This window comes from Centropristis striata, chromosome 23 (genome assembly GCF_030273125.1).
Source record: "Centropristis striata isolate RG_2023a ecotype Rhode Island chromosome 23, C.striata_1.0, whole genome shotgun sequence".
NCBI classification, from domain to species: domain Eukaryota; kingdom Metazoa; phylum Chordata; class Actinopteri; order Perciformes; family Serranidae; genus Centropristis; species Centropristis striata.
This window is the reverse complement of record NC_081539.1, coordinates 9,959,709-10,071,351: the sequence shown is the minus strand read 5'-3', so window position 1 is coordinate 10,071,351 and position 111,643 is coordinate 9,959,709. Positions and strand designations below refer to the sequence as shown.

At 37.3% G+C, this 111,643-nt stretch overlaps 3 protein-coding genes across 3 annotated transcripts; 2 read left to right on the top strand and 1 right to left on the bottom strand.

The window, feature by feature from the left end:
- Positions 1-8,807: 8,807 nt before the first annotated feature.
- tfr1b (transferrin receptor 1b) lies at positions 8,808-28,364 on the bottom strand. Its single transcript, XM_059327221.1, has 19 exons — positions 28,289-28,364; positions 25,823-25,863; positions 24,338-24,539; positions 23,222-23,423; positions 21,940-22,077; positions 20,490-20,574; positions 20,296-20,418; positions 19,513-19,608; positions 18,385-18,524; positions 17,267-17,436; positions 17,052-17,171; positions 15,571-15,656; positions 15,430-15,493; positions 13,899-13,966; positions 13,750-13,814; positions 13,495-13,585; positions 11,791-12,018; positions 10,841-10,990; positions 8,808-9,498 (listed from the first exon to the last, which is right to left on the bottom strand). The coding sequence occupies exons 2-19, from the start codon at positions 25,853-25,855 to the stop codon at positions 9,286-9,288; spliced, it is 2,274 nt and encodes a 757-aa protein (XP_059183204.1). The 5' UTR covers positions 25,856-25,863; positions 28,289-28,364; the 3' UTR covers positions 8,808-9,285.
- A 7,315-nt stretch (positions 28,365-35,679) lies between these two features.
- On the top strand, positions 35,680-75,986 carry sh3kbp1 (SH3-domain kinase binding protein 1). Its single transcript, XM_059327052.1, has 19 exons — positions 35,680-35,849; positions 44,420-44,577; positions 53,733-53,847; positions 55,010-55,116; positions 55,629-55,767; positions 56,153-56,235; positions 57,588-57,677; positions 65,501-65,570; positions 66,527-66,621; positions 66,813-66,908; positions 67,016-67,067; positions 67,162-67,233; positions 69,716-69,851; positions 69,959-70,029; positions 70,178-70,284; positions 72,062-72,196; positions 72,906-73,117; positions 73,822-73,885; positions 74,833-75,986. Exons 1-19 carry the CDS (start codon positions 35,846-35,848, stop codon positions 74,869-74,871), a joined length of 1,845 nt encoding a protein of 614 aa, XP_059183035.1. The 5' UTR covers positions 35,680-35,845; the 3' UTR covers positions 74,872-75,986.
- Positions 75,987-79,071: 3,085 nt separating this feature from the next.
- On the top strand, positions 79,072-108,792 carry map3k15 (mitogen-activated protein kinase kinase kinase 15). Its single transcript, XM_059326984.1, has 29 exons — positions 79,072-79,487; positions 81,862-82,001; positions 82,340-82,363; positions 84,636-84,829; positions 86,134-86,302; positions 86,395-86,501; positions 87,513-87,683; positions 87,766-87,878; positions 89,004-89,163; positions 89,247-89,397; positions 89,520-89,627; positions 90,337-90,386; positions 90,713-90,808; positions 90,961-91,048; positions 91,695-91,828; positions 92,094-92,221; positions 92,500-92,630; positions 92,738-92,843; positions 94,277-94,434; positions 95,401-95,584; positions 95,983-96,160; positions 97,248-97,422; positions 98,945-99,130; positions 100,664-100,769; positions 101,551-101,791; positions 105,000-105,112; positions 105,190-105,296; positions 105,965-106,041; positions 107,265-108,792. Exons 1-29 carry the CDS (start codon positions 79,178-79,180, stop codon positions 107,356-107,358), a joined length of 3,999 nt encoding a protein of 1,332 aa, XP_059182967.1. The 5' UTR covers positions 79,072-79,177; the 3' UTR covers positions 107,359-108,792.
- The last annotated feature ends 2,851 nt before the right edge of the window (positions 108,793-111,643 follow it).

Genomic DNA, 111,643 nt, shown 5'->3' with positions numbered 1-111,643 from the left:
AAAAAAAAATGCATATCATGATATTGGCAACATTCCTACTTCTTGATGTAGTGGTTAAAGTTGTTTTAATCACAAAAAGCTACTTTCTCCCTGTCGCTAAACACATGCAGCTTTCAAAATAAGAGCACAGTGTGTTAACAGAATCCACCACAGAACTTACAAGAAGACTGTCAAAATAAGATGACTTAAATAAAACATAAAAGAACCTTTATTCTCCTGTACAAAATGTCATTAAAATATGCCCCCGAAACCCCTAAATGGTTATTTTTATTATTTTCTCATACTCTAGAGTCAAGAGTAAATTATTTTGTATTTGGCAACTGTTGAGGTTTGCACTTCACACTACATTTTAGATTTTTATTTATTTATACAGACTTAAAAAAAATCATATTTTCTATATATTTTTAAGTATTTGGTAATATCGTCAAGAATATCGTCATCGCAAAAATAGCCTGAAATATCGTGATATTCATTTAGGGCCATATCGCCCACCCCTAAAAGACGCATCTGTAAAACTGCCACAAAAGAAGCGTTTTGACTCCACTTATTTTTGATCCATGGAGGTTTTAGGTTTTAAAACTTCCCTTTGCCCTTTCACAGACAGATTACAACATAAATATAGTTCTTGTAAGGATGTTTGGTGAAAGCTTATCCACTGCTTGCACTGAGCTTTTGACATATGCACATGAAAATCCAATCTGACTGATCCTGTGAGCTTTTATCTCACTGTCTTACTGTAAGAACAAATATAAATGTGATTCTGGTGAAAATTCATGACGTGAGATATTCAATTGTAGCTTCTGCTGAGCATTTTAAAATAGATTAAATGTATCAAACACATTAACACACATTAAGTGTCTCGGAGTATGATTTGGAGTTTCTGGGTGATCCTTTTGCAGCTGTGCCTGGCTCTTTATACATAAAATAAATACTGTGGAGTTGAAATATTTGAAGCAGATGTTCACTGATAGTGGGCTAACAGACTTCAATAATAAAGTAATTTTGATTTGATTTTGATTTGATTGATTTTTTTCAATTCCCAATGGAGGACAAATGATGCCAAATTAAAAAAAAATTAAAAAAATAACTTGATGAATAGATTAAGAGAAAAAAGAAAAAAATACAGAATTAACAAAATTTGGGGAAATAATACAGAAAAAAAAACTTACTTTAATAAATACACAAAAAATTAATAAATACATTTTAAAAAATAAATAAATACATTTTAAAAAATAAATAAATACATAAACAAAGACTTTAATGTAGAGTATGGACGCTGCCAAAAAAAATAAAATAAAATAAGAGTAATAAGTAAGTAGTAAAAAGTTATAGAAAAAATAAAGAAAAATACATTAAAAAAAAGATTTGGGGAAATAAATAGGGGGAAATGCAAAGGAAAAAAAATAAATGTAAACATTTTAAATAAAGAAAAATATGTGCAAAAAAGTACATAAATAGATTTAAAAATAAATTAAAACTATTTAAATAGTTATGGTAAATAAGGTAAATAAATAAGCTAACTAAAACAGAAATATTATAAATCAAATTTTATTTATGGAGTCCTAAATTGACTTGTTTTTTATTTTGGCAGCTTCTGTCCACCATACACTGCTCTGTTTCTGTATCACCACTGGGTTTTCTGACACTCAGTCAGTTTAATCTGAGTATGTCACTTGAATGCCTTTTAGCTCTAAAATAAGGAAAGACTAGAAGGAGGTGGTTAACGAGGTTAGAACAAAAAAATAAGACGAAATAAGAAGGAAATAAACAATGGCGAGACCGAGATACTGAGCCTTCACCATCATGAACATCTGATGGCAGAGACAGTGTTAACTGGTGCGTGCAGTAAACGCCTGAACATTTCATATGCATGTTCATGTGTGTGTGCATCTGTGGCCTAAATGAGCACAAAATCAGAGGTTTCATCTCTCTGCCTGCACGAGTTTTTATCGAGGCCGACGCTCTATATATAGGAAAGCTAAATTTAGCTTCCATTCACAGGCGCGGGGAGTGGAGTGGTTCGAACAGAGCCGTTTTACTGTCATCGCTTTCATCTCAGCGTCTGATGATTTATTCTGCGTCTGCATTCTTGGTAACTCATTTAAGGAAACAGCAGTTTTTTTCAGAGCAGCTTTCCTGTAATTTGGTCCATTTACAGTCGAATGAGAGGATAAAAGCAGAGAATAACGTGGAGAGGGAACAGCAGTTTGGCAACTTTGTTATTGTGTTAAGTCAACATGATGCCTGGAAGTGGATAAGCATTAAAATGTCCTCTATAGGAATAAATGACTCTGTACCACTGTGCTAAAAATATTTATTTAAGTGCACTTGTTGTTAACAAAGCTAGAGAATCAATTTTATTTATTGTTTTAGTTGTGTGAAATTTATTTTTTCCCCTTTTTTTATTTTTTATATATTATATATTTTGAATTACATATCCTTTATTTACTTTATTTTCATATATATATTTAAATTATTATCTCTTTCATTTTTATGAGGTTTAATGTCTCAACATTCTTAATAAATAAAAGTTAATTGCTGTTTTAAAGTATATATGTGGATTATCATACTATTATAACTTTTCATTCACATAAAAAGGTCTTAAAATAACAATAATATACAAAATGTAGTTATTGTGACAGGCCTAGTGACGTTACTGTCAGATTAGTTGTTAACTGTCAATGGCAGTTCAAACCCAGCAGTTGTGGAACTATTTGTGTTGGTGCAGCCAAACAAATGTTTAAATAAACTAATAAATCATAATTTGTTGTATCTTATTATTATTAACTAATAAAGGCCGCTTATGTGCATGTCGCATAAAAGCAGTATCACAGCCTGTGTGTTTGCAATTTCATCCATTTTTAAATATTCTGTCAATATGGAGCACCAAATAACAGTGGGAAAGAGTGGAAGCTCTGTTTGTTTGCTGATTATGTTTGCTGTTTTTGATTTAGGAGCTCAGGTTAGATACTTGTCATTTCTTTAAATAGTGAACTTTTGTTTGCTGTTTTGGTCCTGGCTAATCTCTGGGTAGCATGCTTTTCTTGGGAATAGGAAGAGTGGGAGACACACCACATGTTATGTCTAGGTTCCTCTAGACCGGGAACATAACAAACAGCTGCCAACATGCTGATTAAATGGACAGCGGAGAGTTTAAACCTTGAAGTTATTCAATTTACAGTCGTGTATGTCATATTTAAGAAGCTGGAAGCAGATAAAGTTTGGCCTTCTTGCTTGAAAATGTACTGAAAAAACAAAAAAATTCTGTCAATTCACTAACTGATTTAATCAACCAATCAACATGACTTTAATATTCACCCAATATAAAAAATAGAATTAAATTACAATGTTCTCATGGAGAATATACAACAAGAAAATTAAGTTTTTCATTTTTTACAACATAATAAGTAATTTAATTAATTGATTCTTCTTTCAAAGAAAAGTTGCTGGGAAAAGAAAGAAACAGATTTTTGGTGTATACCTATGTGGCTGCTAAAATGTTTTTTTCTTGCAGCTGTTGGTGCAGACGAGGCCAGTAAAGGCAGCCAGTAATCTCATACAGTATGTGTGTTTAACTGGGCTCACCCTGCAGAAGTCTTCTTGGATCAGGAGTTTAAAGCTGCAGTCAGGAGTGACTGAGGTCACTGGAGGTCACCTGGAGGAGGCCATGGATGGAGAGACCCCACATCTACACACACACACACACACACACACACACACACACACAGAAAGAGACGGAGAGAGGATTTACTACTGAATTGAACTTAAAGACAGAATTTTTTTATTAATAAACCAAAAACAAACACTCAATGCAAACTTGAGTTCCAAGCTGTCAAGCCCAAGTCAACTCCCACTGTCCAACACAAGCTAAATCTGTGTTTTCATAACCAAATTGCAGGTCTGACTGCTGCCCATAAAGAATTTAAATAGGTCTTCTTTTGACCCGGGCTGAATCTAAATATAGGCTGAATATAGGCTGCATGGGCTCATTTTTGCAGAAACAATGGTTTGAGTATAAACAGCAAATAATACAGCTTTATGTCCTTTATCTAGTGCACATTTATTTCCTTTTTTTAATATGAATACTTGGTGACTATACACAGCCCTAGAAGTCCTGAAAGACATTTTTTAATCTCTTGCTCACAAGTTAAAATAAGGTATTTCAGATATTCATGTTGCAAAATAAAACTCAATGAGAGACAATCCATTTAGATAATAACAGCTATCTCAACAAATAAAATGTGACAAATTTAAGACTATTTGTGTGTATGCGGGTTAAAATATTCTGGGGTGGAGATGGGACTCTAAAATGTCTAAAATTCTGACTGTAGTCTGGTGTCAAATCATATTTTTTTCATTTTATTTGTATTATACGTATTCAATCTCAGTTAAAGTGAGTGCATCTTACCACAAGAGACACAAACGGCTACATAATTCTTGTTTTTTGTGTGTGTGTATTAAAAAAATAGTAAATATCAGTAGCAATAGTAGAGGGATGGAGGGAAGGAGATCAGTTTATCTCTAATAAACAGAGTGTCAAGGGCTTGAAACTAAATGTAATACTTCAAATCTCAGTGTTGTGAAATAAAACACAAATCATTAAACAGTTAACTAAATAAATACAATATTAAAATTTCAAAACAGACCTTATTTTTGTCTGGTTGTTAAAATCTTCTGGAGCGGAGCAATGACTCTAAAATCTCTAAAATTATGGCTGTAGTTTGGTGCAAATAAATATATTATGTAAGAAAAAGTATGTATCTGCTGGGATTTTATCATGTTAAAAGGAGATCTATTCAAGTCCACTGGATAGAGCAGAATAGATTTTAATTGATCAGTCTGTCCTGTCTGCGGTCCTCCAAAGCTGATTAGGGTCAGTCACGTTAAGAGTCCACCTGCCTGTCTGTCAGTAAACATCTCACCATGACAGCTTCACTCCTGCAACACTGCAACTTTATTTTCATCATTCATTTATTGCATTTTGTTTTGGTGCAACATGTCGCATCTTCCACACAGAGAGAGTAACAAGATTTCCAGAAAACAACAACATCGGCATACCGACCTGTGAAGACGGGCTCTGCGGGAGAGCAGACCCCCTCCTCCGGTCAGTGCTCGCTCCGTCCGCCGCTCTCAGCCGCTGCAGCCCGGCGGGGAGCCGCGCTGTGTGTCGGGGAATCAGTTAAATTCAGCGGATCCGTTATCGCTCTCTCCTCCGTTAATTCCGGGACGCTCCTCAACGCGCCTGTCGGGATTTATGAGCGTCACAGTGCGTAACATGAACGCACCGATAAGAGCGGCTGGCCCGGAATCACCAAAATAATTGCATTTCCTGTTTGGGGGTTTAGGCTTCAAAATAAAAGCGCAGGTTTAAAGCGCTCATAAGGTGTTATTTTAAAATTAAAATTTTTAAATTGTATTATTTGACATTTAAACTGCACTATTCATTTAATAAATAATTTCATTAAATAATTACTTTTATATGTATAAATTGAATTAAAAATTAAATGAATGATTATCTTGATTATTTTGTTAAAACAATACTGGATCATTTTATATTCATAGTGTTATCTTCGTTTGCTTGTCAAAAAAAAATTACATTTACATGCTAATGACAAGATCTAAAAATAATATATAAATATTTAATTAAATGTATGCATCAACTTTATAAGATAGATATTTCTGTTCCAGAATATAATGGGAAAAAAAAATAAAAAAAATCTTCTTAAAAGCTTTTTTTGTCCTCCAAATTAATGACTTAAATCTGAAAACTTCTCAGAATTCTATCAAACTAAATAAATAAATACACACTTTAATAATTAGTTTCAAGAATTATAAATGTGTATACATACAAGTATCCTGCATTTTTTCTATATTATATGGATTGATTGAATATATATATATATATATATATATATATATATATATATATTTTTATACATATATATAAATCATTTTAATTACAATTTCAATTCACACTACTAAAATACTGCACATTGGTAATAAGGAAGTTACAGGGTATTCTGTTGAAATCGTTTGGCGCAAACGGTGCTTTTAATCTGAAAAGCACAGCTCCGGAAGCACAATAAATATTTGGCTCAAAGCAAGAATGCCATTCTCATAAACTGACACTGTTGAAACATCTGCTTAAAGATCGTGGATGAATCATAACCTTCCCCATTTTCTGGACATTTTAAAAAGAGGAAGGATATAAATGCATGATTTTGCCGGTGAGATTTGCGGCAAGAAAAAATAAAAAAGAAAGAAAGCCTAGTTTCCTCTGCAGTGAATTTCTATTATTTACTAAAGTCAGAAACAACATCAGACAGATTTACTGGATGCTAAGCCAAAAGGTTTATTACTGTTGTTTTGTTGAATATGGAAATCACAGAAACATGATTTCAAGAACAGTTTTGAAACACTACAGTAGTTTTTTTTTTTTTTTTTTTTTAACATAACACAGTGAGCGGAAAGTCTGTTTCCCAACCACCCAACTTCCACCCTCAGGATTGAGTAACCTCATCGTTTCATTATTGTAACAGATGCAGGAAAAACAGGCTGTTGCAGTACAAAGTTTAACAGAAGTGAGACCAGAAAACAAAAATGTATTCAAACATGTAATAATCTGAATTATGAAACACTGACATTGATTTTAAGCGTATGTTTAAACAAAGAAAGTGGATTTTAATGTAGTTCTACTGGAGATCATAACATGGTTTAAATGTGGTTGACTGATAATGTTCTTTTAACATATTGTTTATTGACTAACAAATTTATTCAGTATGTTCAAGCTCCAGGTACAATTACAGCTTTTTCTCTTCTTCCTTTTTATATCCCTATTAATACATTTTGTACTCACAAAAAACAGAATATTGGTTGAAATCTAATTAATTACATTTACACCATAATTAGTTTGTAATAGTGTAAATCTGATGAGCCAGACGACATTAAAGCAATAAACTAACATGCAGTGAAGAGGAAATACAGCATTGAGTTACATGCAAAGAGAATAGTGGCTCATGGAGTGAATGTATATGCACTGAAGCATCTTCTGTTGTATTATTAAGGTCACCAACACAAAGAAACACAACAAAAGATTTGGAGCCCGACAGACCAGGTTTTGTTAATGAATATATGGTGCATTTCTATACTGTTCTGTGTGTTTGTGCACGGAGTTGCTCGATTGGATGTAAAACAAAACTGATATCAAACAAATGCTGCTTCAGGAAAGTTTTAGCATTCGAGCCCGACCAATTTATTCACAAACATATCAGTATCCATCAGTATCGGCAAATGTGTTTTTTTCCCCGATATGGGAACCTTCTTTTTTTCAGAATATATAATTAGAAAAAAATTACTTAGCCATTTGTTTCTCTTTTATTTGCTTTACTTATATGGTCAGCAACTGTTTGATGCTTAGCACACACTATTGTTAATTTAGCCCTTTATTTTATTTTAATACACTGATGTTCATTTATTTTATCAAATTGTCATTTAAATGGTCAGCAATTACTTGATATTGAGCATACACTGATGCTAATTTAGCTATAGTAATAATTTATTTTTTATTGAAATGGTCAACATTTGACTGGCACTGAACATAAATAAAATTGGCTATTACTACTATATTTTTTATTCTTTAAATTATATAAATTAAACATTAAATTTTGATGTACATTTAGTCATTTATTTATTTAAATGATCAACAATCGACTGATACTCAACATAAATTCAAATTAATACATGCCATTTTTTTTTTACTGAACAGTACCAGTACTAACGATTTTTTAGCCATTTATTATTATTATTATATTATTATTATTATTATTTATTAATTATTCATTGTCTGTGTTCATTTCTACGATTGGTTGACAATTTATGTAAAATATATAATGTTACATTTTCTTTAATAAAGCAATCTGTATAATATATACCAGTAGATATTCTTTAATAAAGTTATTTGTTTAATAGAAATTACTTCTGAGTCTCTTTGCATAGTCATATCAGTGCTAAATCGAGTTTTTTCCTTCCAAACTCATGCTCCAAGTAGCATGATGCACATATCAGAGCAAAAATGGGAATGACGGGAAAAAAAACACACACACACACGTAATCCGAAAATAAGGACAAAACAAATAAATACGTCAAGTATAAAACTCTGGGAAACACTGTCCCCGATAAGTTGTTCCACCCTTTAAGTGAAATATGAGAGACACTGCTCTCGATAAATACACATGTAAAACAATCACACACACACAAAATCACACACACTGGTAGGCAAAAACTACCATCACTGCTTGTCATTATGGAAGACACTGCTTCCGATAATGGGTTTTAATTATGGGAGACGCTGCTCCCGATAACTTTATCACGTTATAAACTGCTCCGAAGCAGACTGTGCAACATAAATGGCTTTCTTGCAAATTATGGAACCAATCAGCTCTGTTGCTGGGTTAAAAAAGGGGGTTTGGTAATGTTTTGGCTTTTTGTGCATTGTTAAATTTAGCTTTCATCCTTTCCACAAAGTGCAGAATAAATCCAGTTAATTTCTGGGCTTTTTGGTAATATAAATAAGAATTGTAATATCCAGAGAGTTCCAGTTGTCCCTTTGCTCCTGGGCTAGTTTTTGACATTTTTAATCTTAAATGACACATGTCAAGAAAAAAAATATATATTTTCTACCCTTCATTTCTTCCTTTGGATGTTTTTCAAATACCATTTTATGACTGAGTAAAGCCTCGTTAATGTAAGTCACTTTCAAGGAAGAAATGAAGGCCTTAAATATAAAATCTAACTTTTTCAGGGGCTCCATTTTGTCAGCAACAGTTGAGGAGTGGTTTCTGTAGCAGATGCTGCCGGACGATTCAACAGTATAACTGTCATAATTATGGAAGGCACTGCTTCCGATAACGTCGTATAAAAAGACAAACAATAACTTTTATAGTGGGCACTGCCACTGATAAAATAAACTGAAGTATAAATAAGGTTTCTCAGTGTTTTGATGGCGAGAGGTCACAGCAAAGGCTGAACTGGTTTAATGCCGAGGCAGGAGGAGAGAAGGCAGGTTTGTCAGTAGCATTAATATTTCTTCAAGTCTTTTTTTCATGTTGGTTCACAGTTAAAGATGCATTTTATACTTTTCTATCTCCTCTTGGATCTTTGCGGCCTGCTTTTAAAGGGTGGGGCTAAGACCTCGGATTGTGCTGATATATTGGAGCTTCTTTCTCTGCTCTACCTCAGATATCGTTTTCACCGACACACACACTCACAACTCCCCATCCTTCTTCTCTAGATTTCCTCATCGATGTCCCAGATGTTTCCCACCATGGCGTTGGCACATCCCTGCAGGGTCCAGGTGGTCAGGGCCAGCTCGGTGCGGAGACCCTTCATGTCGGTGGTCTCGACGAGGGAGGCCAAAGTGTGGGAACCCCGACCCAGCAGGAGGTGGCGGAAGGGAGTCTCAATGGGGGTCACGTACGGAGAGAGGAAACAGTGCTCGACCTGGAACAAGCAAGAAGATTTAAGATGTTTTAACTACTGTTCAAAAAGGTCTGGCTGTTAAAACATTAGTATCTTTTGGTATGAGCCACAATAGGCATGTTTCCACTGTACTTTTTGGAAAGCGGCTGAATGTTTTGGCTACGCCCACCTCGGCCTCTGTTCCCATACAGGTACTTTTGTAGTGGCTAACCAACCGAGTCCGAATGTGACATCAGACCGAATAGCAACTTTTTCGCTATATTTACGGACTATTCAGACCCCACTAGCGACTCTTTTTCAAAAAAGGAGACTAACAACAAATCTAGCGGCTTTTTCTGGTTTATTGGAGACTTTTGGAGACTCGTTCCTACTCTTCTTAACGAGTAGCAGGCGCCGTCCCAAAGCACTCACAATCGGCCCAGTCCGAGCAGGAGCTGTTAACCCCTCAGTGTCCAGTCTGCAAATTAATCACACATGCAAAGTCGCCACCTCAGCCGTATCCAATCAGCGTCGACTAGTTAGTAGCGTCTTAGAAAGTAGCTACCTGAGGCAGGTACTTTCTGAGCCGCTTACCGGTGAAGTTGGGCGGATCTTAAGCGGATCCTCTCTCCGAAGTCGCACCCATATAGGGAAAGCGAGGGAAAAGTACCTAATGGAAACATGCCTAATGTGTCCGTGAAACAGAAAAAAAACTGGTAGTATTTAAAGCCACTTGCTCAGATTCATACTTTTTGCTCATTCTTTGACCAGACTTCTGATTTATCTTGTTATATAATAATAAATCCAGTGCTGCCATCAACCCCTGCTTTTAAGAATTTAATTAACATTATAAATATGCATGTGTGCGAGTACGCGTCTCGCCCTCATGATCCTGTTGTTGACATGTTAAATAAACACCCACTACTCCATCAACCAACCTCCTTGCTCATATCTCGACAATATATGCACATTAATATAATATTATTGTGTTTCTAAAATGCCTATAAAACACTAGTAAATTTATTTTTATTTGTCTTGTGAGGGCTGTGGAGAAATCTAACAGAAACAAAAATCTGGTATCTGGTATAAAAAGTTATAATACCAAAAAAAGTAATGTAAGTTAAATAGAAATAAAAAAACAGAACAAAAAAACGGACTTCGCAGACTTTATGGTTTTAAGCGATGCATTTATGTGATTGCATCAGAGTGCAGTTCTTTTTTTAATCTGTCTCCAAATCAAATTATATCTGTATACAATCAGACCAGACTTCTGATTTATCTTGTTATATAATAATAATTCCATAGGGAAGTGCTGCCATCAACCCCTGCTTTTAAGAATTTAATTAACATTATAAATATGCATGTGTGCGAGTAAGCGTCTCACCCTCATGATCCTGTCGTTGAGGATCCGACAGGCCTCCTCGTCGTCCAAGTCAGTGCCCATGATGTCATTCTTCAGGCTGTTTGCAGCTCGTATGAAGGAGCCACGAGCACTGTTCAGCCAGTTGGGATTCACTTCCTTCAGCTGACCAGACTGCAGAACAAAGAGTAGAATAAAAATCTGCACTTATTCAAAAACAGACATATTCTGGTCTTTAGAGTTAGATCAGGGATTCCCAAAGTGTGGTGCGCGGACCCCTGGGGGTGCACGGGCTGAAAAATGTAATGGCGGTCTGATAATTACACAATAAAGACGTGTAAATAAACATTTCCTTTGTAAAATGTAAAATCAAAAACTGTAATATTAATTAATAAATAAATGCAGGCTATTCAAAATGCACTTCATCTTAAAATGAAGCGTATGAGAAGTTATCTTCTTCCACTTTTCCAACCTGTGTTATGATGACGGGTTGTTTAGCTCCACGCTCATTTAAACTTGCTGCAATTTTTGTTCAACGCGGCTCAAAATATTATAACATTTTCCCCAACTTATGTGCTTTCTGCCTCTGATCCTGAGCCTGTCATCATCCTCTTTGCTCTTAAAAGTGGAAGCTTGCGCATAACTTTGTTGCATTATATTGAAACTGTGTTACAGTGTTTCAGATGAATTAAAATGCGAGAGCACATTGTTGTGATCGTAATTATTTTATTATACGTGTGCTCTGGTCATTTGAGCATGATTAAACATGCCACTTTTAATATGGTTACAAAAAAGATTATTGCATTTTGTTTTTTTTTTGAAGGTGTGGGGGATTGGGGGTGCGTCAACCCAGTTGGGACATAGAAAGGGGGTGCGCGGCTAAAAAAGTTTGGGAACCGCTGAATTAAATAAAGTTAGATTAAAGAAGGAGGCCAAAAAGCATTAAAAAAGACGAGAGAGACAGAGAGGGAGACCTTTGAGAGCTCGTTGATGCGTTTGAAGACTTTGACTACAGCCATGGTGAGGAGGCCGCTGTATCGGCCCACGTCCAGGCTGAGCAGGTGGTCGTGAACCAGTCGCAGAGCCATCTGGCCGGCAAACTGCGCCGCAGCCACCGTCATCTCAGTGGTGTGATGGTTGGTTTGGTAGTCAAGGTGATCCATGTTGTCCAGGTTGGTGCCATAGTAGCTGTAGCCCTCAGTCTTTAAAACAAAATTTCAACATTTTTTGTTAAAGCACCAAGAATCCAAGATATAACAGCCAAAATCAAACTACATATAACAAATATATAACAAATACTACAAATAACAGATTTTATAATGTACACTGGCTGTTAAAATATGATTTCATTAACATGATCTGATGAAAAATCATTAAAGAAAGCTGCCAAAAAAAAATTATAAATAAATGAAAAAAATCTGTGGAATTAAACACTAAGGGAAAATCATTACTAAAAACACCATGCAGAAATGCAATCACATAAATTAAATAATTAAGTTAAAAGCAATGCATTTAAAATAAAGATGCAGAAAACAAATTAATTTAAAACAAAATTAAATTATTTAAAACAGAAAAATAAATGAGGAATGAGTACAAAGGTAAATAAATACATAAGAAAATAATAGAAAATGTGACTTATGTGATTTATGTCGCATTTTATCAACAATTATTGTCCACATTGATTAATTTGTATAATTTTTGGTACATTTAATGGCTGTAACAAGTCACTTTTTTAAAATCACCTTAAGACCTATCTTTTTAGACAGGCATTGGAATGACCACCATGCATTGTAAATATTATTTTATTACTTTTATTTTTTATGTTTCATTGTGTTTAAATTGTGTTTTAATTGTCTTATGTCCCTCTATCTTTCTTTTTATCTTCTGTAAAGCACATGGTGATTTTATCTGTGAAAAGTGCTATATAAATTAACTTTACTTACTTTTTAGAAGCTTTTGTCTACCACACATCTTTTTCTATTAGTCTTAAATTAATTTGTACAATAGAGACAGATGACCCAGAAGCAGCGAAACTATATTTGAAGATGAAAATTGAAAAAAATTGGCATTATGGGTATTTAAAAGTTATTTTACACCCGTCGTCTTTATCAGACTACGAACATGGGGTTTTGTATACCTTAAAATTCCCATTACTACTTGTTGCGAGTGAATGTTAAAATAAACAGAAGATCATCACCAAATATCTATAGTTTGATTTGCCTTAAGACCAAGGTTATTATAGTTAACGAAAAAACTAACGAAATCTAGGATTGAAAAAACATTTCCGTTAACTGAAATAAAAATAAAAACAAGTTTTAAAAAAAAAACGATAACTAACTGAAACTGTATTGTGAGGTTACAAAACTAACTACTTAATAAACTTATTGGGGCTGAGATGGATCAGACAAAGGATATAAAGGCAACATTTATTGTGACTTTTTTTTAAATCTGGCACCCAACAGATACCCCATTACAAAAAAAACGAAAACCAACACTAAAACTAATAAAAACTAAACTAAAACTAAGCATTTTCCAAAAAATAAAAACTAATTAAAACTAGCAAACTCACTCTAAAAACTAATTAAAATTAACTGAATTTGAAAACAAAAAATCACAACGAAATTAAAACTAAAACTAATGAAAAATCCCAAACTATTATAACCTTGCTTAACACTCACATCGGGTGAGATGAAGTGGAAAGAGACGGAGGGGATTCCAGAGAAGGCCAGGAAGGGATAGGCAGGGTCGTCCATTGACATTGGCTTCAGACTGCAAACATAAATAAAATATTATATATTACCAACAGTTTTTGTTGAGGTCTGATATCTCAAAGTGTTTGTGGTTCAGAGGGTTTTATTTGAAGACTTTAAAAACGGTCTTGACAAAATAGTTACTATAGAAAACCTGACTCTACATTCTGGATATTTACTTACATATTGGCCAGGTTTCTTTTTCCCTCCAGAGAGTACACAGTGTCAGAACCAAGAGGACTCTTCACCTGCACGGACGAGGCAAATTAAAGTTAATACAAACACTCCAGGTTTGTACTGAAGTGGATCAGCATAGAGTGAGCTGCTGTTACCTCTTTCATCGTGTTCTCCAGGAGGCGCTGGAGCAGAGGACTCGCTGAGGCCATAAAGCTTCCACGACCTTTAAAAGAGAGAAATCCAGTCAACTTCATTGAAAAATTTAAATATTTAAGTACAGATAGATATAAATTGCAGGTGTGTCCTGTAGATAAGAATTTGGTCGATCACGTGGAATTTTGAATTTCATCTCGAGTTGGGACATTGCTATGGCCATTTCCTATCATCAGGGCCGCAGTTACCAGCAAGGACACCAAGGTGATTTGGAGATTTGGGGGTTCTAGCAGTCTTGTGGGAATTTACATTGTACGGTTAAAAACTTTTTTTATGCCGACTACAAAAATAAATTTAAATATTTCTCCCCCTGAACTCTAATTTCTCAGTGTGAAGTAAAGTTAGGTTAGTTAGTTGGTTTGGTTCATAATAAGGATGGGAATAATTAATCGATTATCGATTAATGGTCGTTAAGAATTTGGTCGATCATGTGAAAAATTTTAATCAATCTGTGATTTTTTGGGGTTTTCATTCGATCTATGACTGTGTATCAGTCCTCACTGAACTGAAACACGCCGAGTGTTCAGTTCTGCGTTCGTACGTCAATAAACCGATGAGCTGAGAATTAAGTTGGATAAAGCTACAGTTTGTAAACTGAAAGTTGCATGAACAGTTATAAAACACACAAATACAAGAGTATTAACTTGAGCAAAACTAGCTTACTGTATCAAACCTTGCTAGGTTTAATTTGATCCAAAACTTATTTAAACACAAAACCCATTTAAAGATGCAAGATTACTGTGAAAACTAATCTCATGCCTCTTCAGGGGTTAAAACATAAAACATTGAACTCCTTGATGTTGTCTTTACAGTATCACCTCACTTGAGTTAGTTTTACGATTGACAGGAAGTCTCTTTTCGTCCTTTCAGTATAAAAGCGTCCGTTATCAAAGCAGGCTTTTGCATAGGACTGTACATATATCTTTTATTTTGCCCATGTTTGCATGTTTTTTAACCCATTTAAGCCGGGAAGGCATTCGGCATTTCTACCATTAAAACTGGGGGCGCTGTTGTGTTATTCTACCTTTAAAGGGAAAGCGGATACGTCGTTTTGTAGTATTTGTAGTTTTTTCCACCTATTTTTGGTCTCTTGGCCAATGAAATGCATCAGAATACATGTGGGAAATCATGGTGGAAGACGACTATAGCGGAGGGAGCTCAGATATAACAGGTATAAGCTCTCAAATACTTTTTGAATTTCATTTCTATCTGCTGCAGAGGCTGAATCGATTATTTAGTAGGTGTTGACACTTTTTTGAATTTCCAGAAAAACTTCAGGTTTTAGGGGGTTATTTTAAAATCGCCCATAGGTTTTCCAGGCATTTTTTCCAGGTGTTTTAGGCCTAAATGTTGACCATACTGGAGTACGTAAAAAAAAACATGGGGATTAATCGATGAATTGATTGTTAATGTTATAGATGCTCAAGTTGGCAGGTTTCTTCCAAACGCCCATCCCTAGTGTCCTGTACTCACCCATGACTGCTCCGTCCAGGCTTATGTAGGTGAAAGCACGTTTGTCAATAGAGGACATATAACCCTAAAAAACAAACACACATTGAAGAACATTTGTCATAGTTTAGGAGAGATTAAGTTTTTATTTAATTAAGTTCTTACCTCCAACCACTCGGTGGCGCCAACATTTCCGTACTCTCCGGCGCTCCAGCTTGCAAACATCAAACTCCTCCTGGGCTTGAACCCGTCTGGAACAAAGATAAAACACTGTGACATTGTGCAGGAGAAGACACTGCAACTCTGAGAGTGTAAAACTAAACTAGGATATTGAAACTTCATTTATATTTCTGTAGTAAGGGGAAAGAAGGAGTTACATATCGGACTACAGGGATACCTGGTAAGGTCTGAATTTGTCTTCAAGTTTCTGACTCTGCTGACGACATTGTATATAATGATCCTAAAGTTTTTTTATTTTGGTTTTAATTGTTAATCACTTTTATATTTCTACTTGTTTATATTGTGAATTGTTAATACTTTATTAGATTTTTTTTTACTTGTTTATTTGCCAATACCTTTCTTATATTTTTAGTTTATACTGCTGTTTACTATTTATTGTTTTTTTTGCTATCCACTTTGCTGCTGTAAATCCTGAAATGTCCCAGCTGTGGGATTAATAAAGGACATTTCAATCTTAATCTGGAAATCTGAGTGAATATTGCTTGCAGATGTTTTCACCCTTAACATTTACAGTTTCATTGGACAAGTCAGATAAAAAAAAAAAAAATTACACTGAAAGAGGTTTTGCTTGCTGTAATCGTTCTGTTAGATGTAATGAGACCAGTGAAATTCCACGGTTGAATCCCAATTTGATCGAATCGTGGTTATAAACAATAGATCCTGTTAAATCTCTCTGACTAAAATGGTGGCATGTCCCTGTTAATCACTACTCATCTGTTGTGCATTGTGTCAAGTAAAGGTGTGAATCCCCAGATGCCCCATGATACGATTTTACCCCGATACTTGAGTCACAATACGATATTGCGATTTTAAGCATTTTGCGACAGGGTGAGTATTGCGATACAATAAATTGCGATTTAACTGTTTAACTGCATTTTGTGACCACAAAATTAAATTTAATCAAGAACTGTTTTGTCAAATAAGAGAAAATTCTCAGTCTGTTCATCTCACTTCAGTCTTTTTATTTCTCCACAATGAGAGTCAAACCCACAGACTGACCAACAAAGTATTCAGTCAAACTGAACTGAACTGATATCAAACATGTATGGATGACAACAACCGCAGCATTTTATCAAACTTTCCTCAACTTTAAGCTTCACTGCTCTGAATTTTTTTGAACGAAACACAAAAAAGCCTAACTTTGCAGCGTTATTTTCACAAATTCCCGACACGATATTTGACACATGGGGCTTATAGATTCCTTAGATCTTCTAGTTTCATATGATGCCAGTATCTCCAGTATATGCAAAAACTTTGAAAATACTGACAGCCATCGGAACGCTAAATATCGATACTTGCCGGCCATGAATCGATAGAATATTGCCACGCAAAATATCACGACACAATGCTGTATCGAGTTTTTCCCCACCTCAAGTGTCAAGCATGCAAAGGATCACATTTGTTACCTTTCTCCACCATCTCCCGAACAGCCCGAGCCAGCTCGATCAGTATGGAGGTGCCGACAGTGGCTCTGGCGTAACCTTTTCCCCAGGCGTCCCTCTGAGCTCCAAGGACAACGAATCGATCTGCAGATTCACAAAACAGACATAAAAAATGATCTTAGATAATCTAAAGACAAAGGAACTCCGGTGTAGATGATAAGAGGAGAGAGAAACTATACCAGGATCAATGACTCCTTTGATGACTCCAAACACATTGTGGATCTCTTTGTTGACGAGCACGTTGTTCACCTCCACAGTGACGTTCCTGCTGCCGCCCAGTGAGTAAGACACGGACGATAAGCTGCCTTTAAAACCACTGCTTGCATCTGATTGAGGACCGCCGATGTTCCTAGAGAGGAAAGAAACAGTTAACTCAGTTTCTAGATTTATTCAGCCAATTTATATCTCACACAGTAAAACCTTTATAAAATAAATATGTTAAGATATATAAAGTATGACTCTACAGGTGGTAAAATAGGGGGAAAATACAAAAAAAAAAAAATATACAGTCTATACAGAACAACCAAGTTTAAATTCTACATTCTGCCTTGTAGAAGTTTGGTGGATAAAAAAAAAAATCTGGATAAATAAATACTCACAAAAATTGGCAAATTAAAACAAATATTTGTCATTTTCTAAATAAATTAATGCTAGTTTTTAAAATGGTATTTTTGGTACATTTATATTTTACCCTTCCATTAATTAATTACCTACTTAATTAATTAACTACTTACTTTCTAAATTAATTTTCCAATTTATTTATATATTTTATTATATATTTTTTGCATATATTTTATATATCTTTAAATTCACACATTTATTAATTTGCATTAATTTTGCATTTCCACATATTTATTTACCCACAATTATTTATTTTATGTATTTTATGTTATGTACTTTTCTTTCTGTTAATTTATTTATCCAGAAATTAATTAATGCATTATTTATTTCTTGTTTATTTTGGCAGCTTCTGTCTCCCAATGAAGTATTTATTTATATTCATACCATCAGATCAATAACAAAAACAAACAAAAAATGGTAGCTGGTAAAAAAGAGAATTAGAATTTAACTAAATAGGAATTAAAAAAACAAAACAAAGACTTTGCAGACTATACAGTTTTAAGCTTTGTGATTGCATGTGATTGTATCCATCTGTATACAATCAATATACCTTTCTCTTAGTAAGTTTTTGTGACTGAGTATCTCTTTATTTCCTGCTGTTATATATGTAATGTTTCATCAAAGTTAGAAACTATTTTGGTCTTTTTACTGTCATGGTGTGTATTTGTGTCCTTACTGTAGAAGAGTTGAAGCCATGTTGGCGGTGATAGTCTGGGCCGGGATTTTTGGGAGTCCGGATGACTGTGTTGGGGCAAACTGGGTGTGGTTGAAGGACGGGAATCCAGGGGTGTAGGGGTCGCCTGAACCCAGGTGAACCTGAATGGTGAAGCACACAAACGCAGTACTCAACCCCGAGCTGTACCAGGAGCTTTCAAACTACTGTTTAACAGCAGCACCACATAATACAGCACTGTTTGTTCCAGCAGGTCACTTTACTGGTTTATTTGCACAATCTCGGTTTACATCCGACCACATTAGGCCTATATTAGGCCTTCCCCTATTTTTTCCAATATTATATATGTCATATACCACTTATATTATACTGTTTATATCTCTGCATATATTTAGATATACAGTCATGGAAAAATTATTAGACCACCCTTGTTTTCTTCAATTTATTGTTCATTTTAATGCCTGGTACAACTAAAGGTACATTTGTTTGGACAAATATAATGATAACAAAAATAGCTCATAAGAGTTTAATTTAAGAGCATATATGTAGACATTTTCCATGGTTTTCTTGATAATAACCAAAATCATTATCAGGAAAACTATGGTACAATTTGTTTGGACAAATATAATGTTAACAACAAAAATGGCTCATAAGAGTTTAATTTTAGAGCTGATAGAGACATTTTCCAGGCATTAAAATGAACAATAAATTGAAGAAAACAACATTCTAATAATTTTTTTTCCATGACTGTATTTATTCATTTATGTTCATCCTACTACTACATGCAACAACTTATTTAACCTATTTAACATGCTAAAATATATTTTCTCTAATGTGCAATATCTGTAAAATGCAAAGTACTCTCAGGAAAACAAAGAAACACAAAAAATATATGTTAATAAATGCCAAATTGCAGAAATGTATGGTTATAATGTGTATAGAATATATGTATATGCCTTGTTTTTTTTATTTTTTTGTCTTCTATAACTATGTGTCTGTATCTTGAGCTGCTGTGACAACTACATTTCCCCACTGCAGGATAAATACAGTCATATCTTATCTTATATCGATTGGCTGCTTGATTCACTGGCTTTTAACAGCACGCTACAAAACTAGTGTATGCAAACTTACATGTCCGTAGAGCACCGTGTCCGCTAAATACTTGTAATCTTGAGGGTCGGGGTAGATTAGAACAGCAGAGGCTCCCTTCTTGGCAGCATTATCCACCTGAAAAACAACAACCATGAAGACAAGCTTTTAGTGAAGTTACTTAAAAAACCAGAACTCTGAGGTACACTACTGGTCAAAGGTTTTAGAACACAGAATTTTCCAGAATTTAATTGAAAATGATGCAGTTTAATGTCTCAGTGTACTCTGAAAGTAATGCACATTTGCAACATTTAAAATTCTTTATCGAGCATGATAGTGTTTTGAAAGTAAAAAAAAAAAGATTCAAAATCACATTTTATGTTGGACTAAAGGACTAAAAAAAAAGACACAAAATGACCAAAAAAAGACACAAAATGACAAAAAAGACACCTAAAGACACAAAATGACTAAAAAAAAGACACAAAATGACAAAAAAGACACAAAAAGACACAAAATGACTTACAAAAGACATGAAAAGAATTAAAAAATTGACAAAATAGCCCAAGACTCCATAGAGTTAAGTTGTTAACCCACTTCTTGTTCCCTGAAAAAAGGCCTACTAATTCTGAAATGTACGTTATTTTTCAGTTTTGGTTAAGCTTACCTTTTTTTATTTACCTCTGGCAGTTCACCACTTACCTTCGTACCCTTTCAAGCTGTTCATTTGACTTGAACTGCTTGAATTTCAATAAAAAACTGGAAAAATTGGGGTGTTCTAAAACTTTTGACCGGTAGTGTATATGAAGGTGTCAAATCAGGCGTCACCTGCTCTGCAAAGCTGATCTTTCCAGCTCGAAGCAGCAGCACGCTGCCTTCCAGTTCAATGTTCTTCTTCTGCAGAACATCCAGATCGCCCTGACGGCCGTAGTTGCCATACACCAGCTTTCCCTACGAGCACAAAGCACAAGTCAGACACAGCCGAGGGCTAAAAGCAACAACTCGACACTGTATCAACTCACCTCAGCTGTCGCAGGAGCACTGTAGGCCAGATACCCTGTCGGCTCGAAGACATCTGAACCAAAAGTGACGCGGTTTGGACGCTTGCTGCAGGTAAGAGGACCAAAGGTTGTTACGATATTTGTATAATTTGTTTTTATTTTGCTGGCAGATCTTTATTTTACAAGGCCCCATCTCCTGCTTATGACCAATCTTCAAAATCAAGAGTGATTCTGAGAGTTTCTAACAATGCTATTCAATTTCTACAAATCAGTACTTCAGAAACAGTGCAAGTGCATAAGATAAGTTTTACTTAGTCCCACAACGGGGAAATTTCCAGTATTACAGAAGCAAAGTGGATAGCAAGATAGGGAGGAGCTTCAAATAATAAATAGTAAACAAGCAGTATAAACTACAAATATAAGAAAAAAATTAACAACTAGACAAGTCGAAAATATAAAAAAAAATTATTAAATAATAAATCTAAAAAGGTAATCTATGCATTAAATTAAATTGATTTTTTAAAACAAATTGAAGCTGCTGCAAGCCGTGTTTTATATATACATAAAAAATACACATCGCAAAGCAAAAATATTATTTAGTATGGCTGAACATCCATTATCCTTAACTGCATATCGGAACTTGAGGGCTGCAAAATCTTTTTTTAATTTTTTTTTTAAATATGAGTTCTGTATGAAAATCAGTCTTCATGTGCAGCAAACAGTTTATTTTAGAATGTATGATCACCAACAACATACACACCCAAATAAAAATGGAGAAAAAATGGAATATGAAAATATAAAATCAGGAAAGTGGCATTTTTCTTCTTAACCTTCTCACATGCACCTATTTTGGGGGATTTTTTTTTTTGCCTATGTGCCATACCCAAATGGAAAATAACAAAAACAGGAAAAATAAGGTCAAAATGCATGTATGAGGCTTAATATTTAAAAAGGTAACATCTTCTAGTTTCTTCAAATGTGTCAGGAAACACCACCCATATAATACTTAAGAAGAATTTTACGATTATATTAACCTTACAATAATTTTGGGATTTTTTTTCAAATCATAATGTATTTATTTCCTAGTATGTTTCCTGCTAAGAATGATGTAATATGGTCAACTTAAACCCAAGTAAATATCTGCTGACTACGTAGAGAGTAATTATTCTGGTTCATTTATAAGTATTCTTGTAAGTAATACCAAATTGAACAGTTGTTTTATTGTAAATATCTGAGGAAAACTGAAAATTACAAGCCCATAAAATAAAGTTGAAATATGCAGAAAACCTCCTGTTGATTTTTAATTACAGCGCCCCCCACAGGCCATCTAAAGCTATTCATCCTTATACTTTAGACTGAGTTAAATCACCACGCTGACACCAAATTGTGACATTTTAAAGTATCCCTCAAATAAAATCCTTAGAATGAGTTTATTCATTAGGTACAAGAAAGAACATGTTTTTGTATCGACCTGTCTGGTGTCTGCAGCTGGACGTGGTGGATGTCAATCCACGGATCCATCTCCACTTTCTTGAATTCCTCAAAGACGCGGTTTGCCAGAGCCTTGTCTCCATCGCTTCCTGCTGAACGTCTGGGCAGATCAAAGTCCCTGCAAGGAGAAACAAAATCAACTTTGTCTCAGTTCAGCCTTCTGAAATGACCCTTTCATGCACAGTTCAAACACTTCTGAGGGGGAGAAAAAATCCCTGCAGTTGACTCATAACACAGACTGTAAGTCTTGTTTTGCATGTACATTACAGGAACAGTTGTAACATTTAACCACAATGACAAAGCTGAACTCATTTCAAGGAGACATTGTTGTTCTGCAGATCAGAGTTGAATAAAAACAGACAGCCTGCCTCACTTTGCAGACTGCTCAGTAACAAAGGATTCTCGCTAATCAGCCTAAGAGGAAATATACTATGACTTTTTCCTATCAAAATAACAACAGAATGTAATTTTCATTAGTGGTAAATAAACAGACACTAACATTTAAAACCACAAATATCAGGAGATAAATTAGTGTGCAAGATTCTCTACTGTCTGCTCAACTTCAGTAAATGACGACCGAATTTATGACTATTTTTGACCAGATTATCCAGCTCTACCTTGGAGTTTTGAGTGATTCGTGTAACCATGTTACTTTTAAACCTAAACTAAAAACCTTTCTTTTTTTAGGCTTTTATCTTAAGCATCTTATTATCACAACTTTATTGTTCATACTTGTTTTCTTTCAATTATAATAATTTATTTAATTTCTTTCAATTATAATGATTATGGCTTACATTTAAAGAAGACGACCTAAAATTCAGTGTCTCAAAAAAAATGTTATATTACAAAAGACTAATTTTAAAAAGTATGTTTAATATGGAAATGTTGGCCTCTGAAAAGTATGTCCATCTATATGACTCAATATTTGGTTGGGACTATTTGACTTGAACTACTGGAAATTGACTTTTCCATCATATTCTAATGTATTGAGATGCACCTGTATATATATATATTTATATTATATTTTATTTACTCATATTTTATTACTCAGCATGCATTAGTCTCCATGTCCTTTTATTAAATATTTTAAGTTATTTTCAATCCATACAGCACTTTGAATTACACTGGATTTATCATAAATGTTCTATGTAAATACAATTTGAGTGATTGATTTGTTTTTGACTAGATCAATAGTGGGTAAGTGAGAACCACGCTGGGCTTGGGAAGTAGAGTAGTTTTTACTGTGCACAATAAGAGTTTACCTCAGAGTTTTGTCAAATCCCTGGCTGGTGAGTTTCTGTGAGAGGAGTTGGGTGACTTCCTTCCAGTCCAGTTCAGCTGGAGGAGTAGCAGGAGCAACAGCTGGTGTTTCTTCCAGAGGAGTTTTTATGAACGGCGCCACAGTGCCACAGTTCACCTTGTCGGCCTGAGCTTCACTGCGGCTGAAGTAGCCAATCAAGTAGCCTGGAGGACAAAGAGAGATAGAAAACCTTTACGCTACATATACAATATGTAGAATTTACATCAATAGTTAGTCAATCTATTGGTAGGTGCAATATTTTAATATAATAATATTTTAAGTTTTAAGGGAATAATCCACTGGTGCCAATTTCTCAAATGTGAAAATTGGAAGTTTTTCTTTTTCTTCTATGATGATAAACAAATCTAAATGTTTTTGATTGATGGTTGGTTGGACAAAAAACATCTGAACAAAGCAACTATGTCTTTTTTTCACTACGTTCAGATGTTTTATAGGCTTTATTTATCTACAAAAGACAAATGAAATCCATCATTTGTTAAAGCCCCAACAAATAATGTTATATGTTGTATCACTCAACGAACCTGGTCTCACAGGAATCCGTGAAATAGTCACTAAATCACTCAAATTTCCGTCAAACTGACACGGATTTCGCTACAATGCAAGTTAATGACAGTCATATCCCGTGTCTATTCCATGGATATTTTTCCCTATTGGTTTGTTCCAAGTCAGGTGACTTTCAAGGTCCCAGCGGTCAGAACAAAAAACATGGCGGACAGTTCTCTCATTTTTAGTGAAAGAAAAATCAATATTTTGACTTAGTTTCTGCATAAAAATGGATTTTGATCACATTTCTAGCAAGAAATATATGTTTTATTTTCTAAATATTCACTCAGTGAATGTACATAATCACTTTGTATGTTGGAATAGCCACGGGATATGACTGTCATTAACTTGCATTGTAGCGAAATCCGTGTCAGTTTGACGGAAATTTGAGTGATTCCGTGGCTATTCCACGGATTTTGAGTTAAGCAAATCCGTGGCTATTTCACGGATTCCCGTGAGACCATGTTGCACTCAACAGATAAACAAAGAGTTGGTAATGATGGGAGTGGCTTACCAGTGACAAATATCAGCAGGGTCCCCAGGGCCAGGTAGCAAAGATTACGGTGGCTCTGGCGTAGAGGTGCTGGCCTGAAGCTCGGGGAGCCCCCTGCCTGCTCCTCGGTGTCTGTGGCGTCATCCGACAGTTTGACCTCAACGTGTCTTTCGCCGTCCTCGGCCGGCTGCAGGGTGAACCTGCTGTACCGCTCGCTTTTAAACTGGAGAGACGAAAGACATGTGAAGATAAGAGCGAAAACTATGACAGCAATGTGTTTATGAGCCCACAGCTGCATCAGAGAACAGTGGCTACAATACAACGGTCTAATCGTTACATCTGAGGGCTGGTTATGTTGTTGGTCAGCAGGGTTACAGAAAAACTATTGGCCCGATTTTATTTAAACTTGGTGGAAAGGTGTAGCATTGGCCAAGGAAGAACCTATTTAACTTTCAACATCATAAGGCAGAAACACAAATTCGTTTTCATTATCGTTTCATTGATTTAAACAAGTAATTGAAATACACAATAATCCCTCTCCCTCTTATTACTTATAACTAGGGTTGTAAAGGATTGGAAATTTTCCAGTAAATTTCTAGAAACTTTCATAAGGACATTAAGCTGGGGAATTTTGAAAATATTCAAAATCCAAAAAAACCTAACATTTCAACAGATTTTCACAGACAGAATTTTATCAAATTTTAATTATTTTATTGCACAATCAATTCTTTCATTGAACAACAAAAACATGAATGTTGAGTTAAATATTCATCCCCTCCGACCCCACCCATTCACAAATTAAATAAAATCCCCCAAAGGTCCCATTCAATACTTAAATATAGAATTAAACATGTGATGGAGGAATGCACAGTGCATGTAGGGGGCGTGGCCTCGATAGTGGGCGTGGCCTCAGTGGGGCACAGCCTCAGCAGCTCTGCAGTAAGCAGTGTGCTGTGTGCATGTGATTGACGAATAGCAGATATTCAAGTGTATTTGCATGAAATCTGGTTATTCTAGTCAAGAGGATGCTAAAGTATATTTTCACCAACTACATTTGGGTTTCCTCTTAAGGACCAACCTTTAATTTTGTAAATTCCCTGTTTATTACCATAAATTCCCATTAATTCCCATCCAAATTCCCAGAATTTTGCAACCCTGTCTATGGCCTGTCCTTATATGCAGGCACCCTGCCCTCTGGCTGTTTTGCTGTATTAAGGGTGTTTCTAGGCGAGCACAATGATACAAAAACATTGGACACAGTGCTGAAAAAATGCAAATACAGTAAGGCAAAACAGGAAGTGGACGGAGCTCTTTTTAAGAGGGAATCTGGGTTCTTTTTCTCCTTTCACTTCTGTTGTGGAGGCACCAGGTTTTAATGTTACGTAAAGTAAGCAACAATTCCTGTATAGTATGCCTTTGACCAGTTTGCTGTAGATACAAACATTAAAAAAAATTCAAGAAACAAAAGTGTATAACCCTGATTTAATGTTATTAAGAAACACTCACCATATTGTTCAAGACAGACCTCGCTCGATCCATTGTGGCTGCTGTTGAAGACAGAGAGTGGCAGATGAAGGAGTGATGTTGTGTGGTAATTTAGCAACATAAATACAAAGATGACAGGAAACAAGGAGGAGGAGGAAGGAAGAAAGGGGGAGAGGGGAGATGATGTAAGGTGAACCAGGGTCTTATCAGTTAACTATCCAGATGATCTGCAGGGAGGATGTTTTCTCTGTAAACAGGCCAACTGTTAAGTACTGAAACGTGCACTTGACCATGGCATCAATAACATTATTTTATCTACAGAATTAACTATGTTTCTTATTTCTTTCTTTCTTGGTCATATCATATTCATATCATTTTTTACTGCAGATCCATGGAATGCCATTCAAGTTGATCTTAAATAAAATATATATATATATATATATATATATATATATATATATATATATATATATATATATATATATATATACATATATATATATATATGCCTATAAATCAAATAATTATGGCCATAATACTTGAAAGAAATTAATCAGTAAAAATAATTATTTAAATAAATGTAAATTTGTCAAATAACTACTTTATTCATTTCAGGGGACTATGGTATTTTGGAAAAAAAAAAAAAAGTCCTATGAAATAAATTAAAGTAGTCATTTGACTAAAATATAATTAACTTTACATTTCTTGATACATTTATTGCCACATTTATTTATTTCAGGATTTATTTATTTATATTTATAATATTAAGTTAACTGGCATTTCATGCAGATCAACATCATTCTGTGCTTTGGTTAATTGTCTGGGACGCTGTTTTAGAGTAAATTGTTAGCTGGGGAAATATAAAGAAAGGTGAATGCTGTATTCATTGGATTTCCTGTCTCAATGCTAAATTTCAAGTGTCTCAAATGACACCCAAGAACTGGTTTGACCTTTACTTTAGACAAAACATGAGACAGATAATACCTTAAACGTAACCTTCAGGTATTGTTTCCACATCACAACAGCGATAGCTTTGTTTCATTTATAAACATGTCAGACCAGACTACAGTGAGATGTCTTCTTCCTTTAAAAGGAGGGGACTGTTGCAAAATGCATCAAGTTTACCAGTTAATCAAACCACTTCCTTATTACTGAGCTGAAGCAGGAAAGAGCAACCCAATTCATCAAAAGTGATACTGATATTCAGAGCTGATTTGTGCTTGATCATTTACGAATGAAGGAGACATTAAAATGGCAAAAGGTGCTTGTGTCCATATTGACTGTTTTACTCCTCCTATGTGCCATGTGGACACTAACAACATTGATGTCATTTAGATGCAGTATGGCCACAACATTCAGTTTTTATTTTTTTTGATTAGTCAATTCATCATTTGATATATAAAATGAAGTAGTGCATAAAGCATCACAATTTCAAAGACTCCAAAGTGACATATTTATACATCTTATTTTCGTCCTGTCACAGTTTTAACTTAAAAATTTCATTCATATATTTCAGAATTATATGTAAAAAAAAAAAAAAAAAAAACACAAAGCAGCAAATTCTCTAATTTCTAGAAGCACAAATATCCACATTCTAGTTATTAAGAATAAGTAGCAACAATTCAATTTACAGTCATAAAAGAAAAAGATAATCAGCAAACCCTCACTTTTTAGAGACTGAAATGATGCAGCAAATGTTTATTTTGCTTAAAATTTGACTTAAATGATAAATCGATAATAAAAATAGCTGCAAATTAATAACCATGTCAGCTCTGGATGCAACTATTTGATATGCATATTAGAGGAATCTTGAGTAAAATGTTTATGTTGCATGTTTTCAGAATGTTCCATCAGAATGTTCACTATTCCTGGGGATAACAGTATAAGTGCAAGCCTACTTAGTATTTTGCTTATGAGCATCAGCTGTTAGTTTTTTTAATTTACTTAAATAAACAATGTTGCAAACAGTTGTGACAGGTGTGTAAAGAAACCGTTGGGGTTGGGATGTTGTCACATACGGTTGCATCATGTCCGCATGTAGCCCTAAACTCTTCCTCTTAAAGAAAGGTTTTTCTACTGGAATATTTTGACAATTTTGCACGTCTCACCAGATACTAATTGTTATTTTTGATGTGTTTTTGGGCGTGCAAGAACACTTAGTCATCACACTTGCAAACCAGGAAACTATACAAAACAAGGCTTCCATATTACCTGACAATATCAGCAATATTTTGTCGATTAAAAATTGTACTAACAAAGTGAATTTACAAAGCAAACATTAAATCAAATTAATTTAATTAAATTAAAATATGTTGAGGGCAGAGGACAGGTGACATAAGCAGCGTAGCATCATTTGTTGTAAGCTCGTTCGCTGCACGTTTAATATATTTTTGGTTGAGAAGAAGACACGCATTTTGCCCAATTACTAGCTGACTTTATGGTAAATTAATGTATACATTAAGGCTCTGTCAATGTCAGCAATCTCACCTTATTTCCGCTCACCCCGCGTCTTCTCCTGAGCTCTCACAGCCGCGTCCTTATTTATTATAAGGGTACGTCACTTCCTCCTACGTCATAACGCTGTCACGCATATATACAGTCTGTGTCACGTACGGTCACGTACGCATTCTTAAAGATAACGCCTACCAGCATCCACTCGAGTACTGTACTTTTGTTGAGGTATTCTTATTTTCCTTTTATTTTATGATACTTAACACCTCTACTCAGCAAGATTCAGAATGAAATGTTGCACTATTTACTTCCCGACATTCACATGAGAACTGAACTTATTTTGCACAATAATATTTAACATTTAAAACGTCTATTCAGTTAATAGAAGATAATTAGATGTGTTGTTCAGTGCACAAATCTTATTTGTAAGCCCTTTTGCATCCCTAAAAACGAAAAAAAAACAAAAAAAACGCTCTGATATTCTTAATGGACAAAAATGTCTGTGTCAAGAAACTAATTTTGAAAAGACAATGTATTATTATTATTCTTTTATTTTATTTTATTATTATTATTATTATTAATATTATTATTATTATTATTATTAGTAGTAGTAGTAGTATTGTCAATTATAATATTAATAACAATGATGATAATACTAATCCATAATTGATATAGAATAATATATAATATAATGATATATCTATTAATATTATTCTCACTGAGTTACATTTTTTAGTCCTGATAATGACTACCAAATATTAACATTTTTGTTTACATTATGTCACAAAAAACTTAAAAACTTAATAAAAAAGAAAAAAATGCTCTGATATTCTTAATAGACAAAAATGTCTGTGTCAAGAAACTAATTTTGAAAAAGCAATGTATTATTATTAATATAATGATAATAATATTAATAACAATAATAATAATAATAATAATACAAACATACATACATACATTTTATATTTGATATATTAAAATTGTATTATTATTATTAGCATTATCAATAATAAAATTAATAATAATGATGATAATAACAATCCATCATTTATATAATAATAATAATAATAATAATAATACTAATATAATGACATATCTATTCATATTATTCTCACTGAGTTACATTTTTTTAAGTCCTGATAATAACTACCAAATATTTAAATTTTTGTTAAAAATGATGTCACAAAAAACTTAATTATAACTTAACTTAATCATTGTGTTTGCTAAACACAAGGGGACATTTTTTTCCACAGTCGTATTGCCTCCCTTAAAAAGAAGAAGAAGAAGAAGAAGAAGAAGAAAAAGAAAAAGAAGATTAATACCTAGGATTTTGAACTAAGATTAATAATTATTATAAATAATAATACATCAATTTTATATAATATAAAGATATATATTAACATTATTCTCACTGAGACTTTTTTTAAAGTCCCGATAGTAACTACCAAATATTTAAAGTTTTGTTTACATTATGTCACACAAAAAACAAAAAAAACTGAAATATTTTCTGTTTGCTAAACACGAGGAGAACATTTTTCCAGTCTGAAATATGTCAACGATTAGCAACAATATTGATTTTAATGCATTGCATTGCACTGCAGTGCTGCATATATAGCAGCAATGACACCAAGAAAATGGCTCAATCTGGTGGGGGAAAAAAACCCTAACATTTTGCATGGCTCCAACAAACCTTTTGACCTTGACATGGCTGACTGTGGTTTTTTAAGCTACTTTGCAGTTTGTTCAGTGAGTGGAGTTACAGACAACAATCACGCATGAGGTGTTAATGCCCATGACCTTTTTAATACTTCATGGTACACAGGTTGTAATCCGGTTTGACTGACTACACCACTAGCTCTTCCTCTTACATCTTTATGAGTATGATTATATGTAAAAGAGACAGCAACAGCACCACTATAATCTCCTCAGATGGGAAATGATAGCTGTAACTGCAGAGGAAGAGACTTACAGTAATATGATCTCACTTTGTACCGTCATCACAGATGGTCTACTGTACCAGTCATCTGTCGCTGCAGAGCGGGACTCCAATGTAACACTTTAAAATGTGGGAAATGTGGGCATTTGAGTCAGGAGCTGTGACTAAGGGACTGTAGGAAAATTATTAGAGTTTTATGTTTTTCTGTACTGAGGGAGAACAGGAAGGGGTCATAAATATATATTTAGTGTTTTTTCCTTTTTCAATCTAATCTGTAGGCTACCAAACACAGTCACTATTAGTTGACCTTTTTGCATCCCTTTAAAAAAATTATTTTGTTATCTTAGAGGAAAAAATGTTTGCATGCAAAATCTGCCATAAAATATATAATATATATTTAAAGTATAATATTTATTATTTCTATTAGGAGTTGAATCTTTTAACCAACTTCATTCCATCATAACTACCAAATATTCATTCATTCATTCTTCAGAATTTCAACCCTTTAAATGGCAGTTTGTTTACACAAAGCCACTGTTGTTATGAACAAATACCCACAAAAATGTCATTATTTTCTGTACACTAAATTCTAGGGGGAATTCTAATTTTTATTTTCCCACAGTCTGGGATACAGTATGTCAATGATTAGCAACAACATTCAATGTCATCCTTGTCCTTGGTTTAAAAAAGAAAAAAGTCTTAAAAAGTCCCAAATTCCATTTAGTGAAACCCTGATAAAACCATGTTTATTATGATTATCTCTCAAGATGCCGTTCAACAGTCAGCTTCACTTTATTCCTAACTTTAAGAGAACAAAAGTTAAAATTAAATGTTTCATACATTATGTAAAAATGATAGTTCCACTTGCATGCATAGCTTGAAATCAGGGTTCTATTAAGAACATATGGAAGCATTTTGCAGGGGGAAGGTCAAAACCGAATCTGCAACCACAAAGAGGATACCCAATCATTTTCATGCAGTCTCTAAAATGACTTGAATGCAACATTTCAGTAGTCATCAACAAATAGACCTGGAGGTGTGAGAAATAGTGTCAGCACTGCTGAGACTCCTCGCTGTGTGTGTGGTTGTGAGCTTTCACTTGTACAGTAGGTGGCAAAATTTAATTGGGGCTTCAGCACACCATGCAATAGCAGCACTGTCCCAGATGGTGTCACCTTAGTGCTTTGTGTTAAAATTACCTCTCATCTCTGGAGACATTAACCTCCATCTCTGGATGAGGAAACAATTAAGTCTCTCTCAAGGCAAGTTGCACATACAGGAGGACAGCTGGCATCTATGTGGGAGAATGTGTTACCCTAGATACCATAATACCACATATTTTACATTTCTGGTATATTTTTTCAAAGTTGGTTCTTGTGACTGGAGAGGTAATGCATTGCATTTCTCAGAATTTTGGCTGGTAAAATGTATGTACTTGCTGTTGTGGGATCAAACCTGTGACACTTTAGTGACAGGATGGCCTCTCAGCCTGACTGTAACTCACACTGGAGATAAACTGCAACAATACCCGAAACCTGAAAACAACAACAACAACAACAACACAATTTTGAGTGTCCTGATACAAAGAAAGGACTATGGGCCTTATGAGATTCATAGTATTAACTTATCAATACAATTATCTCTAATGCTAAAAGCTAAAACCTAAGGCAACAGAAGCACAAGTGGAGAAGAGTCACATCCGGTAAAATTTGCTATTATTAGCCACCACAAACTAGTCATACAAGAAGCATGGCCTACATTGAACTGAACAATAACACATTTTAGTTCAGCGCCACCCACTGGTAGCCAGAAAATGTTTTTTGTTTTTTTACAGGAACTGATATGATAATAAAATAAACATTCCTGGATATCTGTCGTCATTGAAGGTAACTGGTTGATAAAATAGTTTAATAATTGTGTTTTATTGTGTTTTCCTTAACAGACCATGGGCAACGTTAAGTGCCAAAGTGTAGGGTGAACAACAATACGCATGCGCATAGCTGATTGACCGTTGCCCCCCGCTGCAATCTCATTGGCTGTTTGTTGTGTTTACGTAATTTGTTCGTAGCTGTCAACTCGGCAGCTTTTTAATGAAAGTAGCCGCGGTTACAAAGAACGATGTGGATGTTTTACAACATTTGAAAGTTTGTCTTTTCAAGATAAGAGTGAGATTAAGTATCTCGGTACCCACACGCTGCGGGATATTTTATAAGCCAAACTCCTTGTAAAAATGACGAGAACGTGGAGTTGTTCTCCGGTAAATATGGGTAACCGCTAACGTTAAAAGCTAATGTTAGCTTGTCAGAGAAAATGTTTCGTGTGTTAGTAATCGGAGGAGACGGTACCTGGTCATGAAAAAGGCTCCCGTGTTCTCTGTCATCTTTCTGAGAGGTTTACCGGACAGGAAAATAGCAGGACAACGCGGTAAAAGCAGGCTAGCAGCTTTACCAAACTGACAGCACATAGAACCGGGATGGAGGAGGAACGCAGCAGCTAACGTTAGCTAGTGACGTAGTTACTTGAGAACAGGTATGTGTTCTGTCACCTGTGTTAAACTGTGGAATATGTGAAAAGGTGCATTATGTCACGTTTTGTGCATTTATGGGTTTGCATTTCGTCACACTGTTAAAATAATCGTCATTTTTGTCAAAAAATTTTTTTTTTTTGCCTAAATCATCTCCTCATGACGCCGACCACCCATGGTCAAATCGCCTACATCCTCAGTTGATCAGATCATGTGATTTTACCCTTTTAAGATCATCACTTCTTTAACAATTTGCCACATTCATAGGCATCAGATAAGAACCCAGCAAAGAAGAGCTGGAGGGAGATTGTTTAGTTATCAGTTTAGTTTATCAGTGTTTTATTGTTGACACTAATATTGGTACTCTAAGGTGTCTACATAAGAGTGACATGAGCGTGTCATAAACATGACATGGGATGTGTCATGAACATTGATGACACTTTGAAGTAACATTAATGCTCATGATACTTGTCATGTCATGTTTCTGATAGGCTTGTGTGACTCTTATGTAGACACCTTCAAAATATTATTTCTGAAAATGTAATGAATGCCCTTGTTTGAGACTATTGTAACCTCACTGTGAGTACACAGTGGCTTTAGTTCATGTTTGAAATGCTGTTACTATGACACTGAATATGGTGGGTAAATTGATGGCTTTTACACACTTTAACACCCACAGGAGAGCTGTTTTTTTCCTGACGTTATACAATGACTAATCTGGATAGTAGATACTGCAGATATTAACTTGCAGTACTGTCCACAAAATCAAGGTCACACTAGTATCTTCTGTCTTGCGTCATAGATACCTGAGATGCATTCACAAGACTGCCTTGTGAAGTATCTGCGGTTACTTATATGAATGCTATTTCTGAACTATGCGGTAGTTTATAAAATCAGATCTTCTTTGTTGTCTGTACATCAGCTTGTTCTGTCACTGTACTCCACCCAGATGACATCTGATTGTGAAAAATAATCTAAATTCCTCATCTCTTTCTCTCTCTCTTCTATCGCTGCATCATTTCATCGCCCTGATTCTGCTGCTGCCAGCACATTCATTCTCCCCCTGCATGTAGTTAGATCCAAAGGGGAGAACAACACTGGAGGGCTTAGTGTGGTGTGTGTGTGTGAGAGAGTGTGTATCTGTACTGCATGTTTGATAAGGTGTCTGTTAATTAGACATTTTAATTGGATCTTCCTAAACCAATCAGATTACACTGATTTCCCAGTAAAATGCCACTAATTCCATTTGAGTTCATCATATGAGCTAGAATCCCTTTTCAATGAAATGTTGGGGTATACAGAAGACTTGCATATCGCGAGATTTGGGCCACACAGGTGCGAGGCTTTGAGCTTCCAAGGATGCTACCTTCAATGGCTGTTGGAAATATTGGTATTTTTAATGAAACGTGCATAATCAACCCTGAAAGAAGTGATAGAAATTACTGATACTAAATGTTCTTGTTTATTTCAACTAACATTTGAAAGCAGGAGAAATTGTATCTTATATTATTTCCTTTTATAGCAAAGACCAATCTCTTAAAGATGCAATAATTTTCAAAAGTCTTAAGTAGAACTTCACACAACCTCTTATCAAGTTAAAAAGAAAATCATTACAGGCCGTTTAATGTTGAGTTTACTCTTAATCAGATGTTTAACTACTATTTTAAACATGTTATTATTCCTGACTAAGACAGCTGTTTATGACTTCTCTTGCATCCTGTATTTTGTGTCTTTGTTGTGTTTGTCTCAGTTATTGTCCAATATCATTATAATAATCAGATATATTACTTTTGATCTGCTGCTCTTCCTACTTTCCTGTACCTATAAACCTCTTTTATACATTTATATGAAGTACATGAGGGCGCCTGTGGCTCAGTTGGTATAGTTGTTGCCTACTGATCGTGAGATTGATGGTTTGATGTCGAAGTATCCTTGGGCAAGATACTGAACCCTGAATTGCTTCCGATGGTGCGTTCATCTATGTATGAATGAATTCCTGATGGTGGCAGATGGTGGCAATATGTATGGTAGCCTCGGCCACCAATATGAATGGGTGAATGAGTTTTGAGTGGTCGCAAACCTAGGACTAGGAAAGAGCTATATAAGTATATTTATGAGCAGTCCATTTACATGAGGAACATATCAGTAAAAAACATGGGTTTTTGTATGTTCGTCAGACAAAAACATGTTTCCAATATTTTCTGACATTTTATGTATAGTAAAAACAATTTATTGATTTATTTGGAAATAATCAACATAATAATCATTAGATGCAGCTCTATTCCAATTGCCCACCCGCCGTACTAATACAAAAGAGTAATACATCATTTGTCATAGCCCAGCCTGTGGAGCCAAGGCAAAAATTTAAAATGGACATGCAAATTATGTCAAATAATGTATTTATTATATTTATATATCATAAAAAAGCAGACTTTTACTTCTTTTAGTTAATTAAAAGGATGCCAGTACTATCACAAAATGTAGCCTAGTTGAAGCATCAGAAGTAAAAGTATTCATTCTGAAGAAAACAAAACAAAATTAGAGTTTTATTTTATGTTCTATTACGTTTTATTTTATGTAGACTTTCCCTGACCCCCCCAAAAGTGGCTTGACAGAATTTGCAAGCTAGTGTTTCTTTCAGGAAGAACATATTTGAAACTGCATATAAAAATCTTTGAAATAATTTTATTGACATAACATCTTGTAATACACGTCATTTAAGTGTAAAGATCTGCGAGTAATAGTGTCACCACCATCCGGTCTGAGTGTATCATGCCTGGTGCAATAAATTGCGTCACTTATCCGTTTGTGATGAAAATGCAAATTGCAAAGTCGGAATTTCCGCGGTGCACCTGAAGGCAACGAGAGAGAGAGCGAGGGAGAGAGAGATTTGTTCATCAGCGCTTTTCCGTTTTCTGTGTCCTCGCTCTGCCTCCTCTGCCGTGTCACCGGAGAGAAAAAAAAGAGGAAGGAATATGGTTTCATCTGACGCTCCTCCCGTTTCAGCGCTGCTGTAGCGGATCTATAGTACGAGCAGTGTGGCTGGGGCTCGGTCCGGCACAAACCTCACACAACCACCTTTCCCGTTACCATCCAGCCTGCAGGAGCACTACCAACACACCGGGACACATAAATGGGTGAGATGCAACGCCTTTTTTTTTGCTTCTAAATTAGAGAATGCCCAAAAATAGCCTCCAGCGCCTCTGCGCATCTGGATGGGCAGGAATAAACGCCCGGTCCAGATGCGCGCAGGGTTCAGACTCTCTCCTTCCTCCCCCTCTCCTCTCTTCTCTTCTCTTTTCTCCTCCCCACCTCACCTCCACTGACGTCGCTTCATACATAGCCGAGCTGTTTGTAAGTGACCGCACAGGTTTTTTTGGCGTTTCTCAGCGTTTCCGATTCTTTATTCATGATTAGAAAGCTGCGCGTGGGTGTGCAGCAGCGCGGCCGCGCGGGTGCGATTTCAGGAAAGCAGCAGCGGGTCACATTGATGAGTTGCAGATGTTGACACGTTTACATTCACTCTCTGTCTGTCTGCCCATTGTGTTGCACAGTGTTTGACTCTCTCCAGCTCCCTGTCTGTCTCTGTGGACGAAACAGGCCTGGCTGTCACATTCCTCTCATCATCGCCATCATTTCCCACAGCACTACGCTGTTCCACACAATGCACGAGAATTAATCTGTTGCAGATCTGGTGGGCGAGGACTAAATCAATTAAATGCTTCTACAAATTTCCTAATTATTTCATAGATGTCATGCAGGACTCGAGGTGGAACTTCCTTTTTCTTTTAATGCTTCTTTTTAAATCTGCATATCTATTACATTCCTTTGGATAGCATGCCACTTTGGAAAGTAAATTAATTTGTGATTGATAAAATGAATGTTCTTAATCTTAAGATTTTTTTATTCCCTTTGCATGCATACTTTCTATTGGACTTCTGTTTCCCTTGCATGTAAACAAACAATGCACAGCTAGCCCCAAGGGAAACACTCACAAGCACATAGCTATACACAACCGTCAAGGCTGGATGACCAAAAAGCGGGCAATTTCCCTATGGGCCTAGACCAGATTCACTTTGTGCTGTGGTAGTTTAATTAATTGCAAAATTGCCTGTAATATGCACCACTAATTACAGTATCAGTTGAAATGGAAATTACAAGGGCCTTTAAACAGGCCCCGCATTAGCTCAACCTTAAAAAAAAGCCTTGCATCTCAAAGTAGCTGTTATATCATCATATGTTACATTCACACACTGTTTATATTTAGAAGGATTGTGGTTATGGGGGTGTGATTGGGGGCCCCCAAGTGGGTTAATCTCTCCATGACATATGTTCATTCAAAGGTGGCTTTGTACTGCATTATTTTGAAAGGTGTTTCTATATTTCTGTTGTCCCGTTTGTCCAGTAAAACATTACAAAGATGACCTCAGTGTTGAAACCTATCATTGAATTCTATGAATATTAGAGGCGTCATAAAGGTAGACATTATGGCAGGAATGTTGAATTGGCTTTTGTAGGGGTGTAACTTCTGAAGTGATTGATGCTTTGCAAGACATCAAATACAGAACACCAAAACTGAAACTGTTTTTTTTTTTTTTGGTTGTTTTTTTTACATTAACATGACCTAAAAAGGAAGCTTATGGTAATGAATCTTACATTCTTGTTCCCATTTTTACTGTATTGGTTATGTCTGTGCTTGTTTCTATAGATAATGTGCATAATATAGACAAAACATCTAACTTAAAATGGATAGCTTTCTGTAAATCCGCTGTTGCTGCAGTATTCAAGGAGATAATATAAAAATGTCAGCTTTGTCTGAAACTATGACCTTCAGTCTTTCAGAATAAAAGTCAATGAAGAACAGTTAAGCAGGTAATTCGTTTTTTTACGAAAAGAAATACAATGTGATCAAAGATAAGTTTCATTTTCCCAGCTTGAACTGAATAACTGTCACTCCCTTTGCTTTTGCTGTGCAGTGCTGTCGCTCTCACTGTGTCTCTCTCCACCTACATTGACAGCACAAAGCTGAATGCACAAAGTTTTTATCCGGGGGTTGTCCAAAGGCATTCTGGGAAAATTGAGTTCTGGGAATTGGAAATATTCAGTGCAGGTTTAGGGAGTAAAGATACTTCCTGCGGCACAACAGAATGATGAGTTGAGCAGAGAATAGTTGGAATTTTCCTGTTAATGTGGGAGAATTTGCTGAAGTCTGTGATCTGATCCACAGTTGGAGTGGGTGGCTTTGACTCGCAGTGGGCTTCAGTCCAGCGTGAATGTTTTACAGACTGAAAACACGCAGCTGCTCTTGACATCATCAGCGACAGCACTGAAACATACCCACCGCTAAACACAGGTCTGCTGTAAACCAGGGAAATGTCAGCATGGCTTTGCAGAGTTCAGTGTGTTTGTATGTGCAGTTTCCTCTTATCTAAACTGACTGCAGCTGTTCAGAGGACGCTACAGCCCCATCTCAGTTCCTGTATGTGAGTGTGCTTCTTGACCACTTGAGTGGGAGTTTTGTTTTGTCTGCAGGCTTGGAGATATTCGCTCTCTTGTCCTTTCAAGGCCTACTGTACTGTCATTTTCAGCCTTTCAAACACAAGCATTGTATTGCCATTAATGTGTATGCAGGAATGGTTGAAACTTCTGATTCTTTTCTAGATCATTAGTCTTATTTTAGTCTACAAAACAGCATATATAGTAGAGAAAAAATGGCAACGACAACTTTCCAATGCTTAAAGTCATATCCTTAAAGGTGCAATGTGTAATTCCTGGTTACATGCTACAAAGACATAGGGGGCCTCATTTCATTGCGTAATAATTCTTGTAATGTCCTCAAAAATGTTTAACAGATCCTCCAATCTTGCCTCAACTCATAACCGTAATGCCAAGTGGTTACAACATGGTGAACTGGTCTCCCAGCACCATACAATCTAAATTTATAGTCATCGGTTGTATGAAATACTGCTGAAGAGAGACGGTCAAATTAACACTGCTATCTTCTTATCCTCTTCTCATGTGGTGTCAGCCTATAGTTTACATTCCAGCTTGCTCAGCACAGGTTAAACAGGACAACAGTAGCAAGAAAACAGTAAAATCAGAACCATATATCACCGCTATTTGGAATGTTTTTAGGTTTTAGGTACGTTTTGAGTATGACTATAACTATGATTAGTTGATTAGTTGCACAAAGATGAGTTTTGCTCATGTTAAATTCAGCTTACCACCTAAAAAAAAAAAAGATTGCAAGTTCAACCTTAAACTTAATCTGTGCCCTGGCCACAAGCTATTTCCAGTTGTACTACCTGGTACGTGATTGGTTGACTCTTCACCTCTTCATTAAGGTGCTGAAAATTGTTAAGGCTAGCCCAACTTTGACTTGTAGCCGTTTACACCCATCACACATCAGCATGTGTCGGGTGTCAGTTTGTAGCTTCACGTCACAGGCGTCTATTTAAAATTACTTGTCACTCGTGGTGTGAACACGACATGAAGTAAGTCCGATATTCACTGTCCCTTATCTCTGTTTCAAACCTCACTACAAAGAACTAGAAAGGGAAATGTTCTGTTTTTTTAGCTGCTAAATATTTAACTTTCTTCACCAGCTCAATTGTCATTTGGTGCTGCACTGTTAGTTAACAGTGAGTTTATCTGAGCTTCTTCATTGCCGAAAAGGCATACCTTGGGGGCTATTATGGCTAATGAGACTGAACCATACAGCTACGGTAAATGAGCAGACCACAAACTCACAACAGTGAGCTAAAAAAGGCTAATTAGCTTCTCAGAGCAGCAGGCTAGCATCCATTCTCTATTGGTTTCTGATTGTTACCCAATTTACACCATGCAGCTTCTGATCGTGGGCCTTTGCTGATATTTGATAAGCAGTCTTGTTATCTTGTTTCTGCATGTAATGTGACCAGATCTCTACATGCAATGTTGTGCTTGTGCATCCTAGATCAATCCATGCTGCTGTGTGGGCTCTACTTATGTATCCTTTGCTGAACAAGCATGTTTATTGGGTGTAAAAGGGGTCTATGTGTGACCCCTTTTTTGCACACGTTATACTCAAACAGTAAATAATGTATTTGTTCAGGGCCGGTTTCAGCTGCAGATTTGGTGCTCGAGTGTGTATTTAAAGCAGCAGGACAGTGCATATGGGATTGAGTCTAAATAAATTACAGTGTGTGTGTTCAAGATAATGAAGGAACATGTCACCCAGTGCAACAGTGTGGCTCACTAATGTGTTTGAAATAGTTAGTATCACCAGACTTAATGTAAAACTTATCAAAAATGAATTGCCTCTGCCAAAGAGGTCATGTTTTTGGATTTTGTTACATATTTCATAGCTCATTTGATCTGTTTCCTTTGCTCTTTGATGTCATGCAAATGCAGAAACAGCAACGTGTTGTTGAGCAATAAAGTGCTGTTAATATGTCTTCTTTATAGCATCCCTGTTGTTTCCACATTATAACTTAGAGCTCATGAACACACCAAAATCACAAAAACTATTCCCCCCACAAAATACACATTTATGTTTGAATATTATATGTGCTTTCTAAATGTACATTATGCTAATAAAAAAAAACTATTTCCAAAGGTACATGTGAATACACCATTGGCCTTGGCGGAGCTCTGTGTCCTCTGAGTGCCATTCTAGTTACCAATTAATTTATGCGCCTTTACTGGCTTTTTTTCCATTCCATTGCTTTAAAATGTTCTTGATGCTTTGAGGGTTTGTATCTTTCCCATCGTGCTGTGTTATACTTCACATAGACAAAAAATGAAAGCTGTTTGGTTTGTAAAATCGTCTCCAGTGCACAGTACATCTATTGAAAGGCTCTGTTTCCTCTCTTTCTGCATGGCTTCACAGCAGACTGAGCTCCTCTCTAGAGCTTATTTGGCGTTAACTTCGTGTCACTTTTAACTTGCACCCGTCTTTGCACTCAGCGATGTGCAGAGCCACAAGCTGTCTTCTTCTTCAGTAGTGTATGTGTTGCTGACTGACGTGGATGGGTGGGTGGACTGCACTGTGTTGTCCCGTCCTGCCACTCAGATGTACTGTAATGCGGCTTGCAAGACAACTGCCACAAGCTATCTATTCACTGTACGACTTCTCCTTACTGTGGAACGGTCAACTTCCACTCTCTTGGTATGTGCCACTTCCCCAGAAACACCAGAGCAAAAAAGGAAAACGGTATTTGTGCCACGTCGCTGTCTCATCTGCGGCTAATCTCTCTTAGTTATCTCAAGCCAGAGTCATATCCTCCCCATCTGAGCACCAGGCCGACGTCTTGGACTACAGTCGTCTGCTCAGCAGTGATGTCTTGTGGAAGTCCTCCTCCTTCACGTGATGTTAAGTGTCATCGACGCCCTGACCTTCCACTTTAACACAACCTCTTTCACAACAAGTGTGGTCTTGTGTCCTCAGTTTGCCCGGTGGTGTGTTGAAACATGTGGCTTTTTACATGTTATGCTATACATATGTGAGCGAGGGAAAGATGGTTTTGGGGAGGAAGCCACAGTGTCTGAGTCATAGCTACCCCTTTATACTGTTCCCATGGTTACCCCACCCCCCAAACTCCCTTGCCCCCCTGCCCACACAGTTTAGACAGGGATCAGGCCTCAGCAACCACTGTGTGTGTGTGTGTGTGTGTGTGTGTGTGTGTGTGTGTGTGTGTGTGTGTGTGTGTGTGTGTGTGTGTGTGTGTGTGTGTGTGTGTGTGTGTGTGTGTGTGTGTGTGTGTGTGTGTGTGTGTGTGTGTGTGTGTGTGTGTGTGTGTGTGTGTGTGTGTGTGTGTTAAGAAAGCTATATGTGATATGACATTCACTACATTTTTACAAGTATTAGCAGCTGTACAAGCAGTCACAAGGTGTCTTTGTGTGCGTGCGAATGTATGAGTTAGTGTGCAGGATGTTTAGAGACTTTTTCTACTAATATTCCGTTTTATTTAAAATTTTAGCAAGGCACATTCCTGCCTTCTGCTTATGTTCCTTATGTCTTTATACAAACCCGATTCCAAGAAAGTTGGAAGGCTGTGTGCTGTAAAACATAACTAGGAACAGCATGCAGTGTATAATAAATGTCTTTCATTTTGAACATTAAATAAACTGTAGTTTTCAGTTTACACTTTTCAGTTTAATCTATGTTAAAATGGATAAGCAAATGATCACATTCTGCTTTATTTATGTTTTAGACAACATCCTCACTTTTTCGGAATCCGGGTTCTCTATTGAGAATTCACCATTGGGATTTCTGCATTGGATTTTGGATCATGGCAGAAAATAAGCTCTGTTAGAAACACCTTTCTGATGCTGATACGTTTTATTCAGCAGGATAATCCTCAGACAGAAGTAAGAAGCTGTCGTTGCTAAAGCAAGCTATAATGAACTACACCACAGTTGCATGACTCGAACGTCACTACCGTTGTGCTTCAGACATACCCCGACAAGCTAACCAACAGTTTTGACAAGCTAGTGAAACCGTAGCCTAATAAATTGTTTATTCACCTAATCTACAATCTACAAGAGCACTGAAAAACACGACTAGAGGCTGTAAGGTGAACGAGAGTGTCCGGCGTGATGATGTTTAATGCCCCAGTAATGTACCATTGTAAGCAACTACCTTTTTAGGGATGTGTAAAAACTTCAAAATTCACAAGTGGGGGTATTTACTAACATATTTTATGTTCTACAACAAACCGCGAACATCTCTTAAGCTTGTGTTAACCACAGACCTTATTTCAATGTTGAGCTACTGTTAATAAAATCATGTTCTGTGTGCAACTGCGTTCAGAAGGGACATACATAAGTAGTTATTTTAAGCAAAACCCTGATCTCTTTTCCTAATTTTTACCAAGTAGTTCTGTTTCAAAACCTTAACCACATTTTGAAAACAGTGACAGTGACACCACATTAAGATGAGATTCAGGCCCCGTTTACTTGAGGACACTTGCGGGTAAAAACGACAAAATATTTTATCGGAAGTGCCTTTCGTTTAGACGGTGACAGAGCAAAACTCTGCTCGGATCTGCTCACGTCGTGTATGCGATTACGTCACATACATGTGCCAGTACAGGGAAATAGACAAACATGTTGGATTATTTCCATGCGTCGGACCTTCAAGCTGCTCTTATAAACTTACAGGAGTCTTTCCACGAAATGTACAGGATATGTACAGATAAAAATACTGAACAGAGAAGGACCTGTGATTACCTCTATCAAATTTTGGATGCACCAATTCGTGGGAGGCGAGCCAGACGGCTTTGGACGAGACCTGGGAGATCTAGTCGATGGTGGATAACTTTGTGGAAGGAGTAGCTGATGGAAATGCGTGGTGTGAAAACTTCCACATGCCCAAAGATGCTCTTATCGCTTTAAGTGATGCCGCCTGGCATGCATGCAATCGAATTCCACACACTTTTGCGTCACCGTATGCACTCAGATTTTTTCCCGAAAACGTTTGTCTTAACGCGGAATAAAAAGTGAAGACGCGACGCCACTTTTGCGTCTTCTGTTCAGACCGTCATCATGTAAACGTAGCCTAAGATTCAGTTTGCAAACACACAATGAAACAGTGAGCAGTGAATTTGTCCTTTGCATTAAACACACTCTTTGCACACCAGTGAACACACCATGCTTAGGAGCATTCAGGGCAGCACATTTCTGTACCGGGGGAGCAGTGGAGTGTTAGGTACCTTGCTCAAGGGCTCTTCTGTCCGTGACTTGTCAGGTTACAAGCCCAACTCTCTAACCTCAGTGCCACGGACTGCCACATGGAATGGTCATGTTTCATGGGATATACAAAATGTAAAATATATGAATTGTTCATGAGAATATGTCGCATCTTTTGTCTGCTCCTGCCAGATGCTTTGACATCATTGCTGAACTTAAGGTTAAGGTTTGATAAGGTTTAGGCACAAAACCGGCTTGGTTAGTGTTATGGAAATATTGTGGTTTGGGTTTAAATGACCACTTTGTTAAGGTCAGGGGAACTTTGTCATCATGGTTGCAACAGTAAGCTGGAAACGGGAAACGAACAGTGATCTCCCAGACATTGCAACTCTTTGACAATGTCACATGATTTTATTGATTGTTATTGTCATACGTAACTCTTATGTCCACTAGAATATAGAAGCAAGAAACACTGAATGTAAACATAACTTTCACTCCACAGGGAACCTTTTTAATTATTGCTTTGAAAATAGTTTTCCTGTTCGAAAGCGAAACTGTGAGCAGCAGTGTGTTAAGTCTAATATGACTGTATTGTTGCGTGGATGGAATAAGTGCAGTGGAAATATACAATGTACAATGCTGAATTTGCCATTCAAGTTATGACAGCACAGGTAATTCCAACTCCCCCTCAAGGATTTTTCTGGCCTTTATTTGTTTGTGTTGGCCATTTTTTTGAGGAAATAAAACATCACAATTAGGGCTGCAACAAAGAGGGATTATTGTAGTTTGCTTTATCTGTGCAGTGTTACAGGCCAGAGCAAATTGCATTTTAATGTAAATCCCATCACTTTTGCTGTTGTAGGATTTTGTGTGTTTAGCTGTGTGTGTTTATCCGTGTGTGTTTGTTTTTCACTTTCAGTTTTGAATCAATAAATAAAACCAGCAGAATCATCAACTTCAAAACCACTTTTCCAGAGAGTAAATAATGAACAATGTGACACACTCATCCCCTCTTTCTCCTTCTCCGTGTTCCCAGTGGAGGCCGTGGTGGAGTTCGACTATGAGGCTCAGCAGGACGATGAGTTGAGCCTGACGGTGGGCGACATCATCGTGAACATACGGCGGGACGATGGAGGATGGTGGGAGGGCGAGCTGGGCGGACGCAGGGGCCTGTTCCCGGATAACTTTGTCAGAGTGAGTAATCTCAAAATCACCCCCCACCTCATTTTCTTCCCTCATTCTGAGTCTCTTACACGCTCCATAAACCCACAAGAGGCCCTCCATAAATAGCGGCAGAGTAAACATGCAGTGTGTGACTGCAGTATGGTTTGTTTGGTGTGTGTTTTCAGATTCTCGCCTCATTCACAGGTGTAATTTGGACATCTTTTCACACTTTGCTTTGTAAGATGTGGGAGTTTCGGCTCGAATTTAGGAATATAATTGGATCAGACAGAGAGATAAAATTATGATAAGGTTCAGTTTGTGGTCAGAATTTGACGTTTTTAATAAGATATAGATTAAGTAACTTGGGCCAAACAGTTCCTCCATTTCTGATGCCAGAGCAGTCAGTGGGGAGGCGGCTTCAGAAGCTGTTTCACCATTCGACAAGCACATCTAATGAATCACACTTCAATAGATTCAGAGGTTCCACTGGTTGATAGTCTGCATAGCTATAAGTGTCCAGCAACACTGAAGCTATAAATGTGTGGTAGACTTGTTAATTCACCACATCTCATGACTTCCTCTCTGCTTCCTCACCAAATTTAGTTGTCAGTCTATCGTATACCTTACTAATTGTGTTTTATAAAACAGAGACTGCACCACCTTTATGCCTGGTCTACAATACAGTTTTTAAGTTTAACTGATTTAAAAATGTGCCCGACCACAGACATCACAACTAGCAGATGTATAGCTTAAAAACGCAAACACCAAATGATTCGGCCTAGAGGACCTGGCGATTCCAGGGACTTCAGATCTCACAGAGATTGTGTGATCAAACATGACTTCAGAGAAAACAAACTGTTGTCGTCAGCTGGTTGCACTTGTGTGGACAATGTTTTGCACCAAAAAAACAAAAAAAGAGAAAAGTATTTGGATGAAGTCATGACTGAGAAGACAGAAATAGCATGGCTTACACATTTTGCAGCACAAGCTGAACACAAAGTTTGGGTTTTGGTTTCAAACAGGGCTAGTGCAAACTATTGCTGGATTAAGCTGAGCCCAACATTCAGTGGCCAATGGAACACACTCATTCCTGGCAAAGGGAACGTTACAAATGATGACATGGCAACAAAATGCAACTAAATGGTCGCAGACTGGAGCCCTGCCGTTACAATTTGAGGGTGCAAAAAGCATGTAAACTTGGGGCAAAGATGGGTGTTTTTAATGAATCCCAAGGTTGCAGTGATGTAAATGTAAAATTCTTTGTTCATTTAGACATTTTATTCTCTATTCTCAGGAATAAAATGATTAGCAGCAATTTGGATAATCTATTAATAGGTAAAATGTACATGTCTAGTGGACAGGCTGCTCCACTGAAACAGTTGCTTGATGAGTGGAACCACTGAAAAAAGTATGCGATACATCTTATCATGGAATGAACCTTACTGGATACACACACTGCTGGGAACAAGCTAAGACAGTTTGCACCATTTTCTTACTTTTTATAGACTGAACAATTAGCTTATTCCTCGAGAAAACATCAGGCAGATTAAGAGGTATTTTAGTTGCAGATATGACTCATATATTCTTGGCTGAGAGATCAAGTATTTTTGAGAAAGTTTTAATTGCCCAATCAGGGTGAAATTTCAACTTTTTTTCCAGTCCGCTGGTGGCTCAGAGTAAATTAGGAATGTAGTTGTGAGAGTAAAGCTTCAGTTTCTGATGTGTGAAGTAAAACTGTAGTTGTGGTAATGAGAAGAGGGAAGTATCTTGTCCACTGTACCATGAGGGGAAGTATAAAAGTGGTACAAGCCAGGGGCAGGGAGTAGTGTTCACATTTTGACAGCGCTAAAGAAGTCAGCCTATTGTCAGGTGGTTCACCGTGAAGCCAGGCTTTATTTGTGCTGACTGAATGTCACAGCATTCATTCACTGTCAGGGAGCCGGACAATGGGCCTGTGAAGTCCCACTAACGGTGTTTGAGTGGATGTGTGTGTGTTTGTGTATGTGTGAGAGTGAGAGAGAGGCTGTGAGTAATGCAGTAATACCAGACTGGTCTGTCACAAGACTGCAGTTATGGGAATCAGTGACATTAAGCTTCGCAATGCTGATGAATGTGCATGTGTTTGCGTGTGAGTTTAGGAAATGGGGGATGTGGACAGACAGGTTGAAAAGGGGACAGGAAGTGATGGTATGCAAGCAACCCCCCCTCTGGTGCTGTCATGGCTGACAGCCCGGCACGACTGAGATTATTAAGGTGAAGGTCATTGAATTAAGTTTTTCAGGAGAAGACAGTTTGAAAGGTTTATATTTCAAAGCGCTCAGAGTTTTAATGTGAGGGTCAGCTCAGGTTAACAAACTGCTAATTTTGGACTGGAGGGTTGATATCGCAAAGCAACCAATGCTACAAATGTCACGAGACTGCAAGCTACTAATGCTAGCTCAGTGAAGATGCATTCGTCACTGTGCAAATACATGTAATTGTCAAAGCCTGGAGCTATTATTAGCTAACTGATTTTTATCTAAACAGTAATGGCTCACTGAGGAAATGCTCAGTTCTTTTTCAGAAACCACACAATCATTCACAGCATCTTCAAAAAAAAAACACAGTCGGATGTTATCAACTGCTGATCCTCCAAAACAAGTGCCTCATAAGACTTTCAACAACACAACTTTACTTTTTATTCACTTTTGAATACACCTCCTGAATGTTTCAATCTGTTTATGTACGGTAATGCCTGAAAGTAGCCCGGGGTACATGTTTATGGGAAGTGCTGCAATCATCTGACCTCTGTGGATTAGACAAGCAGGTGTTGCAAATCAGAATCACATGCTCTAATTTGACATAAATGCTTAACATTGTCCTTCATGGAGCAGAAGAGCAGCTGGATTTGCCTGGTAGTCACTTTCAAGAAGTGAGATCACTACGGGTGTCTGAAAAGTTGCAAACTTTAGCAAAAAACATGCGGAAGCTGACATTCAACTCTAAACTGTTTTTAAAAAAAATTGACCTTAACCATACATTTATTCTTCTTTTAAGTAACTGACACGTCGCTCTGTAAAATGTCAGAAAATGCAAAATAAGATATCTATACACTCCAAAGTTACATCTTGGGTCTCCAGGTTAAACCCAATGGCACAGAAATCACACATTAACTATTTAAATACAATTGAAATAAAACAGAGAATGGGTGGAACTAGGAAATGTTTGGCCTTTTTTGTTACAGATAATAATATGACAATTAATTACATGTCAAACTGCTTGCAGGTGAATTCTGTTTCTCATCTATAATTTGTTTCTGGTCTAATTTGAACCCGCTGTGCATGTTGACATATCTTTTATATTTTTAAAAAAGAAGAAAAAGTGTGCCTTATGATGATAAAAAAGGATCCTCTGAGTCATTATCTTGAGAAACTTTATCAAAAATAATAAATTAGTATCTCAAAATAATGACTAGCTTATCTAAAAAAATAACTAAGTATCACAAAAACACTTAAAAATTATGACTAAGCATCACAAGATAATGACATAATGTTTCAAAATAAAACTCTAAAAAATAATTGGAAGCTCACAAGATACTAATCCATAATTTCAAGAGAGTTTCTCATCATGACGACTTCAGGATTTTCCATCACTCAATTGACAAATGTGGGTTTCCTCTATATACCAGGCTGTGTTTAAGCTTTTTTTCATTGCCAGTATGACCAAGTAATAAACTTGCACAATAACGATGAGGTTTATGAAATGAAGGGGAAATAAAATTTTGCGTCATTGTTCCCCTGCATTTCACAATGTATTTTACAAGCAAAGCTCTCTCTGTTTCCCCATACTGTTTCTGAGTTACAGATTGTTATTTGCAGTGCTAACACAGTGGATTTTATATCTGCGACGCTGCATTGTTTTGCATTATCTGTAGCTGGGAGAGAAGGGTCAGAGGTCTGGCGAGAGGGGATGCACAAAGCGGTGTTTTGCATTAAAGCAGTGCAGTGTAAACTACATACTTGCTGTCAGGCTTTTACACATTTCACACACAAACACAACCAACACTGCAGTGTACATAATGCAGGTGTTTCCTGTTCAGATATGATGAATCACGTCGTCTTCCTCTCCTCTTTTCAGCTGGGTTTCCTTTAACTCTGGGTTACCTCCGTATCCCCACAGGAGGAATTGCAGTGGAGCATGAATGCAGTCCAAGTAGTAACAAAGGCCTCCAAGAACAGTACAGTTAGCTGAGTCCTTGATTTCTTTTTTAAAACCATGAAGTCATTAGTCTCAGCTTCCAAACTCAAACATAATGATTATGTAAAATAAACAGGTTTAATAGATAACAGATGGATTATAGAAATCGTGTTCCATTGCTTTTTCATGAAGCATAAAGCCGAGCAGCTAGTAAACACCGCCTTTCCTCCACCACTCATAAAACAAGGGAAGCCGTAGGCTAACAAATGGCCGATGTGGGTTTTTGCGTAGGTTGGCTTGTGTCTCCAAGATGAAAGCGTTTTTTTTTTTCCCCCTTCCAGTTGGTCTGTGGGTCTGTGTCTGTGAGTTTCTGAATGAATGTGTGTGTGTGTCTCTCTATGTCTGTTTTTGCTGTACATGAAGAAATGCAGAGTAAGAGCCAGCCCATCTGCACTCTAACTGCACAATCAATGTGTAGCTTTCCTGGTTCTGCATTAACACTGCATTAGCCTACTTAACAAATGCACCAAATGTCATGGAAAGATATCTGTGTGACTGGCCTGAACTCAGTGGACAGAAACAAGGAAACATTAACAGCTAACAAAAACAAGAAATCTGCCAATTTTCACCACCTCTCTCTTTTTTTTGTTCCGCTGTTTTGGTTCAGTCTCACACCTTTCAATGTTTCGGTGAAATCCTCCAATAAACCGACCACACACTAACTGTGCTTATTGTTTGTTGGCATTATAAAAGATTGATACATCTCTTATGTTTGTACACGAATTATGAAGCTAAAGCCAAGAGATGATTAACTTAGTTTCACCTAAACAGTGAAAGCGGGGGAAACAGTTAATCTGGCTTTGTCCATGAGCACCATCTATTTTTCTTTAAAGATACAATAACATAAGAAGGGATGCTTGATTATGGCAAAAATCATAATTCTGATTATTTTTGTCACTATTTTTTTCTCTTTTTAATTGTGGATTTTATTGAACTTGTAATATAATTCAACTGAAATAAATGTAAAAAATATATATAAAATCATATTGTAATGATATAACATTACATTAATCTAAAAAATAATAAATGCAAATAAATTATATGTATATATATATATAAGACAAGTTTGCTTGAACATAAATGCACCTCCATAACCTCCTGAAAAACTACAAAATTTAAGTTGGATAATAAGACTAAATATGTTGTAGTCCACATACTAAACTACTAAATTCATAATTCAATTTCATATAAATAAGATAAGAGGTGATAACGTGTGTTATAGAGGCTATTTTTCCCTGATATGAATACAGGTGTGCCTTGAGACTTGTGCTTTTGGGCACAAAAAGTTTGAAAAACACTGGTTTGAAGACAATTTCTATTGTTAACTTGTAATCCATCACTTCCTGTTGGAAGAGGAATGCATACACCACATGTCAGAATTTAATTGGCTCTCCACTGTGGAGAATGTGGATCTCTTCTCTGCTGAGTGCCAGATCAGTTTCCCTATTTACACAAAAATGGTTCTTTCTTCAGCGTCGTGTCCAATCTCCAACCCTTTGCAGCTTCCAAAATGGCTCTCAGCTTAATATGAGCTTTGGCTGTTGTCGAGGAACCTTCTTCTCTTGTTGATATTTTTGGATCTCAGAGGCTCATTAAGGCTTTCACGCCACACCAGGCCATACACATCCAGAGTGTGTGCGAGGGGTTAGATTCTGTGAGTCAGTATAGCAGTATGCTTCACTGAGCTGCGTTCGCCAAAGGGCCGGAGCTTATGAAACAGTGTCATGATGAATGTGGTGGGGAGATGTGAACCGTCATGTCTCGTTCTTCTGGATCTCTGTGTGTGAATGTTTCCCTGTTTGTTGTCTCCCCATCTGCTCGCTTGTTGACTCTTCTGTCACTCGCCGTGTTTGTCTACCCGTCCCTCTCTCCGGTTCTCTTGATCAGTTTCCCATGCTGTCTTGTGATTCTTTTATTTTTGTATTTTTTTTATGCAAGTGAAAGTCATGTGGGTAGAGAGGGAAAGGTTGCAGCAGTGAAGGAGAGGGTGGCACTCTCACTGTTTGTGTGTTTGTGTTTGTCCAAGCTTTACGAGCTCTGGCTGGTCGTCTGCAGGTAAACAGTGAGGCCACCTGGGTTACTGACATCTAATCCTGCAGCACAGTGCAGAGCTGCTGTGTGCCTCATGCACAGAGATCCAGTCTGACAAACCTTATTTGCATGTATTGAATGCATAAGCAGGTTTATTGCATAACGGATAACCTTCAGATTTCAATGCAGCAGTGCTCATTTACAGACGCATATAGAGAAATGATTCACAATACAAACGTTTTAGTCATGATAAAGAAGTCGTTTTTAAGTGTTTTTTGTCAAAAGTATAATATGTAACTTGCCTGCTTCAAAATGTCTAAAAATGAATAGACCTTTTATAATATTTTGTTCAGTTGTGCACTTCCTTTTTTCAAACCCAAAGAAGTCTGAAATTTTAGGTGACAAACCGTTTCATTTAGTCGCCTCAATGGTGTCATCCTCTTTGTACATTGCATCAGCACTGTAGTTGTCTCTTGTCTTGAAGTTGTCGTATATGGATTCTTTTATCCAGTTTTAAGCCATGTTTATACTTACAATGCAGGATTTTTCAAAAGATGTATACACTAAGGGGGCTTTCACACGCTTGAAATGAAACTCTGAAACTCTGGTGTGTTTTGTCGGATAGTCTGTTTAGTTTTTGCTGGTGTGAAAGCTCAAATAACTCTGGTGGGGACCAAAGAACAGAACTCTGGACACTAAAAAACGGGGGTCTCTGTTACGCTTCAAAGTGCACAAGAGTTCAGTTCGCTGCAGGTGAGAACTCAAATCATCTTTTTTTTTTGTTTACAAACTAAATAAATAATAAATGATAGCTTTTTTTAAAAAGTTTTTTTAACAGTGACATTTCTGCAAATTGAAATATTATTCCCTGAAAACAATGAAAAAAGAAATATATTTACATATATATATATTTACACACACACACACACACACACACACACACACATATATATATATATATATATATATATATACACACACACACACACACTAAAATAATATTTAAAAAAATAGTTTAAAAAAAAAATCAATTGGATCAAAATAAATATATGTATGTATATATGCATATATGCTGTTCTGCAGGCACTTCCATAACTTATTGAAATACTTCCTCCACTGCTGCATAAGCTGAACATGCATATACCCTTACATTTACCATGAGGAGGAGTGACAGTTCGCTGCAGGTGAGAACTCAGTCCAAACCAAAGGAAGGAAGCTCGAAATATGGTCAAACGATCACAGAACACAGTTGCTTGTGGCTACACACAAATACAACAAAGTCTTCAAATGATTTAGTGTCTGAACGGTGGCTAATGGATTCAAGTGCACAGCAGATCAATGCCACATAAAAGTGAAAAAACTCCACCAACAATACACTAAAGTTAGTCCGAAAAAGTGGCTGATCTTTGCCTCACATCCGTCTAATAGATGAAGGACAGCGTCAACAGTGTGACATTTGTTTACAGTGCTTGGTGCGCTTGATTAAGCACAGTGTGAAAAAAGCCAAACCAAAGTGAACTTCACCACTGAATCGCACCAAGTCGACCAGAATTTATGTGTGAAAGCCACCTAATACAAAAATTAGCCCTTTTAATCATCACTTATCTTCCACTCCAAGTGTGTGGCAGTGTCTGTATCAGCCTCTATAACTGGGTCCATTAGTTTTTGAGAGGAAGAGACCTCTTTTATATATAAATTGGCTCCCATTGAGGTGTAGTGACAGCAGTGGTGGTGAAGTCAACAACTCCACGCTACTTCACCGCTCCACCAAACTCTTCTGTCTTTTGTTGTTGTTTTGATTGAGACACTGCCAGCAGCATAGAATGTAAAATTCTGCTTCTAAACGTCAGCAGACAGGCATTTCCCCTCCACTCTGGCAATAACAGGTGCAGCCATGATACTTGCTCAGTTACAAAATTCAACGTGTCCATTAAAACCTCTGAAGTCCAGGAGATTTTGGTTCGACTTCCTATGCATTCATTTCAGTCTCTGTTTAGCGTCTTTCAGTCTGTCCTTATACATCACATGCATCGCTTCTTTTTCTCGACACAAACTTGGCTATCACCCAGATTTTTCATTTTATTTTAAATCACAAAATATAAAGCTGCCAGGAACCGAAAATACAAACAAAAAACACAGGTGTCTATGGAAATGTACCTTTTTTTATTTTTATTTTTTTTTACCATTTATACACATAAGAACAGCAGAAAAATAATAAATAATAAAGCTACTGCACAGTCTGTTTGCAATTAAATTAAGAGTAGTAATAGTTTTCATTGTAGAAAGAAAATTCTCATTCTAAAAATGGTCTAGAAACATAAATGGCACACTGTTAAAGCTCCTATGATGGCACTTTCAACTGGCTTTCTCAGCTTGTCTACATATCATATATAAATAAAGTTATTACTGTAAATAAAAGATCTGTATTTTCAATAAATAAATGGACTCCAGAGGGTTAATCAAAATTATATTTTTTTCTTATCCTTTATTCTTATTTTAGTTGTTTATTGTTCCACAGTGGGTTTTTGTTTCATAATGTTGTCAGATTTGTACAAAAAAATCTGTAGAATTTGCCATATTCTTTAAAGTTTCTATGTTAATTACATACAGTTTTCAGGGTCGTATTTGTGATCCATGTTAATCTTAGAATAAGTTGTAAGTTTTGTGCCTTTTAACATTATTTTAGGGTCAAGTTCACCTCTTATAATATTCTTGCCTTTAAGAAAAAACAGCTTCTTTTTTTATGTCTGCAGGTTAAAAGCTTTCTTTCCCCTCTTACTTTCTCTGTCCTGTCTTGTCTCATTCTTGCCTTGTTTCAGTTTCTGTCTTACATTTTCTCCCCTGAACCTACATTTGTTCCATTCACAGCCCCTCTTCCTCCTCCATTAATCATCTCCTGTTCCTCTCTCTGTCTGTAGGAGATAAAGAAAGAGGCAAAGAGGGATGGAGGGCAAGTGAGCATGATCAGATCGGACCTTTCTAATGGGAGGGCCAGCCCCGTGTCCGACCCTGGTGTTCGACCGGGCAGGAAAGGTATTCTGACACACGCACACACACTGTCACACACATTCATACATGCTAGTCATTAGCCAGGTTTAAGTCTTCAGTCTAAAACATAGATCCTATTAGTGTGAGGAAGGATTTGGGTCAAGCATTCTTCATACACACACACTCAAGTATAATGAGTGTGTGTACTCTTATGCAGAGTGGTGGAATGTAACTTCAAGTACACTAACTGAGTGAATACACTCAAATTTGAAGTACTTCTACTAATTGTCATGCAACTTTCTACTTCTGCTCCACTTCAGAGGGAATTATTTATTTATTTCATTACAGTTATTCATTCACAAAATACATGAATTGAGAAAAAAAAAAAAAATTTATATATATATATATATATATATATATATACATATGTGTGTGTGTATGTATATATATTGCTAACTTTTTTGATTATTTTAATTTGTCCTGGTTTTCCTGGTTCCAGCTGCTCAAATGTGAGGATGTACTGCTTTTTCTTTTACATTTTTTTTATTATGTGTAACTGTATATCTTAGACTTTTAGTCTGACAAAGATTTTATGTTGGAATCTGGGCAACTACAAAATCATCATTTTTTTGTTGTTGTATTTTCTGTATTTCTGAATGTTTACAAACTAAATAAATAATCAATGATAACTTTTTTATTATAATATAAATATTATTATTATTAATAATAAAATATTATTCTACTGAAAACAATAAAAAAATCGAATCGATATATTTACATACATATACATACCTACATACATACATACATACATATAACATACATACATACATATATGCTGTTCAGCATACACCCTTACATTTACCATGAGGAGGAGTGCCACCTTGTGGACAAAAGAGGAATCACATGGCTACATCTTCATGCCCCAGCTGGTGTGGAATGAGTCAAGACTAATGAGAGGGCTAATGAGTGTAAGACAAACAACTGCAAGGCCAGTGGGAGCTGGTGAATAAGACTGTCCACTTATTGAAAGGTCAAAGGTCAGCGTGTCAGTCTTCAGCCATGAGGGCTTTTAATAAGTCAGTCACCACCTGCTCGCTCACTGTAAGTCATGGATTATGGATAAGTGCGGGAGCCAATTATGTCACATGAAAGCCTAAATATGTTTGTATGTGCTGTGTGTGTTTGTGTGTGTGTGTGTTTGCAGTAGAGCAAATCCGTAAGCGGAGGTGTAAAGCGGCGTTCAGCTATGTGCCTCAGCATGAAGACGAGCTGGAGTTGAAAATAGGAGACATCATTGAGATCATAGCAGAGGTAAGACTGGTAACATTTTACTGGACTTATAACAAGCCATCATCACCAATAATCATTTATTAAGAATGCCAGCTGGCAAAAGAGCTGCTCGATTATGGTGAAAATCATAGTCATAATCATTGTGCACATGATTAGATATTTATATTACAATTATTTAACCCAATTACTTGTTGACTTTGGAAACATCTAGGTTTATTGAACTTAAAAAAAACCCAACTTGAGTTGTGAAATTTTTTTTCTTGAACTGTAAATATTCGACTGAAAAACAAAATAAAAAAATAAATATCAACAATATTCTAATGTTTTAAATAAATATTAATGTTTTAAATAGATGAATGAATGAATGAATGAGCGTTCCACAACCTACTAAAAACAAGTAAAAGTATTTATTCAAAATATAAAACTAATTAAAATAAATACATTTGACTAAAATAAACGCGATCAAATATGTTGTAGTGTACTGACATTATCTACTGGAAACCCGTAATCGTTTATATATGTTTGTTGTGCAGGTAGAGGAAGGCTGGTGGGAGGGATTTCTAAATGGGAAGACCGGAATGTTTCCCTCCAATTTCACCAAAGTGATCCTGGCGGAGTCGGAGACGCCCTCCTTAGACACCTCGCAGGAGGAGCTGCGAAGTACCCGCACCAGTGAGTCTCAGCCAATCAGATGGCGGGAAGGCACCCACATATATATATATATATATATATATATATATATATATATATATATATATATATATATATATATATATATATATATATATATATATATATATATATATATATATATATATATATATATATATATATATATATATATATATATATATATATATATATACATATATATATATATATATATATATATATATATAAATAAAAAAAAGCAGCTGGCTCTAGTTGAAATATAAATCACTTTTGAATTTTCTTGACATTTTCAGATAAATAATGAAAATGATTCTACTACATCTACCTTGGGGGTAATGCTGCAACAAACACATATATACGTACTGTGTATTCTGTGTATGCTTAGGTAAAGACAGCCCAGGCAGTGAGAGTGATGGAGGTGACAGTCGGTCAGAAACGGGGTCAGCAGGAGAAATCCAGCCCAAGAAGGTAATCAATGATGGACTGATGATGTGTAAACACTGTCTAATCCTGAGACATGTGACTTTTCTCCTCTACATCCCTGTGCATTAGTCACTCTAAAGGCCAATTCTTTACATTGTTGCAGGGCCGCTCTCTCGCCCTGGGTTCAACCATACCGCACAGTCCATATTTACGCCCCTGACTGTGAGCCTCACACAAAACAGGAAGATGGCGCTGTTTCTTCAGTACAAAACTGAAAAACCAAACCACCTCCTGGGCTTGGGATAGGCTACCAGTCATTTTCACCAAAGTCATTATGTGCCGAAATCTATAATTTGCGACTTTCACAATTGTTTTTAATTCTGTAAGCACATTTAGTACTAGATGATTTTGTTATGAAAGAATAATATTAAGTCTATGTTTAGAACAGTGCAGAACATCACATATAAGCGGCAAATTGCGGCCATTACGGGAGAATACACAACTACAGCCAGTCAGTGAACAGAATCCTGTGGGTCCTAGAAGTCTCGAAACTCAGGAACCTGGAGGGATAGCTCAGGGCCTGTGCCCTTTTCTATCCATGTGTTTGGACTCGTAGTGGAGGGAAAAGTAGGGCTGTAGAGGTAGTAGGGTGCATGTTGGCCAAGGCTAAAAAAGAACCCCAACTGTGATCTTGTGACAGGTTGACCTATGTTACAAAGCGTTTCTTCTCATTTGAAACACATGAACGTGCCTCCCAGCCCCCTGGGTGGGCCCTTCCCTACTTCCTACCCACCTACGTCCAGCGGCCTTGCTCGAACCACACCCATCTTCGAACTCAGCCTTCATTTTGATCTTGACTACACTCTTGTAAAGTTTCGTTATTGTATCTTACATGATTGTAGCGCGTTGCTAAAATCTGTCTACATGCAGACAGTCATATCAACACCTGGCAAAAGTACTGAAAACCACGTCTGTGCTTGTTTCTGCTACAGAACATGTCTCCAAATCCACATTTTGCCACAATGACACACACACAGACTCACAAGGTCGAGGCGAATAAACACAGCTTGTGTTGGTCGACAGTGAGCAAACCGCTAACAGCGATAGGAACAAATGGAAGCTGTGTATTCAGCCCTATTTTGGGAACAATATGAGCATGCAGATAGTGGAGAAGTGGATTATGCTGCAGTAGCGGTGACTAAAAAATCTACTGAAACTTGGAAATTCGAGCTGACTACAGCTGCTGCCACCCACGGAGCACATTGCAAACTCTCACCACCAGGGTTCAGTGTGTGAAAGTCCAACCACAATTTATTTTTGCGACATGTTCCTTTAAATATTGTGGTAAATGTCAGTGTTTCACTGTGTGTCCTCTCACCTGTTTTCACTTCTCGTAGGTCAGAGGTTTTGGCTTTGGTGACATCTTCAAAGACCAGCCCATCAAGCTCCGACCACGCTCTATGGAAGTGGATCCAGAGGGGGACAAGGTGAGTAACACATACACACACACACACACACACACACACACACACAAACACACACACAAACACAAACACTTACTTCATACATTTTTTGATACTGTGATCATTGTATTGTAAGAAGTGAAGGAAGGAAGTCCCAGCCTTGGCTCCTCCTCTTCCTCTGTCTCAGTTTTACAGCACAGGAAGTGGTTTTATGTTGACACACACACAGCGACACACACACAGACACACACATCCTGCAGGGATTTGACAAGCAAAGCAGAAGTGAGAGCTCCACAGGGCATAGAGAGAGAGGGAGAGAGGAGGGGAGGTAATACAGTTTTTCACTGACGTTTACATATTCACACACACTGTCTCCTGCTGCTGCTGCTGCTGCTGCCGGCGCTGATGTAGCAAAGCTCCGTCTGTCTGTCTGTGTGTGTGTTTAACTGGAACCAGAGGAGAGGACGGTAGGGTCAAGTTTTCTTTATTTCTGGTCCTCTCTTTTCACTCTCTTTTTATTTAGGCTTTTGTTTTCTTCACCCATTTCATTTGTCTTATTTTCATCCTTTATTTCTCATGTTCTGCTTGTAATGTCTTAGCCTATTGGTCTCCTTGATGTGCTCTGGTGCACGTGACATTCAGCAGGTTTTCAAGTATTGTGGTTTAGCCTCAGTGCTGTTTAGTCACTGAGAAGGCTTGATGTTGTTGGTGGAGTTTAACCTACAAAAGCAGATTTTGGAAAGGATGCAGCATCTGTTTCTATAAAATGTTGTGTGTCTGTTGATGGTCAAAGTACCATTTCAAAGGCTGTTTCATCCTGCTTCAAATTTTTTTTTTAGGGGTAACATTACTTTTGATCTTCTCTGTCATTAAAAAATAGTCACGTTTATGAATATAGACTTAAAGGGACAGCTCACCAAAGCTCCAAAGACAAAAAAAATGTCTTTCTAGTGGTTTCTGATCATTTAAATACGTTGTTTTTCAGACCTTTTAAAATTTCTGCCATTAAACTGTAAGTTAATAGTTTTAAGAAATTTTAAATTCAGATGAAAGCTCTGCAAATGAAACCAAAAGTAGCTGTCTGGCAAGTGAACACCAGGAGGAAGAAACTAAAGGTTTCAAGTTTATTGATTGTGGTGAACTGACCCTTTAATGCCACATAAACTTAACTGAACATAAATGAAAGAGTTCAGGTTTTCTCCAATATTAACGCACCATCAAGAGTCATAAAGACCCAGATTTACTTCTCCTTTCTTGTAACCAAAAAAAGAAACCTGTACCCAAACCCGCTCTCAGTATGAGGCATCAGGAAACCGAAATGTCACCAGCTTTACTAAATTTGAAACTCTTGGAACTCTTCTTCTTAGTAACCAAACCACATTGAGTTTCATAGATGAAGACAGCGAGAGACACAGGATACAAACAAATTAAATTCAAGGGTAAAGGAAACAAAAACCTGTACGTGAAAGGCTTTAAAAACTTCACATCGGTCACCTTGTAGCTCCTGCAGACATATAAGAGTGAGTGTGTTTGTTCTGAAGGATGTTTGTCAGCCTGTCCTGCTGAGCGGGAGGCTGTTATGTTGCTTTATGGTGAGACGAGTCTCTCCGCGCTCTAATGAGGCTCTGGAGGAGGTGACAGCAGAGAGTCTCCATCCGGGACGGGGGGATGCTGAGTCATGCGAAGCCACGTCAACCTTGTAATTGAACTAGAAGGTCAGCTGCTTGTGTATTGGGTGCTACAGCTACAGTAGTGTTGCACATAGTGACTAGAATAGTCTAAGTGTATTTTACGGTCTGATGATGATTTGGATTATTTCTGTGCCAGTTTTAAACATCTTTCAGCTCTTATTCTGGCAAAAGGGGAAGTTTTGCATTTTCCACCAGATGTTTTTTTTTTCCCAGTGAGTCAAAGTCACTCAGCCTTGTGATCAGCTGAGTCTTCAATCTCTAACAAAACTCTACAGTGTTAAATTTAGGAGGGGCAATAGATCCCTGAGGCAGGGTCATACCAGGCTTATTCAACGGTAGGACAAAATGAAGAATATCTGTAAAGACATACCAAAAAACTGAATAAAATGATTACAAATGTATGTTTTAGTAAATGTTCTGCTCGTATTTGAAGTGACAGTAAACAAGGAATAACTTGGCTTGGAACAGTTGACTAATTTTCAATAATATTGGCTAATTTCCATTCGAGTTATAAGCCTCTTTAACAGTGTCCGCCCATAAAGTTCTGATTCTCTGATGTACCAATATAATCAAATACAACCCCCATTCTGAAATAACTGGGATTCCGTATAAAACACAAAGAAAAACAGTTCAGAACGAGTTTATATTTACTAAAAGCAAAAGTTTGCAGTTTGAGCATTAGATATCTTGTCCTTGTACTGTATTCAATTGAATGTGATTCTGTTTTTATTATGTTTTTCACAGCGTTCTAACTCTTTTGGAATCAGGGTCGTGTATACGATTTTTAGTCTTTACAGTAGAATGTTTAATCTCTTTTGCTCAGTTCTTCAGGAGTGATATCAGCACTTTCCTCATCAAGTCACCCTCTGGTTCGAGTTATTGGGCGATTCAAAATATTTATCTGCAAGGGACAAAGAAATCTGTTATGGATTTATTTACTTTGGCCCAAAAAACGATTATTTCCTCAAAGTCAGCAGAACAATAGAGGCCTGCGCCGAATTAACTGTCAGTTAGTCAGAAGAAAACACTAGTTCACAGCTTGAGTGCAGGACTTATAAATTTAAATGAAGGTACGTTACAGTCAAACCCTGGCCACACACGTTCACACAGTGCTGATTGAGCCAAAGAATCATCACCCCGCTCTTCAGCTCCATAGAGTATTTGGGTGTCTTTTAGCATGTTGTTTTGCTTTCGATGCATTCAACTTTTCTCTTCACCGATCTTATCAACATTGTTTCATGGATGCAGGCTGTTGTACGCTATTTCACATATACTTTAATGTTGTGTTTACAGATTGTTTTGTTGTCCCCATGTGAGCAAACATTTTTTAATTTGGTTGTAAAACCTCCATAGGCATTAAAAGCATTGTCTTAGGTCAAAAACTTTCACTTCCAAACTTATTAATGCTACAGTCGTTCCAATGGACTCACTTGAACGCACCAGTGAAGCACACTACTTCATTTAGGGTTGATTAATTTTGACTCCTTCAGAAACTTTCAGAGTGACTGTAGAAAAGGAACGTGCAGGCTTTATACTCTTGTTTGAATTTCCTGCTCTGGTCACACTTTGATTCACAATGACGCAGATGTAAAACAACCAGATGTTCAGTACAGTGAATGCAGCTGTGGGGTTGACCACGAGGTTCCCTTTTCTTTATGAAACTAAAAGTGGTCAAATGTAAAAATGTCTGTCTGACGCCTGCTGCACTCTAGACGACTTTCAAATCCTAGCTGATTCTAATAATGTGGGTGACTGACCACAAACATAATGACAGATTTAACTTTTTTTTAAATATTTAATCATAACACACACATTAGCTGATTCAGTCAAAACACAGGACCACACGCATGGTGGGTTGTAATCGACAAAAGTCTTAAATATAGTTGTTTTTAAATATGTGTACACATGACATCAGCCTTGCGTATCGTGTGGTGGTTTAGAGCATTGGTTGTTCATGTCTTTTTTTCTACGCACTTGTGAGATGCGCTATGCTATGTCTTGGTACAGCCGTGCATGGTGAAAAATGATGCAAAAATGGAGTGGGGATGGTGCCGATGGTGTGTTTTGTCCACCAGTCATCAGACGCCTGAGCTGGCATAAGATCAAGCCCCTCAAGTGTCGTCATGTTTGTTTACATTACAACCATTAAATTGACGTAGTGACGGTGACGTCACCCATTGGTTTGTGGACTGCCTGTTTGAGGCATCGAGTTCAGCTTTACACTCGTTGCCATCTTGTGTCGCCATCTTGTTTTCGGAAACGGGGAGCAGACCATGACTGTGGAGAAGCGAGAGGGATCTGACGACACTGACTACACGCCTCTCTACACCAGCAACCTGACTGAGAGAAGCCGCTGCTAATTCATGTTAGCATTAACTGAGATGTTCATTTTTGCTAGCAAAAAAACAAAACAAAATGTTTTTTACTTACCGAAGAAAAATGAACAGCGACTCCTTGGAGTGTCTGTTAGTCCAACCCAATGCTGAACAAGACATTTTTAATGAACAAAACGTTCAAATAAACTGTCATAAAGTGAAAATACAATGTGGGTCAAAGTTATGAGACCTAACTGGTAAAAGTTATTTTTTTATTAGTATACAACTTGAACTTTATTAACACAGTGCCGTGGATACGCATTGTTCTGCTTCTCTTCTGATGACGGCTCGCCTTGTTAGTGACCTGTCAATCAAAGGTAGCCACGCACCAAATCATATGATTCTTTATCTTTATCTATTTTCTTCTAAATGGGGCCATTATTTACACTATTAACATCAAATTGTCTTGAGGAAGATTTTTTACTAGTGATTGAGACCATAGTGTTGTCCTAAATAAAATCGATCCGAGGTAGTAAATCAAGTGAGACGTTTTCTCATTTCGTATTGAAATGAATGGACCGAAATGCTTTTGCATCTGCTGTCAGCACCCCCTGTTGAAATTTTGTGGTAGAATGCAGCTTAAGGCACTTCCTGGTTTGCCTCACTGTTCAGAACCGAGGTTGCCTGATTCCAACATGCACATTCGGAAGCTCTACTTCTGTGTTTTATTTGAGCCCTTACACGGTCTTATTCATGTAGTGCTCCCTCTAGAGGAATCCTCCAGTAACGCACATTGTACATAGGCAATTATGTGAAAATTTACGTTCACTATTCAGCCGGTTGTTTATGCGTGTGCATGATTCAAAAGCAAGTTTATTTGAGCCTTAAGAGGGGTCGTCCCTACATGTTTGATATTTTCAATTTGAAAATCCAGTCGGTATCATGAAGATAATGTCCCCTCGGACTAAAGGATCATTAGAGTAGATAATCTATTCAGATCAGCCTCGATTGTCGGGAGGAGCGAATCTGACCTAAAATCTTCCCGTCCCCTAGAAAAGGGCTGGCATTAACTGTCTGAGTCCTTCCAAAAATAGTCATGTCCCTTTGGGCATCAAGAAACTCTTATTGGTCAGTTCCTGTTGCCTATAAGAGGCCCAGAAACATGTGATACTCGGACATGGAAGCTCTGTGATGTTGTAACGATGTCTCAATGCTTGTGGCACCACATGGGTCTCATTAGAGAGGGATGGGGGGGTAGAAAGGGAAGGGTGCAGAGAGAGAGGAGAGAAGCTGGCGGGGGAGGTGGTGCGGGGGTTTTTTTTAAGGTTTTTTTCTCTCGGGCCGAACAGAACAGAGCAGTGTGTGTGTTCGGGACAGAGCGGGTCTTGTGAATGCTTGTGTGTTTTCCTGTGGAAGAGCCACCCTGGTTCCACAAACACTGTCGAGGGATCCACTCCAGCCGGACAACAACGGCTCCTTTAACAACCTACGCCACACACACACACATTCATACAACACACTCGTACACACTGCATGAAGTCAGCTTTGTGGTTTTTGTGCTAAATGGGATCTGATCCTCTCTAATTAGCTGGTTAGATCGGAGCTGTGGGATAGTGCTGTTCACTGGAGAAAACGGATTATTTCCAGTGTGATTGTTGTTTATTTTTGTCTCTGTGTATGATTTTTATTTTCTAATCCTTCCTTTGTGAATGGTGCTCATTTTTACATGATTATGTTTTGCTAGTTGTTGTTTTTAAAATATTTAGTTGTATTAAGTCATGCTGGCAGCATTACTGTAGGGATGGCACTGTTGGGTCGATTTGTTAGTTGTTATTGAAACACATAACAACTATTGGATGGATTGCCATTAGGGATGGGAATAATTAATCGATGATCGATTTTCAGTCCTCACTGAACTGAAACACACCGATCGTTCAGTTCTGCGGCCGTACGTCAATAAGCCAATGAGCTGAGAATTGAGTTGGATAAAGCTACAGTTTGCAAACTAAAAGTTGCAATAACAATTATAAAACACACAGAAATACAAAAATATCAATTTGGGTAAAACTAGCTTACTGTTTTAAACCTTGCTAGCATGAATTACTAGGTCTACTTTGATCCAAAACTTATTTAAACCCAAAACACACTTAAATGTACAAGATTACTGTGAAAACTAACCTCATGCCTCTTTGGGGGCTAAAACATAAAACATTGAACCCCTTGACGTTATCTTTACAGTTTAATCTCAGTTGAGTTAGTTTTACGATTGACAGGATCAAGTTTTTTTTCGTCCTTTCAAAATAAAAGCATCCATTATCAAAACAGGCTTTTGCATACCACTGTATATACACACATATATATACTTGCGATTAATCGATTAATTTATCGTTCTACGTGAAAGATAATCGAGTTGGCAGGTTTCTTCCAAATGCCCATCCCTAATATACATTTAAAAAGTATGGTTCCCATTGGATGAATCTTACTAACTTTGGTGATCCTGTTGCTCTAACTCCACATGACATAACATGACACTTTTGTTTTTAAGTGAGGTGCATCAACAGCTATTCCATTTCCATTTAATTTTCAGTTCAGACATTCATGTTCCAACATTTGCTCCAATTTTGGTGATCTTTAACATTTGATCTTCCAACAGGAATCCCGTTATAGGAGACATGTTGATTTATTTGAGTTATGAGCAATTTATGATACCTTTCATTTTGTTTATATTTTTGGAATTATGCATATTTGGGATTTTGTTTATTGATATTCTTATACTTGTACCTATATCAATATTATGCACAATGTGATGGATATTTGCATTCTTGTGACTATTCAGACCCAGACTCACGTACCATTTAATCTCTAGAACCTCGTAGAAGTCTGTACTGACACAATGACCATGCAGAATATCCTGTGACTTTATGTCAGCATGCTGTTTATCTCTGTCCTTGGCCAGTAAGAAAGAACAAGATGAGATGCTGCTTTTGTAACTTTCTGAGATAACATGTAACCATGACTTCATTGTCAGAAATACATAAAAACTGACCTTGCTTTTCTTCGGGGGTCACTCACTCAGCTCGTTTATTGGCCTGTGCTGTTGGTCGACCTATAGATGCTGGATTAAACTGAAGAGAACTCTGACTTGATTTGTTTTGTTCAACAGTAACAACAATTTCCCTCAAGATAAATTATCTTATTGTATCTTAAAAGTTTAATTTATCCAGTTCTTGGGTTTATGACCAAAATATCTCCAACTGTATGTTAGTTTAGTGCTTATAAGCAAATGTTGGCACGATAATGTAAAATTAAGATGAACGTAACAAACATAATTTACGCTTAGTTATTTGTTTACTAAATTTGTTAGTTAACCAAAGAAAGTAGATATTTTGTTTAGCTTTTTTCAATACTAGTCAAACATAAGCAATTATGCCACTTTGAATTGTTTCTTCCATTGAATTAAATACTATAGCTAGAAATTTTGAATTGATGTATCGTATAAAACAGCAGTTTTTAGTGTAAGTGCCACATCATTTTTATACACGATTTTGTGGAGCCATCCATTGCAGATGATGCAGAGAGTCAGTTTCTGTGCATCAGTGCTAGTGAGTGAGTGAGCTCTGCGGCTACTGCCACACCAACCACAGCTGAATCAAACCAGGTCACTGTATCTCTGGAGACGTCTGTGAAACTCACTGTGGCAAGCGCAGGAAGTCCCAAACAAACACTGAGTACACCGCCACTTACAAAACAACGTTATATGCTGTAGATGTACTGTAAGTGCATCTGAGGATGAGATTTGTGTGTGAAACTAAAAGTTCCCATCCATCTGTCCTTCACTCAGATCAACGAGGGGAAAGCAGCGAGTGTTGCAGCGGAAACCATGAAGACCGAACCTGACGGCAAAGCCAAAGGTGAGAAGTTACAGCTTCTGCTATAAAGAGAAACAGTATGAAACATAATGTAATTTCCACTTAAGCAGTCTGGTAAGCCAAGGAAACTTTTCTTTAATTGTGTATTATTTTCCCAAGCATACCAAAGTTTTTAGATCACTTCCTACCTTTCATTCAAAACCTTTCCTTTCTTTTGTCACAGTATTGTAGTTGTGCCAAGCCACCGGTTTGAAAAGACTTCCTTGCTGATGTGTTCAAATGCTTCTGGAAAACTCAAAGTTTGGGATTTGCGTGCGAAAAGTATTGCATAAACAAGTTGTGTTGAAGCAAACTTAAATCCAAATGACAAACGTGGATCTCTGGGAAACTTTTTTTTTTCTTTTGCATGTACATGATTTACATTTAGCAAACAGATAAAACATGCAAAACCACCACATGCTCTTTTACAATCAGATTTGCCCTGCTCTGCCTTTTTTATTGAAGCCTACAAAAAAAAGAGCAGGATTCTGTGTATTTTTTCTTCATTTTACTTGGCAATCACAGAATCACCTGTCCTCCCAATTCATCCGATTGGACAATGTTATTTTGTAACTCAAGCCGTTTGGAGTAACCTGACCTGGTTTGTTACACAGAACCATCAGAGAATAGGAGATCATATCCAATAGGTAGGGAATAATATCTCCTAATATCCCATTTGTGGGAGATAATATCTCTGAAAATCCCGTTTGTAGATAATTTCCCAAATATCACACACATAGGAGATAATATCTCTGAATATCCTGTATGTAGGAGATAATTTCCCTATATATAACATGCATAGGAGATAATATAGCCAAATATTGCGTACATTGGAGATAGTATCTTGTATGTAGGACATAAACTTTTCAGGTTTTGGCCACCATTCCCCTCAAAAAGTACCTTGTTTCTCAGCTGTTAAGTTTTATTTTTCTTGACTTTGTTTTGAATTTGATTGGCAGGGCGGGAGTTATGTAAAGTCCTCTTTCCGTATGAAGCACAAAACGAAGATGAGCTGTCACTCAAAGAGGGCGAAATCATCAACATTATCACCAAGGTAACTCAGTTTATGTGTGTGTGTGTAAAACTCTGCTTATGTGTGGGTGTGTCTGCTTCCATTCATGCATCATTTGGTTAGCTGGATTTGTTTCAGCAGGTGAAAAACATTTGCATCCAGGTGCACATTAAATTCACCAACCAGTATTTAAAGTGAAGTTCAGACTAAACACTTTGCTGTGTTTCGTGCAGGAGTGTGCTGATGCCGGCTGGTGGAAGGGGGAGATCGGAGGAAGGCAAGGTGTCTTCCCAGATAACTTTGTCAAGCTGCTAGAAGTGGAAAAAGAGGTGACTTTGTTGTCTGTTTACCGTCATATTAGAAGCCGAGGAAGTCTCAGAGACGTGATACATTCTTGAAGTGTCTTTCTAATGCTCCTGCGTCTGTGTGTCTCCAGAGACCAAAGAAACCGCCGCCTCCCAGTGCACCTTCAGCTAAACACACCACAGGTAACGGCAACAGCTCATTTCTTCTCTCTCTTGTGTTTTTATGTTTTGAGAGAAACAAAAAAAGACAAAAACCTGTAAAAACTGTGACCTGTAGAGAAAAAGTCGGAGGTTAAGAAGGTTCCTCCTGAGAGACCTGAACATCTGCCACAGAGAGACCAGGATCGAGGTACACTCTAACCCTGCTCAGCACATCTCCAGCCTGCAACTTTCTACTGATCTGTTCAGCTGGCAATGGACAGATCAATAACTAACATGCCTAATATTACTAATCCAGCATTCGACTTGCCGGATAGCATTGCTGTATAAAAAAGGAGATACGATTCAAACATGCTGCGGGTTTGTCCGTTGAGAAAAACCAGGGTAACACTTTACAATAACCATCATTTATAGATGGTAAATAGACCATTTATAGATGGTAAACAGATAGTTTATTAATGTTTAATCATCATTTATAAACCGTATATAGGCCATTTAGAATGGTGAATAGAAAATGTAATAATGTTGAACTATAATTTATGAATGCCAAATAGATTACTTTACCATAAACAAACATAATTATTAGATAATTAATAGCTTTACACTCATGATAACATTTTTAACACCATATTAAGTATGTAAATTATTTCAAAATGATTCATAGACCTTTAAGAAATTGCTTGAAAACATTTAAAGATTAAATATGCATAGAATTTTGTAAATGGTTAATAATAATTGGTTTATAAACCATCTATAAATATCACTTAGATGGTTATTGTAAAGTGTTACCAAAACCAGTTGCAGCATATTTATCCTCCATTATAAAGCGAAGGAGCCGAGTTCAGATTGAAGCAACACTGTCAACAGTCTGTGTGCAACAGGAAGCTTTGGGGCACTGTGGTTTTAATCTTGACGAACGCTGGTATGAAACACAAGCTTCCAACTGTCTCATTATGTCCTACTCATACAAGACAATTATCATTTTTTATGACAAATGCTACATGCACAGTATTTGACCCCAGTAAGTGAGGAGTAACTCAGTGGTGTGGGCCGTGAGCCATAACTGTGATGATAACTATAGCTATAACGATGTGAGCATCCACACTGATGAATGATAATATCTGTATACAGCAGCACCCAGTATGCACTACACACTCCAGCTGTTCTGGAGCCCCACATGTCCCTCATATTCTGCATTATAGTGTTTCATAAGTACAGGGTTCGTACGGGTGCTTGAAATCCTTCAAAATGCTTGAATTTAAATGTTGTATTTTAAAGGTTTAAAAAGTGCTTTGATTTTGGATAAAGTGCTTGTAAATGCTTGAAATTCTTACTGTATTTCTCTTGCAATCTGACTATATCCATCTATAGACTATAGATAATCACATGTTCAATGTAAATAATAATGAGTAGCCTATCTGAAATGAAGACCGTTCCTCCTAAACGTGTAATACCATCGCTGTTGGTATCGTTGAGTGAAATTACCCCTTTTAGCATGTAAATACTCATCTAAAACATGCAACTTACAACCATTGTAAGGTCCTGGAAAAGCTTGAAAATGGACCTTGAAAGTCCTTGAAAAGTGCTTGAATTTGACCACTGAAAAGTGTATGAACCTTGTAAGTACCATCAATTAGCTTACAGAAAGGGGTGGTCAGAAACTGCAGATAAAAGCTCTTGATTTAGCTCTTGTCTGTCATTACTCCTATTAATAACATTAACAAGATCAAGAAAATCGTTAAAAAGTAGCAGCCACTGCCACACTGCCATGATAGATGCTTTTGTTTCCAACAAATTATTATTACGTAAAGTTTATGACGTGCTGTAAATTCTGATGGATTTTGATTGGCTGTCAGTGTTCCTATCGTTAATCAAATCCCTCTGAAAGTTGACTCAACAATATCCCCAGCCACTGTTGTTGATGTTATTGATGTGGTGTGGACCACTGCCTTAATCAAAATTAAGATCAATTTATTTTTGCTCTATTCAAAGCCACCAGACTCCCTTGACAAAATCAGTAATTTTGTTTGTGTTATTATGTGATTATGGTGTTTTAAAAGGTTAGTTGGGATTCACCAAAGTCACAATGTTTGAATTCAGAACACACACAAAAGCACAAACAAAATTACCCGTTTTGTCAAGGGAGTCTGGTGGATTTAGAATGAATTGATCTTATTTTCTAGTGTAAAATCTGTTGTTGGTGTAGATTTATTTCCTTGTTTTATGAGAGATGAAGCAGTGTTACAGATTCTATGAGGATGTTCTTAAAAATGAGCAGTTACTTCATTAAATAAATCACCTCTCTTTAAGGTTCAATCTCATGCTTACTCTTTAAACCAAAAACAAACGACATAATCCTACTGACTCCTGATCTTCCTGATCCTCTTTGGTCTCTTGTTTTGTTTTTCCCTCCCTTTTCTGCAGCCTTGGGCGACTCCTGACCTTTCTTCTTCTCCTCTTTCTATTCTATAACAACATGCTCTGGCTTTGCTTTAGTCTGGCGTCGTCAGATTTAGCTCCTACCTTCATCCCTTGTGCTCCTACTTCGCCATCACCTTCTTATGCATGTCTGTGTGAATGTTCACTTCTACACGTGTGTATTTGTGTTGTGCAATGTGTTTTTGGTTTAAATATCCATTTGTGTTTGTATGATTTTGTGTGTGCATGTGTAGGTGAAGATGTGAAGGTTGGAGACATCCCCAAGCCCTCCATCCCATCTAGCCTTCCCAAGAAACCCCTCCCCCCAAAGACAAGCACCTCCTCTTCCTCCCTTCCCCCGCGGCGTCCTGAGAGGCCGCCCACTCTAGCGTCAGTACACACACACACACACACACACACACGCTCTTACGAAAGAAAAATCATATATACCCCTGAGCGAACACAGCCTAACGTTGTTGTATGGTTTACCTGCTCAGGTGTGAAAGCCCCAAGTCTGAGGGCGGGGCTTCGACACCCGATTCTGCCCCTGACAGGTCACATGATGCTGGTGAGTTTGACTGACAGGAGCTTCGCCCAGTGAGACACAAACGGTGCCTCAGTTACGGTCACAGCGCCCTCTCTTTGCTTCTTCACCTGAAACTTTTGCTGCAGATGTTGATCAGGTGTGTGTTTGTGCTTCTTATGCTTTCGCGCAGACGTGGACCTGGACGCGGTCGTGGCGTCGACAGAGAAGCTGAATCATCCCACTGCGTCCAGGCCGAGAGTCACAGACCGCCGGCCTCGCTCACAGATCATCTCCGCAGTAAGTGTTTACAGTAAAACCCATCAAGAAGTCTGTGATTGATTTGATTGAGAATTTATTTGAACACAAAATAAAAGATGAACAATTAAAAACAAACGGACAACAATAAATACAAGACAACATCACAAAATGAAACAACAACAAGACAACACTTATTTGTGTTCAAAAGGAGTGGGAAGAAGCCAAAGCTTATTAAATCCCACCCCTTCTTCCTATGTTAATTTACTATATTCAGTTATATAACAACAGTAATATTTATATATATGTATGTATAACACATAGTAATGTAGAATATAAACCTATTATTACCATTATTAACATACATAACTTGTTATTATCTTACACACACAAGTACACCTACACCCATGTAACAAACAATAACACACAAAAAAAAGAAAAATAGTAAAAATACATTTAAAAAATAAAATGTCAACAATAACCACCTACTGTCATTAATACTAACATTTTTGACAATGCTGCTGTTAATGTACACTTTTGTGTCACAATCAGTGGTGGAAGAAGTACTCAGATCAAAAAAGTACCAGATAATAGGCGTGTTACTTTTTGAGTACTTTTTGTAGTGGCTACGCCCACTAGTTAGTTCCCCTCGGCCTCTGTTCCCATAAAGGTACTTTTGTAGCGGCTAACCAACGGAGTTTGAATGTGACAACAGACAGACGTGGCAAGTGTTATTTATATTTAGGACTATTCAGACCCTCTAGTGACTCTTTTTCGAAAAAGCGACTCGCGAAATATCTAGCGACTTTTTCTGGTGTTATTGGAGACTTTTGGAGACTCGTTTCTACTCTTCTTAACAAATAGCAGGCGCCATCCCCAAGCACTCACAAGCGGCCCAGTCCTCCCGCAGCAGTGTCTCCCAGCTGCAGTCAGAGCAGGAGATGTTAACCCCTTAGCGTCCAGTCTGCAAATGAATCACGCATGCATGGAGTCTTCGTCTCAAACATATCAGCGTAGACTAGTTGGTAGCAGCTCAGTAGCAACTCAGAAAAGTACACTGTAATAAAGGTGTGTCTAAAAACAAGATAAAAACACTAAATCTGAGGGAAATGATCTTGCTGCATGGACAGATAATTTCACATGACAAGATTTCTTAAATTAAGATTGTTAAATCTAGAAATAAGCATGTTGAATGTTTAAAATAAGAAACTAACTCTTAAAACAAGATAAATTAAAGCTGCAAGCAGACCTGGCCCAAGCAGAGTGCACTGCAAATTATTTGTTTCTTACCAAGATAAAAAAAATCTTTAGATTTAGAAGTGTTAGATAATTTATCTTGTTTTAAGAGTTAATTTCTTATTTTAAGTGTTCAACATGCGTATTTCTAGATTCAACAATCTTAATTCAAGAAATCTTGTCAAGTGAAATTATCTGTCCATCCAGCAAGATCATTTCCCTCAGTCAGTCAGTTACTTTCTGAGCCGCTACCTGAGCAGCTATCCAGTGAAGTTGGGCATATCTTGGGCGGATCCTCTCTCCCAAACCACACCCATATAGGCTCACTGAAGGGAGAAGTACCTAATGGAAACATGCCTATTATTACTAAAAGTACTGCATTCACAATGCTAATGTTTTAGCATTCAGTATGTCAAGTATTCATAGCATATTATGAATTTAAAAAATGTTCTACGGATTTATACATATCTGTGTTTTCTCGACTGTATTTAAATTACATATTTCTCTCAGTGTCTGTGTAGTATTTCTAACATCAGACTTTGTGCTGATATAAATAAGAATATCATGTGTCTCTGTCTTGCAGTCTTCCCTGTCCAGTATGGATCTGGACTCTGTAGTGGAGGACAGGAAGGAGAAGGACAGAGGGAAGGAGGAGCCAGAGTCTGTCCCCTCAAGGCCTATAGAAGTTACCCTGAGGAAAGGAATCCCCTCCATCCCTGTAAGACCACTTTCACTTTTCACTATTAATTTCATCCAGCAGAGGGCGCCACACCACATGTTTGATGATTTACATGTTTCTCAGTGGAGTTTAAACTGCATATGTTTTTTTTTCTTCAGAATATTATACATAGTTTGTTCTTAACCAGTTAATAGTGATATTTTATCGTATAAAGTTACCCATATCTCTTTTTTTAATACACATACACACAAAATCACAAAAGATATAATTTAAATAAATACACACAAAAATATTTTTATTATTTTATGTCTCATTTGGTCCTTGATATCACTGATCTGTTTTTACATTTATTTTATTATTATTTTATTATATTATTATTTAATGTCTATTTTGTTTGGTTTTTTTTTTGGCTTTTTTATTCATGTATTTTTAATATATAGGACTCCAAAGAGTGACACTGTTTCTATTAAAATACTATAAAATATGAATAAGAAAAAAAAAAATTCTTGATATCACTGATCTGTTTTGGCATTTTTTTTTTTTTTAATTGTAGTATTTTTTATTATATTATTATTTTATGTCTATTTTGATTAATTTTTATTTAATTTATTCATTCATTTTTAACATAGAAGAGTCAAAAGTTTGACAATGTTTCTATCAAAATACTATAAAATGTGAATAAAAAATAAAAATCCTAAATTTTTTATATCACTGACCTGTTTTTTTTTGTTTTTTTTCTCTCCTTCAGGGTGCTGACAGTAAAGCACCCCTTCCCACCAAGCCCTCTGTCCTGACCCCGCCAAGCGCCAGCCATCGCCCCGCATCCCCGTCTTCCTCCTCGGGTCTGAGCCCTTCCCCCGAGCTGCGGCATTCACCTCTGACCCCCCCGACGCTGGAGGAACTCAGGAACCAGCTGAGAGACCTGAGAACCTCCGTAGAACTGCTGAAGAGCCAGCACAGGTACGTCTTTATCCCCCTTTATACCTGCCCTCCAATCAGAGACCTCTAGAAAATCTCATCTTGGACTCCCTCCATGTTTTAATCCTGGTTCAACTCGTTCAAGCACTTTGTGACTTTCTGTTAAAAGTGCTGCATAAAACACTGTTAGCTAGAAGAATAATTCTGCTGAACTGGAAACAAAAAAAATCCTCCAGTCTATCAAGCTTTAATGAATGATATAATTGAAACATTTGCAGTTAGAAAAAATAGAATTCACCCTGAAGTTAGATAAATACCTTTTACACAATATGGCAGCCATTTATGAACTATTATCCTAAACATAATCCCATGAAAAATTAACAACTGTAAATTTTAGAACACTTGACATCCTCCAAGTTGTATTATTACTATTTAAATCTCTTTCTTTAATTTGCAAACCTTAATATTGTTTTGATATTTAATTTGACTCCACCTAGGTTTGCTTTTTGTTTTGTTTTTTTAAATTGTTTTTATTTTTTTACTACCATTCTGTTCTTTCGTGTTGATTTCAAGCATAAATGAACATGTACCTTCTTTCTTTTTGTATGTGAACGAAAGAAAAAAACCCAATAAAGAGAAGTTTGAAAAAAAAAAAGTGCTGCATAAATAAATTATTATTATGAAAATGTGTACAAGCATGCATGAGTGGCTGTATGAGAGTTATGATGTGTTTATATGCATTTCAGGCAGGAGATGAAGCAGTTGACCAGCGTGCTGGATGACGAGAAGAAGATTCGTATTAGTTTACAGGTATGAATTATAAGGAGAGTTTAGATGTTTGTTTAAGGAACAAACAAACCAAGCAGGTTTAAAAATGCTTTTTTATTATATTCACTAAATAAATAACAAATTGATTAATTTGAAAAGAAAATAATTAACTACTGTAATCTCACCCAGAAAAGATTTTAAGAGCAGCAGCACTGAGGCACTGACTGTAATGATTTGGTTAGAATTTTCTACCTGTTTTATTTTAAACATTGAGCTCACTTTCTTCAATTTTGAGACAGAAATTTGTATAAGGGTCAATGACGTGATCTAACCCAGTGTCAGTTGGTGTAACCAGCAATTATTTCCCCATAAAAATCAGATTATATAAAGGAAAATAAATGTGAACTAAAATGAGAAAAAAATACAATCCATGTTTGCATTGCAACACTATGGTATATAACAAATTTGACATAATTTCTCAAAACTTTAGAAAAAAATGGTTGTATTTAGAATATGTTCTGCTCAATATTGACGAAATGTGTAAATGTAGAAATACTAAAAAAAAAAATATATATATATTTTTTTTAATTAAGTAATTATATGTATATATCCACTTAAATAAAATGTAGGTGGATGAAATATTTAATATTTATCATTTTTTTGTGGTTACCCCATTTGACATCTTGCCAACCCCTATTTGTCACTGACCCATAAACAACATGTTACATGCATGAAATAAAATGTATGTGAAATCTAAATATTACATCTAAATGTTAAATTTAATCATTAAATCTAAATGTTAAATTTGAGTATCAGATCTTGATTTTAAAACTGAAGCAAAATGTAACACCTTAATTACAGGAAGTTCTGCCACAAATTTGAGGAGAATTCACTAAATATTCTAAATATCTGACAGAAATTGTAATCCGATTCTATGTATTTAACTCTACAAGACATTAAATCACACAGTGTCTGTCTCTGTTTGGCAGATGGAAGTAGAGCACATAAAGAAGAGCCTGTCGAAATGAAGACTAAAGCACCATCTTATCGCCACAACGGAGGCCAGCGTTTGAAAACATTCTCACTGTTGACCGAGACACTTCCGCCAAAACAAAGTTTGTGCCAAATGATCATCACGATCAACATCAGCGACAACACAGTACCATGGAATCAGCCACCTCCCCCCCTCTGACGCCGCCTTATCCTGCGTTTACGTCTTTATTTTTCTTTTAAAGAGGCTTCTCTTTTGTTAAGTTTACTGCTATCTTGTCGAAGCTTGCCGTACTGGACTGGCTGCGACGACCTCGCTGGTACTTTTTGTTTTTAAAAGTGTGAAGGAAAACTTGGAACTCGACCTCCGTAGCCCGGTTGGTTCAGACAACCTCTGTGCTGGTCCGTGTCCACTTCGCGGCCTTTTGCCTCTTATATGTGAGTGTGTGTGCGAGTGTTTTTGTTCTCCATCCATGTGAGGAACGAGTCAGGTTGGGGAACTTTTTGAGGTTGTTTTGACCGGATCATGACTTCTTCAACAGGCAGGGTAAAGGTTAGCATCTGGGTTGATGAAAGCCTATACTTTAAGGCACATTATTAGCAGTAGGGTTACATTGTTTGACACTCTGAGCTGGATGTTTCTATGGTACACTGCAGGCGGACGATTCTTGAAGCATCATCAGCATTTTTTCTTCTTCCTGTCATAGTTTATTAATTTGCAGTCAAATATTCAACGTAATGGGAGGCGAAAATTATCAGCACGTCATGATTCTTCCCCCTAAATCTAAACATGATAAGAACTGATACTATAGGTGCTATTGAAAAGGAATAGTTGGACATTTTGGAAAATGCGTTTATTTGTAGAGATTTTTTCTTGCATTCAAAGCTTCTGTTGAGGTTTTTGAATGCAGCTTTGACTTTCTGTTTTCATATTTAATGACATAAGCACCCTTAAAAAAATCCTGAAACAAAATCCTCAATTTAAATGAAATAATTAAACTAATTAAAAACGTTTTACGTTTTTCTATTAGTGAATAAATGTAATTTATGGTGCTCTCAGATGCAAACGGGTGAGCAAACAGTTTGACGGTATTGAAAATGTTGTTTCACAAAGCCAAAATGCCAACAAATGTGAATTAAAGCACAAAAGTTTGCTAGAAGGACTTTACAATGTTCTGAAGTTACTGGTTTGGATCACAAACGTCGGAAACAATCCTACGCAGCCACCACTGGGATTCTACAAATGGTCTAATACTAATGCAATGCATTAACTAATGCATGCAAAAGAAAGCAGCATAGAAATCATACTCTTTCAACATCATGACAGAAGTTTCAAACTATTAGTTTTTGTTTTTTACGATGACAACAAGACTCACAGCTAAGAAATAGTCTGGCACATATTCGCTGTAAAACCACAATTGTCACTTGTACACTTTGGCTTTTATATGGAGGAAACAAAAGGAGATATGAGATGTTAATTATTAAACTTTACAGGTGCTGGTTAACTTATTTTGTTACCTTTAGACACAGTCAGGATGTTTCCTGTTTCTCATCTTAATGCTCAGCTTAGCTAAGATTCTGCTGCCCGTACCATTATATACATACAATGCAGAATCTTCTTATCTAATGCTCTGCGAAAAACGCATTTCTAACATTGTCGAACAATTCCGTTTACAAAATCCCAAACTGCCCGGTAATATTTGGCTGCAAATGAATGTGAAGAAAAGCACATGTCACTGCATGAACACGCCTATCTACACATCTATCATGTCAAGAGTATTGCCTTCCGGACCAAAACATATTTCCTTTTTTTTTTGTTTTTGTTTTTGTTTTTGCTTTTGCACTTTTGCACCACGACTCAAGAAAGAGCTGTGCTGGTCGCATCACACAACCCAAAAAATAAAACAGATCAATCTGATGTTTCTGGTGCTCTTTTGGCAGCAGTTGAAGGACAAAAACAGGGTTTTGAGGAATGTAGTCAGTGAAAGGACCTCACAGGTTAAGGAAGATAAAAGTGTGTGTGTGCGTGCGTGTGTGTGTGTGTGCATGTATGTGTGGTAGCATGTACGGCTGTTTGCCTCCCTTCCTTATATGTGCACAGAATCTATGGCAACCCGTCACTGTGGCCTTCCTGTTTTTGACCTGTTTTCGGCCTTCCTGTTTTTGACAAATGTTTCTTTTTTCTTTACGTCTTTCTTTCTTTCTTTCTTTGTTTCTTTCTTTCGTATGACAACGAGAAAACTGCTACAACTGAGTCTACAAGTTGTTTTCTTGACTTGGTCCTTTCTCTCCAGGATAGTGATAAATATATATACTTTTATATTTCAGTGTAATAAAGATGCTATTATGTACTGTACGTGTGCATATTTTGTTTTATTTATAATTTTTTGAATTGTCTGCTGGTAAAATGCTGTTTATTCAAGACACTGCTGCACCTTTTTATAGATAATAGTTATATAGTATCTTATGTGTGTTTGTGGCAGATGGAAACCGGATGTCTGATTAAAGATAAAGAGAAGTGAAAAGTCCTGATTCAGCTTAAACTGGCGTCAAAGCTACCACTGAAATTCTGCGACAGCATTAATTTACATGTAACTAAAAAAAAAAACCCAGACAAAATTCCCCAAAAATGCATAACAATTGGCAGAATTTTGGCCATATCGCCCAGCCCTAAATTGTGACTAATTTCCCTTTTTCCTCTTCTTGCTTTTCTATGGAGTTATGATGAAAGACCCTCCACCTCCCTACACTGATATTTTGTTTAATTAATTAGCTAAAACAGAGAGAAACACAGGATAAACTATAAATAATTCACTATTAATAATTTTGCAGATATCAGGTTATCATTATCGTGATTTATTTTTGAAAATCAGATATCTTGACAGCTCTATTAGTAGTTAACCCTCTGGAGTCTCCAAAAGCGCCAAAGCATGACTTCTTCATCACATCCAGATGTAAAAACAACATTTACATTTTTTTTATTGAGAATGATAGTGTTTTGAAAGTTTAAAAAAAAAGATTCAAAATCCCATTTTATGTTGGACTAAAGGACTAAAAAGACACAAAATGACTAAAAAAAGACACAAAATAAGAAGACAGAATGACCAAAGAAACACAGATGACACAAAATGACTAAAAAACACACAAAATGACTAAAAAAGACACAAAACTAAAAAAAGACACAACAAAAGACACAAAATGACTTACAATGACACAAAATGACTAAAAAAACACACAAAATGACCAAAATTGTTACGCTAAAGACACAAATAAAATACAGTCACACTAGAATAAAAAACAGAGTTGGATCACACACAATCACAAGATCACATGTATGTTGGTTTTTCTTTGTTTCTTTTTGGTTCAAAATGTTGATATAATGAAATATATAGAAATATATGCTGATAAATACCGACATGGCATTTTTAAGTGGTGTATACAGGCAGGATGAAAAGGAATAAAAAAAAACTGACAAAATAGCCCAAAACTCAATAGAGTTAACCCTGGTAAAATTAAACCACAACTCACAAAAGGCTGTTAAACTAACGTAAAGTAATTAATAGGGTTCTTCTAAGAAGCATTAAAACCTTCCCAGTAGCAAGAAAGTACCACAGGCACTGGCACCATGTTGTGAACACATGGCAGCAGTGTCCCTCTTTCACTTTGATTTATTGGCTTCTGGCTGTCACTAGAACAGTCCGAGACTGCAGGAAGGGCTTGAATTCCCAAATTTCTGCTGGAAAATCTGTGCAAAACAATATCACACTTGGGCAACAACAATGATACATAACGAGGAAGAATTAAAATGATATGAGTGTGTTGTGTTGGTTTTATTCGCAGTGTTGTGAACTTGAGTGAGAATAACTTGGCTGCTGTCCGGAGGGTAGAGGAGGGGGACCAGAAGGACACCGTTTTATATTTAGACAACCGGAGAGACAGCGAAAACATTTCGTACTGTGGACAGCGTGCTCCTGATTGTGTCCTGCAGTAGGAGGCTTTAAGCCAGACAGAAGAGCCAAAGGAGTATCATTTCACCTCTGGATGCATTTGATCTCCCCCCTCTATCCACGTTTCGTCCTCCCTCTCTCTCTCTCTCCCTTCGTGGATCTAGTCGGATCCAGTCCGGGTGAAGCGGACTTCTTGGTGCGAGATAATCGGCACATGATGTGAGTTAATGAGGCGGAGATGCAGGGGGACAAACTCAGACGCGCTCCTCTCCAACGACGACAGGTGAGCAACAAGTGAGCGAGAGGAGGACCAGACAGGAGGCAGACAGAATAAAGGAAGTCACGGGAGGGAGAGGAAGGAAGGAGATAAAGCAGAAACACGTCCCCGGGTCTCGCTATGGATACGGGCCAGAGCGCACAGGTCGCCGACATGGGAGGAGAGCACTCCGCCGGGGTGTGCGTCGTGGAGCGGGACCGAGAGAGGTGCGAGGTGGCCAGCCCCTGCCCGCCGGCCAAGCAGCGTTCCCTGCGGGCGGTGTACGTCCTGAATGACGGGCTGAAGTCTGTGATGGCCAGCAGCCCGGAGTCCGGAGCGCTGCAGTGCCTGCAGAGAGCCTGCGACTCGGAGAGCGCGCTGCTCACCACCGTTACCTTCGGACGGCTGGACTTTGGAGAAACATCCGTGCTGGACAGTTTCTACGATGCAGGTGTGTCTATGGGACAGCATGGTGTTGGTTGGCCATTTGCTGGTCGTGTGTAGGTTAAAACTGGGGTTATAAGTTGCACAAAAAGTTATTTGCAAGCTCTCTTCGGCGAGGCATTGATTCCCAACTACATTTCGTCACCCTGTTAAAATAATCGCCTAAGTCATTTTTTCAAGTTTTGCAGGAAACACAAAAAACTTCACCAAAAGTGTAACATATGACATTTATTGATCATTTCACTCAAAAAGGATGTAACAAAGGATGGCTATTGGCATAGTAATAACACTGTGTGTAAATTATGTAACTTAAGAGAAATAAATGACTTAGGCAATTTTTTGAACATGCCTTTGTGACTTAAGCAAGATTTGGTAACACTTTATTTTGAAGGTGTCTAGATAAGAGTGACACAAGCCTGTCAGAAACATGACATGACAAGTATCATGAGCATTAATGTTACTTCAAAGTGTCATTAATGTTCATGACACATCCCATGTCATGTTCATGACACGCTCATGTCACTCTTATGTAGACGCCTTCAAAATAAAGTGTTACCAATATTAGTGTCAACAATAAAACACTGATAAACTAAACTGATAACTAAACAATCTCCCTCTAGCTCTTCCTTGCTGGGTTTTTATCAGACTAAAAAAACTCAATAATAAGACTAAACAACTCTGCAATATTCACAGCCTAGCCTTTATTAATGAGAAGTAAATGTATAATAGCTAAAAATGTCATCACTTACCGATTGGGGGCGCGCTCTGTAGCATGGAAATTAGTTGTGCAAAGGTAGGCTCCATCTTGGAAAACTAATAAAATTGCCTAAGTCGCATTTTATTTTGACTTAGGCATAATAAATCCGCTTAAGTCACACACTTGACATAGGCCATTATCTTAAAGGGGTAAAATCACATGATGTGATCAACTGATGTAGGTGATTTTACCATAGGTGACCAGCGTCATGGGGAGATGATTTAGGCAAAAAAAAACAAAAAACAATTTTGACAAAAATGACATAGGCGATTATTTTAACAGTGTGACGATTTGGAGCATACATCAGGATTTGATGAAGAGGTAAGTGAGTTCAGCTGACAGGACTGTGGAGACACTCAGACCAAAAGGGTTTGGACCCACTGCTCTATATTTTATACAACCTAACTAACATGTTGACCAGTCATATTAAAGCACCAAACTCCTGCTGGGAAAGTAGGCCTACACATTTTTATATGTGCAGTATGTCTATTTTGTTACTACTATCAAAATGATAACATTTAATAATATACTACTATAGCTCACTCATTTCAGATAATTATATAGTGTGTTGAATAGAGTGACAACTTCCGACTTATTTTAAAAGTTAGACAATGACAATGCTTACTAAAATCTATGATCAAATACCTGGAAAAATAATACCATTCCTGGGCCCCAGCTGGAATTTGTGTTAATTGCTTATCAGTAAATATTACCATGCTAATACACTAACTCAAATGGCGAACATTGTAAATATTACATCTGCATGTTGCATTGTCATTGTGAGTGTGTTTGCATGCTGACAACAGCATTTATCCCGTGTTAACTGCCACTTGACCCAGCTCCTGGAGAAATGCTGCCCTGCAGGTTTTAGTTATCTCCCTGCTCTAACACACTTGATTTTATAAGATCTGCTCATTGTCAATAGCTGTCAAGCTTCAGCTGCTTGATAACAAGCAGATCATTTCAATCAGATAACCAACATGCAGGGCAGTAGCTGTCAAGGAGCAGGGTTGGTGACCACTGTACTATAGAGACAATTTTATAATTAAGGGAATTCATGTCTTGATAAAATCAGTATCAGTAATTTCTGCACACTAGTCCATTCTTCTTTATACAGAGTCATATAATCTGGTATGCTTGAGGCATTGAGTGTTTGCTGACATGAAATCTTTCAGGGAAGAATTACATTCAGCCCTCTTTTATCCATTTACAATACAATAGACAAAAGGGCTTTCAAACTACTTGAGGAAGAAACAAAGAAACACCCCTTGCTATTCTCGATGCCTTGATATATACTGTATGTTTTTGTTTAATGAATCAGAAAGCATTACAAAATGATTATACATTTTCAAACTTGCTTTAAACTCTTTGTTGTTTTGACTTTCCCTAAAAATACTTAAATGCTTCCTACAAAAACATTCCCACTTTTAATGAGGTGAGAGGTCATGGGTCAGGTGCACTCCGGAAGCTTGTAATGCTTCTATCTTTCTTAAGAGCTGATGATTTTCAACATGGGAATTTAATCTTATGCGGCTGAAAAAGGATCAAAGACATTGATTATCGTATAAATCTAAACCTTGACATATTTTTTTTTTCAACTTTGTGTTCTTCTCTCTTTTTCCAGACATCGCGGTTGTGGACATGAGCGATGTGTTTCGGCAGCCTTCCTTGTTTTACCATCTTGGCGTGCGGGAGAGCTTTGACATGGCCAATAACGTCATCCTGTATCATGACACTGACCCCGACACTGCCCAGTCACTGAAGGTAGTCACACACACACACACACACACACACACACACACACACACACACACAGACGCTCTCTTTGAATTCCCTGTCGGCATATTTAGAGATCACGGATGCCATGCCTTGGCAGTTCCTTAGAACAAAGTGATCCACTATATTATTTACAGACTCGTGAGTGTGTGTATGTGCATATTGGTCAGTGTGTGTGTAGCACTGTGCAGTACAGTCAGTACACACACTGTGCTGCCAGGGGGAAACAGCTGTGTGAAGTAGTTATGTGACAGTACAACACATGAGTACACAAGAATACACTTCACAGTCCATTCTCACATGCCCTTTGTTTTATCTCCTTACAGGACATGGTTGCACAGAAAAACACAGTAAGTTTCTGTGTGTGTGTGTGTGTGTGTGTGTCGGTCTCAGAGTGATTTATGTGCACACACTATCTTGTGCTATTTGTGGAATAATATTCGTGACAAGTGCAGTTCACCCTCTCATGCACAAATGCATGCAGGAATTCAGATCTACATGCTTCATCTCCCTCTCTCTTTCTCTCTCTTTCTCTCACTCTCTCTCTCCCACACACATACACACCTAAGCAACTGATTTTTAAGTATATATTGTGTGTCTTTGTTTACGTATGTGCGTTTTGTGTGGAGAAGGCCAGTCGTCCTCTGGCGTTAGGTTTTCCCTGGGTTCAGTTGCCACCAGAGTACAGAGGCTCTGGATTGCTCAATAAAGTAGGTACCGTGCTGCACCAGAGCATGCTGGGAGTTCTGCTCACAGGCTAATAATAATAACAAACATGGAGGAGGGGCTTAAAACACTGACCTCCCCATGGGATGTTGTGTAAATAACAAATGAAGTGCCCTAACAGCCGTTTGTCACTCACAAAGCCAAAAGAAAACAAGTTTCTGACACGTTTTACTGATCAGTTAACTTGCACGGCAGGCGTCTGCTGGATTCTTGCGATATCACAAGACCACAGGATAACCACAAGATCACGTTACACGGGTGTGGTAGTGCACCACTGAGATTGTTTGATAGGAACTTGTTTGGTAAGATCCTCTGCTTGTAATGATCCTCCTCATTAATCCCCCTATAATCCTCTCTCTTTCCATCCCTTCTTCTCCCTGTGCTCCTTTTACACCTGGCATGTGTGTGTTGATCTAATGTGTATGCCTCCAAAGCTTTGTACCCTGTCGTGGCAATTTTGACAACTGCACTAAGTTAATGGGTGAGCTGGCCAAACACAAGCACTCAATATTCTGTTCAGCAAGTTTTATTCGTATTCCATACACCGCACAATCCCGAATGGCTCTTTCACAGTACAACAAAGTCCCATACACCGCTCGACTTATATCTGTTGTATTTCCCAGCATTGATTCTTCAGCAAGTCTCAATGTGGTCCTATCTTCCTGCCCTATACATCACATCAGGACAGAGCCCACTGGTCTACATTTTCCCCTCAATCGTGGTGTTATCAGAGTTAACTTCACAAGTTCCCACAAGGCCTAGCGTTTTGAATATCAACTAGGTCGCCGCCTACTTCATGTCCCACCATGCAGGAAACACCAAATATCCTTCACAACCCCCAGTGAGACAGGCGGGTCTTTGAACAGCGCCGCAAATGGCTGCAGGTCCGGATGGCTGCCTGGCTATGCTGCCCCCCCTCCCCTGTGGCATGTCATCTGTTCATGTTGTGAAAGTGTATTATGCTTATGTTGCTGAGGTTTTTCCTCCTTTCCTCTCCTCACATGTGCTGTATTTCTCTCTCTTCCTCCCTGCCTTCCTGTCCTGTTCACCTCTGTCTTATTGTTTGTGTGTGTTGTATATAGTCAGCCAGCTTAGGACCAGATTTAAGAAGAATGGGGACACGTTGGACAAAAGCACCACATTTTTTCCACATGCTCTCCATCACCATAAGTTTCAATTTTTTGGTAGGAGCCACTTCATTAAGATTGCTGATCGGAGATGGCAGCCATATAAAATCTATGAGAACCAATATATCTTCCAAGCCACTCAGAAAGTCAATCTTGGTGTCAAAATCTACATTTTCTGTTGGGAAACATGTATATACAAGATCTGACATGAGATGAAAGCGTTCCCTTGATTTTTTTGAGCAGTGTACATGGCAGCTAATCCTCACTCTCCCGTGAACATAGATTCCAAACATTTTCAACTCAGGATTCCCTGCTGCAGCACTTGAAGACCTACCAGTCTGGGTGGAAATGAACATATGTATTTGATCAAATAATCATCTAGTGATATTCTCAATAGCTTTAAATGATTCCTTGACCCAGAAAATGTATATTTTGACACCCAGATTGACCTTCTAAGTGGTTTGGAAGATATATTGGTTCTCATAGACTTTATATGGCTGCCATCTCCGATCTGGCTCCTACCAAAAATTGAAACTTATGGTGATGGAGAGCATGTGGAAAAAATGTGGTGCTTTTGTCCGACGTGTCCCCTTTATTACTAATACTAAGACGGGATGATGGCGTTGCTTTGTATTTATGACATGTGCAATGACAATAAAGTTGAATCTAATCTAATCTAATCTAAAAAATTATATTTTAAGCACTTCCAGTACCCACACCCACTCAAAATGTTATTTTGACAAAACATGTTTCCCATTTCTTCTCTCAGGCCTCCAGTGGTAACTACTACTTCATCCCCTACATAGTGACGCCTAATCATGAGTACATGTGCTGTGAGAGTGACGCCCAGCGCAGGGCCAGTGAGTACATGCAGCCCAGCTGGGACAACCTGCTTGGGCCGCTGTGCGTCCCCCTGACCGACCGCTTCACCAGCCTGCTGAAGGACATCCATGTCACATCCTGGTGAGACACATTTAAAGTAGAAACAGGATCAAGTTATTATTTTAAACTCACACACTGCAAAAAGGTAAAAACACTAAGTCTGAGGGAAATGATCTTGCTGCATGGACAGATAATTTCACTTGACAAGATTTCTTAATTTAAGATTGTTAATCTAGAAATAAGCATGTTGAACGCTAAAAATAAGAAATTAACTCTTAAAACAAGATAAATTATCCAACACTTCTAAATCTAAGTTTTTTTTTATCTTGGTAAGAAAGAAATAATTTGCAGTGCATGTAGGTGGGTAGCTTCAGTGGCCCAAACCTGCTGCTGAAAATCAATTTCCTATTAGCTTGCACGTTGACTCCCTCCTGTAAAAAATTAAATGGACCAAATGCAAGTTCCATGGTTTCCCCCAATAAAACTATGGGGTAGTTTTGATGAGTGAAAATCTATAATATAAAATAGACTTGGAACCGGATTTCTGTAGGGTTCATCAAGTTAAATTTAACACATTTTAAGACGATTGTAACCACGGTAACTGACACCGCTCAATAACCACTGTAACTGATACAGCTCAGTAACCACGGTAACTGACACTGCTCAGTAACTACGGTAACTGATATTGCTCATTTTTTCCTCATAAAATGCACTGTATATTACCTTTCCCAGGGGTACATAACTATATTACCTAATTATATAATTTATTTTATTAATACAACCTGGAAATATGGCAGAAAATGGAAGGATTAGCCACTTGAAAATGATGAATCCGTTTCAGTTCATTGAAGTTTTTGCCAAAATCAACACATGACTGTGTTGACAATAAACTTTGTAGCTGCCATAGCTTTTATGAATCATTATCTCATACTTTGTATTTATACTTGTGTGTTTTATTATCTATCTTGTAAATTGCAGTTGTTACATTGTTTTGTACCTCAGAGAGTGCCAACGTTATTTCATTGTTTTACTGTCAGTTTTACTGCACAGTAATATAATGACAATAAAAACATATCTTATCTGAGCTGACTCATCCCAAGAGGAAATTATTTACTGTGGTACTGCCTTTTTGCAGCAGGAGAAACAACATTTCTTTTAATTGGTTACCAGTCTTTTGGATAAAGATCTGTAAAGAACAAAAGAAACATCAATGAAAACTTTAGTCAGAATCAGCTTTTCTAAATCTTTCGAGCTGACTAGTGAGGACACTTCCTCTCTCTTCTCATCATCATTTTGATTTGTCTCACTGTCCTCCTGCCCATCTACCAGTTACCTGATTTTCTCTCATCTCACTGTCCTTTCCTTTTACTGTCTGTCTTCTGCAGTGCTTCATTTAAAGACACCCTGCTAAATGACATCAGGAAGGCCAGAGAGAAGTACCAGGGAGAGGAGCTGGCCAAGGAGCTTTCCCGCATCAAACTCCGAATTGACAACACAGAAGTCCTCACCCAGGACATCGTCATGAACCTGCTGTTCTCTTACAGAGACATACAGGTACAGACACACAGTGTGGAGAAACAGAAACACATACATGCGTCAAATTAAAGCGAAAGGAACAAAATAATACCTCTTCATCTGACCACCAGGACTACGATGCCATGGTGAAGCTGGTGCAGACTCTGGAGATGCTGCCTACTTGTGATCTGGCAACCCAGCCCATGATCCAGTTCCACTACGCCTTCGCCCTCAACAGGTACACAAGCTGGAAGCTGGATTCAAACCCAGGCCTAAAAGAGAATCCATGTATAGTGTCCCAAAGGAAGCTTTTATTCCCAAAAATATTGTGATGTTCTACTCAAGGCTTTAATTACCTTTTCACTAGCTTTTCATTTTGGTTCAAATCAGCTGCTTTCAGAAATGAAAATAGAATAAACTAATTTAAGATACGATTTAGATCAGGGGTGGGCAATTAATTTCCCCAAGGGGCCACATGAGACACTGCAAAGGCTCTGAACTTAATTCTGCTCAAAACTAATTTAATTACTTTATAAAATGCAGTAAATTATCTGGTTTTGAGCTGCTACAGGAAATAATACATGTTATGATAAAACTGTGTTAATGTAGATTAACTCAATCAGTAAAAATAGTAAAAACTCCAATCATTATCTCTCTTTTACATTTATTTTAAACACAACATACATTCAAGGCACAAAAACAATATAGAGCATGTATGCTATGCAGTAAACCAGCAATTTATTAACTTCATGCAGAAAGGAATAAGTGTTTTTCACAAGGTAACAAGGTAACTCAGTGTTTCTGTGCAAGTGCCTGTGCACGCACGCATGCACATACGTAAATTGCCTTCAAAATAAAAGCACTGCGGTTATATTGGTTTCTAATTTCTGGGAAACCTCACGCTGCCCAGGTCTGATTTAGATCATGATGATCTCCCTTTACATTTTAGCCTGTGATTGTTTCTAGATGTAATCTGCCATAGCAAGCCAAAATATTTAAATTATCAGTTATTAGTTATCTAATTATTAAATTTAACTAAATGAATCAGTAGCTAAATCCAGTCATGTCAGCATATATTTAATTCCAGCTAACGGTAAACAGCATGATTAGTAGTGGCTGCCATTTCAGATTTGGACTCTAGTGGAATCCATGCCGTTTCTGTAAAGATATCTTGAGATCATATAATCTTAATTTATGTATTTTTTGTGGATTTTATTTTACAATACTTGATGAATGTGAACCTGTGCAGGAGAAACAGCCCTGGTGACAGAGAGCAGGCTCTCAGAGTGATGCTGCAGGTGTTGCAGTCGTGCGAACATCCAGCGCCGGACATGTTCTGCCTCTGTGGACGGATATACAAGGACATCTTCTTGGACTCAGACTGCAAAGACATGAAAAACAGGGACAACGCTATACAGTGGTGAGAACAAACACTCATTCATAAAAGCTGAGCCTCCTTTCCAGCATCTGTAATTTGCATCTAATTATTTTCATTCATGCAGGTACAGAAAGGGTTTTGAGCTGCAACCAACTCTCTACTCTGGTATCAACCTCGCTGTCCTCCTTATAGTTGCTGGTCAACAGTTTGAGAGCTCCATCGAACTGAGGAAAATTGGTAAGAGGAGGATCCTGAAACTGAAACCCTGTTTGATTGATTTAACAAACCAGGAGGCTACACCAAAGCCAAGCTGGAGCTGTCTGATGCTAAGCTTTTCAAATTTGTCAGTTGCTTTTAATGGACTTTTGTTCACTGCCAGTGCTGCCAGTTCAGATTGTCTCCAGTCCAGTCACGACATGAGTAATTAAAAAACAAAGGCTGAAATCATAGCCTTGCTAGAAAACAGTGTAAAACTGTGAAACCATTTCAAAAACAAGAGAAAACATCAGAATCCGTGTATCATTAGTTCTTTCCATTTTCAATTGGCCATCAAAAATCAAATAATGAAAAATTGACTTGTTATTTTGTTATTTGTTTTTATTATAACACAAAAAACGAAAAAAAAAGCTTTTTTTTTTTCATATTTCAATATTGGGCTCAGATCAAAAATAGGAAATGGAAAAACAGGCACCAGGACTGAATTTGATTTTAATATTTGAATTGATTGGGTAATATATAATGTAATGCGCCCGTATTGTGATATTTATGGTAAATTCAGTGAAACTACTCAGAGCGAGCTGACATGAAGGATAAACACTTTACTGCCATTCTCTCTCACTTTTTTTCAGTATAAAACTCTTACCCACAGAGAGGAGATGAAGTATTAACTTGACCACGTGAAATAATTAAATTGCGTCGCACTGAATTAAATATTAAACTGAATTTCCCCTCGGGGATAAATAAAGTAATTTTAATTTTTTTTAAATTTGATTTGATTAAAATCAAATTCAGTCCTGGTGCCCGTTTTCCATTTTGTATTTTTGATCTGAGCTTAATATTGAAATATGAAAAAAAAAAGCAATTTTTTCATTTTTTGTGCTATAATAAAAAACAAATAACAAAATAACCAGTCAATTTTTCATTATTTGATATTTGATTACCAATTGAAAATGGAAAGAACTAATGATACACGGATTCATCAGTAACCCACAAAGCTTCATATTTATATTATTATATCAGCATCAAACAACCACAAATAAAATATTGCATAAAGATGGCAGTCAGACAATATCAAGTGAGATTTGGGTAAAAAAAGAATTCATATTTTACACTGTTCTCACCCTTATTGTCTGATGTCTTTAGGTGTGAGGTTGAACAGTCTGCTGGGGCGTAAAGGCTCTCTGGAGAAGATGAATAACTACTGGGACATTGGCCAGTTCTTCACTGTTAGCATGCTAGCTCATGACATCACTAAAGCTACTCAGGCTGCTGAGAAGCTCTTCAAACTCAAGCCGCCTCTCTGGTAAAGACATTCACAGAGTAATTCTATGCTGTGTCATTCAGTACATATTTGTAATGACAACTGTTTGACATATTTTCTTCCAGGTATTTGCGGTCAGTGGTGCAGAACCTGCAGCTGATCCAGAGGTTTAAGAAGCAGACGGTGGAACATTCTCCTCAGCGGGAGAAACTCAACTTCTGGATGGACATCATCGTCGAGGCAACACAGGGCACCACCAATCGACTGCGGTTTCCAGTAAAAACACACCTACACAAACACATATATATATAAATGACATGTAATGTAATATATTTTTAATATCAGATATTCAGAGATTCATGCTAACATTACTTCTTCTTTTCCCCTTTGTGTTACAGGTGTTGATTCTGGAGCCGACTAAGGTTTACCAGCCCTCGTATGTGTCCATTAACAACGAGGCTGAAGAGAAGAACGTCTCTATCTGGCATGTTTCTCCTGCTGAAACTGTAAGAATATCATCCTCTGAAACCTTTTCCTCTTTCTCAGCATCATAATAGTTGCATAATGGTAGTAGTAGATCAGGGGTGGGCAACTGGAGGCCCAGGGGGCCACATACATCCCGCACCCTCACTTGAAGTGGCCCTCAGTACAATTACATGCATTCGAGCATGAAATTTTAAAAGTACAGTGTAAAAATGCACAAAATTACTTCTTGCAATTAATGTTGGTCTGCTGTTCTTGCACTGAAAAAAAAAATTCACAGTAAGTGGTTATTTTTTATTTGCTTCAAACCTTTTGTATTCCTATTTATACTGTTATACATGCATTTGAGCATGAAATATGTTAAGTTACTGCACTGTAAACATATTTAAAATTGCAGTTTCATCATATCTGGTTAAGTGCACGGTCCTATATGTGGCCCTGTGGTAGCGTCCATGAAAAATTGTGGCCCCCTCCAGCATTTAAGTTGCCCATCCCTGTGGTAGATGGAAATGCACACATTTTCATTTTCAATTGTAAAATTTTCTTATTTGGGTTGAAATGTGTGCTACTTCTTGAAAGAAACCTGGCTACTCTTATTACATCGCACAAGTGCTGTCTGTTCCTTTTTCTTTTCTTTCCATTTGCAAAACCAGACTTTTAGTGAGTTCTGGTTGAATATGTGAGATTCTGAACTAATGTGAAAATGTAAAACTTTATCCACTTTCGTTACAGAAGGGGATCCATGAGTGGAATTTCACTGCAATGTCCATCAAAGGCATTAGGTAAGAATGTTAACATTTAGGTGAATATAATGCAAAAGTAGCAAAACACTCCATGTTGGACATTATGTAGCCGAACATAAAGTGATGAGCTAGTTCATCAAGAAGATTAATATACAAGATCACTGCTTTGCTGCATTTAAAGTTAATGATCACATGACCAAAAGTTTCCAAAAACTCTACACAGTTCTTCCTAGTACAGTTAGTTTTTGATTGTTTAAGAGTACAGTTAAATACTTTTTTTTAATCCTGAGAAAGGATGAAATGTAACATGATAAGAAGAAATAATAAATCTAATCTTTCATCTACTTTCACTGTTCTCTCTGCAGCATCAGTAAGTTTGATGAGCGTTGCTGCTTCCTCTACGTCCACGACAACTCAGACGACTTCCAGATCTACTTCTCCACTGAGGAGCAGTGCGGTCGGTGAGGACACACACCTCTAGATGTGTCTGTGTAGGTGTGTGTGTTTGTCTGCGTTTGTGTTCGTACAGTACGTACTGTATGTGCAATTGTATCGCAGCATGACCTGATGGCCATGAATTGGAAAAAAATAATGTTTTAATGTGGTGTTTCAGGTTCTGCTCCATGGTGAAAGAGATGATATCTGATGGAACGGGAAACGCTGTGGAGCTGGAGGGGGAGGGAGACGGAGATACACTGGAGGTCAGAAATAGAGTCAAACATTATTTTACAGAAGATATCCAACTTTATAGCTCCAATTAATGATTTCTAATAGGGATGCACGATATTGGATTTTTTGCTGATATCCAATATGCTGATTTTTTACAACTCATTTAGCCGATTTTTTTCCCCGCACAACTTATACCCACAATCAGGGCAAATTTGGCCAATTTCCCAATTGACATAATAAGTAAACATAACCTGTGTTCACTTGGAACATGTGAAAAGTGCAACTTTACAGCAATTAAAACCAAATTGAATAAAACTGCATGTACCTTACAGACTGCTGCTTAAATTCAAATTTAACTTAAAACAGGAGCCCAATATGTGACGACTCAATCTGCACTGTGCAAACAAAATCACAAAAATACAAAAAATCTAAGCAGCTTCAGTCCCTAATCAGGACATAAATAAATAGGTGGGCTGAGACTACACTGAACAATTCTATGAGCTACAAACAAGGTGCAGCAGAGAGGTGATGTGCACCCCATTATTTAATCACTTTATTATATCGGCGGATATCGGCGTGTTGGTCGATGTCTTTTTCAAGCCAATATCAGCCGATACCGATAACGTGCCGATAATATTGTGCATCCCTAATGTCTAACTAAAAATATGTGTGTTGCAGTATGAGTATGACACGAATGAGACGGGGGACAGGGTGGTGTTGGGGCGGGGCACCTATGGAGTGGTGTATGCTGGGAGAGACCTCAGCAACCAGGTCCGCATCGCCATCAAAGAGATCCCTGAGAGAGACAGCAGGTAGGTGTAGTTGTGTATGTTGACCTGTCATGACTCTGATCAAAGTTTACAACAACAGTCAGCATTTAAAAAAAATGTTTCATTTTGTTTTTATTGTCATAGAATTGACTAAGCCCTCTTGTCTTGCCTAGTAACGGTTACTAAGCCATTATTTGATAATTGCCTTTTGAGGGAGGGGTCAACTAAGTTAGTGTTAAAAAACATTGTTAAAAAAGTTGTTGTGGTTCTTTCTCTCTCTCTTTCTCTCTCTCTGTTTGTGAAACAGGTATTCCCAGCCCCTCCATGAAGAGATCGCCCTTCACAAGTACCTGAAGCACAGGAACATTGTTCAGTATTTGGGCTCCGTTTCTGAGAACGGATACATCAAGATCTTCATGGAACAAGTGCCTGGAGGTGTGTTTGTGTGAGAGAGAACGATGGTAAAACAATTACACAGCTGTGTAAAATAGCACTAGTATTTGTTTGGTAAATATTCAATCCCAAGTTTCTCATTATTGACAGAAAACTTAGAAAAGAAAAAAAGGCAGATATACTTGATAAATGATGAACAACCTGTGTATTTCAGAGATCGATTCTTGTGACCTCTCGGTTACTGGGCGGTCTCTCTAACTGCTTGGTCATCTTCCCATTTCATGATAGGTTTTGGACACTCCTTCTCTTCCTTTCTCCAGGAAGCCTGTCTGCGTTGCTGCGGTCCAAATGGGGCCCGCTGAAGGAGGCCACTATAATCTTCTACACCAGACAGATCCTGGAGGGCCTCCGATACCTGCACGAGAACCAGATCGTCCACCGAGATATCAAGGTTCAGGAATCACGAGACCTCCTCACAGCACAGCCTGTGATTTAAAGTACAACATGACTGTGTTGGAGTGATGTCCTAGTAGTAAACAGCTGCTGTTTCTCCATTAGGGTGATAATGTGTTGGTGAACACCTACAGTGGTGTGCTGAAGATCTCAGACTTTGGTACCTCGAAGCGGCTTGCCGGAGTCAACCCTTGCACAGAAACATTCACTGGTAACTTTTTCTTATACAATTAATTCTAAACTTGTTTCTATCAGGATTTTTTCTCCCTCGAGGAGCTCCAACAATCTAAAAATGGATATGTTTTTAGTGAGGGACCTCCAGGTGTCCACATCTAATAAATCTGTGGTTTAAGGACAAATATTAACATCAAAATGATGAAATCCATGTATTATCTTATATAAAAGGGACAATCAACCAAGCGATCACACATATATCACTGTATTGCACGACAATTTGGCGACAAGAAAATAATTGCCTTAGAGAGAAACGGCACACATCACAAGAGAGTAATTCAGTCTGGACTGCATAAATGGAGTCATAGAAATGATTCCGTCTATGAGTGTAAATATCAAATAACCCTCAAAATGTCAAGAGCCACTATCAGCTTCTATGGAAACACTCTGACACGCCAACATGTGCGACCGTGTGTGTGCGCGGCCATACACATTCATTGGCCATCTGGCCTTCTCCAGCAGCTAGTGAGGTGTGTAATTAGATTAGCTAATCAAGCAGAGGCAGAAGGGTGTTTACCTTTCATTAGCAGGTGTGTGTGTGTGTGTGTGTGTGTGTGTGTGTGTGTGTGTGCGTGTGTGCGTGTGTGTGTGTGTCCTTATCTGTCTCTCATCTGACTCTTTTTATAGCACTCTCTCTTTCTCACTGTTTACATCGGCTTTTAGAGCAGAACACAAATGCCAAATCTGCTCAGAATTACTGACAGCAGACCAAATACTCAGAGATAGAATAAAACAAATGAACAAATTCTTCTGAATCTCACATTTAGATTAGCTCAAATGTTGAATTTTTCTTCTTCACTGCAACTTGTGTACAGAGTAGGGCTATGACAAATAGCTCAAAGTTTTTGCTATGTTTATTGACACATTCATTTCAGTTCAGTTCAGTTCAGTTCAGCTTTTATTTCGAACATGTGCGAGTAACACAACAAAGTAAACTCAAAAACAAACAAATCCAATGAGAATAATCAAAACAAAAAAATAGCAATAGTCAAAACAAAAGCTATAATGTGAATGCAACATGTCCGAAAAGGACTAGGATGAAGCATATGCTTATTTAAACCTTAACCCTTCTCCACTACTCAATTAACAATTTTTTTTTGCCTAAACATACATATTTAAATAATACATATTTACAAAAAAATAGAAAATAAATATTTTAAATTTTTTTTATCATTTATGAAAACACCCGGTTGTTAAAGCCCTTCTTCCTCCCTGTACCTCGTGAAAACCATGTGTTTGTACCGCTTTTTAAACTGGATCATGCTTGGACATTGCTTGAGCTCCACGCCCAGTCTGATTCGATTTATTGACACGTTCAATTTATTGACACTGATGCTAAATAACCTGATTGCCTGTCCTTATCTTTGAGAAATAATTGTTCCAGGTAACCATCTGCCTCTCTGTCCGAAGGTACTCTGCAGTACATGGCTCCAGAAATCATTGATAAGGGCCCTCGGGGGTACGGGGCCCCGGCTGACATATGGTCCCTGGGGTGCACCATTATAGAAATGGCCACTGGGAAACCTCCCTTTCATGAGCTGGGAGAGCCACAGGCGGCCATGTTTAAGGTAGGTATTGACTCCGATTGATTTCTCAGCTATCTTGCATCCCTGAGCAAATGTCAAGGCCATAATTATTTTGTCAGTGTAGGGCAGGGGTAGGCAACCCGCGGCTCTGGGGCCACATGTGGCTCTTCAGGCCATCTGAAGTGGCTCCATGTAGCTGTGATAAAAAAAAATATACAAAATGAAACGTTAATTTCTTTACATTTTCATTATCATTTATCATTGGTGTTGGCCTAAAGCAATCTGTAGTCTTCATTGTAAAAATGTGAAGCTTGTACACTGTATTAACATTTTTTTAAAACACTTGTGTCAGCTGTTGATCATAGCTTACGAGAGTCTGCGGCCCAGAATAACCTCCAGATTTTGCCAACTTCAAGTCTAGTTTTGTGTTTCTCTAGCTAGGATATCTTTCGATTCAAATCTCATGAGATATTTCTCCGATGTCCAGCCTCATTTGCACTTGGGTCTTCACTGCATTCTGACAAAAATCATATTAATAAATGCTCATTATGACCTATGAGTATTGTTGGTAGGCTAATTTAGACTAAATTTTAGGCTTTTTTAGCTTTCTTGTAAGGTTTAAAATAAGGTTTGCGGCTCCATTCCGAATTATTTTCTCTTTATTTGGCCAACAATGGCTCTTTTGTTAGCATCTGCTCTGCTGTGTTACGAAATCTAACGTACAAGTTTATGTGTAGGGCATTTGAGTTGCAAAACAACTTAATTTCTGTCCTGGTAAACCCTGTACGCAGTACTGTCAGTTTTTATTCCAGACTGTGGAACCACTAGCGAACATGTCTGTATGCTTGACATTGAAATTTGTGGAAAGCCTTGTATTTTTTTACTCTGTGTTGTTTGTATGTTTGTTATTTTGCTGTATGTTGGGATATGGTTCCCCCTGATTCTGAAATAAAGGATTATTGTTTTATTTTTTTAACTGTGTTTATTCTCTGTGGTTTCATGTTACAGGTGGGTATGTTCAAGATCCACCCAGAGATCCCTGAGTCCTTGTCTTTAGAGGCCAAGTCGTTCATTTTGCGCTGCTTTGAGCCAGACCCCCACAAGAGGGCCATCACCTCGGACCTCCTCAGAGACACTTTTGTCAGACACAACACCAAGGGCAAGAAGAGCAAGATCGCCTTCAAACCATCAGGTTAACACACACACACAAATGTACACATTAGGGTTGTCACGATACTAAAATTTTCAACTCGATACCAATACTCAGGAAAATATTCGATACTTGATACCATTTTTGATACCGCAAGGATAAAAACAAAGACCCCAAAATTTAACAGAAATATTTTTATTAACAAGTAAAATGCAATTTTTAAAATCTAACAGAATCACAGGTTAAATATTTATAATAAAAAATAGTTGTGCAAAAAGAAACTGCAACTATGATGACAAGTTTCAGATACTCAATACTTTTGAAAATGAGTATTGTATCCGGATACAATGTTTAAGTATCGATACTTTTTTGGGTATCGATACTTTTGACAACCCTAGTACACATACTCCCTAACCTTTTCTTAACCGGTGTTTTTTCAGACTACATCCACAATGTTTCGCTGCCAGTGCAGCTGCAGTGTGAGGCCGCCGGCAGCAGCAGCAGTGAACACGGTTCTGTGAGCCCAGACTGCGACTCTAAACACGATGTTTTCTTCCAAAAAAAGAAAAGCTCTGGCTCCGAGAACCTGCTCAAACCCCCCAACTCCAACTACTTGAGGTGTGTACATGTGTTTCAGGTGAGCTGGGTCAAGGTTTTAGATTTTACACGACTTTGAAGTCCAAAATTCCGAGATGGGGCTCAAAGTTCTTAAATAACTTGGATCCCTTTTTGTTCAGCTGCCACTGCTTTACAGAATTTGGAAATGATCTTTACTGGCTCCAACACTGATGTTTAACTGGCTAATTCCATTACATCAGAATAGCCTATTTTGGTAACACTTTACAATAACCAACTAAGTAATGTTTATAGATGGTTTATAGACCAATTATTAACCATTTACAAAGTGCTATACATATTTAATCTTTAAATGTTTTCAACCAATTTCTCAAAGGTATATGAGTGCAGCTAAAACTATTAATAAACTATTAATTATAATTTAATTGTTTGTTAATGGTAAAGTAACTCTAAACTTACATTAATATACCATCTATTTACCATTTATAAATTATGTAGTTAGTTAAACATTAATAAATGATGTATTTACCATTCTAAATGGCCTATATACGGTTTATAAATGATGATTAAACATCAATAAACTATTTGTTTACCATTTATAAATGATGGTTGTTGTCAAGTGTTACCCCTATTTTTAAAAGTCATGCATATTCTGAATGCAAAAGTGTGTGTTATTGTAGACAAAATCCTGCTAGGAGAGTACAGTGACAGTCATGTGACAAGATGTGAATGAATGTGCAATGTGTGTTTGTGTGTGTGTGCTTCCTGGCAGGTGGCCTTATTGTGCCTGCAGTGTGCTCTGCTGCCTTTTACAACAATGATATAATGAGGTCTGATAATTTTACAAGCTTCAGCTGGCGGCTGAGCACACACACGCACCGTCCCGTGCACATCTGCACACGCACAGACAGGCGTGTGTGTACGTATGTGCACGACCTGCCGCGCTGACTCATGCAGCCTCATGCTGCCTCTGCACTTTCCTGGGCACACATAGTAGCCAGGAGAGGCTTGAATCTGTAAATAGACTGGACGCTGCCTTGCACAGTTGTAAATCAGGTGTGTGTTTTATGTGGGATATTATATTGCAGTGAGATCATTCTGTGTGTGTGTGTGTGTGTGTTTGTTGCAGTGTTCCAGATGAGGGTTCGGTGTCGGAGGACCGCAGTGCCCCCCCGTCCCCTGAGGACAGGGACAGCGGTCTGTTCCTGCTGAAGAAGGACAGCGAGAGGCGGGCCATTCTGTTCAAGGTCCTCAACGACGACCAGGCAAAGGTCATCTCCAACCTGAGAGAGAACCACATCCAGGTGTGTTTGTGACAAAGGTTAATTAACCTTTTACCAGGCAAAGGACCATATTTGGTAACTTGAGTGGACATCTATACGAATACGAATACTTAATTTTGGATAGGGACAGTGCACATTAATGAACATCGATGAACATCTATGTAAATATGCTGGATTATAGCAAGGCTGCTAGTTTGCATCCATAGTCCCTAAAAAATTAGAAAATAAATACAAATATAAAAGACAGCAAGTACATAGGTAAGATACAAATAGAGGAGACAACACACACACAACATAACAAGTCTCCTCGCTCTCCGTGAGCTCATAGAACCACATGGATTTCTACATCACAGAGAGTGACACTGCGGCATCTGACCAATCAGTAAATCATACAAGATTCAAGCTTTCCTTTATTGCCATTGTATTAGAAAAGTATACAACTAAATTTACGTGTGCTTCTCATATATAGGGTGCTTTAAAAAGACATTCAGACATTAAGCGTATGTAATAAGTAGTCTAAAAAGATAATAAATAGTTTAAAGGTAAAAGATAAAGTGGTGATGGATGCAAATGATGTATTATTGTCTATTTAGGGTTGCTGTGGGAAAGAGACTATAATAAATATAATAATAATGATGACTCAATTGACCTCGATTTGCATTATAAAAATGAAACATTTTGCAAAAAGTTTTGTAATATCCTCCAATTCAGGGTTGACATTTTCAATTTGCGTGCCTTATAAAGGGTTAACTGCCTTTTTAATCTCCAACCGGATTCATAAAATATATGTTAATATATAATGCATTACATAAATTCATTACAAGAACTAATTCTTCTCTGCCATTGGAAGAATCACAGAATTCACACTTTTGGATGACTCTTTAAAATTATAGATGGGGAATAACTGCTGTTTCATTTCAACAGTTACCAAGAAAAATGTTATTTTGAATTAAGGAAGGAACATAGAAACAGAATTCAAACATGCCTAGCTACTTTATTGTACTTGTGTGGTGCTTTATTCATGCTCTGTGCCCCCCTTAACATTCACACAAACAACAGAAAAAAAACAACAAACAAACAAATTCAAAATCTTATCGAACGTTAAAACATCCATAAACTTTTCTCCATTTTTCTCAATATAAAATCTAAACTTCAAGATAAAAACAAAAGTCAGGTTGATTGCATGAGGCTCAGATTCATGTGACATGTTTCTGTAAAATCACATTTATTACGAGATCAGCTTACCTGAGTTTTTGAACACATCAGGACACTTCAGCTGCAGTGTGAAGCATGCAGAGTGTAAAAATTACAATTTTAGAAAAGGAGCCTGCATTATCTGATACTACCACAAGGGGGCACACAAGTCATATGTTTTTTAAATCCTACAAATGATGGCTTTGATGACAGGAGAATTAGGTATACTTTAGAGTTTATCTTTGTGTGAGTGTGTATCATTTATCATTTATCTGACTTTTGCAGTACCATTATTTCTCTTTTTTAATCTGAACTATGAGGGTCCTGATGGTCTGATGTGTATGTGTAGGGCATTGAAGAGCTTCAGCTGTCTGTCGACCACATCAAACAGATCATCTGCATCCTCCGAGACTTCATCCATTCCCCAGAGAGGCGCGTCATGGCGGCCACCATCTCCAAACTCAAGCTGGACCTGGACTTCGACTCCACCTCCATCAACCAGATTCAGCTGGTGCTCTTCGGCTTCCAGGACTCGGTCAGAACACACAAACATCACATCAACACATCTGTAAATAAGAGCTCATACAGCATATCGTCACCCTGTTAAATTAATCACCTAACTCATTTTTTCAAGTTTTGCAGGAAACACTTCACCAAAAGTGTAACATATGACATTTATTGATCATTTCACTCAAAAAGGATGTAACAAAGGATGGCTATTGGCATAGTAACAACACTGTGTGTAAATTATGTAATTTAAGAGAAATAAATTACTTTAATTTTTTGAACATGCCTTTGTGACTTAAGCAAGATGTGGTAACACTTTATTTTGAAGGTGTCTACATAAGAGTGTGTGAGAAACATGACATGACAAGTATCATGAGCATTAATGTTACTTCAAAGTGTCATTAATGTTCATGACACATCCCAAGACATGTTTATGACACGTTCATGTGTCACTCTTATGTAGACACCTTCAAAATAAAGTGTTACCATATCTTGCTTAAGTCACAAAGGCATGTTCAAAAAATTGCCCAAGTCACATTTTATTTTCACTTAGACATAATAAATCTGCTTAAGTCACACAGATCTTTTTGTAAAAGCAACCAGTTTTATTAAAAAAACAAACATTTATTGAGGTATTTAATTACTTTTTTTTAGTTCTCTGCTTTTCTGGTGAATCATTTTCCTTTGAATTTTAAATCGATTTGTAGACCAGCCTTGTTCAGCCTTGTTCCTTGTGCATGGTTGGACATGTTCCTCATTCTCTGCTATTGAGCAACAGTCAACTGACATAGGCCATTATCTTAAAGGGGTAAAATCACATGATCTGATCAACTGAGGATGTAGATGATTTTACCATAGGTGGCCGGCGTCATGAGGAGGTGGATTTAGGCAAAAAAAAACAATTTTGACAAAAAATAACTTGATTATTTTAACAGTGTGACGATATGAAAGCTGTAATATAAGGGATATGACCTTTTTAATTGGTGTTGGCACATTACAAAACTCAGTGCTGCAATGGCAAGGTGCATGACAAAGATATGTTGTTATTCAACACATAACTACAGCATTTGCAGAGCTGGTAGTCATAGTAATATATTAGCAAATACACAGAAATATCATATATATAAAACATGGAAACAATTGTAGGCTGATACAAATAATTGATAAGCATATGTAATGACAAAACTGTTGAACTTCCACTTTTTCACTGAAGTAGGGCAACATTTCAGTAAAACTACTTTCAGTAAAAAAAAAAGTTCTTAATTTAAAGTATAAATTAATCCAAACACCAATAAATTAATCACTAATATGTGTTAATATGATGTTTGTCCATTATAGAATTTATTTATCTTATAAAATATTAAATCTTGTAAATGCTTTTGAACCAAACCTGGCAAAATGGGTCAGTTTCATCCAAAATGATGCAGACGAAACTGTAGGTCATTTGTTCTATGTTTAGTATTGTATGTCAGAAAACAAAAGTTTCAGATTTAATTCTCAGAACCAAATCCCAACACAAATGATTGATTGATGATTGTTTGTTTGTGTGTGATGTCCTCAGGTAAACAAAGTCCTGAGGAACCATCACATTAAACCCCACTGGATGTTTGCAATGGATAACATCATCCGCCGAGCCGTGCAGGCAGCAATCACCATCCTCATACCAGGTCAGAAGCCTGACCTGAGCTGTTACTGCCATCTAGTGGCCACATGCATGACTCTCTGTCCTTCATCTGCATGTTTACAACCAAACATTCCTCTATTACATTCCCAACCTTTTTCTTGAGGGACCCACAATTTTACCATTCTGCTTTCACGGGACACCAAGTTTGTGTGGACTTTCGGTTTTAAGAGGTTAAATTTACACTTATATCAGGGGTGGGCAACTGGAGGCCCTCACTTGAAGTGGCCCTCAGTACAACAACATGCATTTGAACATGAAATCTTAAAAGTGCAGTGTAAAAATGCACAACATTACTTTTATTTTACCAATTAATGTTGGTCTGCTGTTATTTCACTGAAAAAAAAAATCACAGTAAGTGGTTATTTTTTATTTGTTTCAAACCTTTTGTATTCCTATTTATACTGTTATACATGCATTTGTGTCCCTGTGGTAGTGTCGATGAAAAATTTGTGGCCCCCTCCAGCATTTAAGTTGCCCATCCCTGACTTATATGCTAAATAACTTACTTTTCAAAAATGCAGATTCAAACTTGCATGAAGCCTTGCCATGTGTTGTGAGTTTGTAGATTGGCTTTTTTTTTTCTTCATATTTATAGGTATAAACGTATATGTTGAACCCATTAGATTTATTACACCCTTAAAATCAAGAGGGCTTGCGACCCCCCGTGGTTCTTTGGCGGCCCCCCCCGGTTGGGAATCACTGCTCTATTATATTCATGATGTTGAGAGAAATTAGTTTCACAGTGCCACACATGCCTTTGACAGAACTGAAGACCCACTTCGGCCCGGCGTCAGAGTGTGAGGGAGCAGAGAAGGAAGACGAAGTGGATGAAGAGGAAGTAGAGTTTGGTCCCGTTCTAGCTCCTCACGCTGACGACCCCGGGACAACAGCTGACCCCACCCACTCCGCGGTCAGCACGCTAAACTCCGCCCACTCCCAGGAGCATCAGCGCTCGCATCATCTACTGGGTGCACAGCTGGGGCGGCTCAAACAGGAGACAAACAGGTACATGCAAACACTCATACAGACTTGTAATGTAACTAGTGAGGCACAAGGGCTAGTTTAATGTATGTCATCATTGTGCTTGTGTAAATATTTCTACACATACATTTTTTCAAAATCCAGGTCCTATAATGAGTCGATAATAAACTATTATGATTGTGTCAAAGTTTTTAAGTGTCTAGCCTCAGTCTTTTGTCCTCTGTTTAACCCTCTGGAGTCCATGAAACCACCTGCACATTAACTTCTTCATGACGTGAAGACATAAAAATAAAGCCTTGCCATCAGCTGCCCTCTAAAGTTCTGGCTTGAAACTCCATACCAGATTTTTTTTGGATTACATTCGGCCAAGTAAAACCAGAGATAATGTACAATATATTTAGTATAAAAATATAGAACTAGAGATTATACTCATTTTACCTCTTATATGTTATATTTGCAACCTGTATTCATATTTGGAGATAATGTACAATATATTTAGTATAGAAATATAGGTAACACTTTATTATAAGGTCCTTAATAACCATTAATTAACAAGTAATAAGGCATTGTTCTCGCTTTAGATCCGGTAGTTACAAAAAGCATAGTTAACTTATAGTTAACTTATAATAGATGAGCAATAAAGTATATTTTAATATCAATAAGCAAACAAAATAAGATTAATAAAGGCATGGCAAAGACATAATGGGTGGGTCATGGGTGTTTGTAATCCCATTATTAACACTGATATAAGTTTATAAACACACAATAATGTTAATAAGCATAACTTAACTCACAAGGGCCTTATTACTTGTTAATTAATGGTTATTACAAGGACCTTAATATAAAGCGTTACCGAAATATAGAACTAGAGATTATCCTCATTTTACCTCTTATATGTTATATTTGCAACCTGTATTCATATTTGCAACATTTAAAATTCTGTGAATTGAAATATAATTTTCAAGATCAGATTTTATGTTTTCCTTTGTTTCTTTTGGGTTTACCATTTTTATCAACTAAGTCAAAGTTAAACATTAATTATCAGGATATATAGGTGAGGTATCGCTGAAAAAACTGATACCAACATGGCAAGGTGAAGATTTTTAACAGATTTTTTAACGGACATAATAGCCAAAGATTTGGGGTTAGGACAACCGTTGCAACCTTTTGAAAGGAATGCACGTGGGGTTACAGATGTACAGTTATAATCATACAATTAATTTTATTCTTAGACATAATCAAGGATTACGTGTTTATGAAGTTGCATGGTGCAGGGATTTCCCCTTTGATGTGGTGTGGGAGTGCCATTCAAATATTTTAACAGGTACAGTGCCACACACACACAGACAGACAGACAGACTGCTGCAGGCACGTTGTGTGAATGGAAATCATGATGATGAAATTCCAGTTGTATAAACCACGTGACAGGAAGTGGAAGAGATGGAGAGAATGTGCTTTTGCAGTCACGTACCCACACCCTCACTGAGCAAACACAGGCACGCAAACAAGTCACGAACACACAATAGCTGCAGGGCTACGTGTGATTAATTTCACCTGATTCTACACACAGCAGGGCCTCAACAGCAGGTGTAAAACCTTGACAGCAAAACCTGACCTCATCTTTACCATATTAAGTGCAAGTAAAATATGAACTATTATGTCCATAAATTGGTGAAAAATAGGATTGTGTGCTATTTACATCTTTTAAACTTGGTAAAAGTCTTACTGAAGTTACATTTTCTTTTTTGGGACAAAAAAAAGGACATAAACACATAAAAAAAGACACATAGAGTACAATACAGAAGCTCACAGAGATTATTTAACATTCATAACAGGTGCTGCCAATGCCCTGTGGGCCTCTGGATTTATTATTTATTTTGTATATATTATTATTTAAAATGTCTCAGCAAAAACAACTAATTGCAATACTATGTTTTAAGTAAAAGCAACATAAGCCCAATTTATACATTTCAGAATGTTATTTAAATTCAGATTTTACTCAGGTAAAATCAGAATTTTACTTTGTGTATTGAATGAACTTTATGGATCTTTTTGTAAAAGCAACAAGTTTTATTAAAAAAACAAACATTTATTGAGGTATTGAATTATTATTTTTAGTTCTCTGCTTGTCTGCTGAATCATTTTCCTTTGAATTTTAAATCTATTTGTAGACCAGCCTTGTTCTCTGTTTGCATAGACAAACCCGTAGGTCATACATTGGGTCATTGAAGTTTGTTTTAGTTTTTTTGTTTCAGGCTTGAAGCTGAATAACATTGGTGTCAGCCATGCATTATTAAACACATGTGATTGTGATAATGACTCACCTTGAGTGCCTGGGGTATTTCTTTCTTGTCTTAGATCTCAAGGAAGAATTAATTCCCTTTCTAGATAAATGTACATACTTCATGGTTTCTAGTGGGTGTAAAATTGTTAAACATTCACACAATTTATCACCTGGATGTACCTGGTTTCACATGAGGGGGTTGAGGGTCACAAGCAAGTGCATGGTTGGACATGTTCCTCATTCTCTGCTATTGAGCAACAGTCAGCTTGTTTGTCAAGTCACACCTTCATATGAAAACGCCATCTGACTTCATCACGTCAGTGAATATGTCAACCACTGTTAACTCAACAGTTTATTACACTTCTCTGAAACAAAGAAACAATAATGAGCTTTTAAAAGTAGTTTTTTTTTATCTTTGTTTTAACATGCAGAATAATTCCGATTTTACTTAAGAGTCTTGATGCTGATATTTTGTGTATGATTTTGTTGTGGTTTTTTTGTCCATTTGCCTGTTTGTCAGAAGGATTATGGGAAAACTCTTGGCTCAATTTTTTAAATAAAAGCTGACAGTTATTACCATTCTGAACCATCACCTTCAGTAGAGCAACCTTAAAAAGCCGGAACATTATTCTCTGTCTTTTTGAGAATTTTGTGTACCGTTATTCTATTTTACGTGTTTAAGATTAACACGCTCAGTTCAGTTTCAGTTAAAATCCTCTTCTGGCAGGATGCCTGATTCCCCAATTAGCTTTTTCCACATATTGGACATTTGTGTGTATCTTTTCAAAATTAAATTAAAAATCCTCTACAAGTCTAAATAACAGAGCAGTTTATACTCTTTTTTTGTAGCTTTCTACTCGTGTGCTCATCTGCTTTCTATCCCAGCCCTCCATGCTGTGTGCCAATGAGATTTAGTGCTTACTATAACAGATGTCACTGTTGCTGCAGGCTGCTGGAGGAGCTGCTGCAAAAGGAGAAGGAGTACCAGCAGGTCCTGAAGGCCACACTGCAGCAGAGAACACACGACCTGGAGCTGGTCAGAGTCAGACACAGACCGCCAGGTAAACACACTGATTTACTGACCGATTATTCTTCTGTTTGTGCTGCTCTTCCTCTCTAACTCTGTGTTTTTTCCCAGACATATCACCTCCCTCCATCTTCCACATCCCAGCAGACCACGAGCCGGACAGGCAGCTCACCGATTGGCTGAAGGAGCAAGGAGCAGACTCCGACACTATAGATAAGGTTGAGTGTCTGTTGACTTCTGAACATCATGTCTTTAACCCTTTGATGCACAACATATTGACATTCCTTCTAGTGCACAACATGGGTCAAAAATGACCCGCATTAATTTCCCATGTTATTTATTGCTTGCTGTGTGTTTCTGTGCTCTATCTTTTGATATCAACTTATTTTATGATTCAATATTTCAAGTATTCTTTAAAATTCTTTAAATCTTTTTTTTTTAATAACAACCGTTCATTATTTCAATTTTGCCTCTAGTACTTTATGAAAAAAAAAGTTTTTTGTATTATTACATGGCTAACTACTTGGCTAAGTAGCTTGCTAAGCTAACTACTTAGCCAAGAAGTTAGCTAAGTATTTAGCTTAGCAAGCTACTTAGCTAAATACTAAGCCAAGAAGTTAGCTAAGTAGTTAGCTTAGCAAGCTACTTAGCTAAAAATGGATATGGGTCATTTTTGGCCCATGTTGTGCATTAGAAGGGTAGTGACACAAAAAGGGATTTTATTAAAATTGAATAAAGGAAAACATACAATTATGATGTATGATGATCAAAAACAAACTAATTGAGGAAAACATGGGATACTGAATGATGAAAATAATTTATTGCAAAGATATAGAACATGAAAACTCTATCTGTTTAAACTGATGACTGCTGTGCTGTGTTGTAGTTTGTGCTGGAGGAATACACACTGACCGACATTCTCAATGACGTTACCAAAGACGACCTCCACTGTCTACGTCTACGGTATCTAATCTCTCATTTCTACGCATCCTGTCATCACATTTATTATTATATATTACAAATATTGACAGAAAAAAACATCAAATCAAGCTTCTCTTGGCAGCTGATTGAAATTAGTTGTTAAAAATGTAAAAATCCATATTCAGAGTTATCAGTCTTTAAGTAATAACTACATGTATGTACACAGGTGCATAAATCTATAGGTTTTAATATATGTCTCCTTGACTTCTACCCTCCCTGGTTTCATGGATTTAGAGGCACAATTTTCTCATGTCTACAAGGCTTCAGGGCATTTTACTGCAGAATCAGCAGGTGCTGAAGGGACCTGGCATGCTTTTATTGAAGCACCCCTTGCAGATTTTTTAGCGAGGCCGCAGACCTGTCAAAGGTTTGTAGGTTTCAAACTGTCAAAAATTCACAGCATCAAGAGAGGGAACCTACAGGCATGGAAGGTAAAGTTAAATTATTATTTTCTTTACCATCAGACATGTCTTGCATACAAGATCCAGGTTTTTTTTCGGCAATGCTAATTTTGTCAGCTTTTTTAGATTAACTCTTAGTGCTGTGTTAAATGTCCTTGTTAGATTTTGTCATATTTAGTCATCCCTCTTTGATTGGTGCAGTTTTAATTGACTAAAAGTCAATTTAGGCATTTTAGTCTTAACATAGCCAGAGGAAACTGTAAACTGTTGATATTTTAGTCCTTTTTCTTCCTAGATTATATGGAACATTTCAGTCAGTCTGGTCTACCCTAACCAATAATTATGTTATATTAAAAATGTATTTCGCACAAGATTTTATTTTACCATTATCTGAGTAAAAACACAGGCTGAATGATTAGAATGCACCTTTGTAGAAAGTTTCAGATAGTATCAATTCGAGGAACGTGAATTTATCGTAGAGTTTATATCCTTTACACGAGTCAGTTAGTGTCAAACATCTGTGCCACATTATCATCTCTGTCATGGAAAAAAATAAACTTGTTGATGAACATATTTAGTCATAGTTTTTTGTGGGTTTGAGATTCAGCGTCTTTGACTTTTCAATGAACCTAACAGATTGTTTTTGTCAAAATCAAAAAAATAAAATGTAAATAAAACAAGACGGATAATAGGAACTGAAATCAGCTTCCAAGAGTAGCTGAAATCGTTTTTTTCTCTCTCTGAAAGACAAATTTTGCTGCCATAATATTCCAGTCTATCATGATTAACCCTTCTCCTCTGCAGGGGTGGAGTCATCTGCCGCATTTGGCGGGCCATCCAGCGGCACCGTGAGCGAGAGAGGCTGAGGGGAGACCAAGGCTCAGAAGATGATGCATGATGGGATACACAGACTACAACTCTGGAGGACTCTGTTCGGCATAAACATGCACACATCTGCACACTGCCAGCCACGCACGGCGACCTCTCCTTTCTCGCTCTCTCTCCACGGTGCCTTTTCATGTTGTAGTCTCTGAGTACTCGATCTTTGTTTGAATGTTCTTCTACACACAGTGCCAGACTTGACCAGACCAAAGCGCTTTAGTGCAAGTACTACTGTATGTATCTGTATGTGCATTTAAATGCGTGCCACAATGTGTTTGTTGAGAATTTGTAAGAAATATGCAGTCCCCTTGTTTTGTTTTGTTTAATTAGAAAACTCGAGAGAAAAAAGGCGTCAAAATGTTCTAGTTTCAGGTTGAACTTTTATTATTGACTGGATAATTATTCCAAAACTGTACAAAGATTGAGTACACAAGCTAGTGCATATACCAGAGGTGGGACCAAGTCATTGTTTTGCAAGTCACAAGTAAGTTTCAAGTCTTTGCCCTCAAGTCCCAATTCAAGACCGACAAGTCAGAAGTCGTCCCAAGTCCTACAGTTTGAGTTTTGAGTGCTTTTAACAACAGTAAAAATATTTACACTGATCATGCATGTTTTTAAAATCTGTATTTATCAAAACTTAATTTTTTGTAAGAACATTCTTCAAACATTTGAAAAAAAAAAACAAGTGCATAACAAGAGCATATTGCACTATAACTAGTTCCACAGCAGTTTATGTCCTGTCTTGTCTCATCTCATGCTGTCTGTGTGTGTGTGTGTGTGGGTGTGAGTATACATGTGGGTACATGAATTTATAGCCGAACGAAACTATCTTTGGTATCATTGTTGCTCCTCTTCATTGGTTGTCCTGCAATTTGATTGGATGGATACTGTTGGATCAAAATAAAGTGGATCCAGTTGATTAGATGTTGTGCTGACAGCACACGACAGACACACGACAGACACGCAGCACACATTTACACAGAGAGATAGAGAGGTCCTTAGTAATATACTTTTTTAATCTTTAGTCTTGGGGAAAGTAGCAAATCTTTTGAAGTCCAAGTGAAGTCACAAGTTATTGGTCCAATTCGAGTTGCAAGTCTCTTTACATTTTGTCGAGACAAAAGTCATCACAAGTCTGACTCGAGTCCACACCTCTGGCATATACTATCTACTTTTCCACTTATGACAGGGGGTCTGTTGTCAGTAAAACATATGAAAAAATGAGAGAGCCACATGGAGATAATTTATTGAAACATGCAAACACATGCCTGCTACCACCTCGCTGCCTTTACATTTGTATGCATGTTAAGATTTTCTTTATATTCAAACTATAAGTGTTCTTTTCTCCTCTCTGTGTACCTCTATTTCAATGTTTTTTTTTATTCCAACTGTTAAATGTTTGTGCTTGTCTGTTTCATTGATTGCTTTAAAACTGCTATAAACCTGGAAATAATGAAATTGTTTCCCACTTTGTTTCGACTAAAAGAAGTCAGGTTTTTACATGGGAAATGAAACCAATGACGCTTTTAACCTTGTCAGTTCATTATCCATGCAGTATATCAACATAATATGCCTGAATGGTAGGCGTTCAATGAAACCTGAAGAAATGTGAGACTAGAATATCTTGCTGGTAGTTTACAGAAGCCAAAATGGGTCAGTGTATTTAACTGTTACTCTTTTTCCAGCCTGAAACCTGTTTGCCTACTACCTGCCTGGCTTTTCCAGTCTTATTAATACCTCATTTGACTGTCTGACGCCTGTTTTTAAAATACCTGTTGCGGAAATTTACAATCTCAATCTGTGACAGTCTTTAAATAGCATACCTCAGTATTGGGTTAATTCTAATGTGGTCATTTTTGACCTTTGAAAGGAGAGTATCTGTTTTTCAGTTTTTCAGAGTCAACAACATTTTTTTTTTTTTTCAAAACAGCATGATGTTCATTTTGTAAACTATGATCCGATTTAGAATAAAATAGACAATATAGCTGGGTATAAATTAGGGCATGAAACACTGAAAATATTGAGTTCAGTATTCGGTTGGACTAAAAGACACTAAGCTGTTCATTTTGAATGATTGTTCATCTTATTAAAATCTAGCTCAAGCTAGCGTAAGCTGAGTGCATACGTAATTCTAGCACCTGATCCGTTCTGCACATGCACTGGTTGCAAAAAAAACAATATGGCAACATCCATAAACCAATGGCAATGGCCGAAATGCCAAATTCAAGGCTTCAAAACCAGACATCACAAACCAATGGGTGATGATGTGGGTGTAGCTACGTCCGTTATTATTAATATATGGCCTATGGGTTCACCATATTCATGAGGATATGTCCACTGGGGACCAAGAATATTTGCCAAAATTCATGCCAATCCAGCCAATCGTTGTCAAGACATTTCATTAAAGGCCAAAAAATGTCAACATCATGGTCTTGCAACGAAAAGACAGGACATCACCAAAGTAAATGGTAAATGGGGTGCACTTATATAGTGCTTTTATCCAAAGCGCTTTACACTACACACTACGCTCATTCACCCATTCACACACACATTCATACTGGTGGCCGAGGCTACCAGGGCACACTGGTGCCACATGCCACCATTGGGAATTCATTCACAGACTGATGAACGCAGCATAGGGAGCAATTTGGGGTTCAGTATCTTGCTTCGACATGTAGGCTGCCATGGTCAGGGATCAAACCACCAACCTTCCGATCAGAAGACGACCAACCATACCAACTGAGCCACAGCCGCCCAAAGTCTTTAGAATTAATCTTCTGGGGCTCATGAATGTCCAGTAATCGTTGCACTATTTCACTCTTTTTATGGGTTGATAACATTTTTATGAACCCTGACTAAAGTTCATTGGAATTATATTATTAGTCATCGTCAGCAAAGCTATTTTCCTTAGAGGTTCCTCAAACTTTACATGTCGTATCAATTGTTATATACTTGAAAGTAGAAAAGTAGCAACGTGTACAGCTCCAAACCTTGAGTAGTGTATCGGAGAGATGGAAGTGGCAAGGATATGAAGAAGGGAAACACCTCGGACCACTCAGGCCTGGCTGGTTATGGCTTCTTGCTGGAACGTTTATTTTGCCCACGCTATTGGAAGACTACTTCTCTGTGAAAGCTGGGTTTTTTGTTTCTTTGTGTTGCATTTTAAAGCTCCACCCGGAAACTTTGGCACCAGTGAGTGTGGTTGACAATGGATAGCAGGGATTAACCTGCACATTTACTTGATACCACTGAACCAGTAACCAACAAAACAGGTTTACTTCTTCACACCAAAGGAACAAAGAAAGCAAACAGTCATGAAAAAACTGATTAGACCACACTTGTTTTCTTCAAGTTCTTGTTCATTTTAATGCCTGGTACAACTAAATATACATTTGGTTGCACAAATATAATGATAACAACAAAAATAGCTCATAAGAGTTTAATTTAAGAGCGTATATCTAGCCATTTTCCATTGTTTTCTTGATAATGACTTTGGTTATTATCAAGAAAATTATCAATTAATTAAGTGAATGCATCGGCTATAGTGAACATTATACTCGTCTTTGCTGCAGCTTTGAATAATCATACGTGACTGTTATACAGTGTTTACCGCACCAGCTTGGAAAGAACCTCCATTTCTGTGTCCATACTTTCAGTCTTTGTTGACTTAACTATGTTTTCTTCCGGGTTTGTGTATGCATTGTTTCTGTTCAGGCTTAAAAATTGAGGAAATAAAGTAAAAAAAAAATACTTCAAGCAACATACACGGAAACTTCCAACTTAAAATGAAGACATTTTATTTTTATAAAGCCAGTGCAGATACTTTACAGAAATGAAAAGACAACATGTCAAATTCAATCTGCAACATTTATATATTTTTTTATTTGACATTTTGCTGCATATTACCACCATCAAACTGCCAATTTCTGCAGTTGGTACCTGTGGCACGTACATGCCGTGCTTGGTGGCAGAACATTGTATAAACAACATGGAAACCACCTCATTCAAATCTTACTTCCTCTTTGCCTTCATGCTACCATGTACACATGTACTAATTGAAAGCTCTTTAAAAATGATTGTTTTAATGAATGTCTTTATGACAATGCTTTTCTTTGTCTCCAAATCTGTGGATAATTATGTTTGCGCGTCACATGTTGATACAGTATACTTATATCCATTCAACATGGATTAATTGCAGTTGGTGATTGAAGTGACTTTGATTGTGACAGTGACAGTGTGTATACCTGTATGACGACAGCAGAAGCAATTATACTGCAATTTACTCAGAGCAAATTAACAGC

What these genes read in the sequence shown, in the direction of transcription:
- sh3kbp1 (XM_059327052.1), top strand. An exon ending in ACCTGACGGCAAAGCCAAAG is followed by an intron (nt 65,571 to 66,526) that starts GTGAGAAGTTAC and finishes TTTGATTGGCAG; the next exon opens with GGCGGGAGTTATGTAAAGTC. An exon ending in TTCAGCTAAACACACCACAG is followed by an intron (nt 67,068 to 67,161) that starts GTAACGGCAACA and finishes TGTGACCTGTAG; the next exon opens with AGAAAAAGTCGGAGGTTAAG.
- tfr1b (XM_059327221.1), bottom strand. Translation starts at nt 25,855, where the DNA reads ATGGATCGAGCGAGGTCTGTCTTGAACAATATG. An exon ending in CAAAGGAGTCATTGATCCTG is followed by an intron (nt 17,172 to 17,266) that starts GTATAGTTTCTC and finishes GTGAATCTGCAG; the next exon opens with ATCGATTCGTTGTCCTTGGA. An exon ending in AAAAGAAACCTGGCCAATAT is followed by an intron (nt 13,586 to 13,749) that starts GTAAGTAAATAT and finishes TTATGTTTGCAG; the next exon opens with TCTGAAGCCAATGTCAATGG.
- map3k15 (XM_059326984.1), top strand. Translation starts at nt 79,178, where the DNA reads ATGGATACGGGCCAGAGCGCACAGGTCGCCGACATGGGAGGAGAGCAC. An exon ending in CCCAACTCCAACTACTTGAG is followed by an intron (nt 96,161 to 97,247) that starts GTGTGTACATGT and finishes TGTTTGTTGCAG; the next exon opens with TGTTCCAGATGAGGGTTCGG. An exon ending in CTCCACTGTCTACGTCTACG is followed by an intron (nt 106,042 to 107,264) that starts GTATCTAATCTC and finishes TCTCCTCTGCAG; the next exon opens with GGGTGGAGTCATCTGCCGCA.